Below are 135099 nucleotides of genomic sequence, written 5' to 3'. Positions count from 1 at the left end.
GGAGTATGTTTGCTTTATGTGTCCTGAAGACAAGAGGTCTGAGTTACCTCTCAGCTCCCTCCAAGGCCATCCACCATCACAGGTCAATAATAATGACACTGACCAGTGTACCATTCTGCTGCCTCCTGAAATCCCAGTGCCTCCAAGTCCTGCCCCTGTTGGAGTTCTAGAAACTGTTGATTTTCCTTTTGTTGATAATTAAATACATGTTTGTGGTAATAAATACATTTTTGAGCAAATACATGTTGAGATGATTCGGTTGCTTATGATGGTTATAATTCTCCAAACAGTAAAAACTAATTAACTGATGATACTAGACCCTTAAAAGAGATAAACACCACTAGACAAGTCATAATGGCTACTTACAAATACATAACCACTCAACACAACCCACACAGTGATCTAATGCACAAAAACAAAGGAGACTTAAACTGGCTGAATCAATTACTGTAAAGAAAACATGGAGGAAGGCTTCCTGTGGTGTCTGGCTGCAGTATAGGTCATAAACCTGCCTCCTGCATTACAGCAGACAGGTCAGGGGTCAAATGAAAAGCAAAATGTTTACCTCAGATAAGGGATGCACCGATACCACTTTTTTGGAAACGAGTACGAGTACTTGCATTTCAGTACTCGCCGATACCGAGTACTTAATAAAAACATGATTTAAATTTACAGGTAACAGCTTTAGTCCTATAATTTAACAACAAAAAAACAAGGGACTGGTTTGGAATTAAGAACATTTATTTAAAATGAAAAGCATGTTGTATGCAACATATTACAGAATAAATAATTATAAAAAAAATTTAAACAGTGACAGTGCAACTCAAGTATTGTTTTCAGTTTATTGTAAACTCTGCCGCTTTGGACAACACAAGGGGCATTAATAAACATCTTTGCCATTTAGTGCACAATATGTGAATAAACTAACAACATCCACTGACATAGAACTGTGGCAGTCAGTGCAACTGAGGTAGGTATTAACATCAAGTCTAAGATGACTCACTAAATGGAGAGAAACAGTGAGTGGCAGGGTTTTTTTAAGAAAAGTAGCTTTTCTGCATCATCAGCAGTCAGACTGTTTCTGTTTTCATCTATAATGTGTGACACTGAGCTAAAAAGCCTTTCACTGTCCACACTGCTACATGGGGCTGAGAGCTATTTACAGGCTATTTTAGCCAAAGTGGGGAACCTGATTTTGTTGACACCCCAGTACTTCAGAGGACTGTCTTCACGAGGGCTTGGGGCCTCTCCGAGGTATGTGTCGAGCTCAATGGCAGCACCTGCTGCCAGCGGCAGCCTGGGCCTTGAGGAACAGTTTAGCAGGAGGTTCTGCAGCTTCTGCCCGACTCCCCTCTGCCTCACCTCTAGAAGCTCCTGCTTCAGGTGCAGCTTGGCCTCTGGAGCAGTGTTGTTGGAGAAGAAGCGCTCTTTATACCTGCACAAAATTCATAAATGTATTAATATGTGGAAAAATAGGACTGATGTCATGTAATACGTGCTGTTCCAGCGTGTCTGTATGTCCTGCTGCAGTCTCTTTATTGGCTGGTTGAGCTGTCCCTGAATGTCCTCGAGGCGGGAGTAGGCTAAGGCGGAATGTTTAAAATGCCCAACTATTTTCCGTCCCACTGCTTTAGCATCAGCTATGCTCCTCTGTGCTAATAAGCGTGGGTAAATAAGCGTGGGCAAACTCTTTGTACTCGTTGTCGTGTTGGGATTTTAGGTGCTTGATTAAATTACTTGTGTTAAATGCGCTACCTTTAGAGCCTCCTCTGGACAATTTCGATGAGCACAATTTGCAGTCCGCCTTTGTTTTCGTGTCTTCGTTCACTTTGAAATAGTTCCACACGGCTGACTTGTCTCGCCTCGCCTTCTCCCAGCTCTGAGATGCAGCCGGGGCCTGGGGGCGGGCACTCGGCGCCTGTGATTAACCCCTTACATGCCGCTCAAACATAGACAGGTCTCAGACCGTGGTATCAGTCCTCGGTATCGGGGAACTTTTAACGAGTACTTTAGAAAATGTGGTATCGAGGCCGATACCAGATACCGGTATCGGTGCATCCCTACCTCAGATTAAATATTTCCCAAAGTAAATTGGACTGAACTGGCCAGTTAAATACACGAGGGGATACGAATAGAAAAAAAATATCTAAAAACAAAGAATGAAAACCAACTATTAATTTAATACTTAAGTCTGTGAAGGTTCTCAGTCATCCAGGTCATCGTAGTCTAAGGAGCTTGGAAAGAAAAGCGTCTGGACTTCTTGAGTTGCTTGAAGACGTTTCACCTCTCATCCGAGAAGCTTCTTCAGTTCTAAGGGTCAATGGTGGGGAGTCCCAGACTTAAAACCAGTGGGAGTTTCCCCCCAAAGAGGGACAAAGGACCCCTGATGATCCTCTACCTAATCACATGAGCCAAGGTGTGAAAGCGGGTGTGGGTCCTAATCAGCCAGGGTTTCGGGTGAGCTCATTGTGAAACCTGGCCCCACCTTATCATGTGATTTCCTGAGGTCAGATGGCCCAGGATGTAAATGGTCTGAGATCCCTTCCCAGACGCCTTAACGTCCAATGAAAAAAAACACATCAGTAGTAATATACCTATAGCTTTTCCCCCCCCCACCCACCCCGAGGGCATTTGCCCCCCACCCCCCACCCCTCTCCCCCACACCCCCCACCCCGAGGGCATTTTCCCCCCTCCCCTATCCCCCGCCGCGTCCATGTGCGTGTGCACGTGCGCGAGAACGGACTTTTTGCACGTGCGTGTGTGTCCAGGGGTCATATGAGTTCACATGTGTTTAATAGTGTATTATTTAATGAAACCATTATGTGTTTTAATTAAACTCTTTTTAAAGGATTGTATAGGTCTCAGAGTTCTGTTATTTAGACATAGGTGATTTAATTTAACTACTTTATGGGTATTTTAACTAGTTAGGAGCCTTTTGCATTTTCTTCAGTGCTATTTAGGAGCAAATAACAGGTATCCCTTTAGAAATAAACAGTGATACTTCTAAAAACCGTGTATTCCCACACAGCTAGTTTTAGCTAGTTTAGGAAGATTTCACTTTTCTAATAGTTTCACAGGCTAGTAGTTTTTTTTGAAATAGAGCACCACAAACAACATGTATCCCTTTAGAAATAAACTGTGATACTTCTAAAAGTACATATTCACACTAGAGCTGTATCAACCTCAATGGGGCTTTAATGCAACTAGTCTTATAATTATCTACTAGTCTGCAACAGTTAGACTCGCTGATTACACATAGATGATTTAACTACTTTAGGGGCATTTCACTTTTCTAAAAGTTTCACAGACCAATAGTTTTAAATAGAGCACCGCAAACAACATGTATTTCTTTTAGAAATAACCTGTGATACTTCTAAAAAACACATATTCTCACACTCTGCAACAGTTAGACAGAGGGGGTGCAGCAGCTGCCTAGCTGATCCCATCAGTCTGTAAAAGAAGTCATGAAGCAAACAAAAGATGCTCCTTATCAAGAGTATCCCAACCCAAAGGTGTATATTCACAAACAGTTAATGGCTTTAATGCAACTAGTCTTATCATGTCAGAGGCCGGCAGAAACTATGTCCAACAGAGTCTCCAAAGGCTTTCCACCTTTCTTCCTTACATCGTGCTCTTTTATCTCTACATCTCAGAGGTCAACTGAAAGTAGCCCCACCTATATAAAAACACCCCATCAGACACACAGTATTTTCCTCAGCACTTCACAACTGCAGCGAGGTATATCGTTTTAACTTTTTATTTTTTCACCTGAATGTGCGTTGGAGCCGACTTTGCTACCCGCACAGAACGTTTCTGACAGTCGGGCGCTGCTTATACAATAGAGAAAAGCAACAATACAGAGTGTTTCTCTGCTCCAAGACATCCCAGGGCCTTTCACAAGGTAAGCATGTCTGTTATACCCAGAGCATAAATGTCTGGATGTCAGCGCTGATTATTCAAACCCTGTTTAAAATGTGACACATATGTTGTCTGAAAACATTTCCTCTAAATTTGCAAAGTTACTGATTTAAAAATATATTTTTGAATTTTTAGTTGCATGTCAAACATATGATAGACTCTTGAGCATATTTATATAGCTAAATTCACAATGGTATAACCGTGCTAAATAAAAGAGGCCCAAGCACCAATGCACTCTAATGCAAACCTCTAAACTGCATGTTGATAAGTACATGAAGCGTACCTCTACCTCTACAGCTGAAAACAGTTTGTATCCGCACTCTGAGGGTCTGCTGAATTGTTTTTAATACGGCACTTTTTGACGAACAGCAGATGATGAAATCCTCTTTATTGTAGAAACTGGCCCTAAGCTATTGTTGCTCATACTTACTGAGGTCCCTAGCTACTTCCTTACTATGTCTGTAAACTTTTTTGAAAAGGAAGCTGTTGTAGATTTAAAGAAACATCTTACAGTTTTTCTCGATTGCTTAAACACTATAACCAGGCCTCTAAACTAAAATTTCAAAACCGTAACGCTATTGTTCAAAAAGCTCACCCATTTCCCTGAACTATAAACACTATTCCCTGCTTTGACACATGACTCAAATTTGGTGAACTGTTACTGCAAAACTCTACACACAAATCCCTACATTTTACAGTGCTTACACCAGTCATTTAGAAAGCACTAGCATGCAATAATGTTAACTTAAGTCAGCATAGCTTGAGCTCAATTAGCACACAATTAACCAGGTGGAAACACTAGGAGTCAAAATTTAGCACACACCAATCAGAACCTGCGATGGATAGATAAAAGGGCCAAAGTCAGCTCATTCAGGTTTGAAACAATGGATCCAAAGAGATGCAAAGGAGAGTGATTGAGGATGATCACCTTTTTCGAGGCATAAATGCCATCAGCCTCTCCACAATTGACCGCATCCTCCGAAAGAATCAATTCCGGATGAAACAGGCATACCGAGTCCCTTTCGAACGAAACTCTGACAGAGTGAAAAACCAACGTGTGGAATATGTTCAGGAATGAGTTTTGATACTGTATAAAGTATTGTGTACCATCACAGCATGGCAGTTTATGCTGCCATTTCAGCACTCTTGAACTGTGGTTCAGGGTACCGATTGACTCTACTGTGTTATGTGTTTTGCAGAGAATCTTTGAGATTGAAGGACGGCCTGTTCCCCATGAAATAATCTTTGTGGATGAGGCAAGTTTTAACCTGACCAAAAGAAGGAAAAGGGGGAGGAACATAATTGGCCATCGGGCTATTGTAAATGTCCCTGGTCAGCGTGGGGGGAATGTCACTATGTGCGCAGCCATCAGCCAACGAGGGGTACTCCACCGCCATGCCGTACTAGGACCCTATAACACTATGCTTCTCCTTGCTTTTCTTGATGGTTTAAGACAACATATGTTCCAGCTGCACTACAGGGAACCAGCACAGCCAGAGCAGCCTCACTACGTTGTTGTGTGGGATAACGTCAGCTTCCATCGCGCTGCTCTGGTTCGTGACTGGTTTACCAATAACCCAAGGTTTTCTAATATCTTTCTGCCTGCATACTCTCCCTTTCTAAACCCGATAGAGGAGTTATTTTCGGCATGGCGGTGGAAAGTGTATGACCGAGAACCTTATGTCCGTGTTCACCTCCTTCAGGCCATGGAAGAGGCCTGCCTAGACATATCAGTAGATGCATGCCAGGGGTGGATCAGGCATGCAAGAGGATTTTACCCCCACTGCCTGGCTGGGGCCAATATAGCCTGTGATGTGGATGAGATTCTCTGGCCTGACCCAGACCAAAGACAAGATGCTGAGGTGGGATAATGTTTCTGGTGTGTGTTGTACTGTATAGTACATGAATGACAATGTGCCACTGTACATACATTGGTTGCGTCTTTTGTGTTTATCATGTGACAAGGGTTTTGAAGGGGAGAACCATAAGCAACCTATTTGTTTTGGAACTATTGTTTTGAATTAATTGTACCAGTGTGCAAAACTCTGTTGTAGTGTGTGTGTTTTTGAGGGCTTGTGTTTGATGTCTGAGGGCAAAGTTTGGTTTTTCAGCAGGAGTGAATAGTTTTGGGTGTGGAGCTTCATTTTGACCTGGAAATAGGATGTTTGGGAAATTGAGTGAGATGTTATGGATTTGTGTTTACTGTTGTGAGGATATGAGGCGTAGTTTCAAGAAATGTGTTTTAGCAATCGAGAAAAACTGTAATTGAAGCAAAGGCAAAAAAAAAACTGGAATGAATTTTATGTGACTGTTCATATTACAGTTTTTACCGAATGCCTAAACACTAACTGTGAATCCTGTAGCACAATTTCTAAAACTAGTCAGACTTATAGCAAAACCACTCACTGAGTGTGCAAAACTAAAAGCACAAAAACTGCTTTGCACTCAGTTTGCAATTTTGTAACACACACTTTGCAAGACTGTAGGCACAATTCACTGCACAACACTCAATTTCCAAATTTCCAACACACTCCTAGCAAAAGTATACACATGTATGGCTATCATTAACACTAATTTGCCAACTGTCTGGCACACTTTCACATGTGAAAACTTTCTTAGATAATTCGTTCACTTTGCAATCAGCCTAAGCACTATAATACAGGTAAGCTGTGTGTGCGGAGTACAATGGTGGGAGCAGAAAGAGTGAGAAGTAGAGGAGGCCGAGGAAGAGGACGTGGAGGTGAAGAAGTAGGATGAAGAGGACGACAAGGACAAGGAGGAGCAAGAGGAAGACGAGGAGGGGGCAGAGGAAGCATGTTCACTGCAGACCACGTAACCCATATAGTCATTATGGCGGTTGCAAATAATCCTATACTTGGAAATAAACACTTGTGTTTGTTTTGATGTGTTTGAATAAACACCAGTACTTGAAGTTTGGATCCCTCTATGCTTATGGATCTATGACAGAAGTATGAGCTCAAACTGACATAGCCTACCTTGTGCACAGAGAAAGCAAAAGCCAGATGTGTTTTGTATTCATACCATCGGTGTGCAGTTGGCGCATTGTGTGCTTAGTAGATGATGGCTTGTGTGTACTGTTTGATACGGAAACACTATTTTTACGAAGGTGTGAAGAGTTAATCTAGCTGTGTTTGCTTTTACAAGGAAACTACAATGTTTTGATGATTGGGTGACAGGTTTTCTTATTTGTGTGAAGAGTTTTGCAAAATTAGCCAATAGTTACAAAAAATGTGCTTAAGCAATCAGAAAAAACTGTAAAGCCAACAACAAGTGAAAATCCAAAAACGGCTTCAATCCTTTGTATTACAGTTTTTGCCCACTGCTTGAACACATTTTGCAAAACCCCGCTCGCTGTGCCAAAACTGTACACACAAGTACACATGACACAACACTGGGAAATATACCATTCACATCTGTGCCAAATTGGAACTCTACTCCCAAAACCTAAACTCTGCTGTCAAAACCTAACATTCCTTTGTCAAAATGTAACTCTGTTGACAAAATGACACATACCTGCACCATATGCAAACACTCACAGATCAGGGGGAACACACTAGTCTGCTGTACATAAAACACTGCAGTCCTTGATTCCCATTGTTTATTCAGAAGGCACATTTACAGGAGACACATTTCCAAACAACCATAAACGCAAATAGACCTACTCAATACTGTACATTGCAGTACCATGAATACAGGTACAGCAAATAAAACAACAACAACACAATAGTACTGCAATAGAAAAAACACTATACTGTAAACACAAAAAACCATGACAATTGTGCATAAGTGGGCTCATGGATCCCGCCGTCTGTTGGGGTCTGGCCACAGGACCTCATCAACATCGCAAGCAATGTCCTCTCCCGCTAGGCACTGGGGTAAATATCCTCTTGCTCTCCCTCCATCCATGCTTGCAAAGTTCTTGGAATGGCTACGCTGAGGGCTTTTTGTAGTTGGCTAATTGGTGTTCGGTTTTGCAAGTAGGTGCCTTCAGGTGTGTATTTGAGTGGTTGCAATTACCCGATGTGTTTTGTATTTTGGATACATGTGTTTTCCGAATGGCACCCTGAGATTTCATTTTGTGAGCGAAGTGTCTTATGTATGAAATAGAGTGTAGCATGCAGGACCATGTGTGTTGCATGAGGGAGTAGGTGTGTTGCATAATTGGTACTGGGGTGCAAAGCAGCGCTTTTGTTTAAGGTAGGGGTACATGTGTTTGAGGTATGGTAACAACAGCTTCACGTTGTGTTACTTTAGTCTAAGCATGGGTTTATAGTGTTCAAGCAACGGGCAAAAACTGTAATGATCAATGGTAATTGAAGAGGAACCCTGGCTCGGGACATTTTCATGACAAGTGTCAGCGCAGACATCTACTAACGAGAGAACATGTTTTATCATCATAAACACGGTGATGTGAAGCATCGTTAAAGTGTCACTTCAGTAATGTTGACTCATGTTTTTAATAATGACTTTAAAACACTAATTTCTGTGGTTTATTTTAAGTTTACAGAATATAACATGTGGTAAGACGACGAGTTTTACTTCTCACTGTCCGTGTCATGTGTATCTATTTATCATGTATGCTGCTTTGCCGAAAATGTTTCATTGTGTTCATGAAATAAACCAGACTTTCACTGTCTGCATCTTTTACTGTTTTCTGCTTTTATTCACTCCAAGTTTGACAAACCTACAGATATCCAGAGTTAACTCACTAACAATGTGGAGCAGTCTCAGTGTATTTAGCTGCTTTTTCCCTGAACACAACCAACTGAGAGAAACGCCTGTAGGCCTCACTTTGGTCATTTTGAACGCTGAAGGAGATTTGTTCCATAGACACCTTATACTAGTGTTTCCTGCACTACTATGTTCTATTTAAATCCAGATTCCTTTTATAGTTTGCAGTGAAATTTGTTAAACCGTTGCTTAATGGGACAGAAGTACAAGTCACTCTTTACTAACACATTTATAGATGAGTTTATTGCTGAACGACACAGCTAGCAGTCTCACACACTCTTTAGGTTTTTCAACTTTTGTGTGTAATGGTTTAGTCTATCAAACCTTACCCTTTTCTCCCCAGTATCACAACAGTGTGACTCCCAAAATACAGATCAGTAAACAACAAATGATTCTAAATCCAGAACAGAAAGATACAGTTGGAAGATGAATGATTGCGTTTTTATGATGTGTAGTAAAACGACCCCCTCTTCTTCTTCTCTGTGTTGGTGTTGTTCTTGTGTGTGTGTGTGTGTGAGTGTGAGTGTGAGTGTGTGTGTGTGAGTGTGTGTGTGTGTGTGTGTGTGTGTGTGTGTGCGTGTGCGCGTGTGCGTGTGCGTGTGCGTGTGCGCGTGTGCGTGTGTGAGTGTGTGAGTGTGAGTGTGAGTGTGTGAGTGTGAGTGTGTGTGTGTGTGAGTGTGTGAGTGTGAGTGTGAGTGTGTGAGTGTGAGTGTGTGTGTGTGTGAGTGTGTGCGTGTGCGCGTGTGAGTGTGTGCGTGTGTGCGTGTGTGCGCGTGTGTGCGTGTGTGTGTGTGTGTGTGTGTGTGTGTGAGTGTGTGAGTGTGAGTGTGTGTGTGTGTGTGAGTGTGTGTGTGTGTGAGTGTGTGCGCGTGCGCGTGCGCGTGCGCGCGCGCGCGTGTGTGTGTGTGTGCGCCTTAGAAGTCAAATAATACATTAGCCCTACTTAAAAAACATCTGAATTACATTTAGAACTGAGATTCTAAGTTGTAAGGAGGAATCTTATGCTCAGCCAGAAACATGTTTCCCCACTTTCACAATGCTGAGGTGCCAAATCCACAACCCCAACAAATGGTTTGTTACACGCGGGTGTGAAGGGCAAGCTTTACTTACACAGCCTCACACACAGTAGATTTTTAAAGTTTTTGGTTACAGGGGTTTAGCCACAGATGCAACATCCACTTTTGATAAAGATCACTCCACCTGTTTATTTCTTAAGAAATTAAGCATCTTTATTAAGCTTTTATTTATAAATGTCTACACAATAATAGACACCGTGTGCTCTGAGACATTATAGACTTCTACTTCCATCGGTTTGCATTTTAAACTCCCAGCCTTTCAGTTTGTTATGAACGACTTATATTTCTAACATTTTGTGATATAAAAGTGAACCATGCGACTTTTTTTATTTGGAATGACTTAAGACACGAGTTATTTAAACAATTCTAAATGACAGTGTGATGGCCATAGTACTTTATGTGGGCCAAATGTGTTAAGGATAATGTTTATCAATGTAAAATTGCAAAGAACTTGTGGATAGAATATACCATTTTGTAAACAGATACCTCAGAAGCTGTACTGGTAGATCTATGTATGTAAGGTAAAACTATCCACAGTACTTCCACTTCACCTGTGAGTGTACAAACACTGAAGGGACATATATTGTCCATATCAGTGTCACTGTGGAAGGTAAATGCATTTTGGTTTCTTTATCTGACACAGTTATTCAGCACTGTGTTAGCATTGTATTGACCTGCTTATGTGTTTTTTATTCTTGTAATTTGTTCATTTCTTTTCTTCTTATTTTCACTGACAGCAGTTTAAATACTCTCACTGACTCATTTATCAGGTACATCTTTGAACCGAGTTGGACCACCTTCAGCCCTCAAACATGTCTTCATTTTTTGTGGCACAACAAGGCGCTAAAAACATTCCTCAAAGATTCTCAAGACATATTGAAATTACATCATCACACAGTTGCTGCAGATTCGTCAGCTGCTCTTATTTGAAGCAAACTTTCCGTTCCACCACATCCCAAAGGTGCTCTGCTGGATTGAGATCTGGTGACTGCGCAGGCCGTACATGATTTGAGCGCCGTGACATGGTGTGGTATCCTGCTGGAAGCAGCCATCAGACGATGGGTATTTTTTGGGCATAAAGACATGAATGTGGTCAGCAACAACCTTCAGGCAGGCTGTGGTGTTTAAATGATGCTCAGTGGTTACTACAGGGTCCAAAGTTTGCAAAGAAAATCCCCCACAGAGCATTACACCACCAGCAGTCTGAACTGTTAGAAATCAACTCATCGGGCAAGGCATCGTTTTTTTAGTCTTCTGTTGTCCAGACTTGCAAACTGTAGCCTCAGCTTGCTGTTGTTAGAGGACAGCAGTGATATCCAGTGTGGTCCACTCTGCCTCAAGGTTTGATGTGTAAACAGCATTTTTACCCAGAGAATCACAGCTCACTGGATATTTTCTATTTTTCAGACCATTGTCTGTGAACAGAGATGATTGTGTGGGAAAATCCCAGCAGCAGATCAGCAGTTTGTGAAGCACTGGGACCAGTAACATGTGCCATGTTGCTCTGTTTGAGCATTGATTTGCTGACATTTTATTATTTTATTAACCTTTATTTAACCAGGAAGATGAAGCTGACATGTGATTGACAAATGAAATGAACACTGAAATATTTGTGTTACACCCTGAACAAGTATACCTCATAAAGTGGCCAGTGAATGTATATAAGCAGTTGGACCAATTTCAGTTCATAGTAATATTCAGAAAAGATGCAAAAGAAGAAGAAGACAAAAGAAAAGAGCACAGTGACAATATTTAAAGCTCTGTGGTTATAAAACTGGGGTTTCATTACTTCACTCAGAGTTTCAGTAGACGTAAACTGTGTTTGATTTGTGTTTTGATTTCCAGGAAATGAAAGTAAATGATTTTACGGACAAATGCATCTTTTCAATGATTTAGACACAAACGAGGCGCACACTTCAGCAGACAAATCTTTTTCCGTTTATCTGCCCGGTGTTGTGATCATCTTTATAACTGGAGTTATCGTGGGATTTATCTACTGGAGGAAAAGTAATGGGTGAGACTATTTTTGCTGCAGTAATTCAAAGATGATATAGATGTAGAGAAAGTAAAAGGAAACATCACATTTCAATAAATGAGAATTCGGTGTATGTTAAACATCATGTCTAGAATGAACACTTTTTATCCTTCCAAAAATAATTATCATTATTAAGAGAGAAGATAATATAAATGTAGATGTTCTTACTTGATTTTTCTCTGTTTGAATGTGAATAGTGTTACACTAATGCTGACATCCTTTCTTATCAACGTGGCTGCTTAAGGTCAGGAACATCTGGAGTGTCTGTACCTGAAAATCCCAACGGTTTGGTGAGCAATTTATTGCTACGATCTACAGCAGCTAGTTAAAAGTTTGCCAGTAAACATAAAACATGTACATTTATGTTTTAGGATGTTACTTATATAGATAATTACAGATTAGTGTTATAATACTATTAGTGCCAACTTCAGTGTCCTTTATTTTGTGAAGAAGCTCTTACAGAAATGAGCAGAAACATTAAATAATCCAGGCAACAGATGGAGAGATTTAAAGATCAATAGAGTGTGTGGGTAGACCGGGTTGAACTTGATTAATACCTAAAATATTTCACTTTTCTAAAGGATGACGATGAGCCAGATCAGCCCTATACAAACCTTCAGCAGCCATCGAGTGATTCCTACCAGACTATCATCTCAGTGAACCATCAACACGACAACAAGACACGCTCAGCAAGAAGCACAGGAACTGTGGGAGTGGATAATAAAGCTCTATGAAACATTTTAAAGTATATAAAACTTTAGGTGACATACTAATATAATAATATTCATATATTATAATAAACGTCCATCTTTTCACACTGGATATTTGTTTCCCAGTAATGGAGACCATTCAGTCATAATACTCCAACTCAGGCTCTCAGATTTAATACAATACAAACACAATAAACTGTGGCAAACATGACTCTTTGTATCAGACTAGTTTTGTTTTTGAACAAACATCTCATCATAATTTGAACACAATGTCCATCCAGATAAACAGAGAGATCAGTCTGGCTTAAACAATGTTGGTGGTTTACCTTCTACTGTCCTTCCACTTTTATGCACTTCTATTTTAGACATAGTAAAAGTTTCAGTGTAGACACAAGAGGTGAAATAAGGAGGGTGCAAGTCTTCCTGCTTTCACTATAGTCTACCTCACACTGTCAGCCACAGTTACTTCCTCACCAGCATGACTGCACGGAAACTCTGCTTTCTCCTGCTTCTGCTTGTGGTTTTTAGCAGTGAAGGTAAATATAAATAATTAAAAAAGAAAAGCTGTAAAGCTAGGTGTTTAAGAAGAAAGCTTTAGTTAGGTTAGTGAAATAATATATGTGATTGATTTTCCCACAACAACAAATATATAGAAACTATAATCCCGATTTTGTTTCATTTTAACTGGAACAATTTATAGAGACTCTTGTGAAGACAATTGGAAAGAAACCCGATTCCACTCAAATATGCAGCAAAACAACTCTGAATATTACTGTGATGATACTGTGTGAGATCAGCACAGAGAGGAGCCGAGGAGAACAGTGTCGTCTGCTCTATCGTTACGACCGAGGCTTTATTCATGGCTGTGACTCCAGGTTCACACTGATCAAAGAAAATGAGACTGTGTTTCTCCACCTGCTCAACTTAACATCTGAAGACAGTGGGAACTACACCTGTGAGTGTGGATTTCGTGGTGGATTGTATGTTCTCCATCTCAGTGTGACTGTGAGAGGTAAAAACATTTTCTATTTATACCCACACCGCAGATTCAAGGTGGATGTTTGGAACTGCGTTAACACTTTCTTTTCTGTCATACATGGTTTGAGGTCGTCATTCCCGCCTGCAGCGGATTAATGAAAGGTTTCAGTCAGGAGATGAACATCTGGAATGTTTTTAAGCTCTTCTTCTGGCTAATTTGTTTAAAATTTCATTATAAAACTGCTCCAATCACAACTTTGGTGTTATTTCATCAGTGAAATGTTTGAATGATGCAATTGTAACTCTAATGTAATGAAAAGATAAACATGTTTTCCACTTTAATATAACAGGTTAATGCAAATTTCGTGACTTTTCATGTTTTCAAAATGAAGTTTTTTTGTGTGTGTGGCAACATTCAACAGACGATGGAGATTCTTCTGGCATGAAGTTCATGGCTACAGTTCCCATCATTTCTGCTGCTGCTTCACTCATCAGTGTGGCTGTGATAACCTGTGGTTACAGCCTGAGGAGAAATCCTCGCAGGTGAAAACTTTTACTGACGCACTTAAACTCATGAAATGACCCTTTGAAATCACTTGAGCACATTACTGCATACAGCAGCCACTGTGGTGTTCAAAGTATCTCATAGGTTCTTTTCAAACACCACACATTAGTTGTAGACATAGCTAGTCTTGTTTTTGAGGTATTTTTCACCCCATGACCTCTGATGTTTTTATCCTAACAGAGAAAACAGATCAGGTCTAACTAACTTAACAGGATCTGAAACTCGCCAGATGTTTGTGAGTTTTCCATAGTTCTGTTTTACACTTAATTGTGCCGAGGCTGCAGTGCATTATGTCTGTTTTTAAGCTGCACTTTAATTAAATGTAAATGACAGTGTAAATTGTTGTTTAGGACAAAGAGGACCGCTACATGAGCCTTCATCGGCAAAACATCGATGTCTACCAAACTATCTCCTCCGGTCGCCTTCATCATGATGCTGAGGCCACTGCATGTCACAGTCATGTACAATAATAATCAGAGATGGAGTTTTTACCCTGACTACGTGATCTATAAAACTATGATGCTAGACATGCTATCTATAAAAGACACTGACATTTTAACTTGCCAGCATCATGTGTACTGTTAGTTTGTTTTGCACTGAAAAAAGAGAAAAATATTAACGTCCAGTAAAACTTGTAATTATGTTGTGAATGAATTCCCTTAATTCATGGCTTTTAACACCATTTAATTTCTGTTTTTTATCTGGTTTGAACGTTGAAAATCCTGCCACTTGGCTCTGTGGCCTCTGCCACCATTATGGTTTTTGCTATACTGGTCCACTTGATAGTCATATTTGATGATGATTTTACTTTATTTTGAGTCATTAGAATCAGAACGGGGGTCAGGAAAGAAGAAAAAAGATAAGCTGGGGAGAAAGTTAACAGAAGAAGAGGGAAAAATAGAGAAGAAGAGAAATAGATGGAGAGGAAGAGAGAAAAAATACTGAAAATCTATTTCATCATCTGCTGAAAAACACAAGGAAAAACCAACACAGTGGGGAACCCACAGCAACAACCAATAATATGCAGTAAGTAGGCTAGTAAGTAGTAGTAAATAATAGATATTAAATGTTACTGAGCAGTAAATGGGCCCAGAGGGCCGAGACCTGAGGGCACCCCACCCGCAGCACAGGCCCAACAGAGCCAGGGGGCCGGGCCCCACCGAGCAGCCGCCCAGAGTGAGCCACTAAACACAGAGAACCACTAATGCACTGTGGGTGGGGGCACCAGCTACTGGCAGGAAGTGTGGTGGGGGGAAATAATACGTGACTATTTTTATGTGGAGTGGAATTAAACTGCCATAGAATATGCTTGTGGTGGATTTGACTCAACACAAGCGTATTGTCAAAGTGTTCTTTGGCATGCATCGAGACAGTTTCTCAGATACTGAAGTGACTTGAGCAGAGCCAGTTAAAGCCTACTGTGCTTGAGTGGGCAGCTCAAGTTTCCACGTGGAAGGTTTAGTGAGACAAAGACAGGAAGTTAAAGCTGCTGACTAATAATCTGCAGGTTCCTGATTTGAGTCTCTGTTAAGAGGATGGTGTCTCTGAGATAATTGCTTTTGTGCATCGATAAATAAACAGGGAAATAAATGAATAGAAAAAAGCATCCGAGCGGATGTGCACCGATGGTGTGCCCACTGGTCTTAAAGTGCCTTTGCGCCCCTTACCATTTATGGAGGTCCCATTTGGGCACATTGGTATGGACCTATAGTGTACATGGATATTGCTTTGTATTAGTTCTGGTATATTATACAACACAATAACATGATGCAGTGCTGCTGTGCAACATTTCTGCAAAGAGTGTGGTGCAAGCAAGGAAGATAAGATAACTCTTGCACAGTCATACCTAGTGCAATAATACAACAAAATTGGAAACTGTCCCACCATAACACAATCATTTAGATACAATATTGGACTTTGTTTACATGTAACTGCACAAATAGAATTTAGAAATGTAATTATTGACAAGAGTGAACAACCACTTATAATGTAATCTACAGCTGTGAGCAAACAGCTAGATAGAGAATCAGAAGTGTTGTTTTCTACAAAGTTTGCTGTTTCAGTGAGAGTCATATGTCATATCATTTCAAACAGTGGCGATCCAGAAATGTTGTACAAACGAGTAAGACTAACTATAGACTTTAGCCAAAGTTGTTAAGTTAGCTAAAGAGTTGGGATTGTGTGTAAGGCATAAATAAACCTAAAATGCAATGTTTTGGACGTTCTTTGGCACATTTCCCTACTGTAGGGGTCTCTGCAAGCATACGGGGCTCTGAGAGGGAACAAGATGACAACGAGGAATTCTACTGGAAACAGTCGATCATGTCTGTCAAAGCTGAATTCAGGGCAAACTAGGCTAAATTAGTGTTTTTAGCTAACAGCTACAGTAAGCATAAAAGTTACTGTTGGGCTATTATTTGTTAACAGGGGCGATTTTAGCCCATTTTTGGGGTGCTTTGGTTCATTTTTGGGGTGCTTTGGTTCATTTTTGGGGTGCTTTGGTTCATTTTTGGGGGTGCTTCAGCACTTACTTACTTTTTTTTGACAATATTTCCTGTTTGTGTGACACACTACTACTAAAAATATAAAAGGCAGAACTTGGTTGAGAGGTAACATTTTAACAACAAAAGTATCCATAATATTTTCTAATATTTTGTAATAATTTATTTGTAATAATTTATTCTGTTTCAGGAGTGTTTTTATGCATCTGTATTATATTATACAAACACATTAAAAGTGAATCTCTGTCCAAAATATGCACTCAGTTTACTTCTTACTCACTATGAGCATCATTCATTATTCTCCTCCAGTAATTAAGGTTAGGATATGTATTTTTTTTTATTCCAATCCATTCTTCTTTGGCAGCATTTAAATAACCTTGATCAGAATTGATGGTTTTGTTACAGACTTTTCAAAAAAGTGTTTTGCTTTTCTTTCACAAATGTGGGATTAAATTGTTAAAAAGTACAAAACAGTGATGTCATGTTTTGTGACGAGGACCCAGGCACAGAGAGACTTGATGGATTTAAGAATCTTTTGATTTAATAAAGAAATTTGCAGACTTGCACAGAGACGGTAAAATTATGATGACTGATAAAGGAGGCGAAGACAACAGACGATGAGGACAGGGAGGATGCAGGGACCGACAGAGACGGGGAAGAAGTCTCATTGTGACGAGTAAAGTGTATCTTGGCTGGCTGGGCAGCTCTCTGGGTGCTCAGCCCCCCGAAGCTCTGATCCTAGAATCCTCCCTGAATTGTGTTAATACAGTATGTCAACATGAAAGCATAACTGTACAGGGTGGGCCAGTTATATGGATACACCGTAATAACATGGGAATGGTTGGTGATGTTAAAGTCCTGTTTGTGGCACATTAGTATATGTGAGGGGGCAAACTCCTCAAGTTGGGTGGTGACCATGGTGGCCATTTAGAAGTCGGCCATCTGATACCAAATGATACCAAACAAGGCAAAGTAAATAATTTTTAAAGGTAAATGTAGAGGAAACATCAAAAGTTGTCACGGCTGGGGCAGCAGTCGTGTGGTGGAGTGAATGAGGACCAAGATGCAGACGGCGGTGGAGATGCGAGTGGAGATTTATTTACAGTGAAAATAACAAAGGTGAGGGAAGAAGCGAACATCAACCTAAACTGGGAAGAACTAACAGACAAAGCAGAAAACATGAGGGCAGCAGGGAAACACAGAGATGACACGAAGAAGGAAGAGAGACGTGGAGAAACACCGATGGACACGGAGACTTTTCACCTGTTCCTTTTGTTTGAAGTGGCCGAACTTGGCCACAGTAGGACGTGGTCTCCCGGTCGCAGCCCGCATGGGGCCGATATGATGCACTCTATCAAAGGCGATGTTCTTCACCGTGTCCTCCAGCAGCTTCAGGTGGGTTTTGATGAAGGTTTTGCACTCTGAGCCTTCTTCATCACAAGATCCTGGAAGCACTGATCAATGTAATCTTGGAGAGCCTCTAAACTCTCCCCGTTGTTCTCCAGGGTTTTGGAGATGATTTAGACAAATATTGTTAGTTAGAAGACTATTGATAAGTGTATTTGGTAATACTGAAGCTTAAAGGAATTTGTTCAATTCTAAACTACCATTCGCTTTAATTTTCCGCCAAAATCTCCGGCGTCTGACGTCAGTTACAACATGAGTCGCTTACCTCTGTCACTCTGAAGTCACACTGAGTTTTCCTCACTGACTGTTTTAGACAGGATTGTGGGAGCAACACAAAAAGCAGCTTCAGCTGGAAACACAGTTTAGTGTCTTTGCTGCTCGCTTTAAGTCACAATAAACAGGAAACTCATTGTGTCTCATGTCAGAATCACTCATATACAGGACAGGAAGAGGCGGAGCTTATTTCCTGCAGGGAGAGGTTAGCAGTCTGTGTCTTTCTCACAATGGCGTGTCCAGCGGGGTGGCCTGGGGGGGCACAGGCCACCCCCCAAACCAGACTGGCCACCCCAGGTGCCACCCCAAAGGCAAAACAATAAAATTCAATCAAATATCAAATGTCCGATTATGTTTTCACGGTGACGCTCAGATATCCGAGTGTAAGTGAATGCAGCATCGCTTCTGCGCTATGCGCATCACGTTAGCAAAGGTAGGAGAGCCAAGCGCGAAAGATGGCACTGCAGGAAACAATTTTTCGGTGAAAGAAAATGAGGACAGAATAAATGTCCCGGTAAGTAATATCAAGTTTGTTGAGTTTAGTAAACTTCGGTGAAATTAGAATACCAAGGAAAAAAATAACACTTAAAGAATTATTGCAGCTGTGGAATATTTCAGACAGTATGCTACTGAGGGCAGCTAACATAAGAGTTATGAGTTATAAGATGTAATCTAAGTCGTAACATTGCTGTATGGAGCTGCAGATTTGGTTGCAGGTTAACATAGCTGGACTGGCCATCGGGCATACCGGGCATATCCCCAGTGACTTATTTTTTATTTTTTTTGTAATGGCATGAACAATGAGAGGTGGTGGATTGGCCAGATGCAGGTCGATGTGTAGAAATAACTCCGTTGTTTGGTGGTGGCTATGACGGGGCTTCCACAGAGGCAACAGGTGGATGAGGGAAGGGGAGGCAGGAGGAGAGACCCGAAGCAGCCACCAGTCCGAGTGTCAGGTGAACTGAACTTCAGGTAAGAAGTTATGACCTGCAGTCTATCTGGGTCAGATATAAACCAAGTTTAGGTGGAGTTTATTTTCATGTTGCTGACTTTTTACTGTCAGTTGCAATAACTCATACTGCGTTCTAGCCAGTTTGACGGAGTTTTTATACAGCTGGGTGGGTGCTATGATGTTACTGATAGTGAACTTTATTTTATTCATAAGGTTAGTAGAGTTGCCAACGGCTCCTTAAAAAAATGGAATGGTCCCTCATTCAGAGAAAATATTACGTGTTTCGTATTGAGCTGAGAAGAGACGCAGTTTGTCCCGGACTTTAGCTAGAATGGAAAAAAGACACAAAGCTGGATTTATTCTGTCTTTATGCTGCACAGCTGCCTCTTCTCTCATTCTCTCCCCCTCCCTCTCCTGTTGCTACTTCAATCATGAAACTGATCAATGATCAGCTGATCGGCTTTTCTCTCTTGTTTATCTCCCACTTTGCGCCAGAAAGAGGAAACCAGCAGATGTCGCGCTAAACAACAGCAGCACGTTTAAGCTTGATCAGCTGTTGTTAGAATGTATTTAATATTAATTTCTAGTATCAGCTGATGTTTGCTGGAGCCACAGCTGTAAAGCTGCTGGTCATGATGTCTGTTTAGATATGTGGTGAGAGGGAAACATGAAGATGAAACCAGGAGATGTCCTTACTGAACCATCAGAGCTGAACAGGTGATGGAGAAACAGGTTTACCTTTTAGGTGACATGAATGAGTTGAAGGGAAGTTATGAACTGTTTCTGAGAGACAAATAACCCCAGGATCCTTTTTTATGTAGCTGACAGCTGGTAACTGTGCAGGGGCGGGTCTAGCAAAGTTTTGCCAGGGGGCCAGGTAGGGCATTAACAGGGAAAGGTGGGCACAAAGAAATACTTTTCTTTCTTATTCTCATTTAAAATACCTAGTTTTTATTAAATAATTATCTAAATCTTACAACCAAAGTTTTTATCTGACGTAAAATGTATAGAAATCATACATATACCAACAAGACTGTACATCACTGTCACAACAGGGTTTGTTTTCAGTCAAAGTCTTTATGGCTTTACTACCTGGTGGGTCGGTCTGTAGTAAAAATGCCCAATTTTTTTGTCCCAGTCCAGCCCTGCAGGTTAATACTGGCAGTGTCACCATGCCAGCTGACTGTATTTTATCATCAGCCAGTGTTGTTCTTTATCAATATTACCAAAGTTTACGATAAGGCAGCATAGAAAGTATTTACTTGCTTTCAGGTTTCATTCAAATGTTAGTCTTTTCAGTTGTTTCCCCACTTTTTTCCTGTTTCAAAATCAAACACCAGTTTGTGAGAAGATTATCTTCTTTTTTTAACAGGCAGATAAAGTTTTGCATTGGCATTGGCTAATTTGTCAATTGTTTGTTACAAATGTTCGTATTTTAATTTTCAAAAATGTTTTTGCCCAAAACATATGTGCACTATATGTCAGTAAAAATACTATGCAAATATTGTTGTCCTTGACTGCTGAGTAAACACTGACAAAGCACTGATTGTATCTCTTGTACTTTATCAACGCAGTATCTAAAAACTTTGCACCGTAGTGGTTAAAATCTCATTCTAATAAGAGTTAAAAGTGCATTTGGTTATTAGGTTTATAGGATTATTGAATTATGGTTAAGGGTTGGTAGAATTTTTTTTTAAAACATTATCTGCCAATTAAATCTGCCACCCTTCTCCAAATCTGTGCCCCTACCTGGCCCCCCCAACAAAAATTTTCTAGACACGCCACTGCTTTCTCATTTCTGACTCCTAAAGAGCTGAAAAACACAGGCTGTTATTGGCTGGCTGACACTGGGATTAATGTCCTTGAAGCCAGCAGTCTTTAATGTCCAGGTTCAGAACGGGCAGGTGAAAAACAGTCCTTTATGTCCTCTGATGTTCAATAAACTGTCCTGATTACTGAGGGAGCAGAGAAAGTGTCTCCATCACTCACCACAGCTGGATGCTCTGAAATCCTGGAATCCAGCTGTGGAGAGGAGCGCCGGCGGCGTGGACGCAGTTTAGTAATCAGGGAACGGGAGGCAGGAGGGAAACACAGCTGGGACCAATTACACACACGAGACAGGAAACAGTAACACAGGACTGTCAAAGTAAAACAGGAAATATAACACAGAGTCCAAAGTAAGGAGACGTGGGACACAGTGAAGACACAGAAACAGAAACCAGAACTATAATCACAAAACAAACTCAGAAACATAAAGAGTGAATCAGCTGATTCAGTGTTTGTGACAAAAACATGGATCCTGGTTAATAACTTTTATTTGTTTGTTTCTGTATTATTTTGTGTATCGTTCTTATGAGCTGTTGTTTTGTCAGTGAAATATTATTTCATTGTTTTAAGCTTTTTGTTGACTTTGAAGTGCTTAAGTTGATATTTTTGAACATTTAATTTGTTCGATTATTGTCGAGTCGATAAAACTGTCAAACGCACAGCTGCTTCCAGCACGGCCGGAGGAGAGGTGGCCGAGCAGACGCACAACACACACAGCTCACAGGTTTGCATTTCTATATATTGCAGATGTTGCAGAATTTGAGAGTAAAGAACTCAGAGATCCAGCGCTGTCTCCTGCCCCTTATTTATACACCACAACACAACGACAGGCGTAACTCACACAAACGGGTAACATGAGGCTCAGATGCTTTGGACGTGTTCACATATACTGGACACAGAATGATGAAGATGGAGCTGCAGGAAGGAGGAAAAGAGGAAAAACACAGAAAAGATTCACAGATGTGGTGAAAAAGGACACGACAGCTTCTGTTTGTTCGTTTGGTTTTTCTTTATTTGGTAAAGATTCAGAAATAAAGAGAAGATCACATGTTTGAATATTATATTAACGTTCTGTAATTACAACAAGTTGTAAAATCTTTCCAGAGTGAGACAGAGACTGTGCAGAGACTGTAGAAGGACAGAGCAGCAGCAGAGCAGTCCAGATACACTGATGATCCTCTGTCAGATCCAGAGGGACACACAGGGCTGATGCTGGACTCTACATTGTGTCTGACAGTGGAGCTGTTCTCAGAGCAGTTCACTCTGCAGCACTGACAGTCATCTGCACTTCATTCCTCTGTCAGTCACTGCTGGATGAAGCTCTCCTCTCCACCTCCCAGTAACATGGCCCAGTCAGAGCGTCTCTACACACAAGCTGCTGCTGCTTCAACCTCTCTGGATCATCAGGACACAGCTGCTCCTCTCTCAGCACACACACCGTCCTGTTTACCATCATCACCAGTTCCTGCAGAGAGAAGGAGGAAGAGCAGAGGAGATAAACGAGTGTTTCCAGAGACTCTTCATCAGCTGTCAGTCAGTGATGCAGCACATCCAGTATAAAGAGCAGCAGGGACGTCAGTGCTGGGACTGTACTAGGACTCATTGTTGCTTCACTTTTTCTAATCTTTGGATTTTTATTGAAGTTGCTGAAAATGTTTTTCCCTCCTAGTTTGAGTTTGGACTTTCATTCATTAGAAGAACCTTGGTGTGTCCACTCTGAGCTCTGTAGGAACCCCAACAACAAGCCCAACAATCCAGATGGACGGTTCCAGCTGTTAACTGGAGGAATTCCATCCAAACATCTGCTCTCACTAAATTCTTCCTCACCTACAGACTGTGTTCTTCACTGCTTTAAACTTGGAAATCAATGCAGTCATTGGTCTGCGTGCTGCTTTGTTCAGAGAGCTGATTGGCTGTTGACAGTGTTTGATCAGAGCGTGTCAGCCGTTACTATGGTGACCATAAAGGTGAGAAACAGGAAGTGTTTGTGTCCAATCCTGAAGCCTGTCACCGTTCTCCTCTCACAGCTTCACTGAGAAGCTGCAGCTTTACAGGAAACACTGGATCTTTGTTTCATACTGACTGTGTTTAGTACAATACTGCTGACAGCACCACCCACTCACTCCATCACTCTACTTACTCCAGAGTCTCCAGTCTGTAGTCTGGACTCTGCTGAAGATCAGACAGCTGCTTCACATCTGGATCCTTCAGGTTGTTTCCATACAGGTACAGCTCTCTCAGATGGGAGGGGTTGGACTTCAGTGCTGCTGCCAGATAATCACAGCTGATCTTTGACAAACCACAGTCCCACAATCTGTATAAAGAATGAAAAATGTAAGTTTATTAGACAAAGTGCTTGAAATCATTCAGTGTTTCATCATCTGTTCAGAGCTGAAGAAGGTTCAGAATGTAGAAGTTTAGAAAATGGAAACTCCAAACAGCTGAAGCCAACAGGAAGCAGCTTCAAACAGGAAACTGTGCAGAGTTTCAGACTATATGTCCTGATGCAGCCAGTTGGATTTTGGAGATTTGAATCTCTGTTCTGTGACTAAGTCCTTGAATCATTTCTTCCAGTTGGTCCAACAAGACAGACTAAGTATTGGACATGTGTTGTGGCTCCATCAGGGGAGCTTCTAAATGTGATGTGATGGCCCCTCTGGGTCTGTCAGGTCACAGCACTGAAGAGAGCTCAAACTGGGCACACAGCTGTTCCAGTCTGGACCAAAGACTCTATACTGGGACTGAGGGACTGCTTTGACTGCACCCACTGGGACTTTTGAAAGGCTCATGTTCTCACTTAGATCATCGATTTCTACTGACATTTCTTTCTGGGAAAAATGGGGATTACTTTGGAAACAGGAAGTATTTTCCCCAATAAGCAGCCCTGGATTAGTAAATCACTCCAACATGTTCTCAGGCAGAAGAAGCTGTCTTGTTATGAGGGAGAGAAGAAAAAGATTGAGGCACAGAAACCTGTTGAAAGAGAGATAAAGCAGCTAAAATCAGGTGTAAAAGTAAAGCAGAGGATGAGCTGAATAAAGGACACTCAAGGCTGGCTTGGAAAGGAATGAAGTCCATGGTGGGGATGCAGAACAAGGAGCAAAGATGAATGTGATGCTGAATCAGCAGAAGACTTGGACTCATTTGATTCCAGCTTTGATATCATTGATTTCAATGAAGAGCTTTGTGATTGTAGCAAAGGGCTGGTAGCTCTGAGAGTCCCACTGATGAGGTGTTTGTGTGGAAATCTCTTAGTGGGACCAAAGAGAGAAAAAGCCCTGGTCCTGATGCTGTGGGAGGGAAATGATTGAAGTGTGCTGTGAGGAACTGACTGGGAGATTTTCACACATTTTCCAGTCCTCCTTGGAACAACAGGAAGTTCCCAGCATATGGAAACAAAGGTTAAGTGTCCTATGGCACTCAGTGATGATGGTGCTGTGGCCCCACCACCTCCACCTCTTTGTAAAGGAACTAACTGTAATCTGAAGCTTCAAATGGAACTAAGACTTCCTCCACTAGGTGGCAGTGTCTGATGAGAAAGTGTTAGTGGAGCTGGCCTGGAGTCAGAAACAGGAAGATGCAGGATTTGGGCTGAAATGGGCAAAAGTGGTTAGCACTAGTGCCTTAGAGCAAGAAGGTTGTAGGTTGAAGCTTGTTGGTCAGCTGGGCCTTTCTGTGGAGGTTGGATGTTCTCCCACAGTCCAATGAAATGCTGCTTAGGTTCATTGGTGCTTCTACATTGGCTGTAGGTGTGGATGTGAGGGAGTGCTTCTCTGTCGCTCTCTGTTGGCCCTGTGATGGACTGCTCACCTGTGCAGGTGGACCACGCCTCTTGCCCTATGACAGCTAGGGCACAGGCTGCAGCCCTGTGAGCCTAAGCTGAATAAACAGTTAGCAAAAATGATCCATAGATGGCCTGAAATCCCCCAGTTAGCAGTTTGGTAGATAGCTATGACATGCTAATCCCATCCAGCAGCTGTATTCTACCTGTAAGCTGATCCCTGCTGAGCCAAAGCACTTTTTCATATACAAATTACAACCTTTAATAGAAACCTATTGGTCAGCATCTTATTAGCCTGCTGTTAGCTTCATTCCACAGAAAACTGAGAGAAACTAACAGAGTTGATAAAGAATAAAGAGAAATGTGCTGATTTAAAGCCTTTGAAGTGCTTCAGATGATCTCTGTCCACTTCTGTCCACTCATTCATTCATGTAAGCTTTCTAATGCAGCTTTGATCTTCACAGTCTGCTTGATGAAAATCATTCTAACCCTGAATGTCAGAGTGTTGCTCCTTCTCTTTCCCATCATTCATGCTGGCAGTGGAGGAGATTTGGATGTTGGACTGTGTTTTGGATGATGTGTGTATGTTTGTGTTGGACTGCTGTCTGTAAAGCAAACGCACATTTTGCTTTGGATTTCAGTGTCAGACAGACTTTAAGGTGCAATGAAGAGTTTGAGAGTTTCACAGTGAATTTTCCAGTGGAGGATTTTTCTTCTTCTTTGAAGGTTTGAAATGTGAACATTGTTCTGCTGCAGTCAATGGACTAAACCAGAGAAGAAGAAAACAGACTTTACCATGAAGATCCTCAGTGTGGATCAGTATAATAACAGCCTGATGTCTGCAGTTTAGTGTCAGCACAACTTTCACATCATATTCATCTCAGCACAACTAAAACATGCTGACTGACCTCAGAGTTTCAAGTTTACATCCTGGACTCTCCAGGAAACCACACAGATGCTTCACTCCTGGATCCTGCAGGTTGTTGTTGAAGCTCAGGTCCAGCTCTCTCAGATGGGAGGGGTTGGACTTCAGTGCTGCTGCCAGATAATCACAGCTGATCTCTGACAAACCACACTTCCTCAATCTATATAAAGAATGAAAGATGTAAGTTTATTAGACAAAGTGTGAGCTTGAAATCATTCAGTGTTTCATCATCTGTTCAGAGCCGAAGAAGGTTCAGAATGTAGAAGTTTAGAAAATGGAAACTCCAAACAGCTGAAGCCAACAGGAAGCAGCTTCAAACAAACACAACAAGAGAAAAAACTCTGAATGTTTCACATTAAAGTCGTACATTTCTCATGAAAACACGACAAAGACTTGAAAAAGTCGTGTTTTTCCTTCCAGGAACCACATGGCTTCACTTTTAAAGGTGAAGTGTGACAGAAATGGACATATTTGAAGTCCAACACCTTTTTCCAGTCACATTATTAAAGCAGACAAACTACAAGCTCATTTTCATTGCAACAAGTCATCTTCTGACCTGGACTAACAACACTGGTCTCTATGTGCAGCTGGCTGTGAGACCAGTGCTCAGGGAGCGTCTACAAAGTGCAACACTGAAAGAACATCACACACTCATTTGCTTCCAGCACTTTCACACAAACATCTACTGTCATTATTGTCACCAAACTCTGTGGATCCTTTATTGCAAATTCAAATGGGATCAAATGGTCAGACAAAAGAGGGTTATGAGGAAATATGATGAAATGTTGTGTATTAGCAGCAAGTTATTGAATCATTTTCCTCAGAAACCAAACAAAATGATTGACAAACATGTTTTTACAAACTCAGTGTTGGACTTGGATCAGCAGGATAAGCTGATGTTTAAAGGCATTTGAGTCTCGCTGTATGAGAGTCCAGTTCTTACTCAATATTTATGGATGATGTTCTTTCAGTGTTGCACTTTGTAGACGCTCCCTGAGCCTCACAGCCAGCTGCACATGGACCAGCTGACATTACCCAGCATTAGAGGCGGCTGTAAAAAATTCATGTTCCCATTTAAATGGTTTTAATTTGAATAAAACGATGTTGATTCATTCAATCCTGAATCGATGTTTAATATAAATGTATTTTGCCAGAATCTCAGGTTAAAGCTCACAAACTATTTCAACAAGCAGCAAACAGCTAAAACAGTAAATGAGAGCAGCTAAACACACAAAGATGGAAACAGAGCGTGGATCGTTCACTCGACGGCACGTACACGGACACGCCGTCGGGGCTGAAAGTGGACAGCTCACAGATCCTGAAGCTGCAGGTTTCATCTGTCTCCAACCAAAACTGAGTGAAGCAGCAGCAAAAGAAGATCCAAACTCTGCTTCACGTTTGATAAATATGCTCATGAATTCTCTCTGACTTTGGCTGTTCCTGCCTGCACAGCTCTCTCTCTCTCAGTGTACTCCAAGAACAGCTTCAAACATCTGTTTCTGCATCATTCACTGTTTATTAGCCACCAGTCTGCTGTTGTGTTCAGTGCTGTCGGCCTCTGACAGTAAAGCCTCATTTCTGCTGTTCCATGGAAACTTTTTAAAATGATGACAGATTACAAACTCTCAGCTGTGTCTGTAATCAAACCTCTGTAACTTTGCTTCACTTCAGCAGCATCAGCTCATGTTCACATGTTGCTTCATGGTTTGCTTCAGTTTTTGATCGACTGCAGAATATTTTGAAGGTTATCTGCTATAAAAAGCCAGAAGAGGAAAATCTGCTTCATGTGTTTCTGTTTGATCCTCAGTGACTTTGACACAAAGGCCTCTGCTGTGATGATCACACCTCTGATCAAGTCTCACAGTGTCACAACTGATAAATGATCAGAGTTAGAATATTTCTGACTGTCTGCTGTGTGCCGTGACCTTTGACCTGCTAAAGACAGTCAGCTGTGGATTATTCATTGTTGTGTCTGATACTTAGAACTGTGAGGAAGAAGCTACACAGTTAATCAGGGTCCCCTCTCTCTGAATCAGGAAAGGTGGGCAGGCCGCGTGTGGGCCGCGGGCCATACGTTGAGTATCACTGTTTGAAATGTGAACATTGTTCTGCTGCAGTCAATGGACTAAACCAGAGAAGAAGAAAACAGACTTTACCATGAAGATCCTCAGTGTGGATCAGTATAATATCAGCCTGATGTCTGCAGTTTAGTGTCAGCACAACTTTCACATCATATTCATCTCAGCACAACTAAAACATGCTGACTGACCTCAGAGTTTCAAGTTTACATCCTGGACTCTCCAGGAAACCACACAGATGCTTCACTCCTGGATCCTTCAGGTTGTAGTTGTAGCTCAGGTCCAGCTGTCTCAGATGGGAGGGGTTGGACTTCAGTGCTGCTGCCAGATAATCACAGCTGATCTCTGACAAACCACAGCTCTTCAATCTGTATAAAGAATGAAAGATGTAAGTTTATTAGACAAAGTGCTTGAAATCATTCAGTGTTTCATCATCTGTTCAGAGCTGAAGAAGGTTCAGAATGTAGAAGTTTAGAAAATGGAAACTCCAAACAGCTGAAGCCAACAGGAAGCAGCTTCAAACAAACACAACAAGAGAAAAAACTCTGAATGTTTCACATTAAAGTCGTACATTTCTCATAAAAACAGGACAAAGACTTGAAAAAGTCGTGTTTTTCCTTCCAGGAACCACATGGCTTCACTTTTAAAGGTGAAGTGTGACAGAAATGGACATATTGATATCAAATGATATCAAAGCTGGAATCAAATGAGTCCAAGTCTTCTGCTGATTCAGCATCACATTCATCTTTGCTCCTTGTTCTGCATCCCCACCATAAATATAAAGAGGCAAAACTCACATTTTCCAAAATCCTCTTTAAGCTTCGACAATAAAGGAAGATAGTTTTATACAAGTCTTTGTGGTTTTCTTGTCACCCAGATGCCCGAGTACTTAAACTTCTTATAGCTGGGTTTAAAAGGGGCTAAAATACACAAAACTCCCAGTTGTCGTACAGATAGACTTTTCCTCGCTCTTCCCAAAATTCACTTTATATCCAGAAATTGTCCCAAATTCCTTAAGTATGCATTAAGGTGACCTTGAGGCTCTTAAAGGCGCATATAAATAAAACGTATTATTATTATTATTATTGTAAGTCTATCCAAAAGTTTGCGGAGGCTGTTCGATGGGTTGGAAATAAATAAAATCATGTCGTCGGCATAAAGAGAGACTTCATGTTCGATACCCCCTCGATGTTTTCCCTCAACACCAACACATTGTCTCAGAGCAACAGCTAGCGGTTCAATGGCAAAAAGGAGACAGAGGGCATCCCTGTCCTGGAGGGCAGATTATTGTTAGTCCGGACGGCTGTTAGAGGGGAGCAATACAATACTTTTATCCAAGATACAAAATTAAAGCCACATTTTTTAAGCGTATAAAAAAAAATCCCATCTCACTTGATCCAACGCCTTTTCTGCGTCAAGCCAAATTACAGTTTCCAATGTATCACCTTTAACATGGGTATAAATGATATTTAATAGAGCTCTAATGTTCAAAAAAGAGTGCCTAATAAAGCCCGTCTGGTGAAATAATGGAGGACAAATACTTGTGTAAGCGACGGGCCAACACTTGAGCCAGGATCTTGGTGTCTGTGTTGAACAAAGATATTAAACGACATGAACGACAATCTAAATGGTCTTTTTCCTGTTTTACAATTAAACACATCACTGCTTGATGCATTGTTGGAGGCAACGACTGTGAGAGGAAGGATTCTTCAAAAGTTGATTTTAACAGTGAATTCAGTCGGTCAGAAAACTTTATGAAAAAATCAGATGGATACCCGTCGGGGCAGCAGATTTTCCAGACTGCATGCTCCGTACGGCCGTTTCAATTCCAACATTAGAGACAGGTTCCTCCAGACTAGCGATCGCATCTTCTCCCAAGGAGGGAATATAAAACACCTTATTGAAATCATTGTGGATCTCAAGGATAGTTTGGTTGTCTGTAGACCTTATTCCCTGGTCATTGTAGATCTCAAGGATAGTTGGTTAGCTGTTCTTAGTCGTAGCTGGTGAGCTGATAACTCGCCTGTTTTTTCTCCATGTTCATAAGCGTAGCTGCAACTTTGACTAAGCCTGTTTTGTAGATATGAGATTGTATTCAGTTTGTCATTGTAACCGCTGTGTATATAATACAGGCTCAGGAGAGTGGCTGTACACAGCATGTAGTTTAGTCATTTCATCAGCTAACTGAGAGAGGCGCTCGGTCCCTATTTTATTCCAACCGCCCCCAACATGTCCGGCTGGATAACCACTGCTCATCTACCATCACAATGAACACCGGTATACCACAAGGCTGTGTGATGAGCCCTTTCCTCTACTCCCTCTTCACCCACGACTGCAGACCTGCTGATGGTTCCAACACCATCATTAAGTTTGCAGATGACACCACGGTGATTGGCCTCATCAGTGACAACGATGAGGCCGCCTACAAGGAGGAGGTGGATCGTCTGGCTGAGTGGTGCGACAGAAACAACCTGCTGCTTAACACTGAGAAGACCAAGGAGCTCATCGTGGACTACAGGAGGAATGCTGACCCACATCCACCCATCCACATTAAGGGGACAGCTGTGGAGCGTGTGAGCAGCTTCAAGTTCCTGGGAGTCCACATCTCCGAGGATCTCATCTGGACGACCAACTGCTCCAAGCTGGTCAAGAAGGCTCACCAGCGCCTCTTCTTCTTGAGGACTCTGAGGAAGAACCACCTGTCCTCAGACATCCTGGTGAACTTCTATCGTTGCACCATCGAGAGCATCCTGACCAACTGTATAACAGTCTGGTACGGGAACTGCTCTGCCTCGGACCGGAAGGCGTTGCAGAGGGTCGTGAAAACTGCCCAGCGCATCGCCGGAGCACCACTTCCTGCCATAAAGGACATCTACAGGAAGCGGTGTCTGAAAAGGGCTGGGAAAATCATCAAAGACCCCAGTCACCCATCACATGGACTCTTCACCCTCCTGCCCTCCGGGAGGCGCTACAGGAGCCTCCGAACTAAGACCACCAGGTACCGGAACAGCTTCTTCCCCACAGCTGTCAGACTCCTGAACTCTGCCTCCTGACATCTGACCCACGTTAAACTCATGGACTGAACATACACACACCCACAATGGACAACTGTACCCTCAAACACACAATAATAACATGGACTGAATCACCACTCACAACCACCAGCACTTTATATAGCCTCTGTAGAAATTATCCACACATCTCACTTATCTTAACTGCACTACTGTATAGCTCTGTGTAAATAATCATTCTGTACATTCGATAATCTTTAATCCTACAACTGTTTACAACTTGCATAGTTCCCATTTCTGTATAGCTGTATATCCCAGATTCTGTAAAGTTATTTATTTCATATTCTGTATAGTTTTTCATATTTATATCCTGTTCATATTCTGTACATAGCTCGTACTCACTACAGCCTGTACATACTTATAGTTATAGAATATTCACAACATACTTCATACCGTGTACATTATAACATACCATAATAGACCCATTTCTGTAATATACTCACATATCTATATTATTGCTAATATATATTGTAATATATCTATGTCACTAAAGCACTTCTGGATGGATGCAAACTGCATTTCGTTGCCCTGTACCTGTGCATGTGCAATGACAATAAAGTTGAATTCTATTCTAATTCTATTCTATTCTATTCTGTTTGGCACAAAATGAAATTATTTGGCCTCTCAGATGCTTTTAGAGATTCCCAAATGACTGATGATGACATCTCTGGGGTCTGATTGATAGAAAAAACATCTCTTTGAGACCTTTTGTAACTGACAAACTCTTCATCTGCTAACAACACTGAGTTGAATCTCCATGGCTGATAGTTGGAGCAGGCATCAGGAATACACATTGAAAAACAAGAGGAGAAATCACCAGAGTCTTATAATCACATTCTGTAACTAAAGGGAGACGTTTTTCTATACAAATATATGTTTTATGGACATTAGGAAAAAAAAGAGTATTGATGTGAAGCAGGATTATGAAATCTCCATACATCAGCCAGCCCATAATGATCAAGAAAGCTCTGAATGACGCATGCTGACTTTGGACTAAGTGTACTTTTGTGTGAACTGTGGTCCATAGCAGATAATGAGCAGTTTAGGTCTCCCTCAAAGATGATATTGTGTGATGACATATTGGGGAGCCGCGCAAAGACATTAGTGAAAAATCTGTGGTCGTCCCAATTAGAGGCGTAGATATTTGCTAAGATCAAATGAAAACCATAAACTATATTTTCTGCACTTAAAATCCTGTAATTTTCTCATAAATCGACAGTGCGGCTTATGGATGAATTCTGGTTGTGCTTACTGACCTCGAACCGATTTTATGTGCTACACGGCGCTCAGAAACCTTTCAAAAGATGTTTTGGTACGACTTTACTCAGCTACGAGGCCGCACCGCTTGATGGATTGTTGGAGCATTACAGCTACGAGGAGCCTCGCGGAGTGATACGTACTCTGCTTCAACGTAATATTACTGTATTGAGTGTGTATAAGGACCATAAATGGCACCTGTTACATTCGCGCTGTCTTCTCTGCATCTTTCCCCTTTTCCTCTGGTAGAGTCGGACTCATCCAGAGGAAACTTTCCTGTTTACCCTCAACTTTCTCAAGATGTTTGTCCACTCCTGACTCGGTTACAAAGAGGATTTCAAACTCCAGGCTGTCAGTCACGCAGTAGAACCTGGGAACAGAGCAGCTGCTTGTTATTATGCTCAGCGTCTGTTTACATTTTGACTGCACGATTGTGAGCTTTTTGTTATGCACAAAAACAACATTGTTTTCTTTTATTTATGGAGCATTATTATTTAATAAATGCTGATCATTTATTTCTGAGTAATTGTTTCATGTACATCTACGCTGTATGTTAATAAATGTGCCTGTGTGAGATTTGGGACACAGCTTTGACTAAGAACTCTCTTTTTGTTCGTACTTTCTGGCTTTAAAAATATCGAGATATATATTGTATATCGCCATCCAGCTAAAGAATATCGAGATATGAATTTAGGGTCATATCGCCCAGTCGTAATATTGCAATAGGTTGTCCGTTAAACTCAAGCGGGGCTTGGGCCCTGGCACGGCGTAGCCACACAATCCTGGTAGTAGTGACGCTTGGCTATGACGGCGTGCGGGTTACCAGCTGGCTTTCTCAGGATAGGGCTCCTGTGTGAGCGGTCGACAATAACGTCTTTATCCATACCCAGCACTTCACGTAGTAGCACGGATACGGCCGTGGAGGAGCTCGAGTCCAGGCCCTTTGGGATCCCTATGATGTGGATGTTAGCTCTCCGCTTCCTGCCTTCATCACATTTATCCTTCAGGTCAGACAGCTCCTCCTTCATACTCTCTACTGTAGACTGCAGGGTGGTCACCTCATCGCTCCACATTGACACCCCATCCTCAGCTTCTTTCACTCTAACCTTTACTCCATCAACTTCGCCGCACGTCGTGTGAGTGTAAACCACTACAACATGTAGACGGCCGTCTGCAGGCTGGATGTAGCACCACCGCAGAGACGTACTGCAGCTCTGTTTAGTTACCCAGCTGACAGCAGAGGCTGTAGTTTACTGTTACCAACATGGAAAACTGAAGCTTCATCAGATGGAGCTACAGAGCTGGAGAACAAAGGAGACTGAGAGGCCAGAATGATGTGGGAGGAAACATCAAGAGCCTGTTTGAAAGGAGACACATGTGGATGCTGTGCCAGTCTGTGGTCTGTCAGAAGTCAGCTGAGTCACACTGCAAGAAGCTGCAGAATCTCAGAGGAGGAGATTTGGAAGTGTTTGTGGGACAAACTGGACTCAAAGAAAGAAGATGTTTGTGAAGTCTTTGGTGGAGGTGAGCAGTGTGAAGCAGAACACATGCAGATGAATCAGGAGGGAACAAACTGAGTGGGCGGAGCTGTCTGAGCCCCGCCCACACAAACACAGCTCTCTGAATCAGTAAAGGTGGGCAGGCCGCGTGTGGGCCACGGGCCATACGTTGAGTATCACTGTTTGAAATGTGAACATTGTTCTGCTGCAGTCAATGGACTAAACCAGAGAAGAAGAAAACAGACTTTACCATGAAGATCCTCAGTGTGGATCAGTATAATATCAGCCTGATGTCTGCAGTTTAGTGTCAGCACAACTTTCACATCATATTCATCTCAGCACAACTAAAACATGCTGACTGACCTCAGAGTTTCAAGTTTACATCCTGGACTCTCCAGGAAACCACACAGATGCTTCACTCCTGGATCCTGCAGGTTGTAGTTGTCGCTCAGGTCCAGCTCTCTCAGATGGGAGGGGTTGGACTTCAGTGCTGCTGCCAGATAATCACAGCTGATCTTTGACAAACCACAGCTCCTCAATCTGCATAAAGAATGAAAGATGTAAGTTTATTAGACAAAGTGCTTGAAATCATTCAGTGTTTCATCATCTGTTCAGAGCTGAAGAAGGTTCAGAATGTAGAAGTTTAGAAAATGGAAACTCCAAACAGCTGAAGCCAACAGGAAGCAGCTTCAAACAAACACAACAAGAGAAAAAACTCTGAATGTTTCACATTAAAGTCGAACATTTCTCATAAAAACAGGACAAAGACTTGAAAAAGTCGTGTTTTTCCTTCCAGGAACCACATGGCTTCACTTTTAAAGGTGAAGTGTGACAGAAATGGACATATTTGAAGTCCAACACCTTTTTCCAGTCACATTATTAAAGCAGACAAACTACAAGCTCATTTTCATTGCAACAAGTCATCTTCTGACCTGGACTAACAACACTGGTCTCTATGTGCAGCTGGCTGTGAGACCAGTGCTCAGGGAGCGTCTACAAAGTGCAACACTGAAAGAACATCACACACTCATTTGCTTCCAGCACTTTCACACAAACATCTACTGTCATTATTGTCACCAAACTCTGTGGATCCTTTATTGCAAATTCAAATGGGATCAAATGGTCAGACAAAAGAGGGTTATGAGGAAATATGATGAAATGTTGTGTATTAGCAGCAACTTATTGAATCTTTTTCCTCAGAAACCAAACAAAATGATTGACAAACATGTTTTTACAAACTCAGTGTTGGACTTGGATCAGCAGGATAAGCTGATGTTTAAAGGCATTTGAGTCTCGCTGTATGAGAGTCCAGTTCTTACTCAATATTTATGGATGATGTTCTTTCAGTGTTGCACTTTGTAGACGCTCCCTGAGCCTCACAGCCAGCTGCACATGGACCAGCTGACATTACCCAGCATTAGAGGCGGCTGTAAAAAATTCATGTTCCCATTTAAATGGTTTTAATTTGAATAAAACGATGTTGATTCATTCAATCCTGAATCGATGTTTAATATAAATGTATTTTGCCAGAATCTCAGGTTAAAGCTCACAAACTATTTCAACAAGCAGCAAACAGCTAAAACAGTAAATGAGAGCAGCTAAACACACAAAGATGGAAACACAGAGCGTGGATCGTTCACTCGACGGCACGTACACGGACACGCCGTCGGGGCTGAAAGTGGACAGCTCACAGATCCTGAAGCTGCAGGTTTCATCTGTCTCCAACCAAAACTGAGTGAAGCAGCAGCAAAAGAAGATCCAAACTCTGCTTCACGTTTGATCAATATGCTCATGAATTCTCTCTGACTTTGGCTGTTCCTGCCTGCACAGCTCTCTCTCTCTCAGTGTACTCCAAGAACAGCTTCAAACATCTGTTTCTGCATCATTCACTGTTTATTAGCCACCAGTCTGCTGTTGTGTTCAGTGCTGTCGGCCTCTGACAGTAAAGCCTCATTTCTGCTGTTCCATGGAAACTTTTTAAAATGATGACAGATTACAAACTCTCAGCTGTGTCTGTAATCAAACCTCTGTAACTTTGCTTCACTTCAGCAGCATCAGCTCATGTTCACATGTTGCTTCATGGTTTGCTTCAGTTTTTGATCGACTGCAGAATATTTTGAAGGTTATCTGCTATAAAAAGCCAGAAGAGGAAAATCTGCTTCATGTGTTTCTGTTTGATCCTCAGTGACTTTGACACAAAGGCCTCTGCTGTGATGATCACACCTCTGATCAAGTCTCACAGTGTCACAACTGATAAATGATCAGAGTTAGAATATTTCTGACTGTCTGCTGTGTGCCGTGACCTTTGACCTGCTAAAGACAGTCAGCTGTGGATTATTCATTGTTGTGTCTGATACTTAGAACTGTGAGGAAGAAGCTACACAGTTAATCAGGGTCCCCTCTCTCTGAATCAGGAAAGGTGGGCAGGCCGCGTGTGGGCCGCGGGCCATACGTTAAGTATCACTGTTTGAAATGTGAACATTGTTCTGCTGCAGTCAATGGACTAAACCAGAGAAGAAGAAAACAGACTTTACCATGAAGATCCTCAGTGTGGATCAGTATAATATCAGCCTGATGTCTGCAGTTTAGTGTCAGCACAACTTTCACATCATATTCACCTCAGCACAACTAAAACATGCTGACTGACCTCAGAGTTTCAAGTTTACATCCTGGACTCTCCAGGAAACCACACAGATGCTTCACTCCTGGATCCTGCAGGTTGTTGTTGGTCAACAACAAGGAGTCATTACTCAGGTCCAGCTCTCTCAGATGGGAGGGGTTGGACTTCAGTGCTGCTGCCAGATAATCACAGCTGATCTCTGACAAACCACAGCTCTTCAATCTGTATAAAGAATGAAAGATGTAAGTTTATTAGACAAAGTGCTTGAAATCATTCAGTGTTTCATCATCTGTTCAGAGCTGAAGAAGGTTCAGAATGTAGAAGTTTAGAAAATGGAAACTCCAAACAGCTGAAGCCAACAGGAAGCAGCTTCAAACAAACACAACAAGAGAAAAAACTCTGAATGTTTCACATTAAAGTCGTACATTTCTCATAAAAACAGGACAAAGACTTGAAAAAGTCGTGTTTTTCCTTCCAGGAACCACATGGCTTCACTTTTAAAGGTGAAGTGTGACAGAAATGGACATATTGAAATCAATGATATCAAAGCTGGAATCAAATGAGTCCAAGTCTTCTGCTGATTCAGCATCACATTCATCTTTGCTCCTTGTTCTGCATCCCCACCATAAATATAAAGAGGCAAAACTCACATTTTCCAAAATCCTCTTTAAGCTTCGACAATAAAGGAAGATAGTTTTATACAAGTCTTTGTGGTTTTCTTGTCACCCAGATGCCCGAGTACTTAAACTTCTTATAGCTGGGTTTAAAAGGGGCTAAAATACACAAAACTCCCAGTTGTCGTACAGATAGACTTTTCCTCGCTCTTCCCAAAATTCACTTTATATCCAGAAATTGTCCCAAATTCCTTAAGTATGCATTAAGGTGACCTTGAGGCTCTTAAAGGCGCATATAAATAAAACGTATTATTATTATTATTATTGTAAGTCTATCCAAAAGTTTGCGGAGGCTGTTCGATGGGTTGGAAATAAATAAAATCATGTCGTCGGCATAAAGAGAGACTTCATGTTCGATACCCCCTCGATGTTTTCCCTCAACACCAACACATTGTCTCAGAGCAACAGCTAGCGGTTCAATGGCAAAAAGGAGACAGAGGGCATCCCTGTCCTGGGGGGCAGATTATTGTTAGTCTGGACGGCTGTTAGAGGGGAGCAATACAATACTTTTATCCAAGATACAAAATTAAAGCCACATTTTTTAAGCGTATAAAAAAAAATCCCATCTCACCCGATCCAACGCCTTTTCTGCGTCAAGCCAAATTACAGTTTCCAATGTATCACCTTTAACATGGGTATAAATGATATTTAATAGAGCTCTAATGTTCAAAAAAGAGTGCCTAATAAAGCCCGTCTGGTGAAATAATGGAGGACAAATACTTGTGTAAGCGACGGGCCAACACTTGAGCCAGGATCTTGGTGTCTGTGTTGAACAAAGATATTAAACGACATGAACGACAATCTAAATGGTCTTTTTCCTGTTTTACAATTAAACACATCACTGCTTGATGCATTGTTGGAGGCAACGACTGTGAGAGGAAGGATTCTTCAAAAGTTGATTTTAACAGTGAATTCAGTCGGTCAGAAAACTTTATGAAAAAATCAGATGGATACCCGTCGGGGCAGCAGATTTTCCAGACTGCATGCTCCGTACGGCCGTTTCAATTCCAACATTAGAGACAGGTTCCTCCAGACTAGCGATCGCATCTTCTCCCAAGGAGGGAATATCAAACACCTTATTGAAATCATTGTGGATCTCAAGGATAGTTTGGTTGTCTGTAGACCTTATTCCCTGGTCATTGTAGATCTCAAGGATAGTTGGTTAGCTGTTCTTAGTCGTAGCTGGTGAGCTGATAACTCGCCTGTTTTTTCTCCATGTTCATAAGCGTAGCTGCAACTTTGACTCAGCCTGTTTTGTAGATATGAGATTGTATTCAGTTTGTCATTGTAACCGCTGTGTATATGATACAGGCTCAGGAGAGTGGCTGCACACAGCATGTAGTTTAGTGTCACGGTCACAGTGGCTGACCGTATGGAGAGTGTGTGGAGGACTCAGGCGCAGACACTGGCGCAGACATGAAACTGAGTCTTGAACGAAAAGCGTGCCTTTATTTCGGCTGAAGACATCAAACAAGGCAGAATCACAGTGAAGAGAACTAAACTGGGGAACTAATACTATAATAAATCATGAAGACACGGAAAGCTATGGCTAAGAATACAAAAGACTGGGCATGAAAATATGGAGGGTGGGAACACAGATGACGCGACACAGAGACTAAATACACATGAGGGATGATCAAGTTCCAAACATTAAAACTGTCAAACCTGCAGGGGGGATTGGCTGTTCCAAACCTGAAATATTATTTCTGGGCAGCTCAGATGAGACCCCTGACTGTATGGGTGCGGGATTTGTCTGAAACTCAGTGGCTAAACATTGAGAAGACAATGTGCGAAAGATCATTGGAATCCCTGCTTTTTTCTAACATTTCAATTAAAAATGTGCATATGGGGGAACGGACGAGGGTCACACTAAAGATTTGGCGTAGAATCAAACAATCATTTGGTCTTCCAAAAGAAATTTCAATTCTATCAAGCCTCTCCTCCCTGCAGGGTTTTTCTCCTATTGTGGAAGACTCTGGCTTCAGAGCATGGTCACATAGCGGGCTTCATAAACTTTGTCATGTTGTGAGGAATGGGCACCTGAGCTCATTTGAACAGTTGAGGTCAGTTTCGGCTTCCTTCTTCTGACTTTTTTAGATTTCTGCAGCTAAGAAGCTTTTTGACAAAACATAAAGAATGGAGGCAAGTTTTGGAGCCCTCACCCATTGAGGAAATATTTCTAAAAACATTTCAAAGTAATTCCTCCCCAAAATTAATCACTCATTTTTATAATGCATTTATGAGTTTCAATACAAATGCAACTTTGGATATTAAGGCAAGGTGGGAAGCTGAGACTGGCACTCAAATCTCAGAGGACACCTGGGAAGAGGTGTTCGGTGAAGCCCATCTGGTGACTAATTCTGGGCTGTGGAGAGAATTTAAATGGAAGGTGGTCATGAGATATTTTAGAACCCCAGAGATAATTGCCAAAATGAAGCCTACAAATCCTGACACCTGCTGGCGAAATTGTGGTACTTCTTTAGGAACCCACTCACATATATTCTGGTCATGCCCAAAAATCTGCTCACTTTGGAATGACATATTTAAAGTTCTCAGTACAGTTTTCCAACAACCATTAACAAAAGACCAACAGTTAGTCATTTTAGGAGTCTTACCAAAGGGTTTTGCGGGAAACAATAAAAAGTATCTCTTAAGAATCTTGCTTACAGCAGCACTAAAGTGTATCACTATTAAATGGCTGAATCTTGACCCACCTTCATATAATATGTGGATTGATAAAGCAAGAGAAATTTACCAGATGGAGGAAATAACATCTGCTCTGCGGATTCAGAGAGAATTGTTTACTGAGCGTTGGCGACCCATACATGCTTTACTGTTTCAATAATTTAGCATAGGTCTCTTTCGTTTTGTCCATTTACGGCTAAGTTTGTCACATGTTATTTAATATTACATAAAGATTTTGTTTTCTTTTTGTTTTTGTTGTTGTCTGTTTGTTTGTTTGCTTGCTTGGGTTTTGTTTTGCTTCCCAGTTTTGTTTTGTGCTTCCTAATTGCAGTTCTTATTTTAACCTACATTTCTGCATTGCAGTTCCTGTAACTGTCCTACTTGTGAACATTGACAAGTACAAGTTGTAATGTTGTAAATTATAATAAAAATTGAGTTAAAAAAAAAAAGAACATTAAAGTCGTACATTTCTCATAAAAACAGGACAAAGACTTGAAAAAGTCGTGTTTTTCCTTCCAGGAACCACATGGCTTCACTTTTAAAGGTGAAGTGTGACAGAAATGGACATATTTGAAGTCCAACACCTTTTTCCAGTCACATTATTAAAGCAGACAAACTACAAGCTCATTTTCATTCCAACAAGTCATCTTCTGACCTGGACTAACAACACTGGTCTCTATGTGCAGCTGGCTGTGAGACCAGTGCTCAGGGAGCGTCTACAAAGTGCAACACTGAAAGAACATCACACACTCATTTGCTTCCAGCACTTTCACACAAACATCTACTGTCATTATTGTCACCAAACTCTGTGGATCCTTTATTGCAAATTCAAATGGGATCAAATGGTCAGACAAAAGAGGGTTATGAGGAAATATGATGAAATGTTGTGTATTAGCAGCAAGTTATTGAATCATTTTCCTCAGAAACCAAACAAAATGATTGACAAACATGTGTTTACAAAGTCAGTGTTGGACTTGGATCAGCAGGATAAGCTGATGTTTAAAGGCATTTGAGTCTCGCTGTATGAGAGTCCAGTTCTTACTCAATATTTATGGATGATGTTCTTTCAGTGTTGCACTTTGTAGACGCTCCCTGAGCCTCACAGCCAGCTGCACATGGACCAGCTGACATTACCCAGCATTAGAGGCGGCTGTAAAAAATTCATGTTCCCATTTAAATGGTTTTAATTTGAATAAAACGATGTTGATTCATTCAATCCTGAATCGATGTTTAATATAAATGTATTTTGCCAGAATCTCAGGTTAAAGCTCACAAACTATTTCAACAAGCAGCAAACAGATAAAACAGTAAATGAGAGCAGATAAACACACAAAGATGGAAACACAGAGCGTGGATCGTTCACTCCACGGCACGTACACGGACACGCCGTCGGGGCTGAAAGTGGACAGCTCACAGATCCTGAAGCTGCAGGTTTCATCTGTCTCCAACCAAAACTGAGTGAAACAGCAGCAAAAGAAGATCCAAACTCTGCTTCACGTTTGATCAATATGCTCATGAATTCTCTCTGACTTTGGCTGTTCCTGCCTGCACAGCTCTCTCTCTCTCAGTGTACTCCAAGAACAGCTTCAAACATCTGTTTCTGCATCATTCACTGTTTATTAGCCACCAGTCTGCTGTTGTGTTCAGTGCTGTCGGCCTCTGACAGTAAAGCCTCATTTCTGCTGTTCCATGGAAACTTTTTAAAATGATGACAGATTACAAACTCTCAGCTGTGTCTGTAATCAAACCTCTGTAACTTTGCTTCACTTCAGCAGCATCAGCTCATGTTCACATGTTGATTCATGGTTTTCATGGTTGATTTACCTCATTTTTTCAAAAATGACCTCTGACAGGAAAGTCTCATTTCTGCTGCTCAACACTGAAGAAATGTAAACTTTTCAAAATGATGACAAATTGGAAAACACCTAAACCCAGGAGATGTAACCCTTCTCTCTGGGGCGGAGGTGGATGGAACGATGCCACTTTTTATGTCCGATATCGATATGAATCCAATATAGTCAATTTTATAATCAAACGTTTTTTTTAATATCTTGCTGCATTTTGTATAAGTTCATACTCAAGTTTAAAAAATCTAAACACTAAAGCTGTTCTGTTATACCTGTCTGCAAAAACACACTGCAGCCAAAACATTAGAATATAGTGATCTTTGTATTTAAACTTTTTTTCAGAACTTTAAATCTAAGTATTTAAAGTAATATTCAAAAGTCATTTAAATCAGTCTGATGCAGACGTCAAAAACTCTTTGGTTGTGAATAAAAGAAGTGCAACATCAGCACCAAATAATGTTTCTATTGAACAACTAACACAAACAGGTTGTAGAATGGAGCCTTTTATACTCACAGCTGAACAGAAACAACATCCAGAGTGGAAAACAGTGCAAATAACTGCAAACAGGCTTCATGACACTCATGTTTGATCAGATTCACTCCCTGCTCTCACACACCAACTCCAGACCTACATTCATCTTTTCCCTCTGAACCCCCCAAACATACAAACCCTGAGCCACCACCATTGCCCTTTCACTGACTGCCCCACTCCACCATTTGACTCTTAGAACTGAAGACGCTTCTCTCATAAGAGGTGAAACATCTTCAAGGAAGTCCAGACGCTTTTCTTTCCAAGCTCCTTAGACTACGATGACCTGGATGTCTGAGAACCTTCACAGACTGATTTTACAAGAACAACTTGTGTCAAAAATCCCTGGCAGTGCCTCTCTGTCACACACACAAATCACTACAGTTACAAATTTAATAACTTAAAAAGTAAAAAGACCACTTTTGAGCCGTGTCTTTTTGGCCGTAAAGAATACCAAAAGAACCGGAATTTAATAACATTAAAAGCAAACAATAAATGAGCAAAGTAGTGCATGATAAATATAGACAAATACAAAGTGCAATATAGAAACACTGGGTAAAAAGAAATGAACAATTAAAAAGGAGGATAACAGATGTGAGCAGTAGTTAAACAGTAGAAATAAATATATAATAAACAAACAAAAATAGATAATAAATGAAAGCCAGGTCTGAAAGGTGAGTTTGGCTTTAAAAGCATGAAAACACACTGCTGTCTTCAGGAAGGCTGCTCCAGTAACAGAAAGTCATCTACATGTGGGTTTAGTTCTGACTTTAGGGACAAGTAAAAAAAACAAAATAAAATAAAAACATCTGTCCAGACAACCTGACAGTCAAAAATATAAACTCAGGAACTTAAAAGGAAAATTGTGCTGACTTTGAACGTCCGCATCAAGATAAACTTACAGATTTAAGAGTCAAAAAGTGTCAAAAAGTCTGTATCCTTACCTGAGAGTTTCAAGTTTACAGTCAGGACTCTTTAGTCCAACACACAGCAAATCCAATTCTGAATCCTGCAGGTAGTTCCAGCTCAGGTCCAGCTCTCTCAGATGATTGGATGGGGAGCTGAGAATTTCAGACAAAGCTTCAAAGCTTCTTTTTGAGAGTTTACAATAACTCAGCCTGAGGAAGAATAACAATGGAGACATATTCTTTTATTCATCTAGCATTATTAAACATATTTGTTCATAGATTCACTTACAGCACTTTCTTGGATGCTTTGACCACTGGCAGCAGCTTCAAAAATGCCTTCTCTGAACCGGAGTATTTCTCCAGGTCGAACTCATCCAGATCTGATGACAGTAAGATGAAGACCAGAGCCGACCACTGAGCAGGAGACAGTTGATCTGTGGAGAGACATCCTAATCTCAGGGACTGTTGGATCTCCTCCACTAGAGAACGATCATCCAGTTCATTCAGACAGTGGAACAGGTTGATGCTTTTCTCTGCAGACAGTTTCCCACTGAGCTTCTTCTTGATGTAGTGAACTGTTTCCTGATTGGTCTGTGAGCTACTTCCTGTCTGTGTCAGCATGCATAGGAGATCCTGATTGGTCTGCAGTGAAAGACCCAGGAGGAAGCGGAGGAACAAGTCCAGGTGTCCATTTGGACTCTCTAAGGCTTTGTCCACAGCACTCTGGTAGAAGTCTTTTACAGTAAGTGTTTTCTGGAAGATTTTAAAGCGAGGAGATTGTTTCTTAAGCAGGTTGACTCCAGAGTTGATGAAGGTCAGATAGACATGAAGAGCAGCAAAGAACTCCTGAATGCTCAGATGGACGAAACAGTAAACAACGTTGTTGAACATGTGACACTCATCAGCTTTAAAGATCTGTGTGAACACTCCTGAGTACACTGAGGCTGCTCTGATATCGATGCCACACTCTGTCAGGTCTGATTTATAGAAGATCAGGTTTCCTTTCTGCAGCTGATCAAAGGCCAGTTTTCCCAGAGACTCAATGATCTTCCTGCATGACTCTGTCTCAGCTCCTCCATCATACTTGATGTCCTTCGTTTTTAGGTGAAATAGCACAAGGCGTAGGTAGAGCTCTGTGAGAGTCTTAGGCAGATCTTTGCTCTCTTTGTTCTTCATGACAAACTCCAGAACTGTAGCAGTGATCCAGCAGAAGACTGGGATGTGGCACATGATGTGGAGGCTTCGTGATGTCTTGATGTGGGAGATGATGCTGCTGGCCTGCTCTGAATCTCCGAATCTCTTCCTGAAGTACTCCTCCTTCTGTGGGTCAGTGAACCCTCTGACTTCTGTCACCATGTCAACAATGTCACAAAGGATCTTATTGGCTGCTGCAGGTCGTGTGGTTATCCAGAGGCGAGCAGAGGGAAGCAGTTTCCCCCTGATGAGGTTTATCAGCAGCACATCCACTGAGGTGGACTTTCTAGGGTCAGTCAGGATTGCAGTTTTGTGGAAGTCCAGAGGAGGTCGACACTCATCCAGACCATCAAAGATGAACACAACCTGGAAGTCTTCAAAGATGTAGATTCCTGCTTTTTTGGTTTCAGTAAAGAAGTGATGAACAAGTTCCACCAAGCTGAACTTTTCCTCTTTCAGCAGATTCAGCTCTCTGAAAGTGAATGGAAACATGAACTGGATGTCCTGGTTGGCTTTGTCTTCAGCCCAGTCCAGAGTGAACTTCTGTGTTAGGACTGTTTTCCCAATGCCAGCCACTCCCATTGTCAGCACTGTTCTGATTGGTTTATCTCTTCCAGGTGGGAGTTTAAAGATGTCTTCTTGTCTGATGGTTGTTTCTGGTCTGTCTGGTTTCCTGGATGCTGTTTCAATCTGTCTGACCTCATGTTCATCATTGACCTCTGCAGTCCCTCCCCCTGTGATATAGAGCTCTGTGTAGATCTGACTCAGGAGGGTCGGGTTTTCTGTTGTAGAAATCCCCTCGAGCACACACTGGAACTTCTGCTTCAGGTCTGACTTGAGTTTGAGCTGACACTCAGTGAGAATCTCTGCATGAATAAACAGCAAATGACACAAATGAGAAAACTGCATTCTGGTTACTGTGGTTATGTGTTCAGTTCACTGGACTCTTGGTGTCATGATCCGAGTGAGTCTGAGTAACTTTCCACAGCATCAGCTCTCCTCGCCTGGGTGGAGCCCTCCTCACTCCTCCCTGCTCCTCACCTGTTGCCAATTACTCCGGCAGTATTTATGAGCAGCACTCACAATGAACCTTCTCCAGATTGTGTGCTTAGCACAGTCAGTTCTCTGCCTCACATTTTGTCTTGTGCTCCTCAGCTTGTTTCGCGTAACCCTCTTTTCCTGTTCCCTAGTCGGCACCTGGATACATCTTCCAACTCTTGCCATAAGTCACGCCTCAGGATTCTGCCCTGCCACTGCTGGGAAAACTCACTCTTGCAAACTGCCATCCTCACCTGCCTGCCTCCCTGTGCACCCACATCTCACTCTGTACCCAGATTTAATTCATCTCCTCCTCCAGCTGATCTCCACCTGCAGCCACGTAACACCTCTTAGTTTTTAAATCTTGGACTCATTCACTACACTGTGGACCACTCTGATTATTATCTCCTTTGTTCCAGTGATCCTGGATAGTTTCTATTCGCCCGATTCTGCCCCTGTTGTTCCTTTGACCTGCCTCAGCTTATGTTCTGGCCTCAGCTCTGCACTTCTCATAATACCTCGCTTGCTGTTGAATTTAGCTGTGATTCAGCTTTCTCCGTCAAGAAATCTAGTAAAATACATTTCTGTTAAAAGTCACTCAGCCTCCGTTTTTTGGTTCTGTGCTTGACTCCATTCCTTTTCATGAGCCATTGAGCCCTGACACTTGGGTTATAACTGAGGGCAGGTTTTATAGAGACACATTTGATTTAATTGTGTTTATTTATACAGCACCAAATCAATACTAGCAACATTTCACATATTACATAAACAACACTATGGAGCCAGTGATGAATAAATATGTAGAATAAATGAAAGAATTTCAAGTATAAAAGTTTTTTTTATTAATTCCTCCAAATAACAACAACAGTCACCCCAATGTGCTTTATATTGTAAGATAAAGAACCTACAATAATACAACAGAAAAAACCCCAACTATCTTTTTGGGTCCTGAAAACTGAAGGCTCTGCCTCCCATTCTACTTTTAAATACTCTGTGAACAACAAGTAGGCCTGCAGAGCGAGAGCGAAGTGCTCTAATAGGGGGATATGGTACTACAAGGTCATTAAGATAAGATGGGGCCTGATTATTTAAGACCTTGTATGTGAGGAGCAGGATTTTGAATTCAATTCTGGATTTAACAGGAAGTCGATACAGGAGAAATCTGCTCTCTCTTTCTAGTCCCTGTCAGGACTCTTGCTGCAGCATTTTGGATTAACTGAAGCCTTTTCAGCGAGTTTTTAGGACTTGCTGATAATAATGAATTACAGTCGTCCAGCCTTGAAGTAATAAATGCATAAACTTGTCACGGCTGGGGCAGCAGTCGTGCGGTGGAGTTAAATGAGGACCCAAGTTGCAGACAGTGGTGGAGATGCGAGTGAGGTTTTATTTACAGTGAACAAACCAAGGTGAGGGCAGAACTAAACATAAACCTAAACTGGAAAAACTACAGTGGCTTGCAAAAGTATTCGGCCCCCTTGAACTTTTCCACATTTTGTCACATTACAGCCACAAACATGAATCAATGTTAGTGGAATTCCAGGTGAAAGACCAACACAAAGTGGTGCACACGTGAGAAGTGGAACGAAAATCATACATCATTCCAAACATTTTGTACAAATAAATAACTGCAAAGTGGGGTGTGCGTAATTATTCAGCCCCCTGAGTCAACACTTTGTAGAACCAGCTTTTGCTGCAGTTACAGCTGCCAGTCTTTTAGGGTCTGTCTCTACCAGCTTTGCACATCTACAGACTGAAATCTTTGCCCATTCTTCTTTGCAAAACAGCTCCAGCTCAGGCAGATTAGATGGGCAGCGTTTGTGAACAGCAGTTTTCAGATCTTGCCACAGATTCTGGATTGGATTTAGATCTGGACTTTGACTGGGCCGTTCTAACACATGGACATGTTTTGTTTTAAACCATTCCATTGTTGCCCTGGCTTTATGTTCAGGGTCGTTGTCCTGCTGGAAGGGGAACCTCCGCCCCAGTCTCAAGTCTTTTGCAGACTCCAAGAGGTTTTCTTCCAAGATTGCCCTGTATTTGGCTCCATCCATCTTCCCATCAACTCTGACCAGCTTCCCTGTCCCTGCTGAAGAGAAGCACCCCCAGAGCATGATGCTGCCACCACCATATTTGACAGTGGGGATGGTGTGTTCAGAGTGATGTGCAGTGTTAGTTTTCCACCACACATAGCGTTTTGCATTTTGAACAATAAGTTCCATTTTGGTCTCATCTGACCAGAGCACCTTCTTCCACATGTTTGCTGTGTCCCCCACATGGCTTGTGGCAAACTGCAAACGGGACTTCTTATGGTTTTCTGTTAACAATGGCTTTCTTCTTGCCACTCTTCCATAAAGGCCAACTTTGTGCAGTGCACGACTAATAATTGTCCTATGGACAGATTCCCCCACCTGAGCTGTAGATCTCTGCAGCTCGTCCAGAGTCACCATGGGCCTCTTGGCTGCATTTCGGATCAGCACTCTCCTTGTTCGGCCTTGTTCGATTACACACAGGTGCACTCTATTTAGTCATTAGCACTCATCAGGCAACGTCTATGTGCAACTGACTGCACTCAAACCAAAGGGGGCTGAATAATTACGCACACCCCACTTTGCAGTTATTTATTTGTAAAAAATGTTTGGAGTCATGTATGATTCTCATTCCACTTCTCACGTGTACACCGCTTTGTGTTGGTCTTTCACCTGGAATTCAAATAAAACTGATTCATGTTTGTGGCTGTAATGTGACAAAATGTGGAAAAGTTCAAGGGGGCCGAATACTTTTGCCACTGTAACAGACAAACCTGAAAACATAAGGACAGCGGGGAATACACAGAGATGACACAAAGAAGGCTGGATAGAGAGACGAGTAGTAACACTGATTAACACAGTAATGCAGACGACACAACGAGGAACACAGGCAGACACATACTATAAATACACACAAGGTAATGAGGGAATGACACACAGGAGGGGAGCACAGCTGATCCTAATTCACAAGACGAGACACAAACCTTCAAAGTAAAACAGGAAACAGACTGTTTTACAACACAAACTCGGGGACACGAACAGAACACAGAGGAAAGACACAGGTAGAGATCAACCTAAGAACTAATACAAAATCAGAATTAACACAAAGTACACAAGGTGATACCAAAAATGAAACAAAACGCTGAACGACCCAGGACCATGACAGAACTAGTTTTTCAGCGTCACTCTGAGACAGGATATTTCTAACTTTAGAGATGTTGCACAAATGGAAGAAAGCAGTCTTGCATATTTGTTTAATATGTGCGTTGAAGGACATGTCCTGGTCAAAAATGACTCCAAGGTTCCTCACAGCGTTACTGGAGGCCAAGGTAATGCCATCCAGAGTAAGAATCTGCTTAGATACCATATTTCTAAGATTTTCAGGGCCGAGTACAATAACCTCAGTTTGATCTGAATTAAGAAGCAGAAAGTTAGCGGCCATCCAGGTCTTTATGTCTTTAAGACGTTCCTGCAGTTTAACTAATTGGTGTGTGTTATCTGACTTCATGGACAGATGGAGCTGGGTATCATCTGCATAGCAGTGTAAATGTATGCTATGTCTTCTAATGATGCTGCCTAAGGGAAGCATGGTAATGGGAGCGTTGCCAGCAGAAGGCTGAAGTGGAATCTCCCAGAAAGCTGCAGAAGAAAAAACATGAGCTGAAATGGTGGATTTCAGTCAAATAAGGAGAACTGTGGCTTTCCTCCAACCTTTGACCAATCACCTTAGTGTCCTGTTTATCAACCATAATAAAAAGCATTTACTGTGTGGGCATTTTTTTGTTTGGGTCTCCAAACAGCAGAAAGAAATGGCAGCCATTTTTTTTAACTTTACCTTCAACTGGTAAATAGATTTAAGAAAAAGCACTTTGATCATATTTGTGACGTGTCCCAAACTGTTGTTGTCGCCTCATTTATGTTGATAAAACAGCTCTAAAACCAATCTGACAATATAAATCTGTAAAATGGGCAGAAAACCTGCTGCTGGTCCCATTTTAATCAAACCAACCCAAAGAGCAGATATTCATGTGTACACAGGAGGTTATTTGTGCAGATGCATAAAACACAAACTGTTGGCTTTCTGCAGTCTCTCACTCCTGAAAGTGTTGGCAAGTGTTTTGGATTTATTATTTATATGGATTTTAATGGCACCTGTGTAATGTTAACTAAGGTTTTTATTGTTTATGTGTTTTTTGTTTAGTCATTCCCTGACTTACCTGTGGGTTCTGGGATGGTTTTATTTAAATTCTCCAACAGATCATTCCTGCTTAACCTCCCCAAAAGATTTTTAGCAACTTGAAAAGTGTTGATAGAGTAGGTATCAAACATCAGATCCACTATGTCCGTCCTCTCTGCATTCTCCAGTTTACTCACTGGGATTGCTGGTAAACCTTCTACAGACCCGTTCTTCAGATGCCACTTAAATTCTTCAAAGTCATCACGTCCCAAATCCTTCAAAGTCCCCAGAAGGATTTCTTTAGGTGTCGTCATCTTTTACCCTGTAAGGACCCGATAAACAAAGACTGTAACAACAGCTGGAGAGGTAATTGTCTGATTTATCATAATTTAACTTGATTCTAACAGCAGTTCATCACTACCACCAATAAATTTCTAAGGCTCAGAATGCAACAAAATTGCACATGAAGAAGCACATAGAGAAGTATCCAAGTAACACTTTGCTACAATATAAAACAAACTATTATAAATAAAGAAAATATATAAACTAAATATATACACTACCCGTCAAACGTTTTAGAACAGCCCAATTTTTCCAGTGTTTTCGTCACGGTTTGCGAGCCGTGTGTAAATTATTAAAGGACCCTTTATGCAGGCAGCTCAGATGCAAGTGAGTTTATTCATCACATGGTGATACAAACAGAAACGGCGAAGGTGAGCATGGAAACTAAGCAAAAACCTAAACTGGGAAAACTAACAGTACACGAATATGAAGAATTACACGAAGGGAAGACGAAAACACGGAACACAAGGGGTGGGAGCAAAGCACCACAACACATCACTATATAGTAGTGATGGGTCCAGCAACACTGATGCACCGACGCTTGTATCAAGCTCACAGAGCGAAACCTGTATCGGTGCGTGTGTCGCTTTAAGAAAAAGTCACGTGATCGATACAGCTGCTGTATCGCTCATTACCAACGCGCTAAACTGTGTTTAAAAGGTACCGCATCTGCATCTGTCAATGGGATGAGTCGCCACCAAAAAACCCCCCCAAAAAGCCAAAATTACTCTCGCAAAGATAAAAAAAAAAAAAACATCTCTCCATAACAAAATTGAGCTTGAAAGAAAAAAAATGTTTCTGCTGTGTGGGATCATTTTGATCTTTTAACTGCAAATAAGGGAATAGTTTGTCTGTCTTTGTTTCAGTGTAATCTATCAGAATAGGAAAAACAGCAATGTGACTTGCAGTGTAAATTATTTATTTTCTATTCTGCTGAGCTTTGTTACACAATCAAAAGCACCTCCTCAGTGTTCAGGCATTACAGAACCAAACATGAAAATGAGGAGACAAACACACCGAGAATGAACACAGGTCGGCCTATATTGACACTGAACTGCTTTATCATCATTTTTTAATTAACATGCGTTTTATTATTTTGAAATCAAGCACCTAGGAAGTCTGTTCTGGACCATGCAGTCCTGAGTTTTATTATAACGGACTGCCAACCCCTTAGTATTGTGGAGAGTGTCGGAGAGAAACATTCCAAGATCAGAGGATCCTTTAACGTACTGGGGGAACAGGAAGACATCTTATCTGAACCTTTTCCACCTGGCTTTACAGTTTTTGTGTACCCCAGCTTCATCTGTGCCTCTGAATTTTCCAAAGCTGGGGAAATGCACCTTAGAACACACATGCATCAACACTACAATGAGCGGGCGGAGGGAGGTTTTGGAGTCTTCTCACACCCCCGTTCTCTGCGACAGGCACGTGCAGAGGGGGGGGGCTAGAGGGGCTTGAGCACCCGCCCCTTTCCTGATGGGTGCCCAAGGTGCCCTTTTGTTGAGGCAACTTTAAAAAAAAAAAAAGTATTATTTTTTTTTAATGTGTGCGTGCGTGCGGAGTCCTGTCTGTGCCCCTCAACAATAATATTTAACTATTAATCACAGTTTTGCTAAATAAAAGGATCTGGCTTGCATCAGTCACATGATCACATTTAACCAATGATCGCCCTCGACGGCAGAACGCGCTGGTTACGAGCCGGGAACGAGCTCACAAAGAGCACGCGCATTTTTTGCGGTCCGGAGCTGTAGGAGAAACACAAGTTAACTCAGAGACACAGACTGATGCGACAAACCCAGTAAGTAGCTGTACAGCGTACACTGTAGTGTGTAGCACACAGGAGTATTAGCTTATTACGTACACGTTGGTAAGTTGTCTTGTGGCAATTTGACGAACTGAAACAAACGAGCGTGCTGTGTGTGCAACAGCGTGACAAACATTACCTGTCCTTTTATTAACTGCACATGTAGTGCTGGTCATAGCTGCTGGCTACCTGTGTAAGGCTGTCATGGGTCTGTAGCTCTGTCACCGTTTTAGTGAACATATTTAGTTTTAAAGTAAGTTACAGAGCATTTCCTGCCCTTCTGGGGGGATTATATTTCACTAAAAAACGATCTAATATACATGTCCACATAATTATGCATTATTATAATTATAATATATTAAAAAACACACTGTATTTTAAAGAACATACATTAAGATGCAGATTATATTAGATTTATATTTTAAATAAGACAAAATTTGGATTTTACAGCAGTAAAATGATTGTATCTCTATACATGTAATAAGCTTTGCCCTGCACAGAGTGGATAGTGAAACAAATGGAATCATCATAAATACATTATTTCATATTTATTACTTCCCCCTCCTCATTGCTTTATTATTGTAGCTCTAGTAATAAATAATAATGTAAGGATTCTGGATCAGCACCATGATGCCCATAGTATATACAGTATTCTGAAGAAGGTCTAAAATGTCAGTGTGTTGCACCAAAATATTTAAGTAATTATCAGTTTTAGTTCTTAGAGTGTACCTCAAAGCACACTGTGTTCTGTTGATCTTATGTGCTGCACAATAATGTTTAATATTTAGTATTTACTGTTATATTACTATATATCATTGTGATGTTGTTTATTGTATTGCTCTCGTTTTCTTCTGCTTGTTTTCTTTTTTCTTTCTCAACAGGTGATCCAGGTGATTGATGTATGTGTGTGTGTGTATATATATATATATATATTTATTTTTTTTTTGTCTGCTTATTTAGTTGGTTTTTGTTTTTTTGCCCTTTATCCCTGTCCCAGGACACAGCTGGGAGTGATTGACAAGATGAGACAGAGGAAACGCAAACTAAACACACTGACATGAGACACGGACCTTCACCACAAAGCAGTAAATACATAGACTGAGGCTACGTCCACACGTACACGGGTATTTTTGAGAACGGAGATTTTCCGTTTTTGTTTTCAAAAATAATCCCGTCCACACGTAAAGGCAGAAATGAAGGAAAACACTGCTAGGAACATGCCAAAGCAACAGGTGGAGATATATTCCTAACCGTGCAGAAATGCTGGCCAATCAGAAGTCTAGAAGCCTCGGTGGGAAAAAGTAAACAAAGCTGGGGCATAGAAGGAGAACCAAGTCGTATGTGTGGAGGGACAGTAACTATTAGTAACACTAATAGTATAATAATAGTACCTGAATTGTACGGAGCCCCTCTGATGACATGGTCCAAAAATAAATAAATTGTGGCCACAAAATACCCTCGAAATACTATTTTCGAGAGCACGAAATGGGTATAATGTGGCAACGAATTACGCATTTGTGGCAACATCATATTGATACAATTCCTGGACAGCTGCGTAGAGACACAAGCATGAGAGTAGGCTAAACCTATACACCGTGGACAGAGACGGTATGAGTGAGTTTTATTTTAGGCTGGGAATGAGCTACAATGCATTTTGAAAAGCCTGCAATGCAAGGAACCATTATTACGGAGAGACATTTAAACAGGATACTGAGAGCCCAGTTGCTTTACAGGGCCTGGACGCCGGGATAGATTTTATTGTCAACCAACTGCAAGGGCCTGGGAAGGATCACGGTTATTGGTCAAGTGTTTCGTGCCCACAAATTAGCATTTCGTGCGCACAAAGTAGTATTTTGTGGCCACAATTGATTTATTTTTTGGACCATGTCATCAGAGGGGCTCCGAAGAATTGGGATACAGCCTCTGAGATAGAAAGTGTGCGACCGTGAACTCGACTCTCTTTATGACACATACACACACAGACACACACACAGACACTTGTTTTCAGATTTTAGTGAGGACACCAAAAAGCCTCAAAAATATCCTCAAACTCGTGAGGACGGCCATTTTGTGGGACTCTATTAGCCCACATAGTAGCATACCAACTCTTTGTCCTCACAAACATGTCTAAACAGGTACACACACACACACAGACACACACACAAACAGGTTTGTCAGGTTCCTTGGCTCGTTCTCTGCGTTCAGTCCATTGAAGGTGATTATTGAGCCAATCACAGCTACAGAGCTCACTGTGACTCTTCTTCTCTCTACAGTCACACAAACAAACACACTCAGAGACTCTGACAGCAAAACTACAACAATGTGGTGTTAACACTCACCCTGCCTCAGCTCCACCGTCCTCCTGCTGCTCTGACGGAGGCTCAGCTGTTTCTCTTCCTGTTCCCACCTGCTCGGGTGGCTCCTCCCCTCTGCAGTTACAGGAAATCAGGTGTGTGTGTCTCTTGTTGAGACTGGTTCTTCCTGCTCTCTATCATCACATTGGGTGTTTCCAAATTCAGGGAGAGGATGCTTCGAATGCCACATTTGTAGGAAATTGTATCACATGGACGCGACGAAGGCTGTTCAAATTTGAAGTCTTCCAAATGCGTCCTTCATTTCCCTGAATTTGAAGGATGGGTCAGGTGTGTCCTTTGTGGCCCAACATATCCCAGGATTCATTGCGGGCCATACAGGAGATATTTTTCTGATAATGATAGTGATCGAAGTGGGAGTTAATGCAGGAGACGAACACTTTCAAATGTAAGTATATGAAAATCTGGTGGTGCAAAAGTTTTTATAGCGGGTGTGTTGTTAGGCTCTGGGCATCTGCATAGACATGTTCTTTTTTTGAGAATGTGAGGACAAACTTGAAAGAGAGACACTGTGAGAGTGGACACATCCACACTGCTGCTGCATCTGTGCTCACCACGATGGCCTCCTTCAGAGAGATGGAGGACTCACTCTGTCTTCTGGCTGATGTAAGTGTTCAGCTTTGAACAGCTGTCGTTCCAGCTGCTTTTAACTTTGTAGTTTCACATTTGTACAGACTTTATATTTTTTATAGACGTGTCATAAACCAGTCCTTAAATCATTTTCATTATCACAGATACAGTCTACACTCTGCATCATGAGCTGGTCAATATCGCAAAAGTTGTAATTCGTTTCATGTTTCATGTAAACTGCTCTGAGGTCACAGTGACACCAGCAGATGTAGTTACAGCCTCTCTGTCCCCACCATCCCGGCCCACGTAGACCGCAAAGGCCGGGTCCTCCGAAGGATGCAGCCGACGAATTGGAACACAGCTCATGTCTGACAGCAGTTTGAAGAGGAAATGGATTCTGTTCTGTTCTTCACTCATCACCTACCTGACAGCTGACACCTCACACCTGTTTCTCAGCTGCAGGTCAGACAGAAGGACACACAGAGGATGGAGGGAAGGAGGATGGATCTGCTAGTCTGAAAGTTGGTATGTCAGTTTCTGGTCAAGTTTTTGTTCAACAGGAAACATAAACAGAAGCAGGATTCATACCAGCCTCCACTTGAACAGCAGCCTGCTTAAACTGTCTGCGTGTCTCTAGCTGATCTCTGTCTCCTGCTGATGTCACAACGTCTCCATTTTATTTGAACACTGGAGGTGAAGATGGCAGATTGTTGGCTAAAATGGATGTCTGTGGCATCCTGCATTTAATGTTCAGCATCTTTGTGAAAAACCCTTTAAAAGTTGTTTAACATGTCCAAAAATCCAAAACTGTTACAGATTACAAAGATGTTGTTTCTATGAGCTCAGGCTGTACTTGCTAGTTCACATTTCGGTAGTAATGTTGATGATGAGGATCATTATTTGTCATTGCTTTAGTTTTTATTCCACTGTTTCAAGGACATGCACTTAGTAGGGACAGCGGACTGGACAGGTCTTCAGTCTGTCTCGCTCTAAGACAGCTGGGTTAGGCTCCAGCGCCCCCGCGACCCTGAAAAGGATCAGCAGAAGTGGATGGATGGAGGGTCAGTTTGTCAACATTAGAAAAACAAACATACTACCTGCCTTAAATGTGAAATGGACGGGCTTTATGTTTGCTCGTTGTTTGCTAAAGAGACTTTTCTGCAGCATTTCTCTCCCGACTTCTTTGTAGCACCTTTCACTGTCACACATTTGATCTTTACAGCAGGGCTGTGCCATATCATATACCATACTATAGAATTTTGACATAGTAGCTATATAATGTTACTCCTACTTTATAGATCTCCATCACCCGATCCTCCGAAAACCTCTTGGAGTTGGCAGCACTCGACTGAGCCATTTTGTGCAGAAGAAGATTAAAATGATGCTTTAAACTCCAGATGTTATCTGAGCTCAGATCCTAAAGCCAGACCTCTGCATCTTCATTCTTGTGGAAAAGCAGAGCAGATGTTGTTTTCAGGAGGATGCTGCTATAATGGCTTTAGTTCCTTGCAGGTAATTATGACGACAGCGGAAGCAGCAGGAACAACAAACAGCCCAAACTAACAGACAAACTATTAATGAAAGTCCAACCCAATCTCCTCCATCCCCGTATCCTCCACTATTTGCATCTTCATCTGTGAAACCTGCAGAGCAGAAACAGTGTGTGGACAAAGTTAGCCGGTATGCAGACATGTTTGCTTTTGTTACAGGAGTTTGAAACACATCTGCAGCTCATTCAGAGGCTTTGGGGCCGTACACACTTCATTTTAAATCAGTACAGCCGATCTCACAGCTGCTGGATGTTTCTTTGAATCATAAGAACATTAAGACAAACAAGATGATCATGAAAATCATATTAATGATTGATTTGGCCTACGTTTGATGCTGAACTGCAGTAGCTCCTGACATTGTGCTTTTATTTCGTCTGGATTAGTTTGCAGCACTGCTGCACAGTTTACATTAAAGTGCACTTTTGCAGAGCAGACGACCCCCTGCACGACTGATGGGGTGAACCAAGGCCCTGCATCAGACAAAGAAGCATTATTTCAACTGTGAGTCATGCAAAGCAGCTCTAGTAGAGTCCTGTAAATGAACAGACTGGATCCCTGTAACGTACCACCTCAGTGACCAGTGGAAACATTCAAATGTTCAGGTAGTCATACAAGTGAAGCAGCTTGCCTGGTCTACACACTGGGACTCGTTTCTTTAAATCACCATTAATACAGTTTCAGCTGCTGACACATTCACTAGTGGGTAGTAATTAAAGCATGCTGCACCACTCATGAGTGCTATCATTCAGCACTCTCATTCATTTGTCTTAAAGCTGGTAATTAAACTCCCTGATGCCTCACTCTGTCTCACTCTTTTCTGTGTGTGAGAGAAAGAAGATGCAGCTGTGTTTCTAACAGCTTCTCTGGAGGAAGCCCTGCAACTCTAGAATCTCACCTGAGTCTGTGCCTGTGAGCTTGATGGAGTGCCTGAACTCCTTGATGACTCTCTCACCACAGATGCTGTGGTTGGCTGTAATCTTACATTCATATCTTCCTGTATCGCTGATGCTGATGTTCCTCACAATCACAGAAACGTCTCGCTCCTTCATGGATGAGCGTCTCAGCTCCACTCGGCATTTGAAGGACTCGTGCTGATAGTTCTCATCTGAGTGATGGCTTTGGAAGAACACAGAGCCGTCTGACTCGAGCTCGGGTCTGCTCCACTCTAATGCTGTGATATCTGCATCTGTGGGTCCCCGACACTGAAGAGTGACGTCTTGTTCAGACCTCACTTTGACATCTGTGTGGTCTAAAGTGAGACTTCACTCAAATGTGTGCTCAGATGAAATGATCAGAAGAGTTTCGTGATGAGAACTTAGAGTCAGATCAATATTGCTGCAGTTTATTACTCAAGACTATAAATTTCTATAATTCCATAACTATGAGTGTAAGATTATTATATTATCTTATGCCACGTTGTACCCCTAATTAAAGATTGTGAAATTATTATGTAGTTTTAGTTTGCATTATTCTCCAGACTTAGAAGAAGGTGATAACTATTTGATTTATCAGACTGATTTGTATTACATCAGACTGCTGATTTATGGTGAATGAATGATATTGTTTTATGATGCATGATACTGCTGAGTTATAAGAAATACTGTTTTCAGAGAATCAAGGCCTTATTTGTCTGATTAGAAAAGAACAGAACATACTGCACAGGAAGCCGAGGTCATAACTCAGGCTCACTGAGAGAGAAAGAATGTGGATGTTTAGCTTGGAGGGGCTGAAGCTATAAGAATGTGAGAAACGCTCAGACACTTGGAGATCAGGCGGACACCCTCCCGCGCTCATCTCCCCATCCGGATGGTTTATGGTCAAAGTGTTTGTCTGGAATAAAGAGATTGTTGATTGAGCATTTATACACCGAGTGCTGTTCTTCCTTCAGCCCAAAGATCAAAGAACTGGAATATTTAACATGAGAAAATCAAGAGGATTTTTTGCATTTTCTGTATGTTTTGCAGTAACAGCAGTAGTAGGATGATCCAAACTCACCCGAGGCCTCACTGTGAGCTTGATGAAGCACTGAACGATCTCTCTGTGCTGTTTTTGTTCCTGAACACAATCCGACACTTGTTTGTGCCGTTATCGCTGATGATGACGTTCTTCAGAATCAAAGTGAGGTCTCCATCCTTCAACTCCACTCGGTCTCCAAAGGACTCAGGCTGCTGTCTTTGAAACAAGTTACGATAGAACAGAGGATCCAGGCCACGTCTGCTCCACTGCAGCAGGGTGATGGCTGCAGCTCTGGGACACGGACAGCGAAAGGTGGCCTCTTGTCTGGGCGTCGCTTTGATTTCTGTGTGAGTCATGGACACACACACACCATCAGTGGCTCTGATGCCAATAGACCTGTGTCTGTTTCTGATTGGTCAGAATCGTAAACATGGGAACACTGCCTCTTTCATGTGAACACACTCTTACCTATTGATTGAAAAAGTCTGGGGTAATTTATCAAGTTGAAAAGCACCTTCATGTGACCTCTCATCAGTAGGAGTAACGCAGCTCAGACAGGTAGGTGGGGTGAGAAAATAGAAGGATTTAAAAATAAATACAAGAACTTGGAAATGTTTTCACTGCCCACATGTTTCTATATCAGCACTGCCAGTGAATTTTGTCCCCCCTTTCCTTTAGTCTGTGTGTTGTGGCGTCTCCCCGTGCTTTCTTTTCCTTTTCTCCCTCCTTTTACCACCAATACACCAGCAGATGGCCGCGCCTCCCTGAGCTTGGACCTGCTGGAGGTTTCCTCCTGTTACAAGGGAGTTTTTCCTTCGCACTGTTGCTAAGTGCTTGTTCACAGGGAGCCGTGATTGTTAGCATTTCCTCTGTATTAATGTAAACTATTTCAGTCGAGTACAAAATGCTTTGAGGTCACTGTTCTTGTGATTTGGTGCTAAAAAGATGGAGCAGAACTGAAAGTTTCGGGGACTTTGGTGAGTTAGCCTCGTATGTTGACAAAGGGATAAAATTGCATTTTTTGAAACACACTGTTCTTTACAATCACTGCTCATATTTTTTATAATTTCCTTGTTTGCACATGTTATTAATAATCTGGTATCACAGATGTTTGATGTAGACTAAAGCTCGTCTGCGTCATCATCACCTGACTGCCAGCAGGTGTCAGGCTGACTGTGAACTGCCCGTCTCAAATATACAGTGTGTCATGTTTCGGCTGTGTACAGGCAAGAGAAGGACCCAAACGCAAAACTCACCACGCAGGAATAAAACTCAAAAAGCTGCTTTATTGCAGAATGGCACAAAAATATAACAAAACTAAACTGGGGCATGGATAACCTGACACACAGGGAAACACAGCCATGAGGGAGACTACGACACTGACAAAGAGAAACACAGGGCTTAAATACACTGAGGGATAACGAGGGAATGAGACACAGAAGGAGAGCACAGCTGGGAGTAATCAGGCTGGACGAGACAAGGGAAGCAAAACTAGAAACACTCACATGAGACATGGACCTTCAAAATAAAACAGGAAACACACTGAACTCTAAACATGCAAACTTAACAGCAACTGAGAAGACAGAACATAGGGACCAGAAACATGGTATAAAGAGGTCACAGTAGACACAACATTGAACACAGGGAAGCCATATTACAAAGCCAAAGAACTAAACCTATGATAACCATAACTGAAATCTAGGGAAACAGGAAACAGTACAACAAAGGACTCAAAACATAATCCATAATATAAAAACACGAGATCTCTTCAAAATAAAACAGGAAACACGAGAGGCAGACATGACAACATAAGACAACAGACATGAAACACACGAAGGGCAAGGGAGACTTCACAGGGGTTGAAAACACAAGGGGGAGCTAATAAGCAAACGAACATAGGAAACCTAATAAGCTTAAACATACACTATAAACATCAAAAGAACTAAAACTCAAAACACTGGGTCATAAGACCCAGGATCGTGACACAGTGGCTTGCAAAAATATTCGGCCCCCATGAACTTTTCCACATTTTGTCACATTACAGCCACAAACATGAATCAATGTTAGTGGAATTCCACGTGAAAGACCAACACAAAGTGGTGCACACGTGAGAAGTGGAACGAAAATCATACATGATTCCAAACATTTTTTACAAATAAATAACTGCAAAGTGGGGTGTGTGTAATTATTCAGCCCCTGAGTCAATACTTTGTAGAACCAGCTTTTGCTGCAGTTCCAGCTGCCAGTCTTTTAGGGTCTGTCTCTACCAGCTTTGCACATCTACAGACTGAAATCTTTGCACATTCTTCTTTGCAAAACAGCTCCAGCTCAGTCAGATTAGATCAGGGGCGTCAAACTCAATCGCACAGGGGGCCAAAACTCAAGGCACACTTTAGGTCGTGGGCCAAACAAGATAAACATTTATTGAACACACTAAAACAATGTTTTTTTTAAACATAAATATGAATAAAAACAGACAGGAATAATATTCCAGATTAAATAAACTTTAAATACTTTGCTCTTCATAAAAATATATCCTGTCAAAATTATGCAAGTTAGAAATATGAACATGCTGCCAAAACCCCCAGAAAAAGCAAAAAAAGCACACACAAGGGCAGTTTCATGTCGGTTACACTTTAACATACGTTTTCAAAAATGTCTTTCCCTGTCGTTGTCCCGTGCATCGATTTAATGTTCAGTATTTCCTCTCCACGGATGAAGATGGCCAGCTGTGCAATGTCCATCATGTCTGTACTTTCATCCACAGCAAGCAATAAAGTTTTTGCTTCTTTCACACAACTGTGTTCTTAAATCAGTGGCCATCTCACAAACCCGATCAGCAATCGTATTTCTGCTCAGGCCCACATTTGCAAAAATCTGCGTTTTGTTTGGACACAAGACGTCGCACAGCTTCATCATGCAGCTCTTCAGAGTGGTATCGGGCTGATTTGGCTCCTCTGCTACAATAAAACTTGCTCTCACAACAGCTTCACTTTGTGATTTTGCTCTGGTGATGTTACACCCTGAAAAGGGGCTGAAAAGGGGATAAGTCAATGACGACGCTCAGACACGATGCTTCTCCTTCAGCAGCTTCATTGCTTCGTGGCCAGAGCTCCCCCTTCCGGCAACGGCAGGCATAACTAATCAATCGTGATCACTAAATCACATGGATTATTCCCCAGGCTCAACAAGTAGATCACAGATTGAATGTTACACAGGTTGTAGTCGCATTAAGGATTATTATCCGGTTGAACATAGTCATGAACTCTTTTAACTATTTTAGCCTGTGTTACATTACATCTCTTTGATGGGACTTCGTTTACCCTTGTTTATATATTTACATATTTGAAATAAATTGAATAATATATTGGGTAACTTTTAACCACAACTTTTTACTCCATTATGAACTTCAACAAATAATCAATCTATCACAGTGACAAACGTCTGCTGAAATGTCAGATTCTTCTTTAGCTCTTCTACTTTCTGTAGTTTCTGCTCTGCATTTAGGTTTTTCAGGTTATCCTGACGTTTTGTCTCGAAGTGCCGTCTTAAATTAAATTCCTTAATTACAGCCACATTAGCTCCACTAATAAGATACATGGGTTTACCAGCATGTCTGTAAACATATATTCAGTCTCCCACTGGCGCTGAAAGGCTCTGCTTTCAGAATCAACTTTTCTCTCCACCATTGTGGGCGGCTAGCTTCAATAACAGAAGTTTGACTTGATTGATGCGGGAATGTTCCCAGTTAGCCTGGGTGCTTCAGCACCCCCCAAAATGAATCAAAGCACCCCCAAAGATTTCTTACTTTTTTGACAATATTTGCTGTTTGTGTGACACACTACTAAAAATATAAAAAGCATACAGACTTGGTTGAGACGTAACACTTTAACAACAAAAGTATAGATAACCTCCCCCCCCTCCTAAAGTGGTTTGTTCCAGCTCTCCCCTGCTCTGGCTTTAGCGCCCTTTCTGCCAGAGGATGGTGGCTGAGACGCAGCAGAGCGGAGGTGTAAGTGCCTGGCTTAAAACAGGACATATTGGCTGCATTTAACCTTCAGTTACTCTTTATATAGTTAGGTAGGAGTCAGGCCATGTTTCTTTTAGCTGAAAAACATTACACCAGGTAACCTGCAGTGTTGAAAGCGTGTTTTCCCACGATGTTTGCTACCCTACAATCCGTCCTGCTCTGTAGTAAAATCAGCGACATTTGACCGTCCTGTTGCTCCCATTGAAATGTATACAGCCTATTTAAAATCTAAAACTTATAATTGTCCGTAGCTGCTGTTGTTACCACTGTCCTGTTTTAAATGGATGCTAACTAGCTAACTGACTGAATGCCCATTAACCTTATAACTCCTGTTGTGTGTGTGTGTGTGTGTGTGTGTGTGTGTGTGTGTGTGTGTGTGTGTGTGTGTGTGTGTGTGTGTGTGTGTGCGTGCGTGTGTGTGTGTTTGTGTACAGAGAGACAGCCAGGTTCATAATGGATATAAGGAAGTTTTTTCAAAAAAAGGAGCCACATTCAGGAAAAAGTGTAAGATCAAATGATCCGTGAATCAAGAATAATGTTGGATCAGTGTTTCAATGTTTATATCTTTTATTAGATGTTCGTGTGGTTTGGTTATTTGCCTTTTGGTTGAAAGTAGACTGAGAGAGGACTTTTTGTTAGTGATCTTAATAGTATTTTTTCATATTAATTTAATTTTTCATCTGATTGAATAGAATCTATTTGTGTATGATTGTCAGTCGAAAGAGGGAGAGAGGAAAGAGGGGAACGTGAGGAGAAAGTACAAGGTCAGGAAGAACCAGGTAAGAAAACAGACAGGGAATAGTGACAGGCACAACAGAAACTGTTAAACTGACAAAGAGAAAAAACCTGATTTTACTCACAATATCTGGAAGTTGTGTTCTCCCTATATTAAAGCTGCTGTACAGAATCTGCAAAACAAACTGGGTTGAAACATTTTGACCCTCTTTAACAACATTCCAACATAACATTATCATTGATTGGGGAGATTAAAATTAATGATATATTTTTATGTGGTTCAGCCACAACTCTACTAAAACCTCAGCCAGTAATAGGTCGGCCAACTTTTGGACCGTCCAGTTGTCTGTATGACTGCCGCAGTACGTACATCACATTTGCACACTATCAGAAAGAGCCAAACAGCCCTGGTGGAGTGAGGAGCTGTAAAGAGAAGCAGATGCTCTGTTTATATTCTACAAATGTTTTAAGCTTGTTTCAAAGATTCTGTACTGCACCTTTAAATGTTTTCCAGAAGCACACATACACTTATCAGTGTTTTTCACACTTTTTACAGTGTGGACCACCTGATAAAAATGTCAAGCTCTCCCAAGCACCACTATGAAAGCATGAAACTCATAAATCTAAAAACACAAAATTAGTATCTGCAGTAAAGATTTTTTCATGCATTGTATACATTCTACCACAGGCAAAGTTGCCTCCATTTTTATATTCATTTTTTAAATATTTTGTAATAATTTATTTGTAATAATTTATTTATTTATTAATGTAATTATATTTTTTATGTATCTGTATTATATTATACAAACACATTAAAAGTGAATCTCTGTCCAAAATATGCACTCAGTTTACTTCTTACTCACTATGAGCATCATTCATTATTCTCCTCCAGTAATTAAGGTTAGGATATGTATTTTTTTTATTCCAATCCATTCTTCTTTGGCAGCATTTAAATAACCTTGATCAGATTTGATGGTTTTGTTACAGACTTTTCAAAAAAGTGTTTTGCTTTTCTTTCACAAATGTGGGATTAAATTGTTAAAAAGTACAAAACAGTGATGTCATGTTTTGTGACGAGGATCCAGGCACAGAGAGACTTGATGGATTTAATAATCTTTTGATTTAATAAAGAAATTTGCAGACTTGCACAGAGATGGTAAAATTATGATGACTGATAAAGGAGACGAAGACAACAGACGATGAGGACAGGGAGGATGCAGGGACCGACAGAGACGGGGAAGAAGTCTCATTGTGACGAGTAAAGTGTATCTTGGCTGGCTGGGCAGCTCTCTGGGTGCTCAGCCCCCCAAAGCTCTGATCCTAGAATCGCTCCTGCAAAAATGTAACATTTTCTGTAAATTCTGTGAATCTCGGGCAGCTCGACTTGCGTGAAGTGTTTCAAGCTGGGCGTCGTGTACCTGGAGTCGAGTGTTTTAATTGAAACGATACATTTTTAGACATAAGTTGTAACGGCCGCCGTTTTCTTTGTGAGTATTTATTACACGGCGTGCTGCAGGGACAAGCCTGTTCTAACGTTTGAGTCTAAGCTTTAGTTTTTGCTTCTCATCTGTAAACACTCTGCATCTTTCACGTGATTCAGTTTATTTTGAAAAGTCTCAACAGGCTTTATGGCTTTATTGTGAAAGGTTTATGTGGAAAATAAACAAGCGGACAGTCGATGGTTTTACCATCGTTGTTGCTAACGACAACGCATAAAAACAGGCGCTTGTCCGTCCGTAGTGTGGTTATATTAAATATAAGAGAAAGAGAACTTTAAGAAATGAATATAGCCTCTACAGTGACCATCAAAACATGAAAAAATATTGCTGTAAACAGTTTATTTTGTGACACCACGAAACAAACGATAGCGTAAAATGAAACGATAGATGTTTTTGTATCGTCATCCGACACATATCGTTATATCGAACAGCCCTAATCAATACAGTTTTCAAAAAATGCTTCTCTGTGCAGAATCGGTTTAAAAACATAAACAGCTGTGGGATGCTGCTTGTCCGTGATTTGGACATCATATTTTCTTCTTTGGCTTGGAAGGAAGTTGGTTTGGAAACATATTTGGCGACGCTTCATCTTCTGCTTTGCAACTGTGTGGGATTTAAAAACCCGTCCATGATGCTGGCAGTGTCCAAGCATGTTTTTGTTTTTTAAGTTCATATCTCCCCTGCAACGGCTCTGAAAACATGTGTTCTAACAGCAGCAGTACTGAGCTCAGTCTCAGAGAGATGCAGATGCAGTTTGCATGTAACTACACGCAGCCTTCCTCTTTCTCTCGCTCCTCTCTCCCTCCTTCTTGTGGAGCAGGTCTCTCTCTCTCTGGTACACAACTGCACGCACACACGCGCACACACACAACAGAAGAAAGGAGAACTGGAAAGCCGAAGACTTGTTGACTAGATTCCCAAGCAGTGACGCGGTGGATATTCATCATCATTTGCCCTCCTGTCCACCTTTGATAGTTTACACTCATTCTCTTGTGCCCTTATTTCCCTTTACACCACATAAAGGGGGGGGATTAATTTGATGCTACAAGTGCCTAAAGCAGGTGCCCGAGAGGATCACATATGGAGAATGATGTATGGCCACATCTGCGCATCTCGTTTAGTAGCAGCCTTGGATGAATAGACTGTTGTGTTGCTTTAAGAGGCCCCATGGGCAGATTAGCTCTTGTAGTCCAAGAGAAAACTCAGATTATAGAGGCAGTGCCATTTCACATCCTCTGAACACCCACAGTCCCGCACAACTCCTACAGATTAAGCTGTGATGAAGCTCCACTGTGATGATGATGATGCTCCCGTGCGCACATTTTATTACTAACAGTCATGGAGGTCATGCTGAGCAGGGAGGGGATGATACGGATCAATAGCACTGTAGTGTAACATGGGTAAAAAAAGCCATCAGGGGAGATCAGGTAGAGAACATGAAGGTCCAGTCACACTGAATGGATTCATTTTTACCAACAAGTGCTTTAAAGAGAGCTCCTGCTTGGCACAAACACCTGTGTGCCTTCAGAGACTCAACTTCCATCAAATATTTGTTTTTTAATTAAGGCACAAGTGCACAGGCAGCAGTCTGTGTTCAGAAAAACCCAAAACATTTGATTCAAATTTAGAACAAAAACACCACAGTGGGAGGGAAACAGAGAAACTGGCTTCTTTTTTCCACTATAACTGTGTTTACAGGCCGTTCCAGTCTTTATCTGTCTCACACACTCGACCAAATAACAAACACAAAATAAAAAAAGAACATCTCACATAAATAAATACAGAAATAATCCAAAAGTAGCTATATTAGTAGTGAAACAAACAAGAAAAGCATTTAAAAACCAAACGTGTAAAATCAGTCAGTGCATGATTACATTGCTCCGCCCATCAAAAAGTGACCTGTGTGAATATCACCATCTCATTTATAGGACTGATGAACGTTGGTTGGAACATTTGTAGTCCAATCATACTTCACAGACATCTTTAATCCTTCACTGAGTCAGGCTGTTGTTCTCACAAGCCTCAAACTCTCCACCATCATTCCTGTGCTGAAGTAGTCGTGTCCCTCCTGCATGAAGGATGACTGTCCGGTCCCACTCACCTCCATCATTATGAAGAGCTTTGAACAGTTAGTCATGCATCAAATCAAAACTTCCCTCCAACCTGGATCCATGTCAGTCACATACCGCTCAAACCGCTCGACCGATGATGCGATTTCAACTGCCCTCTTATTCAGCCCTCACACATCTGGACACTCATACGTTAGAATGATGTTCACAGACTTCAGCGTTCAACACCATCTTTCCCCAGCAACTCATTCACAAACTGGATCTGCTGGGCATCAGCACCTCGCTGTGTCACTGGCTGCTGGATGTCCTGAGAGGAAGACAGCAGACAGGTCGGCAGCAACACCTCCAGCACAAGAACACTGAACACAGGCTCCCCAAGGATGTGTGTCGAGCCCCTTCTCTTCACTCTGCCTCTCATTTCTTATCATTTTCAGTCTTTTAAAAGGTGAAGTGTTCAAAAGAACGTGATGATGAGACAGCATACAAACTTACAATTACATGATAATAATACATTTGTAATACACAACATTTGGCTTGTAATTGGTGACATCTGTAACACCACATTTGTGATTGAGACCTTTTGAGGTCAACATGGTGACTGAGGACAACGGGTCCTGCAGAGTCAGTAGTTTCTATTCAGCTGTTTTGTTTTCATGTCTTCTCCTCCATCATCAGTTATCAGGAGAGCCGACAGTCAAAGTGCAAGAATTCAAAGAAACACAGAGATTCTCCTTACAGAGCAGACACAGCACAGATGTTTCCTTCATCGTCCTTCTCACTCGTTTCAGCTTCTTTTCATTTCTGTCACTGACACCAAGTAAAGCCGCCCTCTTCCTCTGAGCACCAGCTTTTCTATTATTACAAAGAAGAAGAAACCATTAAAACACCAAAGCACAAACACACTGTGGAGCCTTTTTGGTTTTCTTAACACACTTTTACAGACACTGAAAGCACAAAGCTGCTCCACAAACACAGGATTAAGAACAGAAGAAGATTTCTGTCAGGAAGCATATCTGGAAGAATATTCAGGCCCAATCTGACACACAGACCATAATAATAAAAGTGGAGAATGATCAGAATCATTTCAGAATTTTCAAATAAATCCAGATTCAGTTTTGGCAGCAGAGCACAGGGATGCACATGAGACTGAAAATCAAGTCTTCTGTATCTTTGTAAGTCCTGTGACTGTCTGGCAGTCGGTGACCTTCACCTCTGATGAAAAACTGAAATGAGATCTTTTCTCAGCTGATTTTAAAAAAGAAATGTGAGTAATGATCCAATCAATCATTGTTATTGTTGGCCAATACTGTGAAGACCAAACTAGGATTCACGTAAACGCTGAGATTCAAAGTATAATTCAATGATTATTGTCATAAATGACAGATATAGTATTTTTCTATTTTGTCTCGTATGTTATTCTGTTTATCTGATTCTATTGTTTCCCCTTGAAATCTCCTCCAGTTTGCGCTGATCCAGGACGTCACAGGTCTTGGATTCAGTTGTGGAGACGATGGTCTGGTAGCGAACACAGATCTTCTCCACGCCCTCCACCTGAAACACACCTGAGCTCAGTTTGAATCCGTCTCATTTCTGGAAAATAGACTTTTGACACGATTAATAAATAATAAAAGGAGGAAATACATTTATACAAGATCATTACAAATGTCCATTCATCACTGTAGCTTTGCATCGACTTTAATTCGACCATTTTTATATTATAAATGTCTTATTATAATTATTATTGTGCATTGATGAATATCTGATGGAGTCACTTGTTTCTAATCTGACAATCATCCACCTTCATGCTCTGCAGAGCAGCCAGGCTCTCCAGCGTGGACGCCATGTCGGCCATCTTCTCCAGACGGCGGCAGAAAGAGTCAAACTTCCCGAAGATGTAGTTCTCACTGAAAACACGCACACACGTGTGTAAAGGTTAGCGTGACGCTGCTGACACGCTCTGACTCAGAGTCAGTTACTGATCACCTGAAGTCAAACTGTCTGTTCTCAGGTTTCCTCTCAGTTTGTCTCTGACGCTGTGGAAGCTTCGCTGATACGCCGCATTCAGATTACAGCAGTCAGAGATTCACTGCAGCACACACACACACACACACACACACACACACACACACACACACACACACACACACACACACACACACACACACACAGTGTTGATGTTGTACTTGCACATAAACCTCTACATTGGACTCTGATGTGTCGCGCCATACCTGCCACCTACTGGTCAGCCAGTGTACGTGCACAAAACATTTCTTCAAACCAAGATGGAAAAATGCATGTTTAAAAAAATGAAGTTCAAAAATCTGTTTTCATCCCTAAAGATGAATAAAAATACTAAAGAATAAATCCTGATTGATGTCGTCATAATTCATGCATGAAAGGGTTAAAAACTATTCTACAAACAAACAAACATGAATATTTTGGAACATTTCAACTTTAAAGAGCAGAAAGAGAAAGAACAGAAAGTTATATTGTGTAAAAGTGGTTTTGTCCTGAAGTCTCAGAGTGGAGACTAAACTGTTGCAGGTCTGAGGAGCTTCTGTCCACAGACGTCAGATCATGTTTGATAAACTGAGTTTAAAGTGAAACCTGTAAATGCTGACGCTACAGGAGATCCAGCTGAGAGGACGCGTCTACCTGTTGAAGGTCACCGTGCGGCTCTTCCAGCGCTCCAGCTCGGCCGACGGCCCGACGTCGTCGGCCTCTTTCCTCATCTGCTCGCTCTCCGTCAGCACCTGCTTGATTTGATTGGTCCACAGGGTCGACACCTCCTCCAGACGCTCCACCAGCTCACTGTTATTGGCTGAGAGCGAAACACACGAGTTCCTCTAAACACGCGTGAACACGGACTCATTATTTCAAAGAAGCCATCGTCTCAGGTCAGATGCTTCCTTCAGCTTCCACAGATAAACTGGTTTGATTTACCTGAGAGTTGATTTTTAAAGCTTTAAATGATGTTTCCTGTATTTCCAACAGTCTTATTGTTTGTGTGAGATGTGAACAGCTTGAGCTTCATACCTGCTGCTCTGTAGTCTGCAGGGCTGCTCAGCTGGCTGATGGCGTCAGGAAGCTCCACGTGCTGCAGCTGCAACTTTCTCTCCATGTTCAGTCGGGCTGAGCTCAGATTACTGACAAACTGATCCACCGAGGACAGGAAGGACCGGACGTGTGGACACGAGGCGCCGTCCTGCACAGAGCCCCACGACTGGGCACAGGGTCAAAGGTCAGCAATAACAACAAAGGTTAATGTGTTTTCCTGTTTCACTTTTTACCTCATTCACAGCCAAAAGCATCAGGAGGAGCACTGCACACAAATAAGACTTTTCATGGATCATTATGTAACAGCTGCTCTACAGTCAAAGCCCACAAAGAGAAACCAGCAGGTACAGATGAGCCCAAGGTGTGGCCTCCAGTAACACTGTGAGGAACCTTGGAGTCATGTTTGACCAGCACATGTCCTTCAACGCACATATTAAACAAACATGTAAGACTGCGTTCTTCCATTTGTGCAACATCTCTAAAGTTAGAAATATCCTGTCTCAGAGTGACGCTGAAAAACTAGTTCATGCATTTATTACTTCCAGGCTGGACGACTGTAATTCATTATTATCAGGATGTCCAAAAAACTCCCTGAAAAGCCTTCAGTTAATCCAAAATGCTGCAGCAAGAGTCCTGACAGGGACTAGAAAGAGAGAGCAGATTTCTCCTACACTGGCTTCTCTTCACAGGATTGACCCCTCATGGCTGCCCCTCCCTGCCCCTTTCTTTGCTTTCAGTCTCTTCCTGTTTAAAGAGAGTTCTTCCTTCCCACCATCAACAAAGTCTTCATATATGGCGTCATGTGATCACTGGAAGCTTAAAACATCTCCCTTTTTGTGCTCAGTGAAAGCCTGAATGGATGGAGGTGTTTTACCTGCTGCGACCTGAGAGCAGGTAACATGATGTGAGTCAGCAGAGTTTCCAGACTGTTCAGGACGCCGCCGCCGCAGTCCAACACGCCAAAGTTCACTTCCTGGAAACATCAGGTTGCACGAGAAGATCAGAATGATTGGCTGCATCCACGTCACAGTCAACCAATGAGGTCTGTGCGGTTTGTTAAATGTGCAGGTGAGGAGGTGACCCAGACCAGTTACTGACCTGCTGCACGTTAGCGGTGGTTATGGCCTTCTCAGTGGTTCTCAGGAAGAACAGACATTTCCCCAGTAAAGGCTGGAAATACAGAACGTGATGGAGTTCAGATTCCTTTAACGTGACGCAGACAGAGCACTTCCTCTGCACTCTGTCACCAAAGTTCACCATGCAAAGGAAAACCTTTCATGGGCTTTAAAGACGGGGTGGTTGGAGAGCTCTGCAGGCTGCTCGTTACCAGTAATGGGAGTAACGGCACTACTTTTTCAGTAAAGAGTAATCTAATTACTATTCCTATCGTTACAACGCCGTTACAATTACTAACAAGAAAATGTGGGGCGGTCCGTTACTATTTTTCAACAAACAGACGGTTGAAGCTGTGTTCAACTTACAGCAGCTTATATCAGCTGCAGGAAGTAGCTGTAAGTAATCTGGGCGCTGCAGCTTTAAGCAGCTGTGCGCTCCCGCAGACAGACCATCACTTTTTGGCACAACAGCTGGAGCTCAGGGGGCAAAACAATCGCATGAGTGCTGCTGTTTGCCTGAGGAAGAATAAAGGAGTCGTGGTAAGACAATCACATGACCACTTACAGACAAAGCAACAAGGTGACATATACCAGTTTATAAACTGTGTTGATAGGCCAGTAAAACCAGAGTCATGATAAACAATATATACGCGTGTTTGTTCCTCAATAGTTTCATGTTGACTGTCTACGGACAGCAGCGAGCACTCTCTGCTTATGAGCTGCTGTCAGACCTGCAGGTATCAGGCTGTGATCTTCTCCTTTATACTGGACACTAATTATTATTTTGGAGTCGCACAAATAATTCGTGTGGCGTCTTATTGAATGCAGAACAGCTGATTGTTCTGGAAATAGTTTAATGGTTATTAAAAAAAGGGTAAAAGGTAAATGGCTGCAAATAACTTTGTTGTTTGCAAAACTTGTGTGTATAATTTTCAAATTTATATTTACATTTAAAGTTATAAAAATGATTCGTTAAACATGTTCGTGGTTGTTACAGTAAAAAATATAACTTTTTTGTTTTCTGTCTGATTTTAGATCAATTGTGTTAATACAGTTTGTCAAAATGAAAACATAACTGCAGATTCAGACACGTGAGGTTGTGCTGAAAAGAATGATACCATAACACGGCAAAGTAAATAATTTTTAAAGGTAAATGTAGAGGAAACATAAAAAGCTGTCACGGCTGGGGCAGCAGTCGTGTGGTGGAGTGAATGAGGACCAAGATGCAGACGGCGGTGGAGATTTATTTACAGTGAAAATAACAAAGGTGAGGGAAGAAGCGAACATCAACCTAAACTGGGACAAACTAACAGACAAAGCAGAAAACATGAGGGCAGCAGGGAAACACAGAGATGACACGAAGAAGGCAGAGAGACGTGGAGACACACCGATGGACACGGAGACACACAGAGTAATGCAGACGACGCCACAAGCAACACAGGCAGACACACACTATAAATACACACGAGGTAATGAGGGGATGACACACAGGAGGGGAGCACAGCTGAACCACAAGACGAGACACAAACCTTCAAAGTAAAACAGGAAACACACAGACTGTTTTACAACACAAGGACACGAACAGAGCACAGAGGACAGACACAGGCAGGGCTGATAAAACACGGAAGCACTAAACATAAGAACCAAACCCTAAGAACTAAAACAAAATCAGAATAAACACCAAACACAAGATGAAACCAAAAGGAAACACAAAACGCTGCGACCCAGGACCCTGACAAAAGGAGTCACAATGGCCGATTATACCCTGGAGCCCAGAGGGTATTTTTAAAGTTACACAATAGTTACTTTTCCTAGTAATTAATTACATCTAGAACCTTGTCACTCAGTTACTAACTAAGTTACTTTTTGAAGAAGTAATTAGTAACTATAATTAATGACTTAATTAATTTTGAATGACTATTTGAAGGTAACTTGCCCAATACTGGATATGAGCGAGTTTCCCAGCTGATGCAAACTGGAAAGCTTCTCCTGTTTGAAGTGGATCTATTCAGCTTTTATTTCCTGATCATTTTAAGCATCAACAAAGTTTCTAAAAACAAGCAACAGTTTGTCATCATTCATAAACTCTGACGTCACAGGAGTGTTTTTATTCCTGTCCCATGTTTGCAAGTTTCTGCATATCAGAGCTGCCAACACGGCACCGACTCAGGCTGGAACTGACTTTAAATACTTCATCATTCATGATCCTGTTAAAACCACATCCAGGGGAAATGTTATTAGCATGTAGCCTTTAGCTCATGTTCTGATTGCTGCTCCTCCATGTTTGTAGTCCTTTTTTCTGTGAATAAGTGTTTGTGGAGCTTTGAGCTCCTCAGACTTTGGCCTCTCGACCTCCTGATGTTCAGCCTGCAGCTGTCAGTCATCCAGTGTTTGGTCAAAGACTTTAATCACCTCGTTAACCAAACAAAGCAGCACAGTTTGATCCATGGAAACACAAACACGCTCAGGCTCATCATCTCTGAGCAGGACGATGATGAATCGTAGGCTCGGGATTGTTTGGAGCTTAAAGAGAAACCAGATACATCAGAACACAAAAACCCCGAGAGGTGGATCAATGTGACGTCACACACCTGAGCTCTGAGTCCTCGAGTCTGATCCAGGCTCGTGCTTTAAGACACGTTTCTGTGTAACCCTCAGCTCAGATGTGTTCAGGACATTTGCTTGGAAGAAGCCGTCTGTGGATAAATCCTGCTCTCCACCTCAGCTGTCAGGTTTATCCAGAGAACGGCCGTCCTGACTTCCAGCAGCCCCACAGTCCTCGTTTCTAATAAACTGGCATCACTGAAATGAACTGTCTGCCTCGCTGTTCAATAATCTGCTCTTTGCCAATTTCCCAGCAGAAGCTTCCACTCATATCAGCATTTTTCTGTGATTCTCACATGAACTAAACATAAAAAGCTGAAGCCAACCTCAGAGTTCCCCGTAGTGAGGAAGAGTTTCCTCTGAGCCACAGCTGAGTTTGATGCGTCCACAAAGGAAGACTGACGGGAGGACAGACTCTGGGAGAAAGGCAGATATTAAAAGATATGAATACAAAGTACGCTGCAACAAACAGGACAGCAGATTATGAAGAGCGGTTAGACCTTCATGTGTCAGTCATTGAAATGTGATCAAACTGGGACAGTGGCGCGGCGGCCCCTCTGTTGGTCTTCCTTGGTCTCTTGTGTTCTGGGGGCCTCTGGATGTCTGGAGTTTTGATCTCCTCCATACCTGCTTCATGCCCTGGAGGACAGGGCTGTGGCTCCCCACACTCCCTAGCAGATCGTTACATGGGGAAACCTTTGGAATGCAAGCATGCTGATCCACACAGGTATGCACACAGGTGTACACACGGGTGTTCACAGACGCAGACTACAGCTTTCTTGGCTGCTGCCTCAAAGCACATTGTGCGCTGTCTATCTTGCGTGCTGCACAATATCGTTTATTATTTAGTATCTACTGATATCTACTGCTAGCTAGTTTATTGTGATGGTGCTGTTTTTTTTATTATGTTGTTCTTTGTTGTTTGCTTTCTCTTCTGTTTTTTTTCTCCATACAGGTGACCCAGGTGTTTTTTGTTTTTTTGTTGGTGTTTTTTTTGTTTTTGTTTTTTTCTTTCTTCCCCCCTTTCTCACCGTCTCTTCTCCCCTTTGGTTTTCTTTCTCTCCCTCTCTTTCTTTCATTCTCTCTCCCTGTCCTGTCCCCCAGTCATGTCTGTCCCGTTTGTAGCAACTGAAAATAAAATAAATTCATAATTATAATAAAGGTCAATCAAATGGACCAATATGGCAAGGCCATGATGATCCACTTGGTAAAATAAATCCGCTTGGCATCTTTCTTGGCCTTAAGACAACAATTCTGATGGCTAAAGATCCAAACGGGACACAAAAAAAAAAAAAAAAGTGAAATGTTACAATTAACCCCATAGTCTGGGTTAGTTGTAACATATCCTGGGGTAAAATGTAACACAATGAAATAAGGGTACTAACAAAACATTAACATGTAATCTTTGTTTATTCAACACATGAATGCACTTAGAGCCATTTATGTAGCTGTGTGTGTGTGTGTGTGTGACAGAATGCAGAAATCTAACTTTTGAACATATTCCAACCCCCCAAAAAAGACAAATTATGGAATTTTCTGCAACTGAATATTTCATTAATTTTGGTTGGTCTTCCTTGAGTTTGGCCTCATTGGCTCAGTGGGCATTATAACCTACAACTCTTGCACCAATTTTGAACATAACAATGAAGCTGAAAAAATGTAGTTGTTCACCAGCATCGCAGTTCCATTACTTTTTATCATGGCTTACCTTGGTGTGGTTTGCAAAGTGCTTCAGAAAGATGAGGAAATCTGTTTCTTGCACCCATCCTGATTTATTTCCACTACCAGTACTTCCTACTGGTCCATCTCTGATGCAGAGGTCTGCATAATGTATGTGTGGGAACACAAACAGTGAAGTAATTGTGTTGCCAATGGCATTAACCACATATAGAAATGTGACCAGTGAACCTTTCTCTGCTGATGTCGTTGCCCCAACTTGTTTAATATAAGTTAAAGTAATAGTGTGGTAAGTTGTAACATCTGCATTATTGTTACAACTAACCCAGACTGTTGCTGTTACAACTAACCCAGACTGTTGCTGTTACAACTGACCCAGACTCCTATAGCCATGAACTAGCTAACATTACAGCCAACGGCTAAAACATTAGCACTAAAGACCTACACAGAATATATCCCCATAGACATACAAATAACATAATTTAAGTTTGATGAGTTTAACTGCAAAGCAGATAATGCTATTAGAAATTGAAATAAAGTAGAAAAACTTACTTTTTGGCATACAAATTACTTTTTTTCGTGTTAAATTGTCTGTGTTTGACAAAATGTGCTGATTTTTCACATGTGATAGCAGAACTGAGTTGGGCATGCACAGGATGAGTCACATCATTTGAAACTTAGCCCTGATTGGAGAAATTGGAAGTGTTACAACTGACCCACGTTACAACTATCCCCGGTCTCCCCTACAATATCCTTCTCTTAACTTTTACTCAACTTTTAGCATTTTTGTGCATATGGTACGGTGTTTGTTTGAAATGCTTTGTAACCATATGGTACGGTGTTTGTTTGAAATGCTTTGTAACCATATGGTATGGTGTTTGTTTGAAATGCTTTGTAAAGCCTCTGGCGCAAATTTATTCAAATAGCACTGGGTGAACCTTGGAGTGGTTATATGTTAATTGCTGACTGGCAAGCTATTCTATACTTTTCTCTTGGCAAAACCGAGTAACCCACATTCCTGCAGGACTCTGTCTCTCTTTGTTGGCCCTGTGGCAGACTGGCAACCTGTTCAGGGTGTGTCCCCTGCATCTCGTCCTGTGAAACTGGGACAGGCTCCAGCTCCACCACAACCCTGAATTGAATAAAGCAGTAGAAAGTGACTGAACAGATGGATCTGAGTCTGATCTGAACTGTAGTTTCATTTTGAAAGAAACCTGCCTGCTGATGAAAACCATCCCACGTTTGCTTCCAAGAACTGCATCAAAGAGTTTTTCTGTTTTATTGAGTTCTTTGAACTGAACGTCAGATATGTCTGAGCTTGTTTTTATCCTCCTGCCTCCTGAATTTCCCAACCTCCCCACCACTTCTGATGTTATGTCTCTGATCTGATTCCAGTAAGATCCAAATTTTTCTTCAGCTTGCTGACTCCGGCAAACATGCAATAATTATGTCAGTTTAAGCAAGTTACTTGTCTTCCTTGGAACCCTTAAAATCCCCCGAGAGGTCACTTACGTTAAAAATAAATCTGACAAAATTTAAGCCGAGCTTTAAATCTTAACTGGAAATGTAGAAGATAATATAATAAAGGTATTACAAATTGTTACTTACAGATTTACATTTCAACATTTCAACTTCTAAACGTGTATTTTACTATGATCCTTCCTTCTTAGTTTAAATAATTTCAAAGCGCTATGACAGTAATCCCTGCCTTGACTCTTACACTGTCAGTTTTTTTAAATTTTAAAATACACAAGATAGTAAAATAATCAAGGACAGTCATATAAAAAAATTAAATAACTGCAAAAAACAAAACAAAACATATAAGTAGGTTAGGATCTCAAAAACCCATGTATCAAATATGACACCCTTGTCAATAGGGAAACCTGGTCATTTCTATTATGAAATATTCACTAATAACTTGGGGGGAATTATCTCTGACACAACATTAAATGACATCCTCCGGATTTCCAAATGTTGTGGTTTTAAACCTTTGAACTTTTCCATTCAGCTGTCTGCTGTTGCTGGTGAATGAAATCATCTCCAGCTTCACATTTTACAGTGAATCCAAAGCTGAATGTGTGACCCTTCAGTCACTGAGTTTATGGTGCTCTACATGTCTGATCGTCTCTCCGAGTCACTGCCAACATTCCTCTGAGTGATGCTTTTTCAGAGGAGCAAAGTTCTTGAAACTTCACAAATAGTTTACCAGGAAGGATAGAAATCTTCATTGTGTTTACAGAAAGTCGTTTGAGCACATGACAGTTACAGCATGTCTAAAAATAGTTCATTGACGAGAGCCATGATGGTGGCAAAACATACACATAGGACTCTCAGTTGTAAAATTAATAATTTATTTGGCTTAATTTATAAATCAAATCAATACAATGGCAAATTTATAATGACAGGTAAAGAATACATTTGTAATAGAGGTTTATACTGCTACTACTACTAATAATAAGAATTTGTTCTGAAATTGCAATGAACCCAAATGATGTCTGATACAAATACACATTTACTGGTTTTATTGGATAGTCATATTTTGGATTCAAATCCAAATTCTACTATCATCAGAAGTTTGGAGAAAATATTATGATAGTTCAAAACATAAATAAACAGAAACAAATAAATGAAATAATACAGTGATTCACAAATAGACACTTGTTCAAAAGATTTTATTTTATTCCTGTTTTCATTTGTGCTTTTCTTTGTTCGCTAAAGGTGCGCTGGAGGTCCAGAAAAAGAGAAGGAAAAGTTGCAGCCGTCTTTATTTCAAAATGTCCTTCCATTACAGAGGGAAGCTCCTCTCTTTCCTTCCAGATTAGAGACTGCAGTGTGGAACCACCCATTGCAATGAATACCTTAAATAGTATAAACATATTTTACATAACAATGAACTGAATAATGTTATCATAGCCATAGCAAGATCAGCGAGTCACATTTCAGCATTTTTCTCCTTACAATAGGTGCTGCCATACGACAGAAACACTGTAGTGCTCCCCACTGCTCTGAGAAAATGTTGACGTCATTGTTGGCATTTTCACCACTGCTTTTTTGGAGTTGCCAATGACCATATTTAGATAAAAAGCTTGACGGCTAAGCTAGCTGCTAATACTAGCAAACTTGATTGGCAAGACACATATCTGCTAATTAGTGCTAAGAAACAAACTAAGTGCGCACAGTTTGTTCCTCCTGTGCAGAGAGGGTTAGTCTCCGAGCACTAAAAAGAAGAGAAAAGAGGAAGAGAGTAAAAAAAAGAAAAGAAAAGAAAAAAAGGAAAAGAAAAAAAAAAAGAAATGTGATCAAAGTTACCTGTTTGACATCCTGATAGAAGAAAATCAGCTTCTTGGATCCGTTTGCAGCAAAGAATTCATGGATCAGACTGAACTGGAAGAATCAGACATTAATGACTCAAAGGTTCAACTCTGAGGAAGGATCACGTCTCTGAACTTACTCTGTCATCAGAGACGATGGCGTCTTCCACCGCCGCCTCCTCCAGGCTGCCGGCGTCGGCCAGCCTGCTCATCAGGTATTTATGTCGGGCATCCAGAGCTGCCCGCCGTTCCTCCTTCACGGCTCTCGCCTGTTTGGCTACTTCTCTCCTCGCCTCATTGGACAGCAGCATCGTCCTTTTACCAGACACCTGGAGAAACATCAGCTCAGTCTACAGACGCAGAGACCAGTGAGAGCTTGGCCCAAACATCTGCAGGTTTCTGAGGACCACGTTTGACCCTGACTGGAGGCATCGATTCTGAGAGTGACTGCCTAAACTGAGCTACTGTCCCCCCTCCACTGAGACGTTGTCCTGTGATGTGTCATGGGGGGAAGTGTTCCTCACGGTTGGACTCGTGAGAAGTTCAGTCAGTTTATTCAAACTTTAAAAAGACGCATTTTCAGTCTCTGGATTTCAGCAGAAACAAATGTGAACACAGCACTTTTTGATTGAGTATAAAAGGATGAAAGAGTCAGTGATTAGTAACATTGTTGCTGACTGATGCTGTTGTAGAGCTGTCTTTGGATCCTCACCTTCCTGGAAGCCTTCCCTGGATTGCTCATATATCATTAACTTGTTTGTGTTCAGTAGAATCAGGTGTTGTGGATGCAGGTCGTAGCTGTGTGAGGCCTGTACAGTCAGCGCTGTGTGAGCGCTGTGTAACGTTAGCTTAGACTTCTTTCTGTTGTTATCATCCTTCAGGTTAATGTTGTTTTCATTATGCATCACAGGAAGTGTGGGTGGCTGTTAGCCTCACAGCTCATGGAGAGTTGCTGCTGCTCTGCCTCCTTTTTGATGTTTCTGCTCTTTGTGGCTTTGTGTTACTTTGTGTCGTGTCTGAAACAAAGTGAGTCCATGTTACTAACTGTAGTCGGCTCTCTGTCTCGTGCACAGCTGACTGTTGTCTGAATGAAAGTATTTTTGTACTTTGTGTAATCTGTTGGGTCTTTGAGCCCTTTTTAAACAGCATATGAGCCATATGTATGTGTGTATATGAAAGGTTGTTTGTAATACATCAAATTGTTGCTTATTCTAGAGCTGCTGCTGTGCCTGATTGGTCTACTCGCTCGAAACTGAAGGTTGACTTGATTCTTTTGGTTTTTTACATTTTGTCAATAAACCAACTTCTTTATGATTTGAACGGCGTCTCTGACGTGTCACAGGCCTGTCAGCTTTCTTGGTGATTGGTATAGATTTGAGCTTCATGCTCTGGCTGTTGTTGGGTTTTCCTCTTTCATATTAAAGCTTTTGTCCTACATTTGGCTCTAAAGTCTAATTCTAATCCCAGCACTGTGTCTGGGTGTGTGATGCTTGTTTTCCTGCTCTTTCTCATGAAACAGTCACAACATTCTCAGTCCAACTTTCACTCTTTGCTGCGTTTGCTGCAGCTGCAGTGAACATGGTGCCGTTTGCCTTTAAGAAAGTTGTGCACAAAGGCTTTTTCTCTAGCAGACAGCTGTGTGGCTAAAAGTCAGATCATTTTTTACCACCTCAGTCACACTGGACTGAAACAAGAGTGAAACTAGGAAGAATCAGAGTTTGTCCAGTGACTGCACTGATTTTCTTCATATTCACAAACTGATTCTAAGTAGTTGCATCAGCTAATCACCCGGACACTGAGCGTCCACCACGCTCCCTGAAGGGAAACGATTACATCCTCCAAACAATCACAATCTGTCTCTGAACGACTGGAATTATTCTCTGATTTGTCAATAACTGGAATTTATCAATGCAGACACGCTGCCAACATGATGAAGTCAGTCTGAGTCGCATCTCTTTGGCTAACTTAACTCAAGTGGTTGCCGACTATTCTGGTTCTATTCCCATATAACAGCAGGGCTGCTGAGCACCTCTGTCACTCTGCACTTATGTTCCCAGTTCTCTTTTGTGGAGGAATTTTCCAGGAATTCCTGGGACCAGCTTTCCATGAGAGACCCGATCAGGAGCGACTGTCCTGGACACTCCCAGCATCACAGGGACTCACAAACCCGTCTACCACAGTGAGAAGACTGATCGTCACAGGCCCACATGTAGCTTTAGATCACACGTGTGCACTTCCTGTGGTCACTGCTGTAACTCTAGACTCACCGAGGGGCCAGTGGTTGGTGAGGCAGCAGCAGCTGAAGTCATGTGACTAATGGCTCTCAGCTTCTGTCCTCCTATTCGCCGGTGTCCTTCACCTGTCACACCTGGTCAAGAAAGAGTGAGAATGTTCAGAGCTTTAATGGAAAAGAATATTATTACATATAAAAGGCCTCTAACAAGTATTGTAGTGTTAATCAGGATGAAGTCCATCATGAAGACTTCAGAGTACTTCAGACAGTCGGTGTTTCATCCACAGAGCCTCCAGTCTGCATATCAAAGGATCCTGAGGAATGACAGTGAACCCCGAGTTCCCCTCATTACATTCATGTGTGTGACTGTGAGGAAAAGGTGATTGTATGAACGTGTGTGAGCGAGTGAATGAGGCTTGTATCAGAGTGGAGATAATGTCAGCGGCACAAGCTGGACGCTGCAGGTGTCACATGTGAATCTGTGCATCAGTGTCTGCACCTTTGTGGAGGTGAAGCTCAGGAGGTTTGGATTTGTTCAAAGCTCTGTCTGCTCCATCTTTCTTTCCCTCAGGCCTCTCCAGATCAGGAAGGAGGTCCTGTTCTCCTTCTCCCTCCTGGATTTCTGGATCCAGGGAAGGATCAAAGTCTCTCAGCCCAGCATCAGAGCTTCTGGCTGGGGGAGGACTGGAAGTTTCAGCTGGAGGCTGAGAGCCTGGATCTGCCATCTGAGTCACAATTCAAATATTCTCAGTAATCTCAAAAAGCAACAGAAAGGTGCCATTTTCATGAGCAGTGGGTTATCCAGCAGTTTGATTCATGTCAGCAGCATTTAGTTTGTAACTGCTGACTCACCTCTGGCTGTGTCCTGCTCTCAGGGTCACAGTGGACACTGTACCTTTGACCGAAGCTGCAAAGACAGTCAGCAGGGGTCTGGATGCATTCAGCACCACGTCCTTGTTGGGCAGACACCTTCAGTGACAGGACAGACAGTCCAAAGTAAGGAGACGTGGGACACAGTGAAGACACAGAAACAGAAACCAGAACTATAATCACAAAACAAACTCAGAAACATAAAGAGTGAATCAGCTGATTCAGTGTTTGTGACAAAAACATGGATCCTGGTTAATAACTTTTATTTGTTTGTTTCTGTATTATTTTGTGTATCGTTCTTATGAGCTGTTGTTTTGTCAGTGAAATATTATTTCATTGTTTTAAGCTTTTTGTTGACTTTGAAGTGCTTAAGTTGATATTTTTGAACATTTAATTTGTTCGATTATTGTCGAGTCGATAAAACTGTCAAACGCACAGCTGCTTCCAGCATGGCCGGAGGAGAGGTGGCCGAGCAGACGCACAACACACACAGCTCACAGGTTTGCATTTCTAGATATTGCAGATGTTGCAGAATTTGAGAGTAAAGAACTCAGAGATCCAGCGCTGTCTCCTGCCCCTTATTTATACACCACAACACAACGACAGGCGTAACTCACACAAACGGGTAACATGAGGCTCAGATGCTTTGGACGTGTTCACATATACTGGACACAGAATGATGAAGATGGAGCTGCAGGAAGGAGGAAAAGAGGAAAAACACAGAAAAGATTCACAGATGTGGTGAAAAAGGACACGACAGCTTCTGTTTGTTAGTTTGGTTTTTCTTTATTTGGTAAAGATTCAGAAATAAAGAGAAGATCACATGTTTGAATATTATATTAACGTTCTGTAATTACAACAAGTTGTAAAATCTTTCCAGAGTGAGACAGAGACTGTGCAGAGACTGTAGAAGGACAGAGCAGCAGCAGAGCAGTCCAGATACACTGATGATCCTCTGTCAGATCCAGAGGGACACACAGGGCTGATGCTGGACTCTACATTGTGTCTGACAGTGGAGCTGTTCTCAGAGCAGTTCACTCTGCAGCACTGACAGTCATCTGCACTTCATTCCTCTGTCAGTCACTGCTGGATGAAGCTCTCCTCTCCACCTCCCAGTAACATGGCCCAGTCAGAGCGTCTCTACACACAAGCTGCTGCTGCTTCAACCTCTCTGGATCATCAGGACACAGCTGCTCCTCTCTCAGCACACACACCGTCCTGTTTACCATCATCAGCTCCACCTGCAGAGAGAAGGAGGAAGAGCAGAGGGGATAAACGAGTGTTTCCAGAGACTCTTCATCAGCTGTCAGTCAGTGATGCAGCACATCCAGTATAAAGAGCAGCAGGGACGTCAGTGCTGGGACTGTACTAGGACTCATTGTTGCTTCACTTTTTCTAATCTTTGGATTTTTATTGAAGTTGCTGAAAATGTTTTTCCCTCCTAGTTTGAGTTTGGACTTTCATTCATTAGAAGAACCTTGGTGTGTCCACTCTGAGCTCTGTAGGAACCCCAACAACAAGCCCAACAATCCAGATGGACGGTTCCAGCTGTTAACTGGAGGAATTCCATCCAAACATCTGCTCTCACTAAATTCTTCCTCACCTACAGACTGTGTTCTTCACTGCTTTAAACTTGGAAATCAATGCAGTCATTGGTCTGCGTGCTGCTTTGTTCAGAGAGCTGATTGGCTGTTGACAGTGTTTGATCAGAGCGTGTCAGCCGTTACTATGGTGACCATAAGGGTGAGAAACAGGAAGTGTTTGTGTCCAATCCTGAAGCCTGTCACCGTTCTCCTCTCACAGCTTCACTGAGAAGCTGCAGCTTTACAGGAAACACTGGATCTTTGTTTCATACTGACTGTGTTTAGTACAATACTGCTGACAGCACCACCCACTCACTCCATCACTCTACTGACCCCAGAGTCTCCAGTCTGTAGTCTGGACTCTTCTTAAGATCAGACAGCTGCTTCACATCTGGATCCTTCAGGTTGTTTCCCCACAGGTCCAGCTCTCTCAGATGGGAGGGGTTGGACTTCAGTGCTGCTGCCAGATAATCACAGCTGATCTCTGACAAACCACAGCTCTTCAATCTGCATAAAGAATGAAAGATGTAAGTTTATTAGACAAAGTGCTTGAAATCATTCAGTGTTTCATCATCTGTTCAGAGCTGAAGAAGGTTCAGAATGTAGAAGTTTAGAAAATGGAAACTCCAAACAGCTGAAGCCAACAGGAAGTAGCTTCAAACAGGAAACTGTGCAGAGTTTCAGACTATATGTCCTGATGCAGCCAGTTGGACTTTGGAGATTTGAATCTCTGTTCTGTGACTAAGTCCTTGAATCATTTCTTCCAGTTGGTCCAACAAGACAGACTAAGTATTGGACATGTGTTGTGGCTCCATCAGGGGAGCTTCTAAATGTGATGTGATGGCCCCTCTGGGTCTGTCAGGTCACAGCACTGAAGAGAGCTCAAACTGGGCACACAGCTGTTCCAGTCTGGACCAAAGACTCTATACTGGGACTGAGGGACTGCTTTGACTGCACCCACTGGGACTTTTGAAAGGCTCATGTTCTCACTTAGATCATCGATTTCTACTGACATTTCTTTCTGGGAAAAATGGGGATTACTTTGGAAACAGGAAGTATTTTCCCCAATAAGCAGCCCTGGATTAGTAAATCACTCCAACATGTTCTCAGGCAGAAGAAGCTGTCTTGTTATGAGGGAGAGAAGAAAAAGATTGAGGCACAGAAACCTGTTGAAAGAGAGATAAAGCAGCTAAAATCAGGTGTAAAAGTAAAGCAGAGGATGAGCTGAATAAAGGACACTCAAGGCTGGCTTGGAAAGGAATGAAGTCCATGGTGGGGATGCAGAACAAGGAGCAAAGATGAATGTGATGCTGAATCAGCAGAAGACTTGGACTCATTTGATTCCAGCTTTGATATCATTGATTTCAATGAAGAGCTTTGTGATTGTAGCAAAGGGCTGGTAGCTCTGAGAGTCCCACTGATGAGGTGTTTGTGTGGAAATCTCTTAGTGGGACCAAAGAGAGAAAAAGCCCTGGTCCTGATGCTGTGGGAGGGAAATGATTGAAGTGTGCTGTGAGGAACTGACTGGGAGAGTTTCACACATTTTCCAGTCCTCCTTGGAACAACAGGAAGTTCCCAGCATATGGAAACAAAGGTTAAGTGTCCTATGGCACTCAGTGATGATGGTGCTGTGGCCCCACCACCTCCACCTCTTTGTAAAGGAACTAACTGTAATCTGAAGCTTCAAATGGAACTAAGACTTCCTCCACTAGGTGGCAGTGTCTGATGAGAAAGTGTTAGTGGAGCTGGCCTGGAGTCAGAAACAGGAAGATGCAGGATTTGGGCTGAAATGGGCAAAAGTGGTTAGCACTAGTGCCTTAGAGCAAGAAGGTTGTAGGTTGAAGCTTGTTGGTCAGCTGGGCCTTTCTGTGGAGGTTGGATGTTCTCCCACAGTCCAATGAAATGCTGCTTAGGTTCATTGGTGCTTCTACATTGGCTGTAGGTGTGGATGTGAGGGAGTGCTTCTCTGTCGCTCTCTGTTGGCCCTGTGATGGACTGCTCACCTGTGCAGGTGGACCACGCCTCTTGCCCTATGACAGCTAGGGCACAGGCTGCAGCCCTGTGAGCCTAAGCTGAATAAACAGTTAGCAAAAATGATCCATAGATGGCCTGAAATCCCCCAGTTAGCAGTTTGGTAGATAGCTATGACATGCTAATCCCATCCAGCAGCTGTATTCTACCTGTAAGCTGATCCCTGCTGAGCCAAAGCACTTTTTCATATACAAATTACAACCTTTAATAGAAACCTATTGGTCAGCATCTTATTAGCCTGCTGTTAGCTTCATTCCACAGAAAACTGAGAGAAACTAACAGAGTTGATAAAGAATAAAGAGAAATGTGCTGATTTAAAGCCTTTGAAGTGCTTCAGATGATCTCTGTCCACTTCTGTCCACTCATTCATTCATGTAAGCTTTCTAATGCAGCTTTGATCTTCACAGTCTGCTTGATGAAACTCATTCTAACCCTGAATGTCAGAGTGTTCCTCCTTCTCTTTCCCATCATTCATGCTGGCAGTGGAGGAGATTTGGATGTTGGACTGTGTTTTGGATGATGTGTGTATGTTTGTGTTGGACTGCTGTCTGTAAAGCAAACGCACATTTTGCTTTGGATTTCAGTGTCAGACAGACTTTAAGGTGCAATGAAGAGTTTGAGAGTTTCACAGTGAATTTTCCAGTGGAGGATTTTTCTTCTTCTTTGAAGGTTTGAAATGTGAACATTGTTCTGCTGCAGTCAATGGACTAAACCAGAGAAGAAGAAAACAGACTTTACCATGAAGATCCTCAGTGTGGATCAGTATAATATCAGCCTGATGTCTGCAGTTTAGTGTCAGCACAACTTTCACATCATATTCATCTCAGCACAACTAAAACATGCTGACTGACCTCAGAGTTTCAAGTTTACATCCTGGACTCTCCAGGAAACCACACAGATGCTTCACATCTGGATCCTTCAGCTTGTTTCCCCACAGGTCCAGCTCTCTCAGATGGGAGGGGTTGGACTTCAGTGCTGCTGCCAGATAATCACAGCTGATCTCTGACAAATCACAGTGCTCCAATCTGTATAGAGAATGAAAGATGTAAGTTTATTAGACAAAGTGCTTGAAATCATTCAGTGTTTCATCATCTGTTCAGAGCTGAAGAAGGTTCAGAATGTAGAAGTTTAGAAAATGGAAACTCCAAACAGCTGAAGCCAACAGGAAGCAGCTTCAAACAAACACAACAAGAGAAAAAACTCTGAATGTTTCACATTAAAGTCGTACATTTCTCATAAAAACAGGACAAAGACTTGAAAAAGTCGTGTTTTTCCTTCCAGGAACCACATGGCTTCACTTTTAAAGGTGAAGTGTGACAGAAATGGACATATTTGAAGTCCAACACCTTTTTCCAGTCACATTATTAAAGCAGACAAACTACAAGCTCATTTTCATTCCAACAAGTCATCTTCTGACCTGGACTAACAACACTGGTCTCTATGTGCAGCTGGCTGTGAGACCAGTGCTCAGGGAGCGTCTACAAAGTGCAACACTGAAAGAACATCACACACTCATTTGCTTCCAGCACTTTCACACAAACATCTACTGTCATTATTGTCACCAAACTCTGTGGATCCTTTATTGCAAATTCAAATGGGATCAAATGGTCAGACAAAAGAGGGTTATGAGGAAATATGATGAAATGTTGTGTATTAGCAGCAACTTATTGAATCTTTTTCCTCAGAAACCAAACAAAATGATTGACAAACATGTTTTTACAAACTCAGTGTTGGACTTGGATCAGCAGGATAAGCTGATGTTTAAAGGCATTTGAGTCTCGCTGTATGAGAGTCCAGTTCTTACTCAATATTTATGGATGATGTTCTTTCAGTGTTGCACTTTGTAGACGCTCCCTGAGCCTCACAGCCAGCTGCACATGGACCAGCTGACATTACCCAGCATTAGAGGCGGCTGTAAAAAATTCATGTTCCCATTTAAATGGTTTTAATTTGAATAAAACGATGTTGATTCATTCAATCCTGAATCGATGTTTAATATAAATGTATTTTGCCAGAATCTCAGGTTAAAGCTCACAAACTATTTCAACAAGCAGCAAACAGCTAAAACAGTAAATGAGAGCAGCTAAACACACAAAGATGGAAACACAGAGCGTGGATCGTTCACTCGACGGCACGTACACGGACACGCCGTCGGGGCTGAAAGTGGACAGCTCACAGATCCTGAAGCTGCAGGTTTCATCTGTCTCCAACCAAAACTGAGTGAAGCAGCAGCAAAAGAAGATCCAAACTCTGCTTCACGTTTGATAAATATGCTCATGAATTCTCTCTGACTTTGGCTGTTCCTGCCTGCACAGCTCTCTCTCTCTCAGTGTACTCCAAGAACAGCTTCAAACATCTGTTTCTGCATCATTCACTGTTTATTAGCCACCAGTCTGCTGTTGTGTTCAGTGCTGTCGGCCTCTGACAGTAAAGCCTCATTTCTGCTGTTCCATGGAAACTTTTTAAAATGATGACAGATTACAAACTCTCAGCTGTGTCTGTAATCAAACCTCTGTAACTTTGCTTCACTTCAGCAGCATCAGCTCATGTTCACATGTTGATTCATGGTTTTCATGGTTGATTTACCTCATTTTTTCAAAAATGACCTCTGACAGGAAAGTCTCATTTCTGCTGCTCAACACTGAAGAAATGTAAACTTTTCAAAATGATGACAAATTGGAAAACACCTAAACCCAGGAGATGTAACCCTTCTCTCTGGGGCGGAGGCAAGCGGACCACCTCTTTGATTAGAGCTGTGTCTCTAATCAAAGCAGAGATGGAACGATGCCACTTTTTTTTTTAATATCTTGCTGCATTTTGTATAAGTTCATACTCAAGTTTAAAAAATCTAAACACTAAAGCTGTTCTGTTATACCTGTCTGCAAAAACACACTGCAGCCAAAATATTAGACAATACTGATCTTTGTATTTAAACTTTTTTCAGAACTTTAAATCTAAGTATTTAAAGTAATATTCAAAAGTCATTTAAATCATTTTTATGCAGACTTCAAAAACTCTGGTTGTGAATAAAAGAAGTGCAACATCAGCACAAAATAATGTTTCTATTGAACAACTAACACAAACAGGTTGTAGAATGGAGCCTTTTCTACTCACAGCTGAACAGAAACAACATCCAGAGTGGAAAACAGTGCAAATAACTGCAAACAGGCTTCATGACACTCATGTTTGATCAGATTCACTCCCTGCTCTCACACACCAACTCCAGACCTGCATTCATCTTTTCCCTCTGAACCCCCCAAACATACAAACCCTGAGCCACCACCATTGCCCTTTCACTGACTGCCCCACTCCACCATTTGACCCTTAGAACTGAAGACGCTTCTCTCATAAGAGGTGAAACATCTTCAAGGAAACTTGAAGAAGTCCAGACGCTTTTCTTTCCAAGCTCCTTAGACTACGATGACCTGGATGTCTGAGAACCTTCACAGACTGATTTTACAAGAACAACTTGTGTCAAAAATCCCTGGCAGTGCCTCTCTGTCACACACACAAATCACTACAGTTACAAATTTAATAACTTAAAAAGTAAAAAGACCACTTTTGAGCCGTGTCTTTTTGGCCATAACAAATACCAAAAGAACCGAAATTTAATAACATTAAAACCAAACAATAAATGAGCAAAGTAGTGCATGATAAATATAGACAAATACAAAGTGCAATATAGAAACACTGGGTAAAAAGAAATGAACAATTAAAAAGGAGGATAACAGATGTGAGCAGTAGTTAAACAGTAGAAATAAATATATAATAAACAAACAAAAATAGATAATAAATGAAAGCCAGGTCTGAAAGGTGAGTTTGGCTTTAAAAGCATGAAAACACACTGCTGTCTTCAGGAAGGCTGCTCCAGTAACAGAAAGTCATCTACATGTGGGTTTAGTTCTGACTTTAGGGACAAGTAAAAAAATAAAATAAAATAAAAACATCTGTCCAGACAACCTGACAGTCAAAAATATAAACTCAGGAACTTAAAAGGAAAATTGTGCTGACTTTGAACGTCCGCATCAAGATAAACTTACAGATTTAAGAGTCAAAAAGTGTCAAAACGTCTGTATCCTTACCTGAGAGTTTCAAGTTTACAGTCAGGACTCTTTAGTCCAACACACAGCAAATCCAATTCTGAATCCTGCAGGTAGTTCAAGCTCAGGTCCAGCTCTCTCAGATGATTGGATGGGGAGCTGAGAATTTCAGACAAAGCTTCAAAGCTTCTTTTTGAGAGTTTACAATTTCTCAGCCTGAGGAAGAATAACAATGGAGACATATTCTTTTATTCATCTAGCATTATTAAACATATTTGTTCATAGATTCACTTACAGCACTTTCTTGGATGCTTTGACCACTGGCAGCAGCTTCAAAAATGCCTTCTCTGAACGGGAGTATTTCTTCAGGTCGAACTCATCCAGATCTGATGACAGTAAGATGAAGACCAGAGCCGACCACTGAGCAGGAGACAGTTGATCTGTGGAGAGACGTCCTGATCTCAGGGACTGTTGGATCTCCTCCACTAGAGAACGATCATCCAGTTCATTCAGACAGTGGAACAGGTTGATGCTTTTCTCTGCAGACAGTTTCCCACTGAGCTTCTTCTTGATGTACTGGACTGTTTCCTGATTGGTCTGTGAGCTACTTCCTGTCTGTGTCAGCATGCATAGAAGATCCTGATTGGTCTGCAGTGAAAGACCCAGGAGGAAGCGGAGGAACAAGTCCAGGTGTCCATTTGGACTCTTTAAGGCTTTGTCCACAGCACTCTGGTAGAAGTCTTTTACAGTAAGTGTTTTCTGGAAGATTTTAAAGAGAGGAGATTGTTTCTTAAGCAGGTTGACTCCAGAGTTGATGAAGGTCAGATAGACATGAAGAGCAGCAAAGAACTCCTGAATGCTCAGATGGACGAAACAGTAAACAACGTTGTTGAACATGTGGCACTCATCAGCTTTAAAGATCTGTGTGAACACTCCTGAGTACACTGAGGCTGCTCTGATATCGATGCCACACTCTGTCAGGTCTGATTTATAGAAGATCAGGTTTCCTTTCTGCAGCTGATCAAAGGCCAGTTTTCCCAGAGACTCAATGATCTTCCTGCATGAATCTGTCTCAGCTCCTCCATCATACTTGATGTCCTTCGTTTTTAGGTGAAATAGCACAAGGCGTAGGTAGAGCTCTGTGAGAGTCTTAGGCAGATCTTTGCTCTCTTTGTTCTTCATGACAAACTCCAGAACTGTAGCAGTGATCCAGCAGAAGACTGGGATGTGGCACATGATGTGGAGGCTTCGTGATGTCTTGATGTGGGAGATGATGCTGCTGGCCTGCTCCGAATCTCCGAATCTCTTCCTGAAGTACTCCTCCTTCTGTGGGTCAGTGAACCCTCTGACTTCTGTCACCATGTCAACAATGTCACAAAGGATCTTATTGGCTGCTGCAGGTCGTGTGGTTATCCAGAGGCGAGCAGAGGGAAGCAGTTTCCCCCTGATGAGGTTTATCAGCAGCACATCCACTGAGGTGGACTTTCTAGGGTCAGTCAGGATTGCAGTTTTGTGGAAGTCCAGAGGAGGTCGACACTCATCCAGACCATCAAAGATGAACACAACCTGGAAGTCTTCAAAGATGTAGATTCCTGCTTTTTTGGTTTCAGTAAAGATGTGATGAACAAGTTCCACCAAGCTGAACTTTTCCTCTTTCAGCAGATTCAGCTCTCTGAAAGTGAATGGAAACATGAACTGGATGTCCTGGTTGGCTTTGTCTTCAGCCCAGTCCAGAGTGAACTTCTGTGTTAGGACTGTTTTCCCAATGCCAGCCACTCCCATTGTCAGCACTGTTCTGATTGGTTTATCTCTTCCAGGTGGGAGTTTAAAGATGTCTTCTTGTCTGATGGTTGTTTCTGGTCTGTCCGGTTTCCTGGATGCTGTTTCAATCTGTCTGACCTCATGTTCATCATTGACCTCTGCAGTCCCTCCCCCTGTGATGTAGAGCTCTGTGTAGATCTGACTCAGGAGGGTCGGGTTTTCTGTTGTAGAAATCCCCTCGAGCACACACTGGAACTTCTGCTTCAGGTCTGACTTGAGTTTGAGCTGACACTCAGTGAGAATCTCTGCATGAATAAACAGCAAATGACACAAATGAGAAAACTGCATTCTGGTTACTGTGGTTATGTGTTCAGTTCACTGGACTCTTGGTGTCATGATCCGGGTGAGTCTGAGTAACTTTCCACAGCATCAGCTCTCCTCCCCTGGGTGGAGCCCTCCTCACTCCTCCCTGCTCCTCACCTGTTGCCAATTACTCCGGCAGTATTTATGAGCAGCACTCACAATGAACCTTCTCCAGATTGTCTGCTTACCACAGTCAGTTCTCTGCCTCACATTTTGTCTTGTGCTCCTCAGCTTGTTTAGCGTAACCCTCTTTTCCTGTTCCCTAGTCGGCACCTGGATACATCTTCCAACTCTCGCCATAAGTCACGCCTCAGGATTCTGGCCTGCCACTGCTGGGAAAACTCACTCTTGCAAACTGCCATCCTCACCTGCCTGCCTCCCTGTGCACCCACATCTCACTCTGTACCCAGATTTAATTCATCTCCTCCTCCAGCTGATCTCCACCTGCAGCCACGTAACACCTCTTAGTTTTTAAATCTTGGACTCATTCACTACACTGTGGACCACTCTGATTATTATCTCCTTTGTTCCAGTGATCCTGGATAGTTTCTATTCGCCCGATTCTGCCCCTGTTGTTCCTTTGACCTGCCTCAGCTTATGTTCTGGCCTCAGCTCTGCACTTCTCATAATACCTCGCTTGCTGTTGAATTTAGCCGTGATTCAGCTTTCTCCGTCAAGAAATCTAGTAAAATACATTTCTGTTAAAAGTCACTCAGCCTCCGTTTTTTGGTTCTGTGCTTGACTCCATTCCTTTTCATGAGCCATTGAGCCCTGACACTTGGGTTATAACTAGACTTGTAGTCAAGACCGCCTAATCCGAGACCAAGACAAGACCAAGACCAGAGGGTATCGAGACCAAGACAAGACCAAGACCAAGTTGAGACGAGACCAAGACCGAGACTGAGACGAGACGAGACCAAGACCAAGACCGAGACAAAAAAAGTCTTTAAACTGCAGCCAGATGCTATTCTATATACATATGCAGGACACCTTAAACTAGTTTTTTAATTAAGCAACAAGGCAGAACAAAGTCGGGCCTGTATCAAGACACAGGGACTAAACCCCAATTCAACCAGACCCAGAACTGATCTGGAATTAAAACAGGACTACAACAGTAACCAAGACAGAACCAGAATCAGAACTAGATGATAGTAGCACTAAAAAATCATCATAGACCTGCACTACACTTATTTTTTAATTCTACCAAAGTACAATATTTAGATTGAGAAAAGTTTATATAATTATGTAGCCTTGTTGTGCAAACAAGCCTGCATAACGTAATAAATATAGAATTTGAAAAGTAACAAATGGTATCTAAAAAGAAACACTAGGTACTAGGTACATGTTCTGATGAGTTTTGGCAAACAACCATTTGACTAACATGTGTCTCACCTGCTCTTGTTCATCTCTGTTCTGTCCTCATTCTCTCTCTCCCTCTCTGCTCCTCTCTCTCTCCCTCTTTGTGCTGACAATCAAGCCAAACACCAACATCATCAACTATACAGTTGAAACCACATATTTATGTACTCTTCAGATAAAAACACAAACACTTTTTAATTGTAACATCAAATCAGACTAAATGTTTATTTTTTTAGATTGATAAATATAAAAAACATATTTGTTAACTTTAAGAGTAAAGAGAGAAACTATCTGTATTTCTTAATAGCAAATGGCACCAAATTGTATTCAGATTGAGCCACACTTATGGAGCTCCACAGTTCTTTTTCTGGTGTTTTGGTTGACATCTCTTGATTTTCCCATGTCAAAGAAACAGGCTCTGTGTTTTGCCTTATATGCATCCACAGCTGTGCCACAAACTTACTCACATGGACTCTACAAACCTATCAGAAGCTTCTTCAGCTCAGAATCGAATCGTCTGGAGTTTCTTATTAATTAACAATAAACTTAGTGTACATGTACTCCTACATTTGATGAAAGTGATTAAAATAGACAGCTCTGTCTTTTTATTCTGACATTTAACTAATTCAAAAGATATTTCAACATTTATTTATCTAAAACAAAAGTTTACTCTAAATTGATGTTTAACAGTAAAAAAAAGTTTTTATGTTTTCTCCATAAAGTGTATGTAAATATCTGGTTTCAAATAACCTCCTGTGTACACATGAATATCTGCTCTTTGGGTTGGTTTGATTAAAATGGGACCAGCAGCCGGTTTAAGGTTGTACATTAAGATTGTGTACATCAGTACACAATTGAAACCGATTTAGAGAGTTTGTTTAGCCGTGGAGGGTAACAACTGAAAATATGAAATGTAAATCTCTAAAGAAACAGCATTGTTGCTGTTCGGCTTTTCATTTCGCCATTTGTTGATTCACTCGAAGAGCAAGTAACGCAACCAAGTGATCAGTTTGATATCAATCTTTTGTGATACACCGTCATATTTACATTATTAGTTCAGTACGAATGATTTGCTTTGGTACCTGGTCAAACTTAAGCTGTCCTCTGTCTGCAGCAAACTCACAGCCAGCAGCTTCACCCCCCTGGCTCACATGGGTGCTGTGCTCAGTCGCCTAGTGCCTGAGCTCGGATCATACCAAAATTAGGGGGAATTTACGACGGTGCGCTCTGTGCTTCGTGTGTTGTTTTTGTTTTATACAGTTGTCAGTCAGGCATCTAACTATAAAATTACACTCCAAAAGACCCCATGCTTCTGAAAAAATGACCCGGGCTTAAGCCCAGTAAGCCACCCCCCCCCGCTCCGCTCCGCTGATGGTTGACTCCAAATCTCCCGAACACTATGTCAATTTGAGAACGCAGGACCGAAACAGCGAGACCGAGACCGAGACCAAGACAAAAGTCCGTCGAGACCAAGACGAGACCAAGACCACGTAAAAGTGGTCTCGAGACCGGTCTCGAGACATCCAACTCTAGTTATAACTGAGGGCAGGTTTTATAGAGACACATTTGATTTAATTATGTTTATTTATACAGCACCAAATCAATACTAGCAACATTTCACATATTACATAAACAACACTATGGAGCCAGTAATGAATAAATATGTAGAATAAATGAAAGAATTTCAAGTATAAAAGTTTTTTTTAATTCCTCCAAATAACAACAACAGTCACCCCAATGTGCTTTATATTGTAAGATAAAGAACCTACAATAATACAACAGAAAAAAACCCAACTATCTTTTTGGGTCCTGGGCCCTGTTTCAGGAAGCCGGTTTGGAAAACTCAGAGTGAAAAACGACACTCACGGTTGAGTAACCCCGAACTGTCCAACTCGGAATATTCGGTTTCAGACAGGCTGATAACAATTAGTTCAGTCAACGCGGAGTTGCTTTAACCCCAAGTGAAGCGCGCGGACGAGGATACATAAAGCCCTGATAAGCGGAGCACAGATTAAGCGAGTCACCATGGAGACGGAGGGAAAGAAGGCGCGGTCAATGTATTTCACAGCGCTTGAGGCCGAAATTCTGATGGCAGCATATGCCGATAACATGCAAATTCCGCGTAAAAAAGTAACACAGCCACAGCTGCAAAAGAAAGGGAGCATGCATGGCAAAACATAGCCGACAGAGTCAATGCGTGAGTGTTAATATAAACATTGATCGAGGGATTTCCACCCATTTAACACGTTATTTTATCATATGTTATTTTATTTGTTATTTTATACATTTTATTTTGTGATGTGATGTGAGCGCAGGTGCAACCCAACAGGCCCCAAACGTGCCTGGCAGCAAGTAAAAATGAAATATAAAAATATAGTCCAAACAGGTAAGGTGTAATTGTATTATGAGCCATAGTGCTTGGTCTGTTTGTCCGATGTAAATCAATTGCAGTTAGAGGCTACATTAATTTTCTTTCTGTAAGCACTTATTGAAATTATCTGAGCACATTACAAGTACATATTTGCTTACTCTGTATGCTCAAATGTGACCCGTTATAGCCAACAGAAAAAAAGCGGAGGCCCGAAAAACAGGTGGGGGTCCTCCACCACCACCACTCACAGAGGCTGAGCAGTTGGCCCTCAGCCAAAACAGTGGGCGCCCTGTGGCCGAAGGCATCTCTGCGGGGACATCCTCTGAGTCAATAACCCCGCAAGACACAAGTGCCTACATAGGGGGTAAATTCAAAATAATACATGATGTGCGTACATCCTTTCTTCACAGTCACCTTTGCAGTGCTACTCATTCATTTGATAAACTCTTTACCATAATGAATTATTTTGTAGTGAAGTTATTTTCCGACTGATTTTGCCTTCCCTCAGTCTTGGTTGTCTTTGAGAGCATAATGACAATGAAGTGTAAGGTGCTTGGTATGTTTGTTAATTGCCATTTGGTCCCTTGTAAGTTATAAGTGACCTGTATAAACCTCATATTCTATCAGTTGATGGTGATGGTGTACTGCATCTGGTGCAGCCTCCTGTTGAGCCAGACCAACATGCAGTTGTGAGTAATACTCCACAGATTATATGAGTTTACAGTAGAACAGCAATGTTGTTTATTTCTTTACTACAGGAAAATAATGAAGAAACATTGACAGCTGTTACAGAGGAGGAAGCAACAGAGACACTTTATGAGGTTTACATCTTTTAATACTTTGTGTACAGGAAACACAGGCGACCAATAAAGCCAGTTGAACAAAAAATCTGTTTATTCTTCTTTCAACATGTTGAGGTGATGGGTCAAAAGAAATGATTGTGACATATGGTGTCTCTGACTGCGCTTCCATCTTGTATGTCCGTGGGAGGGTCAGGATGTTCATGGTTTGGATCACTGCTGATGTTTGGTTCAGAAGGACAGTGTTCTCCTCTAATTGTGGCAATGTTGTGAAGAATCACACATGCCACAATAATGTCACATGCCCTTTCTGGGGTGACCCTGAGTCTTTGCAGGCACTGGAACCGGGCCTTAAGCATTCCGATAGTCATTTCAATTCTGTCTCTTGTCCTGCAATTAGCCAGATTATATCGCTGCTGTGGGCCCGGTTCAGGGTCAGGGTAAGGGGTAAGCAAATAGGGTAAACATGGATACCCCCTATCACCAAGCAAGTAGCCAGTGAACTCTCCTAAGACAGATAGATACACTTCAGTTCAAATGTCCCTGAAGCAATTGGTCTTTATATATTTTAAAGTATTCTCAACTCACCATGTCCAAATTTTGTGCTCAGTGTACATTCACGGAATATTTGTGAGTCATGGACAGAGCCTGGCCACTTGGCTTCCACATTTGTGATAATGTTGGCAGCATCACATATGATCTTCACAGTGCAGAGAACACAAATTAGCATCCATTACTATAATGAAATAATTTGTTAGTTTGAAATGCTACAGGGAACTATGTACCTGTACATTAATGCTGTGGAAAGACTTCCTGTTCACATAGTCTCCTTCATTTACTGAAGGAGCAATGATTGGAATGTGAGTGCCATCTATACAGCCAATCACGCCTGGGAACCCTGAAAATAAATGTGCAATTTAAGTAGTAGTCCAAGTATCACCACATCATACATTAAGTTTTGGTCATCCTGATACCTGCAATTTTGTGGCATCCCTCTTTGATAAATCTTGTGGGTCTGTGACCGGGGAACACCACAGACGAGTACAGGAGACGTTTCAGTGCAACTGTAACATTCCTGACTGCCCGACAGACGGTAGCCTTGGAAACGTGCTCAGCGTCACCAATATTATACAGAAAGCTCCCGTTTGCAAAAAACCGAAGTGCAATACAAATAATATGTACAGAACTGAGAGAATGTCCGCGATGTGTCACATGCGTAATATATGGCCTGAGGATGTTATCCAAATAAATTATAGATTGTGCTGAGAAACGGTAACGTTCGCACAGAAAATCATCAGGAAATGATAAAATGTCCAAACGCGCTCTGATCACTCTCTCCGGGCGGAGAGCTCTGCGGAGAATTTGGGCTTCACGATCTACTGGCTCTTCAAGGAAGTGGCACGCCATGTCCGACACTTCCTACTGTCAGGTTTCCGACAAAGGGGCGGAGACAGTCAGGGTTAGTTGTAGTAAACCTGCTAGGGGGCAGGTTAGCTTCACGGAGTGTGTCGTCATAGTGACTCACTCAGGCTGCAGCTGAACTCGCTTTGTGAAACCGAAAACCCAGAGTTTTCGTTAACTCAGGGTATACTTACTCAGTTTTTCCACTAAACCGGCTTCCTGAAACAGGGCCCTGAAAACTGAAGGCTCTGCCTCCCATTCTACTTTTAAATACTCTGTGAACAACAAGTAGGCCTGCAGTGTGAGAGCGAAGTGCTCTAATAGGGTGATATGGTACTACAAGGTCATTAAGATAAGATGGGGCCTGATTATTTAAGACCTTGTATGTGAGGAGCAGGATTTTGAATTCTGGATTTAACAGGAAGTCAATGAAGGGAAGCCGATACAGGAGAAATCTGCTCTCTCTTTCTAGTCCCTGTCAGGACTCTTGCTGCAGCATTTTGGATTAGCTGAAGGCTTTTCAGTGAGTTTTTTGGACATCCTGATAATAATGAATTACAGTCGTCCAGCCTGGAAGTAATAAATGCATGAACTAGTTTTTCAGTGTCACTCTGAGACAGGATATTTCTAACTTTAGAGATGTTGCACAAATGGAAGAAAGCAGTCTTACATGTTTGTTTAATATGTGCGTTGAAGGACATGTCCTGGTCAAAAATGACTCCAAGGTTCCTCACAGTGTTACTGGAGGCCAAGGTAATGCCATCCAGAGTAAGAATCTGCTTAGATACCATATTTCTAAGATTTTCAGGGCCGAGTACAATAACCTCAGTTTTATCTGAATTAAGAAGCAGAAAGTTAGCGGCCATCCAGGTCTTTATGTCTTTAAGACGTTCCTGCAGTTTAACTCATTGGTGTGTGTTATCTGGCTTCATGGACAGATAGAGCTGGGTGTCATCTGCATAGCAGTGTAAATGTATGCTATGTCTTCTAATGACACTACCTAAGGGAAGCTTGGTAACGGGAGCGTTGCCAGCAGAAGGCTGAAGTGGAATCTCCCAGAAAGCTGCAGAAGAAAAAACATGAGCTGAAATGGTGGATTTCAGTCATATAAGGAGAACTGTGGCTTTCCTCCAACCTTTGACCAATCACCTTAGTGTCCTGTTTATCAACCATAATAAAAAGCATTTACTGTCTGGGAATTTTTTGTTTGGGTCTCCAAACAGCAGAAAGAAATGGCAGCCATTTTTTTAACTTTACCTTCAACTGGTAAATAGATTTAAGAAAAAGCACTTTGATCATATTTGTGACGTGTCCCAAACTGTTGTTGTCGCCTCATTTATGTTGATAAAACAGCTCTAAAACCAATCTGACAATATAAATCTGTAAAATGGGCAGAAAACCTGCTGCTGGTCCCATTTTAATCAAACCAACCCAAAGAGCAGATATTCATGTGTGTACACAGGAGGTTATTTGTGCAGATGCATAAAACACAAACTGTTGGCTTTCTGCAGTCTCTCACTCCTGAAAGTGTTGGCAAGTGTTTTGGATTTATTATTTATATGGATTTTAATGGCACCTGTGTAATGTTAACTAAGGTTTTTATTGTTTATGTATTTTTTTGTTTAGTCATTCCCTGACTTACCTGTGGGTTCTGGGATGGTTTTATTTAAATTCTCCAACAGATCATTCCTGTTTATCCTCCCCAAAAGATTTTTAGCAACTTCAAAAGTGTTGATAGAGTAGGTATCAAACATCAGATCCACTATGTCCGTCCTCTCTGCATTCTCCAGTTTACTCACTGGGATTGCTGGTAAACCTTCTACAGACCCGTTCTTCAGATGCCACGTGAATTTTTCAAAGTCATCACGTCCCAAATCCTCCAAAGTCCCCAGAAGGATTTCTTTAGGTGTCGTCATCTTTTACCCTGTAAGGACCCGATAAACAAAGACTGTAACAACAGCTGGAGAGGTAATTGTCTGATTTATCAGAATTTAACTTGATTCTAACAGCAGTTCATCACAATAAATTTCTAAGGCTCAGAATGCAACAAAATTGCACATGAAGAAGCACATAGAGAAGTATCCAAGTAACACTTTGCTACAATATAAAACAAACTATTATAAATAAAGAAAATATATAAACTAAATATATACACTACCCGTCAAACGTTTTAGAACAGCCCAATTTTTCCAGTGTTTTTGTCACGGTTTGCGAGCCGTGTGTAAATTATCAAAGGACCCTTTATGCAGGCAGCTCAGATGCAAGTGAGTTTATTCATCACATGGTGATACAAACAGAAATGGCGAAGGTGAGCATGGAAACTAAGCAAAAACCTAAAAACTAATAGTACACGAAGGGAAGACGAAAACACAGAACACAAGGGGTGGGAGCAAAGCACCACAACACATCACTATATAGACAGTTACACAGAGGGAGACACAGAAGGCAACAACACAGGGCGGAACAAATGGACAGAGAAGACTAAACACAGAACAGAGTGCACAGAGAAACAAGGGGGGCAGGGAATCAAAACCTAGGAAGCATAGAATAACTCACAAACTAAACTGACATAACACAAAAATCACAAAGAACTGAAACCACTAGATCAGGAGACCCAGGACCCTGACAGATACGCAGACAAACCAGCAACTAACAGAGGCAAACACAACTCTTAAATACACAGAGGGATAACGAGGGAATGAGACACAGAAGGAGGACACAGCTGGGAGTGATTGACAAGACGAGACAGAGGAAACGCAAACTAAACACACTGACATGAGACACGGACCTTCACAACAAAGCAGGAAATACAAAGACTGAACTTAGAGGTACAACAAAACACAGAACCAAAACGTAAGAATAAACAAAGATACATCATGAAATCAAAGATTAACAATACAAAACAGAAAACACTGAGTCACAGACCCAGGATCGTGACAGTTTTATTGAAAATATCCTTTTTATTTCTCATTGCGCTCTGAAATGAAAGCATAGTACAAATAAGCAGTTGGAGTTAAAAATAAATCATGAAACACATTTATAGACCAAAGTTTATTCTAAACGTTTGACTGAACACACCCGTGGCTTCTGTCTACAATAGAAATCAAATATTCTCCCATATCTGTGGCAGATGTTCCCGTAAACGTGGACCTTGTAATAATAATAATAATAATAATAATAACTTTATTTATAAAGCGCTTTCAAACAAAGTGCTGTACAACTAAAGAGATAAATAAAATAAAAGCGATACATAGCAATACAGGTAAAAGACACAATACAAGTTAAAAACAATAAAAATGTAAAAACTAAAAGCCATAGAATTAAGACATGTAGGATCGGGTGAACAAATGTGTCTTCAACTTGGTTTTAAAAACCTCCACAGAGCAGCCTGCCGAATATCTTGTGGGAGGTTGTTCCACAGAAACGGGGCATGAAAAGAAAAAGCTCTCCAATTGTCTTTTTTCTGGCTCTAAGAACTTTTGGAAGACCAGAGTCCTGAGATCAGAGAGCACGAGATGGAACATAAAGGTGTAAAAGGTCGGAGAGGTATGAAGGTGCCAATCCGTTTAAAGCCTTGTAGGTGAGCAGCAGGACCTTAAAATCTGCTCAAACCTGACAAGGTAGCCAGTGAAGAGATCTCAGAACAGGGGTAATGTGCTCAAATTTCCCAGTTCTTGTTAAAATGCGAGCAGCTGCATTTTGCACCAACGCCAGAATCTCAGGTTAAACCTCACAAAACTTTAACAACCACCAAACAGCTGAAACAGTAAATGAGAGCAGGAACACGGATTCTGCACAAAGACGTAAACACAAAGCTCAGAGCCGCCGACACATCAGAATCAGTGAGATGTCGCCTTTCTCACCCGATGGCACGGACACGGTCGGGGCTGAAAGCCGACAGCTCGCTGATTCTGATGTTTCGGCGGCTCCGAGCTTTGTGTTTACGTCCTTTTTACGCTGATTCTAAAGCTGTTAGTTTTATCTCTCTCCAAACAATATTGACTGAACCAGCAGCAAAAGAAGATCCAAACTACGCTTCACATAAACATCGTCATGAACTCACTCTGACTTTTGCTGTTTTGCTTCCACCAGGATAAAATCACACGTCATGCACAGCTCTCTCTCTCTCTCTCTCTCTCACACACACAGTTTCCTGTCTAAAAATCTGTTTTCTGCATTATTCGCTTGCTTGTTACGCACAAGTCTACCGTTGTTTACAGCGCTGTCGGCCGCTGTTTTTTTCCTTTTACTTACTTCCGAAAAGAAAACCTAATTTCTGCCGTTCAACAGGCTTCTGAACAAATTTAAACTTTTTAAAATTATGCAAAATGCAAAACGCTGTGTCTGTCATAAAACCGCTGTAACTTCAGAGGTAATGTTCATATGTCGATTAATGGTTTTCTTTCGTTTTTGATCTACTGTAGAATATTTTTATAAAACCACCTTCATGTTTTTCTGTTTTATCTTCAGCTACTTTGACACAAAGGCCTCTGCTGTGATGCTCACACCTTTGATAAAGTCTTGCGAGTGTCAGCTTCCTTTTTATAGATACAAAAATATGTAAATGTACTGATCTGAATTATAATATTTCTGACTGTCTGAGGCAAAATTTCCCAGATTCAAATCGAATTGAATCGAATCGTGGATCGAATTGATTCAGGACCTTGTGAATCGGAATCAAATCGATTCTAGAAATCAGTGACGATACCCTGCCCTATTTGCGACCATGTCAACATCCAGTCCAGGCTTTTTCAAGATTGGTACTACCACAGCTGATTTAAAACATTCAGGAAAGACTCAATGAAGTATTTAAAAGAAACAGAATGTAGGGTCCTAATGCTGACCACAGTTCCTTTATAGCCCAGGCTGGTAGAGGATCCAAAGAACAGGTTGTACATCGAGCTGCTTTTACAACCTTCCTTAATCCAGACAGGGAAATAGAGATGGACCAATGCGATATTACGTATCGGTCCATCTCTATTTCTATTAATTTACGTCAGTATCGATACTGATTTTGTATGTATTTTGAAGGATTTGAACCAAAGGCAAAAAATACCATGAGCAAAAAATGGCAGTCATGATTATAAAATAGGGAGGTTTCTTTTTTTTTAACATAGATTAAACTCGTTAAATAAAACAACAAGTTTATGAGCTTTCTTGTTATTCACAAGTTTCAGCGATTTAGCCCAGAGTCTAAAGTCATTCAGCCATCTGTTTATACATGGTTTAGCTTTAAAGTATCTGCATTTGTGAAGAAAAAATTTTCCCATTAACAAAATCGTCCTAATCAACAGGTCAAAATCTGCATTCTCAGCAAGTATTCCAAATTTTATTACTGTCACCGTCAAATGTGGTAACTGAATTCTCCTGGACTGTAGCCAGCTCCACATGTCAGTCCAGAAGGAGTGCACTGATTCACAGTAGAAAAACAAGTGATCCAGACTTTCAATATCATTTTCACAAAATGTGCAGGCGTTCACATCTAAGTTAAATTTCCGTCTTAAGAATTCATTGGTTGGATAAACCTCATTAATGATTTTAAAGTGAACCTCTTTTACTTTAGGGGAAAGAGGAAGTGAAATATACTTTTTTCTTATCGCCTTAACCTCCATGGTCTCAAATTCTTTAAGGATATAATTTCTTTTAACCGGATTAGGGCAAATGTCGTTGATCAAAATATTCCTGATCACTTTGTTTGTAAACCTGCTGTCACCAAATTCAGCTCCAGCTATGCAGAGCTGCCTCAGTCCAGGAGAAATTTTAGAGTGCACAATATCTTCTTTTATCATTGATCTCAAAGGGACTGGGATGGCTTTCACTAGGGATTTATATCTCTTAACAGTACATCTTACATCAAATTTCTCACAAAACGTCTCATGTTTTAATAAGACCCCATTATCATCCATAAAATGAGCTACAGCCCAAATCCCTTTAGATCTCCATTCATCCATGTACACAGATTTCCTACACAAACCGATATACCTGTTGTTCCATATAGGGGTATTGTGAGGAGTAAAGTTATGTTTGTAGATTAATTTCCAGTAGAGAAGGACCTGCTGATGGAAAGCTGAGAGTTTAACAGGTAACGAACTGCAATCAAAGTCACAACGTAACAAAAAGTCTATTCCACCCATTTTGCCAAAAATCACATTGGGAATAATGTTCCAAAAGGAATTTTTGTTCCTAATGAAAGATCTTAACCATTTCAGTTTTAGTACACCATTCATAACATCAAAGTCAATGGCATTAGCCCCACCCTCTTCATAATTCTTAATCATATCATTTTTCTTTATATAATGACATTTGTTCCTCCATATGAACCTAAAATTAAGATTATTTATAGATTGAATTCGTTTTGGAGATATGGGCAGAGAAAAGGCTGGATAGATTAGTCTGGACAGACTGTCCATTTTGGTTAGCAAGATTCTCCCAAACAGAGTTATGTCCCTTTGCAGCCACCTGTTTAAAATTGACTTACACTTTTCTATATTGGTACAGATATTCTTATTTTCTGTTGATGTCTTATCCTTGCAAATTACAATGCCCAGATACTTAACCTCTTTTTTTATCTGTATATTATCTATTGCTTGCAGGGGACACTCATGCAGAGCTAGAATTTCTTATTCATTAATATTCAGCTGTAGGCCAGAAGCTTTGGAGAAGTGGTTGATCGCCTGTAAGGCTAAAGGAATCTGGTCCTCATTTTTTAGAAACAGGGTGGTATCATCTGCGAGCTGACTGATTATTATCTGTTCACCCATCACAGTTAACCCCTCAATGTGACTGTTTTTAATCAAAATAGACAACAGCTCAGCAACCATGATGAACAGAAGTGGTGAGCTGCTACATCCCTGCCTTATCCCTCTATTAACCTCAAACCTTGAACATGTACCATGTTCTAGCAAAACAGAGCTGTTAATGTCATTATATAGCATCTCTATAACATTGATAAATTCCTGTCCAAAACCAAAAGACTGCAGAGTTTTGAATATGAACGTATGTTCAACTGAGTCAAATGCTTTGTAAAAATCTAAGAACAGCATGTATGCTCTCTCTTGTGTCACGATGAGTTGTGTGGCTGTCAGTGGCTGGACCCACGTGCAGGACTCAGAGACAAAACATTAACTTAAACGACAGCTTTATTTGCTGGTGAGTCACCCTTGGCGATACATAAACAACAACTTAAACTAACTAGACTGGAGATGATGAAGGTAGATGAAGGTAGACGACAACGAATACACACACAACAAACATGGAGGACGCAACAACTGGCAGAGAAAAACACAGGGCTTAAATACATACTGAGGTGATTAGGGAATGTGAAACAGGAGGAGAACACAGCTGGGACTCATCAGACATGACAAGACAAGGGGCGGCAAAACTCAACACATTGACATAGTACACAGACTTTCAAAGTAAAACAGGAAACTGAACAGACGTGGACTAAACTAGGGGATACAGTGACAGAACAAGAGACACACTGACAGAGATGACTGTATACTAACAGAAGTAACACAGAACCACGACCTAAGAAGGAGAACACAAGAAATGCCAAGGACCTAGGGAGTTAGGAATACTAGCGACAAAAATCAAACCCAAGAGAATCAAAACACATCATGAAATCAAAGATAACTAATACAAACAGAAAAACACTGAGTCCACAGACTCAGGACCGTGACATCTTGGATTATTTCACTGTACTCAAGGAGGTCCAAAACCAGCCCAATATTGTTATGAATTAGTCTTCCTTTCAAAAAACCTGATTGCGTTTCACTGATAATGTTTGAGATGCCTTTCTTTAGCCTCTCAGCTACAGGATCTTATAGTCAGTATTTAGTAAGGTGATGGGTCTTAAATTGTCTAAAATTCTTTTATCCTTACCCGATTTAGGGATCAGGGTTATCAGCGCTTGTTTCATGCTCGGCATCAGTTCTTTTTTTCTCTATCGATTCCTTTAATGCATCAAACAATAAAGTTCTTAGGTCCTTCCAGAAGAATTGATAAATATTAGTAGTGAGTCCATCTGTCCCTGGGGACTTGTTTAATGCCATTTTCATGACCACCAAATCCAGTTCCTCAATTTGGCGGCCGCTACTAAGTTTTAAAATTACTCATACTAATCTTTCTGGGTCACAAAATAAACTTTTAACATATTTTCAGGCGAGAAAGTAGCTGTGTAAACATCAAATATCTGCTCGGTTTATCAAGATACCGCATATTTGCAAAAGTGCTTCGACGTTTTCGGAGACGTCTGCTACCCACCAGCACTATAGCCAGCCGGGAGCTCGAGGGTCACTGAAGCCACTGAGAACGGCACAACTCCCGGCACATCATTTTCAGATCACCGCGGACTTTCGCTACTCAGGTTAAACGTGATATATAAGTCCAGGGCCGTGCAGAGACGTTTAAAGGGGCGGGTGCTCAAAGTTAAAAAGGGGCACATTGAACCAGGCTGAATAACAACAACACACATTCATCAACAATCTAATATGGGATTGCATCATACTATATCACTGTTGTGAGGTGGCGACAAGGCAAAGCAAACGTAGCCGATGTTTTACCTGATGGGTACAATGTTGCTGTTGAGGTGTTGCTGTGGATAGTGCTGAAGGGCAGGGCTGTGTTGATCTGAGACTGTAGACATTAAAAAGTCCATAGGAGAGATGGTAGCTGATTAAACAAGTGTCATGAGATAATAACAAAATGCAAAGATTGGTGACAGCGCTTGGAACCATAAGGCAACAAAAAACTGTGAGAAACAAATTAGGCTCTGCCTGTGAATCACTCTTTGCTTCTCTTCTTCCTTCCATCCCATCATTTCATATATCACTCTCCACTTGCTGTCTATCTGAGAACAAGGCACAACTTGCTATTGCAATAAACTATAATCTAATTATCCACACCTAACAACTCTTGCACTTAATCTATAATAAAATGATGACAGAAAAATGTTATAGCACTGCCTTTAGTAGCCTCACACAGCTCCTACTGTTTCCTCCTCATGTCCTTACCAGCCATGTCTGGACAATGTTATATCATGAGTAATAATTTAAAAAAATCCATATACATAAAACAAGCACATGCACGCACACACAGTGACATTTTAGACCTTCTTCAGAATACTGTATATACTATGGGCATAATGGTGCTGATCCAGAATCCTTACATTATTATTTATTACTAGAGCTACAATAATAAAGCAATGAGGAGGGGGAAGTAATAAATATGAAATAATGTATTTATGATGATTCCATTTGTTTCACTATCCACTCTGTGCAGGGGCAAAGCTTATTACATTTTTAAACTGCAGAGATACAATCATTTTACTGCTGTAAAATCCAACTTTTGTCTTATTTAAAATATAAATCTAATATAATCTGCTTCTTAAAGTATGTTCTTTAAAATACAGCGTGTGTTTTTTAAAATATTATAATAATGCATAATTATGTGGACATGTATATTAGATCGTTTTTAGTGAAATATAATCCCCCCAGAAAGGCAGGAAATGCTCTGTAACTTACTTTAAAACTAAATATGTTCCCTAAAACGGTGACAGAGCTACAGACCTATGACAGCCTTACCCAGTGAGCTAGCAGCTATGACCAGCACTACATGTGCAGTTAATAAAAGGACAGGTAATGTTTGTCACGCTGTTGCACACACAGCACGCTCGTTTGTTTCAGTTCGTCAAATTGCCACAAGACAACTTACCAACGTGTACGTAATAAGCCAATACTCCTGTGTGCTATACACTACAGTGTACGCTGTACACCTACTTACTGGGTTTGTCGCATCAGTCTGTGTCTCTGAGTTAACTTGTGTTTCTCCTACAGCTCCGGACCGCTAAAAATGCACGTGCTCTTTGTGAGCTCGTTCCCGGCTCGTAACCAGCGCGTTCTGCCATCAAGGGCGATCATTGGTTAAATGTGATCATGTGACTGATGCAAGCCAGATCCTTTTATTTAGCAAAACTGTGATTAATAGTTAAATATTATTGTTGAGGGGCACAGACAGGACTCCGCACGCACACACACATAAAAAAAATAAAATAAAATAAAATGTTTTTTAAAAGTTGCCTCAACAAAAGGGCACTTTGGGCACCCATCAGGAAAGGGGCGGGTGCTCAAGCCCCTCCAGCCCCCCCCCCCCCCCCCCCTCTGCACGGGCCTGCATAACTTACTTAGACAACCTAAAAATGTTATTGTTTGGCTTTTTTCAGTGTTTTGTTTGTTCGTGAGTAAATCGGTTTGGCTGAGATTAAAGTTATTAGATTAGATTAGATAAAATAAAACTTTATTAATCCCCCGGGTGGGTTCCTCCTTGGTTTTTACACAGCTGAATAAACATCAAACAGAAAACTGATTAAACAGAAGTATGAGACGGTCGAGAATTTACTCCAGTGTCCTGTTATATTGCAGATAGCAAGGAGCAGACAGCCGAGTTTATTAAACTCCACCGAGACAGCGGTGACGCTAATCAGAAGGCTAGACCGTCCAATTTCCCCAGCTGTTTACTTCCAGCATATCCAACCTTCTGAGGACCCAGCCCACGTACGCCGCGAAGGCCGGGTCCTCGGGAGGATGCAGCCGATGAATTTGGACACTGTCACTACCCGATCGGGGGTGTGCCAAATGGCGGAGTGAGTAGACGCTCTCTACCGAGTTCTGCACAGAAAGTTCGTGAACAACGGTAAAACCTCAACTTTATGCTGCTAACACTAACAATTCACTAAATAAGAGAAGATACAGCAATCATAGGGCAAGAAGCAGCAGAATGCCGAATCAGAAAGGAGCGAAAAGGGGACTGGAAAGTTCCAAGTCTAAGATAGCGCCTGAGAATGCTAACGAGGAGAGTGCTACGCCCAGCAACGTGCTAATGGATAGCTTCCATAACTACGCAGCTACTACGGTGGCACTCACGTTAGCCGAAGAAGAAGTGGATGAGTTCCCACCTCTCCCTGTTACACCTCTCAAATCGCCAGCTCCGAAGAAGGTGATGTACGAACGCAGCAACTCTGACCCAGTTGATGTAAATGAGATAATTTCTCGTCTGTCGGCACTAATAAACACCAGGTCTGATAACATTGAGAGCATGGTGAGAGAGAACTCGAACATGGTGAAAGAGAATACGCTCCAGATTGAGGGTCTCAAAAAGACGATTGATTTTGTGTGCGCGGAAATGAAAGATATGAAGGGGAAAGTTTGCGACTTGGAAAAAAAAGTAACTAAAGAGGAAGGTCGAGTGGACAACTGCCAACAGAGAATCTCTGAGTTGGAAAGATATTCCAGGAGGTGGAATCTCAGACTACATGGAGTCAGGGAGGCTGAGAAAGAAGACGCAAGGGGAAAGGTGACTGTGATATGCCAGTCTGTTCTGCCAGAACAAAATCATAGGCTGCCTGACGTCATCGACACCGTACACCGACTCGGAGCCAAGCGACAAGGTAGCACCAGACCTAGAGGCATCATCGTGCAGTTCACCTCCCGAATCTACAGAGATGCTGTATGGAAAGCAGCCAAAACATCCTCCTACCTGCAGGACAATCATTTGAGGTTCGCTGAAGATCTGTCCAGGGAGGACAGAGAACGTCGTGACAAACTGTGGCCGATGATAGACAAAGTCCGTAAGGAGGGTAAGCCGGCTTATTTCGTGGGAGGCCGAGGATTCATCAGTGGATCAGAAGTTTTCCCTCCTTCATAGAGACGCTTATTCAGTCTCCGAAATGACATTTCTGTAAGCTTGTTTACATGGTGAACTTGATATTTTCACCCTCAGGTTAAAGTTTTATTTTGTGTTGAAGAGTGTGTTTATCTATAAAAAGCTATATTTAAACCATAGCAGATAGTTAAATACTGTATTTTTATAAGCTTAGTCACTCAGGGTTTTTACTGTTCTACTACCTAAATTGTGCAGCACCCGGTCCCCTTATCCTATAGATCTATTCTTAGTTGTAGAAGTTTAGAACTTACTTTTTCTCTTTCTTTTTTCTAATAACTTTGTCTTTTTCATTTGTTTCTCTTAATACCAGGGGTTTAAGACAAACATGTAAACGCAAAGCTTTGTTTTTATTTGCCAAACAATTTAAAACAGATTTTTGCTTTTTCCAAGAGAGTCATTCCACACCTGCTGATACAAATTTTTGGAAATCACAATGGGGTAATGAAGTCTGGTTGTCCCATGGCTCTGAGCGTTCTGCTGGAGTTGGCACGCTTAAAAATTATTTTTCTGGAGATGTGTTACACTCTGACTGTGACACCTTAGGACACTACCTCTGCTCACTAATCAGACACAATAACAGTACTTTCATTGCAGTAAATATATATGGTTACAATAATAAAACTGAAAATGATAAATTACTTGACTCCTTAGAAGAAAGAATTAATTTCTGGCTCTCCAAATACCCAAATTCAGTCCTCTTAATTGGTGGAGACTTTAACATTGCTTTAGACAATACGGTTGATAGGTGGCCTCCAGGGCAGCAGTCTTCATACAGTGCAAACTTAAAAAATTTCATGGGAAAATTTAATCTTGTGGATATTTGGAGAGAAAAATTTCCAGATGATAGACTCTTTACTTGGAGCAATAAGACAGGATCCAGGCAATCACGTATTGACTTTTGGCTTGTTTCTGACTGTATTGATAAAGATAATATTACCATTAATATACTTGCCACGCCCCTCACTGATCATAGAGCAATTTACATTAACGTCCGAATGTTTACACTGGATAATATACCTCATAAATTCTCTTATTGGAAGTTAAATAATTCTTTACTAAAAGATAAAATGGTTAACATGCAGATTAATAAATTAATTGTTTATTATTGGAACAAAGCTAACAGAGAGAAGTCCTTTTGTACCAATTGGGAACTTTTTAAATTTGAAGCATGCAAATTCTTGAGAAGATATGGGAGTCAAATTGCTAAATTAAGGAAAGCTGAAGAACAAGAAGTAATAAGCAGAATTGCCTCTTATTACCAGAAGTCCCCAGAAGAAATCTCAGAGGAAGATAAATTAAGTTTACTAGAACTTCAAAATAAATTGGACGGTTTATAACGACTCAAGGCTGAGGGTGCTTTCATAAGATCCAGGAAGAGGTGGCTGGAGGAGGGCGAACAAAATTCTGCTTACTTTTTCAGACTTGAAAAATACAGATCAAAAACAAACTCTATTCATCAACTAAATATTAATGGCATTGTCTCTGACAATCCTGGAGAAATTTCACATTTCTGTGCCGAATTCTATACTAAACTATACAACTCAAAATATAATGAGGCTGTCTCAACAGGATTTTTCAATAATATTAAAAACCTAAAATCTATTGTTGTGGAAGATAGAAGTTATTGTGACAGCCCTCTGACTGTGGAGGAAGTTTGTAATTCCATTTCTGCACTTAAGGCCAATAAATCTCCCGGCACAGATGGTTTGACTGCAGAGTTTTATAAATCATTTTCTAATCTCCTGGCTCCATTTTTACTGCAGGTTTTTACAGAAAGTATAGAGAATAACATCCTCCCTCCTTCTCTTACTCAAGGTCTCATAACACTTATTCCAAAACCAAACAAAGACTTACTCTTTATTGATAATTGGAGACCCATCTCCCTGCTCAATAATGACTATAAGGTTATGGCTTTAATACTTGCTAACAGAATTAAAGAGGTCTTGGAAACAATTATTGATGAGACACAATCAGGCTTTATGAGAAACAGACACATTTCTAATAACATTAGACTGGTTTTGGATTTACTTGATTACTCTGATTTGGTATCTGACAATAGCTTCATTCTCTTCCTGGATTTTTATAAGGCTTTTGATACAATTGAACATCAATTTATTTTCCACTCTTTGGAAAAATTTGGCTTTGGCAAGTTTTTCTGTAAAGCTGTCAAAACCTTATACACAAATGGCAATAGTTCTATTGAAATGATTAACGGCTCCACCCCGAGATTTGACCTGAAACGTGGTATTCGCCAAGGATGTCCTATTTCACCATATTTATTTTTACTTTGTACACAAATTCTTGCAACTAATATTTCAAACAGTGTTGTACAAGGAATCACCATAGCTGATAAGGAGCTCGTCATCAGCCAGTTAGCCGATGACACCACACTCTTCTTGAAGAATGCAAACCAAATCCCTCCAGCTCTTACTGTGATTAGTGATTTCTCTGAGGCCTCTGGTTTATGCCTAAATCTAAAAAAGTGTGAGTTACTAGCATTTAAAGACTGCCCTGCAAATACTATCTGTAATATCTCTGTTAAACAAGAAGTCACATACTTGGGACTGTTAATATCCAAAGACCAAAAATCAAGATTCTCTTCAAACTTCACTCCAATTATACAGAAAACCCTAAAAAAGTTCAACCAGTGGCTGCAAAGGGACTTGTCTTTGAAAGGTAGAGTGTTAATTACTAAAGCAGAAGGGATATCCCGATTAACATATGCTGCTGTCTCCTTACATCTGGATAAGAAAATTAGTAAAGATATTGACCGTATGCTCTTTAATTTTATATGGAAAAACCGTACGCATTATATTAGAAAAACTGTTGTGATGAATAAGTACGAATCAGGTGGGCTTAACGTTTTAGACTTTTCTACTTTAAATAACACTTTCAAAATTAATTGGGCCAAACATTTTCTTAAAAACCCTACCTCTATCTGGAACTTTATACCACATTATATTTTCTCTCGTTTTGGTGGCTTTAATTTTGTTTTAAATTGTAATTACAATGTTGAGAAACTCCCTGTAAAGCTTTCATCCTTCCATAAGCAGGTCCTCTTAGCGTGGACCCTCATTTATAAACACAACTTCTCACCTCACAAATACCTCATCTGGAACAACAGAGATATTTTATATAAAAATAAATCACTTTTCCTGGAAACTTGGGTCCAAAATGGGATCCTATTGGTGGCTCAGCTGGTTAATAAAGAGGGACAACTACTTACTTACAACGACTTTATTGCACTATATAATTTTCCAATCAGTGTTCAGGAATTCTCAGTGGTGCTTGGTGCCATACCCTCAGGGACTTTAATATTATATAAAAGCACTGACAGCTCAATATCTACCTCAGTCACTCTCCCTCAGGGGTGTCAAACTCAAATACACAGTGGGCCAAAATTCAAAACTGGAACAAGGTCGCGGGCTAACATTAATATTTACTGAAAAAAAATCTTCCTCCAGATTTAAGAATGAATCTCTTCTTATGGACTCAAACAAGTTTTTCTGAAAAACTGAATATGGAACAAGCAAAGCTTAATGCTAAACAATATATATATTAGCTGTATAATACCAGTAGGCCAGCTCTAATAATAATTTGGTATGGCTTCGCGGGCCAAATGTAATTAGGCTGCGGGCCAAATTTGGCCCGCGGGCCAGAGTTTGACACCTATGCTCTCCCTGATCCAGCTGAGTCACCAATAGGAAAAATCTGCTTTTCACAGGAACTTGGTAACAGCAATAAGAGAATACGTAGTTTATTCCAAGAAGATATCGTCTCTCTCCCATATGTAATATCTTATTGGAACCGATATGTTCCAGATATCAAGTGGAAGACAGTCTGGATGGTCCCCCATAAATATTTGATTGTAAATAAGGTGAAAGAAGTCTCATTTAAAATTCTACATAAATGTTATCCAGCCAGTCACTACATGGTAAAATTTAAAAGGGACATTAATACTAATTGTACTTTCTGTGGGGATCATCCAGAAACTGTGACACATCTTTTTTGGTACTGTTCTTTTACACAGAGATTCTGGAAGGAATTTAGCAGGTTTGTTACTGTCCATATTTTAAGGGAGTTTTCTTTACGATGGGAAAATGTTTTATTCTGTTTCTTTAAGTTCCCCAAGAAGTATGATAAATGTTTTTTTATGATAAATTTGTTAATACTTTTAGCTAAATTTTTTATCCATAAATGTAAGTTTACTAACAAAACACCATATTTCTGTCATTATTTTAAGGATGTGGAAATGTACATACAATCAATATCAGACTCCACCAACAAAAAGGCTCCCAAAACAATATATGTATGTGAATTTTTGCGTGTATTCTTATAATTGTTACCTTTTTCTTTTACCCTTGGCTTTTTGTGTTAATGTTCTGTTGTTTTGTATACTTCATCTGTTCGTTTGTTGTATACTCATTGTTTGTTAAATAAAGTTTAAAAAAAAAAAAAGACACGACCAGAGTTTCTGTCGCCATCATCCGTGGTGGCGCAAGATGGCGTGTTGAGCAGTCGTACGAATTAGGAGCTCGTTGAACTTGTCCCAGAATTTACTTTGTGTTCGTTATTGTTTCCACTCAAAAGTAGTAAAATGACTGCCCCAAGTATAGTTAAACCTGCTAAATTCAAACTCGACCTCAAAAAACAAGAAACAACATCGCCATGTGATGGAAGGGAAGACAGCAGAGAAGGAACGGATCATGACTACGTAGCAATGGACGTAGCAGTGATGAGCAAAAGGGAACGGGGCAATGATTCGGTTCCATCTACACCTTGTAAGAAGCCTGCAGAAAAGAAAGTTAAGTCAGCAGAGATAAGTGAAAGTGACGAAGTCTCCAATGCTACTATATTGAAAGCGATTCTAAACCTTGAAAAAAGAGTGGACGAGCAGCTAGCTGACCTGAGTGTGCAATGCAAGCAAGCTAGTACGATGCTAGCCAGCCTAGCCAAAGCGGTTCAGTTCAACTCGGAGGAGGTGAAAGAATGTAAACAAAAGGTTAAAGAGTTGGAGAGACGAAACGAGCAGTTGACCAAAGATAACTACGATCTCAAGGAGAGAGTGAGAGAGCAAGAAAGGTACAAAATGAGGTGGTGCCTCCGGATTAAAGGATTAGAAGAAAAAAGAGATGAAGATGTCAGATCGCTGGTTATTGGAATTCTTGGCAAGATCGCACCTGATATGATATCAAAGCTTGAAGAATCTGTGGATGTGGTGCATAGAGTTGGGAAGAAGATTGAGAACAAGGTCTGACATATCATCATTCTGTTTGCTCTGAGACACGTGAAAGAGGAGATTTGGCGTCGCACCAAAGATTCGGCTGTCTGTAAGAACAGGGGTTTCCACTTCGCTGAGGTACTGCCGCGGAAGGACTGGGAAGTAGGGCTGGGTATCGTCACTGATTTCTAGAATCGATTCAATTCCGATTCACAAGGTCCTGAATCGATTCGATCCACGATTTGATTTAAATCTGGGAAATTTTGACAGACAGACAGTCAGAAATATAATTCAGATCAGTACATTTACATATTTTTGTATCAATAAAAAGGAAGCTGACACACGCAAGACTTTATCACAGGTGTGAGCGTCACAGCAGATGCCTTTGTGTCAAAGTAGCTGAGGATAAAACACAGAAAAACATGAAGGTGATTTTCCTGGCCTGGGATTTTATAAAAATATTCTGCAGTACATCAAAAACGAAAGAAAACCATTAATTAATGAACATTACCTCTGACGTTACAGCGGTTTTATTAGAGACACGGCTAAGCATTTTGCATTTTGAATAATTTTAAAAAGTTTACATTTGTTCAGTATTGAACAGCAGAAATGAGGTTTTCTTTTCGGAAGAATGTAAAAGGGAAAAAAACAGCGGCTGACAGCGCTGTAAGCAACAGTAGACTTGTGCGTAACAAGCAAGCGAATAATGAAGAAAGGGAAACTGTTCTTGAAGTACAGAGAGAGGGAGAGAGAGAGAGAGAGAGAGAGCTGTGCATCGCGATGGAAGCAAAACAGTAAAAGTCTGAGTGAATTCATGACGATGTTTATGTGAAGCGTTTGGATCTTCTTTTGCTGCTGGTTCGGTCAATATTGTTTGGAGAGACATCAAACTAACAGCTTTACAATCAGCGCATAAAGGGCGTGAACACAAAGCGCGGACCCGCCGACAGATCGGCTTTCAGCCCCGACTGTGAGAAAGGCGACATCTAACTGATTCTGATCCGCGGGTCGCGCTTAAGTCTATGTGCAGAATCCCTGTACCTGCTCTCATTTACTGTCTTAACTGTTTGGTGGTTCTTGAAATTTTGTGAGATGTCACCAGAGATTCTGGCATTTCGGGCAAAATAAATTTATATTAAAAAATCGATTCAGGATTTTAATGAATCGATTTTACGTTATCCAAGCCAGAATCGATTTTAATCGATGAATCGGTTATAAAAACCCACCCCTACTGGGAAGAGAGGAGGCGGCTGTGGCCGCAAATTGAACAAGCCAGATGGGCTGGGAAACGGGCCTTTTTCCGGGGTCCTCATGGATACATCGAAGGACGGAGGATCGTTGACGTTGAATGAAAGACTTGATGTAAGACTGTATACAGTGGAATATTATTAATGGGACAAAAGAGTTCTACTTAAAGTTAAAGATTATTAGTCACTGAGTTGGTGACAAGTGTTACAATTTAAACTCATATTTATATATTTTTCTTTTCTTTTTTAAAAAAAGTTATTTTCTTAGCATATTCTTATTATGGTTCACTCAAAAATTTCTTTTGGTTCATTAAACGTTCGGGGTTTGAAGGAAATTGTTAAGAGAAAGGCACTTTTTTTATTTTGCAAGGGGCAAAAATGTCATTGTCTGTTTTTACAACAAACTCACTCTGTGGATGCCGATGCTACCTTTTGGGCTAATCAGTGGGGAGACAAGATTCTTTTCAGCCATGGATCTAACAGATCTGGAAGTGTGGCGATTTGTTTTAATAAGTTCCCAGGGGAGATTATAACATATAAAGCTGATAGTGAGGGTCATTGGTTAACTGCAGTCTTGAAGAGCGAAGGTATATTTCTAATTGTTACAAATCTTTATGGACATAATAATGAGGGTCAAAATAAAAGTCTATTGGAAAATCTAACAAATGTTATTTCAGAGTTTAAAGTTATGTACCCCACAGATTACATCCTAGTAGGAGGAGACTGGAACATGACACCAGATGAATGGATGGACAGATGGCCTCCTCGCTTAGGAAGGAGGCAACAGAATAACATTATTGAGAACTTTTCTAGTGATAATAATTTTACAGACATTTGGAGAAGTTTGAATCCTGGAGTTAAGAATTATTCTTGGTTTAAACCGAATGGAGAAAGCAGGTCAAGACTTGATTATTGGTTAGTGAGCGATGACATTTTGAGGTGTACTTCACAATCTAAAATCTCCAAAGCACCCCTTTCTGATCACTGTTTCATTGATCTTGTCTTAGAACCAACAAGGATGAGACGTAGTAGCAGAGGATATTGGAAATTTAATGCCAGCCTTTTAAATAAGGACAAGTATTGTGATAAAATTAGACATATAATTACAGATATAAAAAAATGATGACTCAGTAGTGGGTAATATACAGAAATGGGAATTTGTTAAATTCAAAATCAGAGAATTCACTATAAAATTCTGCAAAGAACTGAACAGGGAAAAACGGGAATATGAAAGTAATTTACTTCGTGAAATAACTCAGTGCTGTAGTAAAGAAAAACTAAACGTGCAAGAGAAGAATAAATTGATGGAGTTACAAACTAAATTGGACGATCTTTACCTAGAGAAAGCACACGGTGCCTTTATAAGATCGAGAGCCAAGTGGATTGAGGCAGGTGAAAAGAACTCATCATATTTTAGTAAGCTGGAAAAGTGTAGACAGCAGAGAAATCTAATCTCAAGCTTGTTGATAAATGGGACTGAATGTAAAGATTTCAGAAAGATTGAAAAGGAAGTCTTCACTTTTTATTCCAAATTGTACTCCTCAGAATATTCAGCAGCTGATTCTGATAGTTTCTTTGATAAGATTCATAATCTCATCCCATGTATTGACAAGCCTTTCAAAGATCTGTGTGATTCAGAGTTTAAAATTGAGGAACTGGATTTGGTGGTCATGAAAATGGCATTAAACAAGTCCCCAGGGACAGATGGACTTACTACTAATTTTTATCAATTCTTCTGGAAGGACCTAAGAACTTTATTGTTTGATGCATTAAAGGAATCGATAGAGAAAAAAGAACTGATGCCGAGCATGAAACAAGGGTTGATAACCCTGATTCCTAAATCGGGTAAGGATAAAAGAATTTTAGACAATTTAAGACCCATCACCTTACTAAAGATCCTGTCTGGAGCTGTAGCTGAGAGGCTAAAGAAAGGCATCTCAAACATTATCAGCGAAACACAATCAGGTTTTTTGAAAGGAAGACTAATTCATAACAATATTAGGCTGGTTTTGGGGATGTAGCAGCTCACCACTTCTGTTCATCATGGTTGCTGAGCTGTTGTCTATTTTGATTAAAAACAGTCACATTGACAGATAATAATCAGTCAGCTCGCAGATGATACCACCCTGTTTCTAAAAAATGAGGACCAGATTCCTTTAGCCTTACAGGTGATCAACCACTTCTCCAAAGCTTCTGGCCTACAGCTGAATATTAATAAATGCGAAATTCTAGCTCTGCATGAGTGTACCCTGCAAGCAATAGATAATATACAGATCAAAAAAGAGGTGAAGTATCTGGGCATTGTAATTTGCAAGGATAAGACATCAACTGAAAATAAGAATATCTGTGCCAATATAGAAAAGTGTAAGTCTATTTTAAACAGGTGGCTGCAAAGGGACATAACTCTGTTTGGGAGAATCTTGCTAACCAAAATGGACAGTCTGTCCAGACTAATCTATCCAGCCTTTTCTCTGCCCATATCTCCAAAACTAATTAAATCTATAAATAATCTTAATTTTAGGTTCATATGGAGGAACAAATGTCATTATATAAAGAAAAATGATATGATTAAGAATTATGAAGAGGGTGGGGCTAATGCCATTGACTTTGATGTTATGAATGGTGTACTAAAACTGAAATGGTTAAGATCTTTCATTAGGAACAAAAATTCCTTTTGGAACATTATTCCCAATGTGATTTTTGGCAAAATGGGTGGAATAGACTTTTTGTTACGTTGTGACTTTGATTGCAGTTCGTTACCTGTTAAACTCTCAGCTTTCCATCAGCAGGTCCTTCTCTACTGGAAATTAGATTCACAGTAGAAAAACAAGTGATCCAGACTTTCAATATCATTTTCACAAAATGTGCAGGCGTTCACATCTAAGTTAAATTTCCGTCTTAAGAATTCATTGGTTGGATAAACCTCATTAATGATTTTAAAGTGAACCTCTTTTACTTTAGGGGAAAGAGGAAGTGAAATACAGTGGGGCAAAAAAGTATTTAGTCAGCCACCGATTGTGCAAGTTCCCCCACTTAAAATGATGACAGGGGTCAGTAATTTGCACCAGAGGTACACGTCAACTGTGAGAGACAGAATGTGAAAAAAAAATCCATGAATCCACATGGTAGGATTTATAAAGAATTTATTCGTAAATCAGGGTGGAAAATAAGTATTTGGTCAATAACAAAAATCCAACTCAATACTTTGTAACATAACCTTTGTTGGCAATAACAGAGGTCAAACGTTTACTATAGGTCTTTACCAGGTTTGCACACACAGTAGCTGGTATTTTGGCCCATTCCTCCATGCAGATCTTCTCGAGAGCAGTGATGTTTTGGGGCTGTCGCCGAGCAACACGGACTTTCAACTCCCGCCACAGATTTTCTATGGGGTTGAGGTCTGGAGACTGGCTAGGCCACTCCAGGACTTTCAAATGCTTCTTACGGAGCCACTCCTTTGTTGCCCGGGCGGTGTGTTTTGGATCATTGTCATGTTGGAAGACCCAGCCGCGTTTCATCTTCAAAGTTCTCACTGATGGAAGGAGGTTTTGGCTCAAAATCTCACGATACATGGCCCCATTCATTCTGTCCTTAACACGGATCAGTCGTCCTGTCCCCTTGGCAGAAAAACAGCCCCATAGCATGATGTTTCCACCCCCATGCTTCACAGTAGGTATGGTGTTCTTGGGATGCAACTCAGTATTCTTCGTCCTCCAAACACGACGAGTTGAGTTTATACCAAAAAGTTCTACTTTGGTTTCATCTGACCACATGACATTCTCCCAATCCTCTGCTGTATCATCCATGTGCTCTCTGGCAAACTTCAGACGGGCCTGGACATGCACTGGCTTCAGCAGCGGAACACGTCTGGCACTGCGGGATTTGATTCCCTGCCGTTTTAGTGTGTTACTGATGGTGACCTTTGTTACTTTGGTCCCAGCTCTCTGCAGGTCATTCACCAGGTCCCCCCGTGTGGTTCTGGGATCTTTGCTCACCGTTCTCATGATCATTTTGACCCCACGGGATGAGATCTTGCGTGGAGCCCCAGATCGTGGGAGATTATCAGTGGTCTTGTATGTCTTCCATTTTCTGATGATTGCTCCCACAGTTGATTTCTTCACACCAAGCTGCTTGCCTATTGTAGATTCACTCTTCCCAGTCTGGTGCAGGTCTACAATACTTTTCCTGGTGTCCTTCGAGAGCTCTTTGGTCTTGGCCATGGCAGAGTTTGGAGTCTGACTGTTTGAGGCTGTGGACAGGTGTCTTTTATACAGATGATGAGTTTAAACAGGTGCCATTCATACCGGTAACGAGTGGGGGACAGAAAAGCGTCTTACAGAAGACGTTACAGGTCTGTGAGAGCCAGAGATTTTCCATGTTTGATGTGACCAAATACTTATTTTCCACCCTGATTTACGGATAAATTCTTTACAAATCCTACCATGTGAATTCATGGATTTTTTTTTTCACATTCTGTCTCTCACAGTTGACGTGTACCTCTGGTGCAAATTACTGACCTCTGTCATCATTTTAAGTTGGGGAACTTGCACAATCGGTGGCTGACTAAATACTTTTTTGCCCCACTGTATTTCACTTCCTCTTTCCCCTAAAGTAAAAGAGGTTCACTTTAAAATCATTAATGAGGTTTATCCAACCAATGAATTCTTAAGACGGAAAGTTAACTTAGATGTGAACGCCTGCACATTTTGTGAAAATGATATTGAAAGTCTGGATCACTTGTTTTTCTACTGTGAATCAGTGCACTCCTTCTGGACTGACATGTGGAGCTGGCTACAGTCCAGGAGAATTCAGTTACCACATTTGACGGTGACAGTAATAAAATTTGGAATACTTGCTGAGAATGCAGATTTTGACCTGTTGATTAGGACGATTTTGTTAATGGGAAAATTTTTTATTCACAAATTCAGATACTTTAAACCATGTATAAACAGATGGCTGAATGACTTTAGACTCTGGGCTAAATCGCTGAAACTTGTGAATAACAAGAAAGCTCATAAACTTGTTGTTTTATTTAAAGAGTTTAATCTATGTTTAAAAAAAAAACTCCCTATTTTATAATCACGACTGCCCTTTTTTTGCACGTTATTTTTTGCCTTAGGTTCAAATCCTTCAATGACTGTTCTTTCTTTTTGTGCTAACTCTTTTAGCTTTGTGCTTATTGTTGTTGTTGTTGTTTTTTTTTGTTCGTTTTGTTTGTTTGTTTGTTTGTTTGTTTGTTTTGTTATAATGCTCAACCAAGGATGTAACATAATCGGATTAATGATGGTGCCTTGAATGTTATACTGTTGTTTGTAAATAAAGTTTAATTTACAAAAAAAAAAAAAAAGTTTCTGTCGCCATTTTAGTTTTTAAAAATGTCGTGATAAGGGCGGGTCTTACTGTGAACCTGTGCGCTCATTGGCTAATAACTTGAGATTGACAAGTCGTTATCCAATGAGCGCGCGGCTTCTCCCAACATAAAGTAGTTTCCTTTGAAAAACCAAAGTCTGATTATTTTTGCCTCCACTGACGGAGCCTGTTGTTCCCGCCACAGAGACACAGTAATGTCAGAGCGGTGTTAACACTCACCTGCCTCAGCACAGCTCTCACTCTCTTCCTGCTCTCTCAGCTAAACTCACTTCCTCTCTACTTACAGGAAACCAGCGCTCAGAGGAGCCGACCGGCCTCACGTTTCACCCACAGACACGAACAGTGTGGAATTATTTTATGTCATAAGAAGAAACATATTCATGTTAACACTCACCTGCCTCAGCTCCACCTTCCTCCTCCTGCTGCTCTGAACTAGTGATGGGTCGTTCGCGAACGAAATGGCTCTTAGAGCCGGATCGTAGACGTGAACGACGCAGCCGCCTCCTTATCACGAGCCGTCACATTTTTTTTCTTTCTCTCACCCTCTCTCTCTCTCTCTCTCTCGCACTTTTTTCCTGCTTCACTCTGCACACGAGCCTTGTGCTTTACGCTGGGCAGAGGGGGGAGGGGCGGTAGTTACGCTCAGTAGCACAGGAACAGAGGCAGAGAGAGAGAAAGAGCCAGGGCCAACAACGTCACATTAGAAAGGTATAGTAATCATCCACAACTATTTTCAGTTTGAGATGATAAAGGATTCAGAAAGTTTATTCATGCAGGTCCATATGACAGAGAATATGCATCTTCTTTTTGTTTTCATATTTTAATTTATATTTAATTGTGTTGTGGTTTGCAGTGTTTTGTGTTGTTTCACTTTAAATTTGTAAAAGGAAAAAGCTGAAAATTTAAACATTTAAAAGTTAAAATGTGAATAGTTGATTTTTGTATTATATGATTTATTTATTACATTTTATGTGGAGTGAATAAATAAAAGTATATTTACGGTGGCCCCTAGAGACAAAACACATACAAACTTCAAATCACGTACAAACTCTGAAGCACGTAAAAACACGTACAAACTCCAAAACACGTAAAAACTCCGAAACACGTACAAACTCCGAAGCACATAAAAACTCCGAAGCACATAAAAACTCAGAAGCACATAAAAACTCAAAACACGTACAAAAGACAACAGAAGTGCTCCAGGATGCTGGGCGCAGTGTTGAGCTTTTGTTACCTCATGGCTACACAAGCCAGCAAGTACCAACGACCGGATTTGGTGTGTGGTAGTAACAGGTAAATGAAATTTTTTTTAAATTATTTGAATATATATGAGTGCCTGTGTATAAATACACAAACAATACACACATGCTTTCAATTGTGTAATTTAAGTGATCTAGTAGCTCAGCTTTGGAAGTTCAGTTCATGCTAGAAATGTGTTTTGGAGTTTGTACGTGTTTTGTGTCAAGGGGCCACCGCATATATCTACCATAACCACTTTTTTTTACGTCAGTAATTCCTTTTGTGCATAATTTTATATTATTGTTAATAATAAATTAATTAAAGCAACAAAACAATCTGAAGAGCCGGTTTGGAGCCGAAAGAGCCGGTTCTCTAAAAAGAGCCGGAAATCCCATCACTACTCTGAACGGAGGATCAACACTTTCACTTTCACTGCTCCTCCCTAAACACAGATGTCACGGCTCGGCATGGCAAACCGTGGGAGGTGTGGGGAAGCAGGACCCAGGCGCGGTGCTCTATGTACAAACAGTGCATTTATTTACAGTGTATGGTACAAACAACAATAAATCCCCGTGCTTTCCCTGACTCCCGTGTCTCAGTGCTCTCCGCTCTCGTGTCTCAGCACCCCTCGTGCTGGCTGCCGTCTGGCGCTCCACACTTCTCCTGGGGACACAATAGACGCAGCCGTCAGGACACATATAACCGCGGGCATACACACACTAACTCAGTTCAACAGGATGACTAACATGGAGTCTCACGGAATGATCCCGCGTCGGTGGGAGCTCCAAGACTCTCCTAAGTAGCTCCCCCGACGTGGCCTGATCAGCAGCAGGTCTGTGGCTTCGGGTGTGGCCAGACCGTCAGCAGGGCCACACCCACCAGGCCTGAAGGCGCCCGCCGAAACACATATACACACACGCAAACAGGGAGAAAGACAGCAACACCAAATATACATACAATAATAATAATATAATTCATAACTGCTCAGGGATCCTGACAACAGAGGATGCTGGGACACATGGGACACAGGATGCTTGTGTGATATTTATGGCTGTGACACTAAATCACAGCATGTAAACTTCCTGCAAATATGTCACAGGCGATAAAAGTTTCACATTAAAGGTGAAATTATTTTTCTGTCTCATGTTCAATAAACAGTGAGCTGGGAAAACTGAAGAACAGACTTCAGACGTTCCCTGCAGAGTTTCTGCTGCTCGGTCGTCTGCATGTTGCTGAGACTGAGCTGATGATGAAGCTGTGATGGGTTTATGGCACGTTTGGTTCTGGAGAAGAGTTTTACTGTCGGTGCAGGTGAAATGATCAGAGGTTACAGCCTCTGGTTAAAGTGGAGGCAGCGATCAGGACGGCTGAGCAGCAGAGGTCTCGAGGGTCCTAAAGTGTAAAAGCATCAGTGTTAGTAACACAAAGATCACAGAATGGGATCATCCACACAACACTAACATCTAAATCCACGGCAGGAACTCTTCCAGTGTCCTGAAAAATCTGTGTGCACGATGCTGAGATTAAAATCTTTGCTCATCTTAATGCAATATTTACTAAAGTCTGGTAGAAGTTTTACTGATTTCCAGTCCACTTAGAAGACGTGTGGATAGGTGGTGGGTTGTAGAGCAGACTGAAAGCTTTAAGTTCATCCTCTGATTAAAAACTCAGACCCACAGATACAGGAAGTATAACCCTGGTGTAAGACAGGAAACAGCAACACGGCAGCCATCTTTTTCCTCCCATGATGACCAGTGTCCCAGCAGAAGCTGGGGTTTGTTAGATCCTGTTCGATCCAGAGGAAACAGGCTAAAAGAGTCGATCAGGGGGGATCATGGTTTTATTATGTGCTCGTTATGATTGAAGCTCTGGTTGTGTGTTAGAGACAGAACCTGCAGATTCCTCCACTCTGCCTCCTCCTCTGCAGGAATCAGCCTCTTGGCTGGTTTTATTCACCAACGTGAATAAAATCATCAAACTAATCCAAGTTCATTGTGAAATGCCTGAAAATGGAGGAATAAATCTGTCAGTTACCGTATAAAGTTTGAGTTTGTCAGTGTTTTACACGGAGACGGTCGTCAGATGTTGAATGTTTAGCATGAAAGTTCCACATCTGGAGAAACCTTCAAGATTAAAACCAGTGAAAAGTGAAGAGTTTCTGCAGCAGCCGCACTTCCTGCAAATCTGTTCTTTCAAAATAAAGTGAAGAGTCTAAAATTATATTCACGACAGGTTTAAAGGTGAAGGTGGTCACATGGTTTTAGTGGAATGCCTACGTGGGCGCGTCTGAGTGATTTTGATTCAGATTCGTGCAGCGTGGAGCAGTAAACACTTGTTTTTGTTCATCTGGACTCATGAATGATTCCAGTTAGCACATTTCCAGCCAATGAAACGTAACTACAGATGAAGACAAACACATTTAAGCTGCCTGACTCTCGAGTGTGGGTGCGTGTTCCCATTTTCAGTCTGTTTTAGTTTTCAGTTTAGAGGAACGCTGCAAACTCACAAAAACTTCTTTCTTGTGAGGTTTTGTTGTCAGACTGATAAAAGCAGCAGCAGCTGGTGTTTGATGAGCAGACGTGTGTTTCCTGTTCTGTAATAATCAGCTTGTTACCATCACATAATGAACTCAGCCGTGACCAATGAGGCCGTCCTTGTGCGGTTCTCTGGCGCTGATTCTGACTGTGACCTTCACCTCTGCAGGGTCGGCTCTGCTCGTGGCTGAGCTCGTGTTTGTCAGGCTGACAAAATAAAAGCTTCTTCATTTCTGTGGCTGAAGAGGAGTCTGCTCTTCTTCACCAACAGGAAGTGAAACATTTCTCACTGATTCTGAAATCTTCACTTGTTTCACAAATTCACAGTAACACACACACACGGTTGTGTTTTCATATCCTTGTGGGGACATCTACAGTGGGGCAAAAAAGTATTTAGTCAGCCACCGATTGTGCAAGTTCCCCAACTTAAAATGATGACAGAGGTCAGTAATTTGCACCAGAGGTACACTTCAACTGTGAGAGACAGAATGTGAAAAAAAAATCCATGAATTCACATGGTAGGATTTGTAAAGAATTTATTCGTAAATCAGGGTGGAAAATAAGTATTTGGTCACCTCAAACATGGAAAATCTCTGGCTCTCACAGACCTGTAACGTCTTCTGTAAGACGCTTTTCTGTCCCCCACTCGTTACCTGTATGAATGGCACCTGTTTGAACTCATCAGCTGTATAAAAGACACCTGTCCACAGCCTCAAACAGTCAGACTCCAAACTCCGCCATGGCCAAGACCAAAGAGCTCTCGAAGGACACCAGGAACAGGATTGTAGACCTGCACCAGACTGGGAAGAGTGAATCTACAATAGGCAAGCAGCTTGGTGTGAAAAAATCAACTGTGGGAGCAATCATCAGAAAATGGAAGACATACAAGACCACTGATAATCTCCCACGATCTGGGGCTCCACGCAAGATCTCATCCCGTGGGGTCAAAATGATCATGAGAACGGTGAGCAAAGATCCCAGAACCACACGGGGGGACCTGGTGAATGACCTGCAGAGAGCTGGGACCAAAGTAACAAAGGTCACCATCAGTAACACACTACAACGGCAGGGAATCAAATCCCGCAGTGCCAGACGTGTTCCGCTGCTGAAGCCAGTGCATGTCCAGGCCCGTCTGAAGTTTGCCAGAGAGCACATGGATGATACAGCAGAGGATTGGGAGAATGTCATGTGGTCAGATGAAACCAAAGTAGAACTTTTTGGTATAAACTCAACTCGTCGTGTTTGGAGGAAGAAGAATACCGAGTTGCATCCCAAGAACACCATACCTACTGTGAAGCATGGGGGTGGAAACATCATGCTATGGGGCTGAGAGAGTGATATTATACCCCTTATGTCAAACTGAGTGATTTATGGTCCCCCAATAAAGTTTTATGACCCCCAGGAAGTAATAAAGGAAGTAATAAGAATATGATATTCATAAAAATGTGATATTCATCAAAAAATATGCTAGTTCATAGCTCATTGCTTTTTCCCCCCCTAAAAACAACTAATTGATTATTTTCAAAGTTTCTTATATATCAAATAGCATTCTTTTATTTTTTTTTAAACCATTAAAAAGTTTTTACTTTTTATGCTCAAAAAACGCCATCTGGTGGTGGGTCAGTGTGTGTGCGCGTGCGCCCGAGGCTGTGTGTTTGGGCGTGTGCCCGTGTCTCCGGACCGTGCTCTCTCGGGCTCCGTGCTTATGTGTTTAAAAATCTGTTAAACCATATTAAAATTGTTTAGTTAAACTTGTGCTTTTGTAACGTTCAGTATGGCCGGAAATACAGGCTGCATGCCTTGGGGAAAAACTTTATTTCGATTTATAAGCATTTGTAGATTTAGAATAAAACTCATAGTCAGAAAAAAACTCTCGCCGATCCCCTAACCCTCCTTAGACACATAAGCAGGGAAAACTCCTTAAAAAACCCTTCGCGTTTTCTCCAAAACCCTAGAATAACTTGTTAGGTACCCCCTCTATTCCCAAAACCTTATATTCGATAACAGGGCAAATCCTGAAAAAATCCTTAGTCTTTTTTCTCAAATTCAGCGTCCCGCGGCTCCCGCCCACCGAGCAAAAGGCAAAACTCCTTTAAAAAATCCTCCGCGTTTTCTCCAAAACCCTACAATAACTTGTTATGTACCCCTCTATTCCCAAAACCTTATATTCAAAAACAGGGGAAAAATCCTTAGTCTTTTTTCTTCAAAACCATCCCTCTTACTAGCTACCTCTAAAATTCTACGCAGAGTCTAAGTTCTACCTCGCTCTTAATCGCACCGACCCGCAACCGCTTCCAGAGCACAATTTGTCCTGCTTGTTCGCTCCCCGCTCAGCTCCCGAATGCTGCTTACCTCATTTGAAAATTTCCGCCGGAGACCAACTCCGCCTGACTTCGCCCCCCTGCCAATCACATAACAATGGCACGGCTCCCTTCGCACCCCGGTTAGCCAATCTGCTGCAGGTCCGATTTTTATGATCTCCCGCTGAGGTTAAGACTGCCGTCGAGCTCCCAGAAGACCTCTGCCTTCAGCCATATGTTTCACTCCATCTGACTGTGCAGGAGCTCAGTGTTGGGTATGGTAAATGGTCTGTTTCATATTCAGTGCTTTTAGACTCTTCCTGGTTGTTGATGAGACTTTGCAGAAAGCAGCTTCACCTCTGATCACACACACACACACACACACACTCAACTCCACTCACTCATCTGGAGGATCAACACTCAGGCTAATGACGCTGATGGGGTTAATAATAATAATAATAATAATAATAATAATGGATACTTTATTGATCCCCATGGGGCAATTACTTGTTTTTCTCTGCATTTGACCCATTCACTCAGTGAAGCAGTGGGCAGCCCACTAAGCAGGCGCCCGGGGAGCAGTGTGTAGGGACGGTACCTTGCTCAGGGGCACCTCAGGGTAGCCGTTAAGTGGATTCGAACCGCCGACCTTCCGATCATGGGGCGACCACTTTACCTACTGAGCTATCCCTGCCCCTAATTGCTCTGGGGATCTAGCAGGTGAGCTAAATCATGTGTAACATGTGAATTTCCTGAGTGTGGCATTAATAAAGTCTGTGTCTATGCCAAACCTGAAGTTTAAACTCCTTTTTTAAATTTACCAACATTTCTGATTTGCAGCTAAGACTGTGACATGTTTTCACCATTTGCAAGCCAGAATAGTGATCACTCTTGAAGCCTGGTTGCTGCACAGTACTAGGACTACTAGCACTAGTTCTGGTACTACTGCTACTGCACAAAACATATTGTTCAGGAATTTCACAAATTTGTTTAATGTGTTGGCTTACAGGTAAACTTGTTTTCCGATCAGTAGGTTTGGAGTAAAAAAGAACTGGACATATATTTGTCTTTTTGGGGCTACTTTTATGTCAAGAAAGTTAACTTTTTTAGAACTGTGATCAAGGATAACACATAAACCCTTGAAAATGTGAATGTAAAAATTGTACAAACTCCAGAAAAGTGGCAACTGATGTGGCAAAAGTGCAGACAATGTTTTACTTAAGTAGAGGTACAGCTGTTAGTGTCAAAAACATCTCGAGTAAAAAGTTTGATAAAGTATCGGGTCAGAAATGTGCTCAAAGTGAGAAAGTCAAAGTAGTAACCTAACTGAACCGTGTGCTATAATAAAAAAAATGAAATAATATTACTAGAGGGGGCTACAAACTTAGTGTGGTCGTAAAAGGCACAAAGGCCTCAGAGGCACATTTGGCAGCAAGGGTTAGAGCTCAGACATCTGGAGCCTGGAGGTTGGGGGGCTAACAACACTGACTGGTAAACAAAAAAGTCTAACATCTAGGTGTTACATGGTGCTGCAGGTGATAAAGAGCCATCAAACTACTTCCATTTGTTTAGAGGTGATTGCCAGTTTTGGTTGGGTTTTTTAGAGTCACAGAGATCCTGTTCTGCTTTACTTTAAAAAAAAGGATTTTCAGAGCTGTTGATATATGAATCAGTGCTCATAGAAACATGGATCAACCCTGTTTTGACAGTGTGAGTGTTACATTGTGACAGTTTCCATAAAAGCCTGCAGATTCTCTGAACAGATAGCCATGAAGCAACCATATTTTTCTTAAGAATAATTCAACTTAATATTATTTGTATGGCCATATCACGACAACAGAATAGCCTTAAACCAATTTTGGAGTAAACAGAACTGGATATATAGTTGCTTTTTTGGGTTACTTTGATGTCAAGAAAGTTAACTTGTTTAGAACTGTGATCAAGGATAACACGTAAAACGTTGAAAGTGTCAATATAAAAACTGCACAAACTCCAGAAAAGTGGCAACTGAGGTGGCAAAAGTGCAGGCAATGTTTACTTAAGTAGAAGTACAGCTGCTAGTGTCAAAAACACTCGAGTAAAGGTTTGATAAAGTATTGGGTCAGGAATGCGCTCAAAGTGAGTAAGTCAAAGTAGTAACCTAACTGAACCTTATGCTATAAAAAATAAATAATATTACTAGATAGGACTACAAACTTAGTCTGGTGTTAAAGACACAGAGGCCTCAGGGGGACATTTGGCAGCCAGGGTTAGAGCTCAGACAGCTGGAGCCTGGGGGTTGGGGCTAACAACTCTGACTGGTAAAAGAATCTAACATACAAGTGTTACATGGTGTTGCAGGTGATATAAATCCATAAACCACTGTTTAGAGGTTGTTGTGGAAGTTTTCCATTTAATAAAGCCTGCAGACAAGTGATGAGCAGTAGCTAACATTCTTTAATCAAGACAACTTTCTTACCAGACCCCCACCATCTGTCTAACTGTTTGAATGGAGTATGAGGCAGACATGCTAAAACAGTGACCTAAAAGCATTACCAATAAACAAAGTGATCAATACATAAATGAAAGAAATTCCTCTACAAGGTGATTGCCAGTTTTGTTGGGATTTTTAGAGACACAGAGAGTAACAGAGAGCCTGTCCTGCATTACTTTAAAAAAAATAAAGGGGGGTTTCAGAGCTGTTGATATACGCAGCAGTGTTCAAAGAAACATTAATCAACCCTGTTTTTGGCATTGAGTGTTACATTTGTGACAGTTTCAATGAAGCCTGCAAATTTGTGCATTTATACTGGAGAGCAAAGAAAAATTAAATTCTACTTGTACTATGGAAAATCAGTTTCATAAAAGCTACATAAACAGAGCTGAAGAAGACTGTGCTTGTAAAACTAGCGGTAACGTCTAAGAACTATAAGACAGACTGTTTCTGCTATCGAAACAATTTGTGTTGTTAATCCTGAATGATTCATGGTGACAACATCATAAGAAGAAGGTCATTTTACTCCACACACACAAACACACATTTGGAAAATCACATAGTTTGACCATAAAAATTCCCAGAATAATTAGTATTTGAGATTGCTGAAGCAACATCACTAAAGAAAAATATCCTTGCATGTCACTTTGCTTTCATTTGAAAATCTAAAGGGTTTTTTTTTTAATGTAAAACATAAAAACAACAAAAACTTTAGATGTTAGAGATGTCCTGATGAAATTTGTGAATATCTAAATCAATGGTGTTTCCCTGTGAGAGTCTATAGGGCATAGACTGAGGCTGGGTTTTAGAAATACATGATGGTAACATGAGACATGTTACCTTTGAGAACACTAACATCTAGATTAAGATGTGAGAAGTAAATGCATCACAGAAGCTGAAAAGGAGTTCCTTGTCTCTAGATTAGTTGAAATAAATTGAAAATAAACTGATTTGAACAGGTTTGATGCATTATACAAAAAAAAAGGTTCATGAAATAGTTCACGTGATCTAAGCAAGAGTCGCTCGGAATCTCAAATGTTAAAGTACACTTACTGATTGTACTTTTACTACATGAGCTAATGCAGATGCTCTAAAAGCACGCTGACTGAAAAAGAAGCACACACTTGGAGAAACTGTGCTGTAACTTCTCATACTGTGAAGTTTTCTGACAAAAGTGAATTGAAAACTTATGCTGTACAGCTTACTAAGGGGTCCTGTGATGGGCTATGTGCAATTACACAAAAGAACAAGTTAAATTTCACCATAACACTGACTGGAGAAAAGCCAGTTTGGTATTCTAATTGAGATTACAACTGTAATCTGTAAAATCAGTGCTGTGATAGTTAGTTTAAGATCACAACCTGATTTAAAACACAGTCTAACATCAACATTCTTGCCCCTGAAAATAGGTCAGGATGGCCGAAAAATGTACTTTAAAAATGAGATTTTCTTTTTGTTTCATTGGAACAGTAAAGTACCATAACAAAGAAATGAGTACACCTTTGTAGATATCACTGATATGGAGTTTTTCATGTTTTACATAAAGACTTAGAGCTGCTAGTTTCCTAGTGGCATTTTCTCATTTAAACCATGGTGACTTAAAAGTTTAGCAGCAAGACACTTGTTTCCTTTGTTCCATCAAACATTTCTTTCAGAGATCTGTGTTTATCAGAGCGATATGTGACTCATTTTTTATTGAATCACCAGGAAGTACACAAATACAAGATTAAATATTTTATTTATTTATCAAAGATACATAATTACACATTGATACAATGAACAAGGTGTTTATAAAAATTACACATGGTGTAAGAAAAACATTATAACATACAAATAAGTGTTTTATGATAACCTGACATACTTTAAAAGCATAAGAATAAAAGTTTAAAAAAAAATCATGTTCTTTGATGATCACATTACATGTATCATATTTTTAAAGCATAACATAGGGAGCAAAGTGCTCACAAAAACAGTTTTAGAGGACTTAAACACGATCATTTTTCCCACAGTGCTTGTATGCCTCTTGCAAAACTATGTACTTTTCACCATAAGACACAATAGCTCACGATTATCTAAGACCAGCCATGAACATGGACAGTCGCTTCATTACAATCATTTGTCCCCGCTGCTGCTCTCAGATCCAGATGCAGTCTTCTGTACTGGGGGGGTAAAATGGCTCTTTTGGTGGTTCATAAAAAATATCTCAAAAAGCGATGTTAGTGAGGGGACCAGAAACACTGGGTTGCAGAGCAGTTGGTAAGGACTTGTATATTTCTGGAGAGTCTGCAAAAAGCTGTCTTCCTCGTGCTCCTGATTGGATATGTGGAGCCCCGCTCTGATATCTCACTGGTGGCAGCTAAAGGTATGCATGCCTTGGAGGCGGAGTTGGTCTCGGGCGCAATCTTTCAAACGAGCCTCACGGCATTTCAGGCAAACTCAGGCCAGAAACAACATCCGGTCACTCGCGGTCAAAATCCACGCAGAGCTGATCTAGCGTAGAGAGCAGATGCTGTCTATCGCGTGTGGAGAGACGGATGTTCTTGCCTGTGGATCGCTCAAGCACTGGTGGAGAAGAATTCGGCGAACTCGAAAAAATAAAGGTGTCCAAGTCTGAGATATCTAGAAAGTTTGATAAAAATGAAAAAGAGCTTACAGTTTTTTCTGATTGCTTAAGCACATTTTTTGTAACTATTGGCTAATTTTGCAAAACTCTTCACACAAATAAGAAAACCTGTCACCCAATCATCAAAACATTGTAGTTCTCTTGCAAAAGCAAACACAGCTAGATTAACTCTTCACACCTTCGTAAAAATGGTGTTTCCGTATCAAACAGTACACACAAGCCATCATCTACTAAGCACACAATGCGCCAACTGCACACTGATGGTATGAATACAAAACACATCTGGCTTTTGCTTTCTCTGTGCACAAGGTAGGCTATGTCAGTGTGAGCTCATACTTCTGTCATAGATCCATAAGCATAGAGGGATCCAAACTTCAAGTACTGGTGTTTATTCAAACACATCAAAACAAACACAAGTGTTTATTTCCAAGTATAGGATTATTTGCAATCGCCATAATGACTATATGGGTTACTTGGTCTGCAGTGAACATGCTTCCTCTGCCCCAGCATCTGGTCATCTAGCAATTCTGTAAAGTAACAATTTCAGTATTTTCACATCTATGGTATTGGTGTGTTTCTCATTGGCATACGGCAGTGCTACAAATCTTTGTGCAAAGTGACTGTACTAACCGATTCTCATTTCAAGATGTCCTTATGGTGCTTGCTACAGTGTAGCGGCTCGAGTTAGGCTGGACCCGTTGGCCAGCTACCCTCAGGGTCATTCCACGGTTGATTACATGGTCCACTATTGTAGCTCTGATGTCATCAGCAATTCTATTTCTTACTCTTCCTACCCTTCCTCTCCCCCCTCCTCATCTTCCTCTCCCCCCCTCCTCGTCTTCCTCTTGCTCCTCCTTGTCCTTGTCGTCCTCTTCATCCTACTTCTTCACCTCCACGTCCTCTTCCTCGGCCTCCTCTACTTCTCACTCTTCCTGCTGCCTCCATTGTACTCCGCACACACAGCTTACCTGGATTATAGTGCTTAGGCTGATTGCAAAGTGAACTAATTATCTAAGAAAGTTTTCACATGTGAAAGTGTGCCAGACAGTTGGCAAATTAGTGTTAATGATAGCCATACATGTGTATACTTTTGCTAGGAGTGTGTTGGAAATTTGGTAATTGAGTGTTGTGCAGTGAATTGTACCTACAGTTTTGCAAAGTGTGTGTTACAAAATTGCAAACTGAGAGCAAAGCAGTTTTTGTGCTTTTAGTTTTGCAAACTCAGTGAGTGGTTTTGCTATAAGTCTGAATAGTTTTAGAGATTGTGCTACAGGAATCACAGTTAGGGTTTAAGCATTCAGAAAAAACTGTAAATGTTTTGTTTTTCTTGTACAATTAGCTGTTAAGAGGGAGAACAAGAATGAACCAAACCTACCAATTCGATCGAGAGAACCAAAAAGAGACGAGTTGAGCACGCTTATCTCAGAGTCTGAAAAGAAATAACAACGAGTATTTACAAACGGGAAAAACAGTAAAATATAAACATTATATGAACAAGAGTGAGAAAAATGAGGTACCTGATGAGGACATGATCGCTGCTAAAGTTTAGCGTACAAACGCACTTTTTAGCTCTGAGTGTTAGAGGCCAGCTTATATATATTTTTAAAAAGTGTATTCCAAGTGTTACAGGGCCTATTTGCATGGCTTTTGAAGATGAAAAAGCTTTTTTGACAGAATGGTAAAAAGGAAAATGCGAAAATGTAGTTAGAGGGGGAAGATTAACACTTACCGAAATGATATGCGGATAAGGAAAGAGACGCGGAGCGGCGCCAGTTGTTGATATGGCTGAAGGCAGAGGTCTTCTGGGAGCTCGACGGCAGTCTTAACCTCAGCGGGAGATCATAAAAATCGGACCTGCAGCAGATTGGCTAACCGGGGTGCGAAGGGAGCCGTGCCATTGTTATGTGATTGGCAGGGGGGCGAAGTCAGGCGGAGTTGGTCTCCGGCGGAAATTTTCAAACGAGGTAAGCAGCATTCGGGAGCTGAGCGGGGAGCGAACAAGCAGGACAAATTGTGCTCTGGAAGCGGTTGCGGGTCGGTGCGATTAAGAGCGAGGTAGAACTTAGACTCTGCGTAGAATTTTAGAGGTAGCTAGTAAGAGGGATGGTTTTGAAGAAAAAAGACTAAGGATTTTTCCCCTGTTTTTGAATATAAGGTTTTGGGAATAGAGGGGTACATAACAAGTTATTGTAGGGTTTTGGAGAAAACGCGGAGGATTTTTTAAAGGAGTTTTGCCTTTTGCTCGGTGGGCGGGAGCCGCGGGACGCTGAATTTGAGAAAAAAGACTAAGGATTTTTTCAGGATTTGCCCTGTTATCGAATATAAGGTTTTGGGAATAGAGGGGGTACCTAACAAGTTATTCTAGGGTTTTGGAGAAAACGCGAAGGGTTTTTTAAGGAGTTTTCCCTGCTTATGTGTCTAAGGAGGGTTAGGGGATCGGCGAGAGTTTTTTTCTGACTATGAGTTTTATTCTAAATCTACAAATGCTTATAAATCGAAATAAAGTTTTTCCCCAAGGCATGCAGCCTGTATTTCCGGCCATACTGAACGTTACAAAAGCACAAGTTTAACTAAACAATTTTAATATGGTTTAACAGATTTTTAAACACATAAGCACGGAGCCCGAGAGAGCACGGTCCGGAGACACGGGCACACGCCCAAACACACAGCCTCGGGCGCACGCGCACACACACTGACCCGCCACCAGATGGCGTTTTTTGAGCATAAAAAGTAAAAACTTTTTAATGGTTTAAAAAAAAATAAAAGAATGCTATTTGATATATAAGAAACTTTGAAAATAATCAATTAGTTGTTTTTAGGGGGGGGGAAAGCAATGAGCTATGAACTAGCATATTTTTTGATGAATATCACATTTTTATGAATATCATATTCTTATTACTTCCTTTATTACTTTATTACTTCCTGGGGGTCATAAAACTTTATTGGGGGACCATAAATCACTCAAACTCGTCGTGTTTGGAGGACGAAGAATACTGAGTTGCATCCCAAGAACACCATACCTACTGTGAAGCATGGGGGTGGAAACATCATGCTATGGGGCTGTTTTTCTGCCAAGGGGACAGGACGACTGATCCGTGTTAAGGACAGAATGAATGGGGCCATGTATCGTGAGATTTTGAGCCAAAACCTCCTTCCATCAGTGAGAACTTTGAAGATGAAACGCGGCTGGGTCTTCCAACATGACAATGATCCAAAACACACCGCCCGGGCAACAAAGGAGTGGCTCCGTAAGAAGCATTTGAAAGTCCTGGAGTGGCCTAGCCAGTCTCCAGACCTCAACCCCATAGAAAATCTGTGGCGGGAGTTGAAAGTCCGTGTTGCTCGGCGACAGCCCCAAAACATCACTGCTCTCGAGAAGATCTGCATGGAGGAATGGGCCAAAATACCAGCTACTGTGTGTGCAAACCTGGTAAAGACCTATAGTAAACGTTTGACCTCTGTTATTGCCAACAAAGGTTATGTTACAAAGTATTGAGTTGTATTTTTGTTATTGACCAAATACTTATTTTCCACCCTGATTTACCAATAAATTCTTTACAAATCCTAC

The 135099-nt window shown here is 41.2% G+C and overlaps 3 protein-coding genes and 1 pseudogene across 3 annotated transcripts; 1 reads left to right on the top strand and 3 right to left on the bottom strand.

The window, feature by feature from the left end:
• Positions 1–4915: 4915 nt before the first annotated feature.
• Positions 4916–14016, top strand: LOC146608833 (uncharacterized; annotated as a pseudogene).
• A 9114-nt stretch (positions 14017–23130) lies between these two features.
• Positions 23131–49617, bottom strand: LOC146608832 (NACHT, LRR and PYD domains-containing protein 3-like). The gene is made up of 7 exons (XM_085348694.1): positions 49344–49617; positions 43158–44928; positions 42905–43078; positions 33969–34145; positions 27970–28146; positions 25684–25860; positions 23131–23308 (listed from the first exon to the last, which is right to left on the bottom strand). Exons 1-7 carry the CDS (start codon positions 49615–49617, stop codon positions 23131–23133), a joined length of 2928 nt encoding a protein of 975 aa, XP_085204820.1.
• A 19264-nt stretch (positions 49618–68881) lies between these two features.
• Positions 68882–70206, bottom strand: LOC146608831 (dynein axonemal heavy chain 5-like). The gene is made up of 3 exons (XM_085348899.1): positions 70162–70206; positions 69267–69453; positions 68882–69051 (listed from the first exon to the last, which is right to left on the bottom strand). Exons 1-3 carry the CDS (start codon positions 70186–70188, stop codon positions 68882–68884), a joined length of 384 nt encoding a protein of 127 aa, XP_085205025.1. The 5' UTR covers positions 70189–70206.
• An 18836-nt stretch (positions 70207–89042) lies between these two features.
• On the bottom strand, positions 89043–98722 carry LOC146608830 (NLR family CARD domain-containing protein 3-like). The gene is made up of 2 exons (XM_085348895.1): positions 98449–98722; positions 89043–90817 (listed from the first exon to the last, which is right to left on the bottom strand). Exons 1-2 carry the CDS (start codon positions 98720–98722, stop codon positions 89043–89045), a joined length of 2049 nt encoding a protein of 682 aa, XP_085205021.1.
• Between the last annotated feature and the right edge of the window lie 36377 nt (positions 98723–135099).

This window comes from Diplotaxodon limnothrissa, linkage group LG23, assembly GCF_057381915.1.
Source record: "Diplotaxodon limnothrissa isolate DT_005_m linkage group LG23, D_limnothrissa_male_GT1.1, whole genome shotgun sequence".
Lineage (NCBI taxonomy): Eukaryota > Metazoa > Chordata > Actinopteri > Cichliformes > Cichlidae > Diplotaxodon > Diplotaxodon limnothrissa.
The sequence above is the reverse complement of the archived record's forward strand: the minus strand, read 5'-3'. Positions and strand labels throughout refer to the sequence as shown.

Coding starts and splice junctions, on each gene's coding strand:
- LOC146608832 (XM_085348694.1), bottom strand. CDS start 49,617: ATGACGACACCTAAAGAAATCCTTCTGGGGACTTTGAAGGATTTGGGA. Junction 44,929..49,343: donor AACCATCCCAGAACCCACAG/GTAAGTCAGGGA, acceptor TTATTCATGCAG/AGATTCTCACTGAGTGTCAG. Junction 34,146..42,904: donor TGTAAACTTGAAACTCTCAG/GTAAGGATACAG, acceptor TTCTTTATGCAG/ATTGAGGAGCTGTGGTTTGT.
- LOC146608831 (XM_085348899.1), bottom strand. CDS start 70,188: ATGTTACCTGCTCTCAGGTCGCAGCAG. Junction 69,454..70,161: donor CTGCTCTCAGGTCGCAGCAG/GTAAAACACCTC, acceptor CCCTGTGCCCAG/TCGTGGGGCTCTGTGCAGGA. Junction 69,052..69,266: donor TGCAGACTACAGAGCAGCAG/GTATGAAGCTCA, acceptor TTTCGCTCTCAG/CCAATAACAGTGAGCTGGTG.
- LOC146608830 (XM_085348895.1), bottom strand. CDS start 98,722: ATGACGACACCTAAAGAAATCCTTCTGGGGACTTTGGAGGATTTGGGA. Junction 90,818..98,448: donor AACCATCCCAGAACCCACAG/GTAAGTCAGGGA, acceptor TTATTCATGCAG/AGATTCTCACTGAGTGTCAG.